Source organism: Euleptes europaea, chromosome 3, assembly GCF_029931775.1.
Source record: "Euleptes europaea isolate rEulEur1 chromosome 3, rEulEur1.hap1, whole genome shotgun sequence".
Classification (NCBI taxonomy): domain Eukaryota; kingdom Metazoa; phylum Chordata; class Lepidosauria; order Squamata; family Sphaerodactylidae; genus Euleptes; species Euleptes europaea.
Window position 1 is genome coordinate 99,912,139 of NC_079314.1, and position 144,179 is coordinate 100,056,317.

Genomic DNA, 144,179 nt, shown 5'->3' on the forward strand with positions numbered 1-144,179 from the left:
TGGTGTGATGTTGAATAGTTATGGTCCTAAGTCTGACTTTCTATCACTCTCTTCTTCATTCAAATGATCATTGCCATCCATCCTGCGAGCAATTCTCTGTTTAGATCTGGAGAAAAGTTCCAGATCCAAGTAATTCCGTAAAGTTCTTTGATCTTAACTTCAATGCCATCAGCTGAAAGGTTTCACAGAGCAGACCCTCATTTGCATATCAATAGTGCCTATCTGATCGCTGGAGACAGACTTTCAATTTAGGTCTGCAGTTCATTCTGAAAGGGGTAGCCAGCCATGTCTGCCTTAAAAATACCCCAAGTCCCTAGGGGTGGCAGCTTAAAGAGTAGTGCACAAGTTCCAGAAGTGTGTTACTGGCCACCCACAGACAAAATAACTGTCTTGTGACCTCTTGAAAAAGTAAACATGAGTAATGGACTCTAATCTGGTGAACCGGGTTGGTTTCCCCACTTCTCCACATGAAGCCAGCTCGGTGACCTTAGGCTAGTCACAGCTCTCTCCGAACTCTCCAGCCCCACCTATCTCACAAGGTGTCTGTTGTGGGGAGGGGAGGGGAAGGCGCTTTAGGTAAAGGTAAAGGTCCCCTGTGCAAGCACCGGGTTATTCCTGACCCATGGGGTGACATCACATCCCGACGTTTCCTAGGCAGACTTTGTTTACAGGGTGGTTTGCCAGTGCCTTCCCCAGTCATCTTCCCTTTACCCCAGCAAGCTGGGTACTCATTTTACCGACCTCGGAAGGATGGAAGGCTGAGTCAACCTTGAGCCGGCTACCTGAAAACGACTTCCGTCGGGATCGAACTCAGGTCGTGAGCAGAGCTTTTGACTGCAGTACTGCAGCTTACCACTCTGTGCCACGGGGCTCCTGGAAGGCGCTTTGAGATTCCTTAAAGATTGAGAAAAGTGGGATAAAAAAACTAACTCTTCTTCTTCTGTATTTACTATTATTAAAAATTAAATGTTATATGTACAAAAATTACAAACCATGCACAAAAATTATATATATATACAATTAAATTATCAGAAAGAGATGTGACAAAATAATTTACCTCTGTTTCTCCCTTCTCACCTGAAATTGGTTACTTTATTAGACTTTAAAGATTCATCCTTTGGCTTTTGATCAAATGATTGGGCAAATCTGGCAGATTAAATGCAATACAAAAAAAACACCCCACCCACCCCGAAACAATGACTCAGCTGACTTTGGACCTTTGACTAGTGAACGGCATGTCCTCATCTCTGCAGTCCTTGGACAACTGGCATTTGAACAGAGTGTTCTTTCTGGGAAGCAAGCTGTCCAAGAGGCTGCTCCTTCTTTGAGCCAATAGCTGGAGCCAGGCTGGTCTACCCTAGGGATGCCAGCCTCCAGGTGGGACCTGGGGATCCCCCAGAATTACAGCTCATCTGCAGACTACAGAGATCAGTTCCCCTGGAGAAAATTGAAGCTTTGGAGGGTGGACTCTATGGCACTGTGCCCCATGGAGATCCCTGTCCTCCCCAGGCTCCATCCCCAAGTCTCCAGGAGTTTCCCAGCCTGGATCTTGCAACCTTACCCCACCCCCATCCCCTGCCAGTGGCCGGGGGGACCTGGCAAACCAGTCTACCCCCAACTCCTCCACAGACAAAGGGGTTGCAACTTCCCGATGGACCTCTGGCAGGTGGCAGAAGCCGATGATTGATTGATTGATTCCTTCCTTCCTTCTTTCCTTCCTTCCGCCTGTTCACAGCCTGTTTTCATCAGATACCCGTCATGGTCCCTATTTGCTTCACGCAGTTGACAAAGTGGGTTGTGAGGATGCACGAAAGATTATGCCGCAGTAAACATAGGGTTGCCAACCTCCAAGTGAGGCCTGGAGATCTTCTGGAATTACAACTGATCTCCAGACTCCAGAGACCAATTTCCCCTGGAGATAATGGCTGCTTTGGAAGGCAGACTCTATGGTATAATAACCCACAAAGGTCTCTCCATTACCCCAACCCCATCCTACCCAGGTTCCTCCCCAAAATCTCCAGGAATTTCTCAACCCAAAGTTGGCAACCTAGCCTATGTAAGGTGTCAATGGAATCTTTGTTTTGCTTCCTTCTTATGTTTCTATTCTACATCAAACCTGATACCACGCAAAAGGAGCAAACTGTTCGTTTGCTAACACTGTGTCTTCCCTTTTGCTATAAACAGCAAAGTAGACTCCTTTGAAATATGGTGCTGGAGGAGAGTGTTATGGATACCATGGACTGCCAAAAATCCCCCCACAAATTAGTGTGTTATAGATCAAATCAAGCCTGAACTGACCCTAGAAGCTAAAATGACTAAACTGAAGCTATCATATTATGGCCACATTATGAGAAGACAAGAGTCCCTGGAAAAGACAGTCATGCCAATATCAAAACCTTTATGGGCATAAAATAAATATATACATATTTAGGTAAAAAGAAGGTTTTAAAACTAAAGTGGAACTCTTAATTAAAATCATAAACGTGGATTAGAGTAATTTAAAATAAGTCCCAGGAAGCTGGCAACCCCTGCAGTAACATGAGAATGACTATCGCTTAAGAGAAATCTGACTAGCTCCTTGTCAGTGCCACCGGGGCTGTCTTTCAAGAGGGGTTCAATGATCTGTTCGCAAAAGGGTGAGCCATGCTCACAGTGTAGCAAAACATGGGCCACTGTTTCGACTTGGCCATGAGCACAAGAACATAGCCTTTTCGCATGGGGGAGATCTTAGCATATCTGCCTCTGGTCCAGGCCGTGGGAAGGATATTTAAGCAGGCCTGCATAAAAAGGCGTCTGAGGGAGGGGGAGGTCAAAGTGTAGAAGTAACCAGGTAGAGAGCTCGGGGTCATGGAGATACCATAGAGTAGAGGCGAGCAAGAGCTTATGGCACTAGCAAGAAGAGATTGTTTCCCGATGTCTGTGATCCTTCGTTTTAGGATTCTAAAGGCTTGCGCCTCGGTTAAGGGAAGTAACGCCTCAAGACAGTCATGCTAGGAAAAGTTGAAGGCAGCAGGAAAAGAGGAAGACCCAACAAGAGATGGATTGACTCAATAAAGGAAGCCACAGCCCTCAGTTTGAAAGATCTGAGCAAGGCAGTCAAAGATAGGACATTTTGGAGGACTTTGATTCATAGGGCCGCCATGAGTTGGAAGCGACTTGACGGCACTTCACACACACACACACACACACAAACAGCAAGCGACGGCAGAATTTTGACAAACGTAGCAATAGCTCATAAATAGGGGGAAACTTACCCCAAAGTTAAAGGTATTCCATGGTTTGAAACAGAGTTGTTAGCCCCACAGAATGCTGCAGCCAAAAGTCTTCTCATTCGGTCAATATCTGTTGGCGAGAATGGGAGGAGGGGGAGACCAAACGTCACAAAGCTCTTCTTCAAACAAAGTGAGGAAGCTAAAGAAAAATCTGGACTTCTCTAAAGAAAAAAAGCAAGGAAGGAATGCAAGAACTTTAGTTGGGGCAGATTAGCAGGATTACAGAGCGGTTTATAAGAAACCACAAGCACTCGAGCAGTAATCTCTCTATAGCAAAGGTTTTCAAAGGTGTTCCCTGCAACTGGGGTTCCTCAGAAACTCACCAAGGATCCTAAATAAGATTCTTCAGGCATTCCTAAAATGCAAGCAGTGCCCTCTAAGGAAAGGTTCTACGGCAGGGATGGGGAACCTCAGGCCCGGGGGCCGTATGCGGCCCCCAAGGACATTTTTGTGGCCCTCAGAAGCTGCGGGGCCCTGCCGCGGAGGCGTGGCACAGGGCGGCCCTCCCTGAGGGTGTTCCTGGGGCCACGCCTTGCAGGGGCACTGCGGCACCCTTTGGACCCCCCCTTGCTGACTGACAGCTGTTAGTTGGCGAGAGGGGGGGAGGGACGCTTCCCCCAAGGCTGCCCCCTATAGCCGCAGCGTGCAGGAACGCTGGGGCACACTGTAAGCCCCTCTCGCTGCCTGTTGGCTGTTGAGCAGCGAGAGGGAGGGGGGAAGAGGCCCGCGGCTCCCGGCGGCAGAGCATGTGCGCAGGAGCCGATGGGGCTTCGGGGGGCTTTTTGTGGACTCGGGGGGGGAGGGCATGGAGCCTGGGGCCAGGTCGCGTGGCGCCGGCAGGTGTGTATGGGGGAAGGCTTTTCTCTCTCCCTCTCTTTCTGTCTCTTTCTTTGTCTGTCTCCCTCCGTCCTTTTCTTTCTCCCCCTCTTTCCATTTCTTTCTCCCTCTCTCCCTTTTCCTCTTTCTCTGTTTTCCTTCCTTCCTCCCTTGCCGATCGACTGCGGGCTGCGCCTCCCTGGCGCCTCGTTTGCTCGGGCCCACCGCTGGCTGCCCTCCCGCCTGGGAGGGGGGAGGAGCGTGGGAGCGGGGGCGCCCTCTAGGCCTTCTCTGCATGGCCTCCCCTGGGGTTGCCAACCTCCAGGTGGTGGCCGGAGACCTGGCAACCCTAGTCTCTCTCCCCCCACCAGGAGAGCTACATCTGGAATGGCCCCCGAATGATGTTATAAATGTGCAAATGGCCCTTGGCAGGAAAAAGGTTCCCCACTCCTGTTCTACGGCTTCTGAGTTGAAAGTTACCTGGGGATTCCAACACGTGCAAGGGAGCCCCTTCTTATCTCCATCCCCATGGTCCACAGACAATGGATTACATTACACTAAGCAAGCCAGCGGAGTTCCAGCTTCCACAGAGATCCCTATCAGTGGAACACCCTGGTCTCACTTAAATCCTGGTCAGTCATCCAAGCTTTCAGAGTAAGGGCCACTGCTTTTCTGAAAAGCTGATGAAACCGAGCCTCTTTTAAAAGAAACGGTCTTCACCTGAACTCAACGGGAGAATGTCTAGCACTTGGTAGTTCTAAGGGTGGTATTGGAAAAGGTTCTTGATGCATCCGGTGTCGTTTCCCCAGCTGAAAATGATCTTTGTTTTCCTTCCAGTCCATATTATTTACCCATATTCAAAGGGGAAGGAGGGGGGACAGCCTGATAAGGGTTGGGGCTAGTATTGCCAAACTCCCAGAATTACAAAAGGAGATATTTTGTCTCATGATCCCTCAAGTGTTTTTTTAGCTGTGCAGAAGAAAACAAAAATAAGCCTAAACATCCCCTACAGTGTCCTGATATTTTATCAAGTAACAGCATTCCTCGGAATTCAGGCTTCTTTAACCAATTCAGCTCCAATAAACACCACTGCCGAATGTCTCCATTCAACATGGGAACATTTGGCAGTGGTATTCATGCTTACAGGGCTTTTAAAAGGGGTTAGACAAACCATTGGCAGGTAACAAGCAAATGGGGCCCAGGCAAGTCTGGGGCCCCTCTCTTCTCATGGGCTTCCTGAAAGCAGCTAAATGGCCAACACTGAACACATGAACATGTGAAGCTGCCTTATACTGAATCAGACCCTGGGTCCATCAAAGTCAGTATTGTCTACTCAGACCGCAGCTGCTCTCCAGGGTCTCAGGCAGAGGTCTTTCACATCACCTCCTTGCCTAGTCCCTTTAACTGGAGATGCCGGGAATTGAACCTGGGACCTTCTGCATGCCAAGCAGATGCTCTACCACTGAGCCACAGCCCGTCCCCTTTTGCCTTCCTCTGAACAGCAATCCTGGTATTCCTTGGTGGTCCCCCATCCAAATACTAACCAGGACCAACCCTGCTTAGCTTCTGAGATCTTATAAGATCAGGCTAACCTGTGCCATCCAGGTCAGATGAGAACACTGAGAAGAGGATGGACCAAATGGACCCCTTGCCTTGTCCAACTGGGCTCTTCTTGGGTTTTTCACATAAGACTATTTCCCACTGGTTCTTGTAGGTTATCCGGGCTGTGTAACCGTGGTCTTGGAATTTTCTTTCCTGACGTTTCGCCAGCAACTGTGGCCGGCATCTTCAGAGGAGTAACACTGAAGGACAGTGTCCTCTGAAGATGCCGGCCACAGTTGCTGGCGAAACGTCAGGAAAGAAAATTCCAAGACCACGGTTACACAGCCCGGATAACCTACAAGAACCAATGAACTCTGACCGTGAAAGCCTTCGACACTATTTCCCACGTTCCTCTTAATAAACACAGAGCACATGGGTATTTAGTAAGATCTGTGAAGCGGCCACATGGCTCTTGGAGGTCTGAAGAAGCAGGAGCTTTTCTCAGCCCTGCCACTTGAGATCCTTTAAGCAGGAAGTGCCAGGAACTGAACTGGAGGCCCAATGAGTGGAAAGCATGCAGTCCACTGCTAAGCAATGACCTAACAGAGGCTTAATGGGATGTTATTTACCAGGTGGTGGTATGTGCTTCTATGCCAGGAAAAGTGTCAGCTGCCCATTTCCCTACTCGATTCCAGGCACAAGATGGGAGGGAAGGCAGCATGGTAGCCTGATCTCATCAGATTTCTGAAGCAAAGCAGGGTCAGTTCTTGGAAGGGAGACCTCCAAGGGAAACTCTGCGGAGGAAGGCAATGGCAAACCACCTCTGCCTCTCACTTGCCTTGAAAGGACCCTTTCTGATGTCGTCAGAAGTGGACTTCAACTTGATGGCCCTCTACACATACAAAGACACAGGACACTTTTCTCCAGGCATTTTAAAGATAAAATGGAGGAGAGGAGAACTATGCAAGCTGCATGGACTTCCATTGGGGAGAAAGGCAGGGTATAAATTAAGTAAATCAAACAAAAATATACAGGAATGCTACTACATGCTGGGGAAACTCTGCAGTGGTCTTCCTCTTAGGCTGTTTTCAGGCCTGACTTTCACATTTCCCACTTTTGTAAAGCAAATCAAAAACTTGCATCAACTAACACACACACACGGGTTCAAAATCACTCTTTCTAGCTTACTGGCCTGCATTATCAAAACTTAAGGCTACAGTATCCCAAGTCAAAAAAGCATCCATGTATTCTCAACAACAAGTCCCACTGAGTACAGTGACGTTTACTTCCACGAAAAGAGGGCATGCAATCAGACCCTTAGCGTTACCTGTACGAATGCAGTCTGACAAGCTACTTACCTCGCAAAAGCTGCCAGCTAACTTGAAACAACCACCCTGCCTTGTGTCTTTAACTCCAGCCTGATCTTTTCAGAGCAGATAATCACACCTGTAAAGGACTCAATCGTGCTGAAAAGCTTCAACTGCCTGATTCCATACATTAAGACTGACCATACTAGACATTTTTCTCCAGGCCTGTAAGTAACTGTTTCAGATACAAAGCAATACAAGATGCCACCGAGCTAGAACCTTGTCAGTTAAAAAACAAAGGTGGTAGGTCAAATCTGGGCATTTCTCCAACTTTCTTCTAAATCCTAGCTCAGTGGCTTCCGGTATTGTGTTGTACCTATAATAGTTAGGGTTGCCAGGTCCCTCTTTGCCACCAGTGAGTGGTTTTTGGGGAGAAGCCTGAGGAGGCCAGCCTTTGGGGAGGGGAGGGACTTTGCCATAGACTTCAATTGCCAAAGCAGCCATTTTCTCCAGGTGAATTGATCTCTATCAGCTGGAGATCAGTTGTAATAGCAGGAGATCTCCAGCTAGTACCTGGAGGTTGGCAACCCTGATAATAGAGTTTCCAACAGACCTGGAGAAACAGGTCTAGTATGGACAGTCCTGATGGATGGAAATAGGAAGTTGAAGCTTTTCATGGCATGAAAGTAATTCCCATCACCTGGTAAATAACATCCCATTAAACCTCTATAAAGAGGGTTTTTTTCACCTCCAGGTAGCAGACAACCCTAATCTCTTTAAGAATCTCCAAGACTTTGCAAGACACTCACCTCTCATCACAGACCCAGCTGCAAGGTAATACTTGTGCTATCGTTAATCTCCCGTTTAGAGGCATTCACTCAGCACGGGACCTTAACTTCTCATTTAAAACAAAACTCCTCCTCAGGACAGATCTCTACTGGGTGCCTCACTGCTGCCGACCTCCTAGCCGCTCAGCTGTTATCCATTTATTACAAAATAAGCCAAAAAGTACACGTTGGGGCTGAGAAAGCACGTTTTCTTTTTTAACCCTCTGCAATGTTATTTACTAATATTTTAAACCCTTCCCAGATTGTTATTTGAAGCTCAACTATGTGCAACTCGTTGCATGATCTCTGCACAGATGTTATATCAGGAGATCTTAAATGGGCAAACGCAGAACTGATGCCTTTCTCCTCTACAGACAGGATTTCCAACAGGCCTGGAGAAAAATGTCCTGCCTCTTCAGCAGAGGCTGGATGCATGGGAATGGGCAGCTGACCTTCTTCATGGCATGGATGTAAATGTCATCACCTGGTAAAATCCCATCCCCTTAAGCTTCCATTAAAGGGACAGGACATTTTTCTCCAGGCAGTTGGCCATCCCATTTACAAATACTTTGATTTAGATTGCGTAAAAGCTCAACATTCACTCTTTTTTTGTCTATAACAACTCTGAAAGTTCCACTCCATCTAATACATATGAAATATATCACCCCAAGTTAGGGTTGCCCACCTCCAGGTGGTGGCTGGAGATCTCCTGCTGTTACAACTGATCTCCAGCCGATAGAGACCAGTTCACCTGGAGAAAATGGCTGCTTTGGCAACTGGACTCTATGGCATTGAAGTCCCTCCCCAAACCCCTCCCCACTTGGGCTCCACCCCAAAAATATCCCGCCGGTGGTGAAGAGGGACCCAGCAACCCTACCCCAAGAGGTGGTGATGGAGGCCCCTGATTTTGATAGCTTTGAAAATTGACTGGGCAAATGGTGGTTGCTTGCCATGACAACATGCCAAGCAGTTTCTGTATTCAGAGGCAAACAGCCAGGTGCCAAGAGCCAGCATCAGGGGGTGGCTATTTCCATTCTGCTCAGTGTTTCTGAGGGCACCTAACTAGCTACTGTGGAAGACAAGAACCTTCTCTTCATAGGGTTGTCCCACCTCCTCTTTTTCACTACAGCAAAAGCTGCTCCTGAAAGTTGGAAGACCTTCCCAAATGGAGTGGGATGTGGCTGTGGGGGGAGGCTGTAACTTGATGTGGGAATCAGCAGAAATGGGAGACCTTCCTATTGCATGAGCAGTACTCCCTTCTGACTGTTTGGACCCCAGCTAAAGTGCTGGACTTCACGGACAGGGTTGCCAGGTCTGGGTTGGGAAATACCTGGAGATTTTGGGGGTTGAGCCTGAGGAGGGCGGGGTTTGGAGAGGGGAGGGACTTCAATGCCATAGGGTCCAATTGCCAAAGCGGCCATTTTCTCCAGTTGTAATAGCGAGAGATCTCCAGCTACCACCTGGAAGTTGGCAGCCCTATTCACGGAGTCTTTATCTGTTCTCATACAGGCCATTCCAAACTCTGGGAAGTACATTAGTTAGAGCAGTGGTCGTCAACCTTTCCAGACCCAGAATTTAACTTTAACCACTAGGCAGCACCACGGGACCCACTACGCTGTGACATCGCAGTCACATGAAAGGAAGAGAGGGAGCCAGATGGTCTATGGCTTTGCCAGGGCAGTGGGCAGCAGGCCAAGAAAGTCAGGGACAGGAAAACAAGCTGTGTACCAGGACAGTACAGAATACCATACATTAGAGCCAGGGAGGAATCCTCTAATTTGTGGAGTGACCTTCCCTTATCATTCTGCTGTTCCTTTTAGCTTGCATGCAAAATTAGGCAAGCAGTAGCAGCTACAGGTCCTTCAAAACAACAGCAAAATATGATTATAGGGATTAACAACCCTATAAGGTGGGTTTCATGGCTTAAAGGCCACTTAGAGAGACAGAGAATTGACCACAACCAGTCAGCCTCATTGCCAAGTAGGAATTTGAACCTGGTTCTCCCTGTTACACTATTAATTGTGTTCATATCTTATTATTCAGAGGAAAAGAAACCCAAAACCCCACAGAAAAAAAAAGATAGGGAAATTGACTTACCTGATTCCAGGTCACCAGCAAAGCATCAAATTAAAACATCCTACAATATCCTTCGATTTCCCCCCCAAGCTTATTTTTAAAAACTAATTAAATTCTTTAATGCCATCATCTCTGATGCAAAGAGATTTTCCCCGTCCTGCAAGAGAAGTTCCTCTCTTCTGAGCACGGCATAAATGTTAACTAACTAACTAACAAAGCTTTGTGAAGGAGGGATAAATACGATTTTCTTGTTTGACAGATAGATGATGAAACGGAGGCAAAGAGCAACAAATTACTTAGCAAGAAGCAACGGGGAGGGGGGTGTATACTAAATAATGCCAAGAACGTGGGCTTAGAATATTTCCCTTCTAACTGTAGCTTTTAAAAAAAGTTGCCCATAAATTGTTGGATCATCTTGCTTTCGTGCTTAGAGGTGTTTAAAAAAAATTAAATTTAGCTAACATCTTAGATATTTTGTAAGGAAAAGTCGAATATTTTCAAGGAAAATTTCCTGAAAAACACGTCAAGAAATATTAAATAAAACCAAGAGGGTGTACTAGAGCCGCTGCATCAAGATAGAAGGGATATTGGGGGTCATCTAGTCTAACCCCATTGCACTGTTCTGCTGTTCCTCTAGAACTGCCCTATCGTGGTTATAAGAGTCAGTTCATTAGCCTCTGACCTAAATTAACTGAATTATAAATAGAACTCAGAATAAGATAAACTTGACCTCCAGTTGCTGGCAGCTTCTAAAGGTGAATTTTCCAGTGTGCCAGGATCGATGCTAGAGTGATATGGAAAAGGAAATTATCTATCTGATAGGGTTGTAGTGGTTAAGAGCAGTGGTTTGGAGCTGTGGACTCTAATCTGGAGGACCGGGTTTGATTCCCCACTCCTCCACATGAATGGCGGGAGCTAATCTGGTGAACCAGGCAGGTTTCCCCACTCCTCCACATGAAGCCTGCTGGGTGAACTTGGCTAGTCACAGCTCTCTTAGAGCTCTCTCAGCCTCGCCTGCCTCACAGGGTTGTGGGGAGGGGAAGGGAAGGTGATTGTAAGCCGGTTTGATTCTTCCTTAAGTGGTGGAGAAAGTCGGCATATAAAAACCAACTCTTCTTCTTCTTCACACAGCCAAGCTAGGTCAGAGTTCAATGTCAGGCAGAATAAGACTCAGACCAGGAGCCTGAGGGGTGAGATATCATCTCCATCACTAGTCCACCACCTGGCTACAAGGTGGGGCAGAGAGGTGGTAGCCTTTTATGCATGGCTGTTTCCCTCACGGTCACCCCTGCCGATGACTTTGGGTCTTTGTTTAAATTATGTGGCTGGAGTCTTTACAAAGTCCTCATGTCTTCGACATATTGGGTCAACGGACATGGTCTGGGAGTCCCATGCTCAGAACTTAATTCCCAGGTTCCAGGGGCCTAATTTGGACAACGACCATGACATGTGAGAGACGGAGCTTGAGTCTTCTGCCTCACTCTGTTTTCTCAAACTGAACTGGCCCCAGAGATACACTATTTCCCCAGTGGGGAAACAAGTTCTTTATACCCATCAGTATATATATAGGTTTTCCCACTGGGCAAACAGTGGTTCCCTGGATCCATTATAGGTCAGGGAAAAGGTGCTGTAAGGGACACTTATATTCTAAACACCAAAATCTCAGCACAAATCTGATTGAAGAGACCATGGCAGCCACGTGGGGGGGGGGTAGGGTTGCCAGGTCCCTCTTCATCATTGGCGGGAGGTTTTGGGGGCAGAGCCTGAGGAGGGCGGGGTGTGGGGAAGGGAGGGACTTCAATGCCATAGAATCCAATGGCCAAAACAGCCATTTTCTCCAGATATCTCTATTGGCTGGAGATCAGTAGTAATAGTATGGAAATCTCCAGCTATTACCTGGAAGCTGGCAACCCTAGTGGGGGGACATGATGACTTTGTAATGTGTGAACTGGATGTTCAGTCACAGAATTTCAGCATCACATGGAATTTGGTTCTAAGTATTTAAAAAGAGGGAAGAAATACACGGTGTAGGTAGTTGAAGTCGATGATTGCAGTTTCCTTTGGAGTGGTAGGGAACTGAGACACATTTTTAAATGTTGCCAACTAGATCTCTGGAAGAGGTTCAGCTCCTTTACTGAAAAGCAAACAAAGTCCCAGCCCTCCAGGACATGAGCTGAGAGAAAATCAACACATCTTTCTGAGTTTCTGTGTTCAAATGAAAAAAGGTCTTTTCAGTTCAACTTTGTTTAAAGAATGAAAGCATTGGCCATCTCATCCTGGAAAATGCTTCCCCAGAAACCCAGCGTGGAGTCAGAAGGTCATTGCATATTTAGAGTTCCCTGTCCTAAGTCCACAAAGAGAGGTTCATATAAGATCTGAAAAACAGGAACGTTTTAGTAAACATTAAAAACATAGCTTACCGTTGCCAACTCCCGGTTGGGAAATTCCTGGTGATTTTTGGGGTGGGGACTGGGGAGGGTGGGGTGTGGAGGGACCAGCAGGGTATGATACCATAGAGTTTGCTCTCTGAAATTCCCCCCAGGGGAATTGATCTCTGTAGTCTGGAGATCAGTTGTAATTCCAGGGGACTTCCAAGCCCCACCTGGAAACTGGCAATCCTAACATAGCTTCAAACGGAATATGCCTTCGTCACCCTATGCCTTTGAAAAGGTTCACTTCATATTTAACTTCTGGTGAACAGCCATTTCTTTTCTGATTGCACGAGAGACCTCAAGGCAACGTGACAACACCTGCCAACTACAGTTGCCAACCTTCAGGTAGGGTCTGGAGATCTCCCAGAATCACAACTGGTCTCCAGGTGACACAGGTCAGTTGTCCTGGAGAAAATGGCAGCTTAAAAGGGTGGACTCTATGGCATTACATGCTGCTGAGGTCCTTCCCCTCTACAACCCCCACACTCTCCAGGCTCTTCCCTCGAATTCCCAGGAATTTTCCACCCTGGAGTTGGCAACCCTATCTCCAGCTCTCCCTGTTCACCTGAGATGGTCCTAATTATCTGATCCAAGCCCTGCATTCATCGCTGTCCTTATCTCAACCTTATTTTTGCCTTTGGGAAGCCTTATTAACATTTTGCTATGAAAACTAGTTAAAATGTTCATCTCCTTCTCTAGGGTCTCTATGAGTTAAGTAGGTGGGTGAGAGAATGCACCATGCTTCAAATGCACATGCATGCAAACACTTGAACATGAAGGTGCCATAAATATATTTGATATATATTATTTATTTTGCTTGTCCTTCAAAGAACTTAGGGCAGTGTACATGGTTCCCCTCCACCACCACTCCCAATTTTGTCCATACATCAGTCCTACGAGGGAGATTAGATTTAGAGAAGGTGGGGTGTCTAAAGTCACCCCATGAATTTCATGGCAAGTGGAGATTCAGACTCAAGACTCCCAGGTCTTAGTCCAGCTGGTGCTCTAACCATTACAGCCTTACATGTTGCTGAGGCTCACTTTGAACTTTTCATAATGGATTGCAGGACAATTACATTGCCTTGATGTATTTTTATCCTAAATAACAAAGACTTGTCTTGGCTTTTAAACCCATGCAGGACAACTGAAAAGTAATCAGACAGCAATGTGTAATGTAGTGGGGGTAGGTTTGACAGCCAGTGGCTAGAGACTAGCAGGAGTCCAGGGGGAAGGGGATATGAGGTGTCATCAGGCAACAGTATGTCACTTTGGAGAAAAAACTGGAAGTAACATCATGCTTCTCTAGGAATTGCCAGAGGAAGGGGAGGTTTAACTCTTCCCTCCCCAAGCTGTTTCTCCACTCAGAAAGGTCTGCCTACTACCTGTAACCCAGGTTGCTTTACACTCCCAACAGGGAAAAAAGACAAGCATAATAATAGAGGCACCTGTCTTTTGCCACACACACACACACACACACACACACGAACCTTAATTGGCATAATAACCATACTGGCAGATGCATTTATACAGGTGCTTTAAAAGAAAAAAATGTGTTCCATCATAAAATGACAATCAGTTAAAATCAGTACATAACTAACATTAAAAAGGATCTCCATCTCGTATTTCAAGCTAATAAAACCCATTAATGTGTGTGTGTGTGTGTGTGTGTGTGTGTGTGTGTGTGTGTGTGTAAAGTGCCGTCAAGTCGCAACCGAGTTATGGTGACCCCTTTTGGGGTTTTCATGGCAAGAGACTAACAGAGGTGGTTTGCCGGTGCCTTCCTCTGCACAGCAACCCTGGTATTCCTTGGTGGTCTCCCATCCAAATACTAACCAGGGCTGACCCTGCTTAACTTCTGAGGAGATCAGGCTAGCCTGGGACATCCAGGTCAGGGCAAAACCCATTAATATGGACCCATAAATAACAAATACACTATTACATCTCTGTCTTTTGCCATACTGGACTAAACTGTCCAAGGGGGCCCTTTCTGATCAAGAAAATGTGGTACAGGGAAAAAGGAAACCCCCCTTTCCCTACAAATACGGCGCTGATCCAAATTAGGCTCCTGCACCTCTTTTTTCAGGCCAGATTACACATTTGAAGTTCCAGTCCTGGAATTGAAACATCACATGGACTTTGACACATAGATACTAGTTCCCAGAAGCTACACCACAACTAAACCTCACTGAAGCAGGTGAAAAGGCAACTTTGGATTAATGATGGGTAAAATTCTCTCCCATGTCCAGCGTGACTTGCTAGAAAGCTGATATCTTTTATGAAGTAGCTTTCAATTATCCCAAATTTCACTCTTCAGTGTAAAACTGTCAGATTATTATACTTATTTATGTGCCCTTCCTGACCTGGATAGCCCAGGCTAGCCTGATCTCATCAGATCTCAGAAGGTAAGTGGGATCGGCCCTGGCTAATATTTAGATGAGAAACCTTCAAGGAATATCAGGGTCTCTACACAAAGGCAGGCATGGCAAACCACCTCCGAAAGTCTCTTGCCTTGAAAACCGTATAAGTCTGCTATAAGTTGGCTGCACAACAAATAGTGTTCTACCAGATCCTTTTGCTTGGCACTGAGGGCCCGTTCTCCACCTAAGAGACCAAGGTGAACCCCTGCTCTGCTATGGTGCTGGCAATAGGGTTGTCAACCTCCAGGTAAGCCTGGTGTTCTCCTGAAATTACAACAGATCTCCAGACTACACAGATAAGTTTTCCTGGAGAAAATGGATACTTCGGAGGGTGGACTATATGGCATCACATCCTCGCTGAGCTCCCTCCCCTGCCCAGACTCTTTCCTCCCCAAGCACTGCCTCCAAATCTCCAGGAATTTCTGGACCCAGAGTTCACAACCCTATGTAACAGTACCTCTGGGATTTAACTTGTTCCCCATCTATCTGGTTACATACACCTTCTCCCTTCTTCTTGAGAGCCAGTGTGTGGCGTAGTGGTTGAGAGCGGTGGACTCTAATCTGGAGAGCCGGGTTTGATTCCCCACTCCTCCACAAGAGCGGCAGAATCTGTTGAACCGGATTGGTTTCCCCACTCCTACACATGAAGCCTGCTGGGTGACCTTGGGCTAGTCACAGTTCTCTCTGAACTCTTCTCGGCCCCACCTGCCTCACAAGATGTTTGTTGTGGAGAGGGGAAAGGAAGATGATTGTAAGCTGGTTTGAGAATCCTTGAGGTAGAGAAAACCAGGATATAAAAACCAACTCCTCTTCTTCTTCTTCGTGTTTGCTGGTACATGTCCTTTCACTGGGAGATGTTGTGGGTATTTTGGCTCTCAGGTCCCAAAGGTTGCCTGCCCCTGTTTTAGGTCATGCAGAAGAAGAAGACTTTCTCTACCCCTTAAGGAAGAATCAAATCGGCTTACAATCACCTTCCCTTCCCCTCCCATAACAGACACCCTGTGAGGTAGGTGGGGCTGAGAGAGCTCTAAGAGAGCTGTGACAAGCCCAAGGTCACCCAGTTGGCTTCATGTGTAGGAGTGGGGAAACAAATCCAGTTCACCAGATTAGCCTCCACCGCTCATGTGGAGGAGTGGGGAATCAAACCTGGTTCTCCAGATCTGAGTCCACTGCTCCAAAACCACTGCTCTTAACCACTACACCATGCAGAAATCCCTTCTTAATTCTGAAACCCCTGAGGGAGAGTCTGAGACCCGAATGTTCCTCTGTACAGAGACTTGTGTCAAGCCACTATTTTCTGTTTATAGGATGTGTCCGTCTTCAGAGAAGGAGGGGGATATTTGCCACTGAAGACCCCCACTTTGCCCCCACATTTGGTTCATAACTATCTTCATGTTTAGGTATTCTATTTTGGGAGAGGAAGGAACAACAACTGCACCCTATGTTGTTTTGCTAGCATTCCCTGCAGGATCTTTCTGTTTCACCTCTCGCCTGTGTTTATTTTGGGACTTCTCCCTTTCCCCCGGACTTTGAGACTTCATTGTTGCTTTTGTTTGTGAGCATAATTGTTATCATTAACGACAGATACCCTTAGTTAGAGCAAATAACCAAAAAAAGAAAAGGAGGAGATGTAAATACTGCAGCACACAGCGGGAGCATGGAAGCCGCATGATATGCAAACTGTGGAATGTATTGCCACAGGAGGCCACTGATGATAATTGGGCTTAATAAAGGATTAAATTGCTGGCAGACTAAGAACACCATTAGCAGTTGTGCACATTAAAATAAAGGTTGTCATATTACATGCAACAGAGACCAATATGATCGCCTTGGGTGGGGGGGCAGGGAACATTTCTGTCCCACATGCTACAATGCCAAAGGTCGGCACCGTGCAATGCCACTTGTTCAAGATGAATAATATTTTCTGACATGTTGCTGCAGCGCTACTTTTCTTTTCCTGCTGAGCTCATCACTCCAGCCAAGGCAAAGCTTATGCTGATAGGTGAGCCGGTGAACCAGTTCGCAGAGATGGTTTTATACTTTCTTTGAAAGACCAAGTTTGCAGCTTGGGGTTTGTTTGGGGCCCAGAGCTGAACCCAAAGAGCTGATGCAACCAAGGTGCCTTTTACCAGTCTGGGCTGGTTTACTAGCTGAGTTCACTACTGAAATAGACAGAACCTGCCACTGTTGTCCATGTCTTGGTGATTTCTAGATTAGACTTCTGCAATTGGGCTGCTTGTGAAGTCTGTTGGGAAACTAGAATATCCGCTGGCGATCGGGGGGGTGTGCTCCAACAATAGCCCTGGCTAACTTATGTTAGCAAGCACATTTCAAAGAATGTTTTTTTAACCTTAAAATCCAAACTCGGTTGTCCACAGCGTACCTGCAGATAGGCTCTTCCACTGCCAAGAGCCCTGCTCAAGATATTGTTTCTGGTGTCACTGCACTTGGGAATTCGCATCCCTAAGAGGTCCACCTCTCTCCTTCATTCACTTGGACTCAGACTAAACTGTTCTTTCACTGCTAGACTTTTGGTGGTTGATGGCTAAGGATTGTGATTTAGGGGCTGCTTGGTTTCATGACTCTGATCTTACAAGAAAACAAACACATACGAGGACCTCCACGTTGCTTCTTCTTTTTTTTAACAGTTTTTTTTATTATTTTTTTAAATATAAAAACATAACAACAAAATAAAAAAATAACATACAAAAGAGTACATGGAGGCTCCATTTTATTACTATGGTTGATGCACACCGATGGACACACCTTCGATAAGTTTTTCTAAATCACCTTTAAAGCTGTCTAAGCCTGGGTCCGTCCCTGCATTCTGTGTCAGAACATTCCACAAGTAATTATGGATTGTAAGAAGTATTGTGTAGATCAGTGATGGCGAACCTTTTACAGACCGAGTGCCCAAACTGCAACCCAAAACCCACTTACTTATTGCAAAGTGCCAACACTTTGTGCAGGGAAGGGGGCGGGAGCTTTGAACCACTCACAGCGGCAGCACGGCGCGGTTCAAAGCCCCTGCCGCCCAGCTGGGTGGCGGGGAGTGCAGGGAAGGGGGCAGGAGTTTTGAACCACTTCGCGCGGTGGCGCGGTTCAAAGCCCCAGCCGCCCAGCTGGGCAGCGGGGAGTGCAGCAAAGGGGGCGGGAGCTTTGAACCGCTCCGGCCAGAGTAGGCACGCGTGCCATAGGTTCACCAATCCGGGTGTAGATCTATGGCCCAGCCTCATTTGGAATATTGTATGCAGTTTTGGTTGCTGAATCTCAAAAAGGATACTGAAGTGCAGAAGAGGGCAATCGAAGTGATTAAGGGGTTGGAGCACATTTCCTAGGAAGAAAGGCTAAAGGGACTGAGACTTTTCAGTTTAGAAAAAAGATGACTGAAGGTGGATGTGATGGAGATTTTAAAAATTATTCATGGGATGGAAAGAGTGGATAGAGAGAAATTTTTCCACCTTCTCCCAGAATACTAGAACTCAAGGGCACCCAGTGAAGTCGATGAGCAATACATTCAAGGACTGACAAAAGGAAGTACTTTTTTAGTCAAGGGATTAAAATGTGTAATTCACTGCCACAGGATGCAGTGATGGCTACAAGTATAGATGGCTTTAAAGGGGAATTAGATAAATCCATGGAGGACAGATTCATCAGTGGCTACTAGCCAAGGTGACTAAAGGTGACTAAACCTCCCCATTCAGAAACAGTAAATCTGTGAATACCAATGGTAGGAGGCAAAATAGAGGTCTCGGCATCTATGCCATTGTTGGTCCTCCACAATAACTGGTTGGTCGCCATGGGAGACAAGATACTAGACTAGATGAAGCACTGGTTTGACCCAGCAAGGATTTTCTTACCTTTATATCTAATTCCCACATGTGCCCCCTGCCTGTGGATACTTAAATCCGCAAACAAGGGTCACATTCGCCCCAAGCAGATGTTTCTGCAGACCTGGGGGACCCCTTAGGTCTGCAGAAAAATCTGACATTTAAAAAAATGGGGGTGATGGGGGTAAAAAAATGGGGGGGGGGTGCTTGGTGCTCTCGCCCTCCGCCAAGAGGAAAGGTGTGGGGGGGAGGCTCAGTGCGCCTGCCCAGATAGCTGCAGGGGAGCTGCCCAGTGTGAGAGAGCAAGAGAGCATGCAAGGCTCAGTGCGCTGTTCAAAGAGAGAGAGAGAGAGCACCACTGAGAGAAAGAGAGAGGGAGAGGGTGGGAAGGAGGGTGGGAAGGAAGCCTTGGCACACTGCTGAGGGGGAGGGAAGCCTCTGCCCACCTATCTCCGTATACTGCGTGTACTACCCACCAACATTACTGGTGCCCTTGAGGCTTAATATATTGGGAGAGAAGGAAATATCATCTCATTTCTAGGATCTAAAAATCAAGGGCATTCAAGAAGAATATAATCAATAGCATCAATTTTCTCTAATCCACAGGCACGTAATCTATCAGAGAATGATATACCAAAATATCTTCCTGTCATAACTACTGAAGGAAAGGCATCCAAACAGGCCAGCATGAAAGCCCTTCTGTATCTTGGTACAGTCAAAGTTTGAAAATACTCTGGGAATTTCGGGGCGGGGGAAGGGCACATTGCAATAGCAAGAGATGAACAAGCCCTATGAAATCTTATAACAGTACTGTTATAATTTAGCTCTTTCAAACCTATTTTCATTAGGCAATATATGTCCCAATCTATATATATTTTCAGACCTTTTCCTAACAGTCTCTATAGTCACCACTGCTGCTGCCCATTAAATTCTCATTTTCATTAAGCTATCCGGTACAATTTCAACATATCTTCCTCGGTCAGTTCCTGCCAGTTCAGATCTCACCAATGCATATTGTTGTTGTTTTTCTGACCCAATATATATCACTTTACATTTAATTACTGGGAAGCTTATTTGCTACATTATTGTCTGCTCACCTGATCTGGACAGATCCTCTTGTAGCTTTTCACAATTTGCTTAGGTTTTAACCATCCTGAAGACTTCAGTGTTACCCACAAACCTATTCACTTTACTGCTCATCCCTAATCCCAGATAATTTTTGAGCAAATTCAATAACACCAGTCCTAACGGCAAACCTTGTGGAACCCCCCTATTGCTTGCTTACTTCTATTGCAAGAACTGCTCATTTACTCCTTCTCTTTCTCCTGTTTTTTAACCAGTTACTACCGTAATCCGTGAAAGAACCCATCCTCTTATCCCATGATTGCAAAGTTTACTCAGTAGCCTTTGATGAGAGACTTTGTCAAAAGCTTTTTTGAAAGTGCAAGTATAAAATGTCTACCAGCTCAACCTTATCCATGTGATTGTCAAAGAACTCCAACAGCGTGGTGAGGTAGGACTTCCCTTTGCAGAATCCATGCATGTTCTTCTTAAGGAGGTCTTGTTCCTCTATATTCTTTAATAAGGGGTTCCACCAATTTACAGAGAAGATATGTTAGGTTAACCAGCCTGTAATTTGCTAGATCCCTACTTTTTACTTTCCAATCTCCTGATAAGGAGACTGATTTTAGTAACTAATTATCATTAGTAGAGCAACAATTTCACATCAGAGTTCTTTAAAACTCTTCATAGTATGGCATCCAGACCCAGTGACGTCTTTTTAATTTGCCAGTTAGCGGTAGAACTTCCCCCAGTCAGCTCTTCTTAACGCAGTTCTTCTGACACCCGCCCCCAAAATAGTGCTTCTAGTCTGGCTGGCTTCTCCACATCATCCGTGGTAAAGGCTGATGCCAAGAATTCATTGGTCTTCTCTGCAAACTCCCCGCTTTCCTTTAACGACTCTTTCACTCAGATGTTGTCTAATAGTTCAACTGCCTCCCTGAATGCTCTCCTGCTTCTGACATATTTAGAAAAACATGTATTGTTTGTCTTAAAGTTTTTAGTAATATGCTGCTAAAATTTCATTTTGCTCGTGTTCCCACCAACTGGTACATTGCTTTCTGCCCTAGCTGAGACACAATATATTTCCATCATTTTTTAATAGCAGGGCTCCTTTGCCTCTATTGGCTGGTTGACAGGCAGTCTTTCAACAGATGCTGCCTTCCATTATTGCATTTTCAGGTGTTTTATGCTGTTTTTATGTTCTGGATGCATGCTTAATAGTTTGTTAATCTTAGCCATTTTGATGCTCTCTATGTTTTACTTTGTAGGCTGCCTCAAGCAGGTTTACTGAACAGGAAGCATATATATGTTTTAAATAAATTTGTCTGAATAATGTCTGCTTGATACCCAATTGTTAAAAACCCTAAAATCCCACCCAAACTTAGTTTCAAACTTAGCGGGAGAACAATCAAAAGCAAACAACTTTAGAATTCCGAGATACCAATCTGGCACTTTCCCACAAGGTTTTCTACCTTGCACTCATGTTTGTCCATTCACACATTACAAAGGTTTGCATTTGACACCCTTGTTAGTGGTTGCCCACTAAATAGGCTCATGGAATTCACTTTTACTACTTTGTGTTTCTATTTCTTTAAAAAAAGAAAGATCTTGTGTTGTGTGTGTGTGTAAAGCGCCGTCAAGTCGCAGACGACTTATGGTGACCCCTTTTGGGGTTTTCATGGCAAGAAACTAACAGAGGTGGTTTGCCAGTGCCTTCCTCTGCACAGCAACCCTGGTCTTCCTTGGTGGTCTCCCATCCAAATACTAACCAGGGCTGACCCTGCTTAGCTTCTGAGATCTGACAAGATCAGGCTAGCCTGGGCCATCCAGGTCAGGGCACTTTGTGTTTCTATTTCATTAAAACAGGGGTGGGGAACCTTATTTCCGCCAAGGGCCATTTGGATATTTATAACATCATTCGCAGGCCATACAGAATTATCAACTTAAAAATTAGCCTGCTATATTTGGTCAAACATTTAGCCAAAAGGCACGACCAGAGACGGCACCGAGTGTCTGCCACATAGAGTGACTCACTTTTGAGCTCTGCTGTCTCCAGCTGGGCCCAAGAGATTCAGGCAGGGCAGCATCCTTCTGAGCTAGAGATCTGCCAGGACCCATGAAGGGCCAGACCAAATGATTTCGCGGGCCTTATACAGCCCCCGGGCCTGACGTTCCCCACCCCTGCTTTAAAAAAAGAAAGATCTTGTGTCACAATCCAAGAATGAAGAAATGTACACTGCCAAAGAATGGACTTGAACTCTCTGCAATGGCAGTTTTCCAGGTGGTATGCTCACAACCAGATTCAAACCAGTTGCACATCTGAGGAAGGGACACCAGTAACATCATATTGGTGACGGATGCTGAAGCACTGCAATACTCCTGGCCTTAGAGTTCTGAGCTCGTTTCCCTCCCACCTGATATTTTTGGTTAAATATTTGTTTACTTCATGCTCCTGTCATTCCAAAGGCTTCCTGCCCCAACTGTACTCTGCCTGCTAAGCAAAGAGAGTGAGGGGAAGGGAAAGGTTGCCTCAGAGTGGGACAGAACCTCGGCACGGGCACTAGAACAGGACACTAGCAGTGTCTCGTACACAGACCTTCTGTCGCTCATTGGGAACACCGAGTAAGGAATGGGAGGCTGCCGGAAAAAGAACGATGCGCCAGAGGCAAAAGGAGCTGTTTTCCTGAGGAGGAAGATCACTCTCACCCGGGCCATTGCTCTGGCCGTTGGCACCATGGTGGGCAGCGGCATCTTTATTTCTCCCAAAGGCGTGCTGCAAAACTCGGGCAGTGTCGGGGCCTCCTTAATGGTATGGCTGGCTTGCGGAATCCTTTCTCTCTTTGGTGAGTTGTCCTTCTTGTCATTCGTTTGTTTGACCTGCAGTTATTCCGAGGGGGGGTGGAAATAGACATTCTTCCCATACCTCTAAATCTATGAAGAGATTGCAGAATATTCCTCAGGGTATGTCCCCGAGAGGTTCCCTCAGACTGGGGTCGAAGAGAATCTGGGAGATGCTCATGTCAAATTCAGACCTTGTGCTGATGAAGAATGTGTTTGCAAAACCATGCAAAGCAACACGTGACACGACCTTGGGAGTTTGCAAACCATGGAAAGGGACAGAGGCACGCTAGCTATGCATAAGGAGCAGGTGGGGGTGGAATTTCCCCTTTTGCATCGGACTCGGGAGTCGGGAGTCTCGGGACTGGGCAAATGCATTGTTTAAGTCACAATTTGAAAACCAGTTTTGAGCGAGCAGCAAAATACACCTAACCGATCTTATGAATGAGGGAAAACCTGAGGACACACAACTGAAGCCCCCCCCCCCTCAAACCAGGGAGAGAGAGACGCGAGGGGGCACACACACACCCAGGCAGAACAGGCGAAAAAACCCCTCTCAAACCAGTACGGCTTGGCCCCAGATGGGGAAAAAACCAAGGAGGAGGAGGCGCGGGTGCCGAGCGGTGCCGGGGAGAGACTCACCCAAGCCGCACCGTTGCACTCAATCCCAGGCTAGGGGCAAAAAACAAAAGCAGAGCACAGCACACACTCCCGCAGAGGCGAGCGGGCACACATCCTCTTCAGAACGGGCGAAGCCACCCCCCTCAAACCAGTACGTCTCAGCTCAACCCCAAACAGGAAAAAAACCAAGGAGGAGGAGGCGGGGCCCGGGTGCCGAGTGGAGAGAGACTCGCTAGCCACCGCACAGACTCAATTTTAAACTTCAAAACTTTAAAAGCAGAACACACACTCCCGCAGAGGTGAGTGGGCACACACCCCTCGGCAGAATGAGCGAAAGCCCCCTTTGGCTTCCCCCACCCATCCACAGAAACTAATCTCCCCCACGCATACACAGAGTCTGCTTCCCCCACACACACACACAGACAGGAGAAAAGGTATAGAGAAAAAACCACAAAATCAAACTGTGTGGATGTCTTCCAGCACGAGCACGGAAGAGAAGTAAATCCAATCCTATTCTGGTAAGCACCAGCAGCTCGGCCCAGTCAGGAATCGGATCTCTCAGCAGCACTGCCACCAAATTGGAAGGCAATAAATACAGTCAGGATGGGAGGGGAGGGATGGGAGTTTTTAGACTCTTCTCCTGGCCATTTCAAAAGTGAGAATCCCTGCTCTGATTGGCCAGGAGAAGACCCAGCTTGGCCACCATTGGCCGCGGGAGAATGCTGCTTACTAACTGATGGTTATGCTGCTGATTTTGAGCCCCCGAATTTGCCGAATGTATTCGGCATGCCCTGAACTCGCCGAATTAAGCTCGTCATTTTCCCGCCTTTTTTGAATTCGGTTCCATCCAAAATGAAAACCGCTGAATCGGGGGAAATTCGGCTGTTTTTCGGTTCGGGATGAACCTAATCGACAGCCCTAGTTACTGCTTGATGGACTCGTGCAGACATTCTTCTTGTGCCCTCTCCTGATCCTGTGTCTTGCTCTACTTTTCTCTCTCTCATAATACTGGAACGTGAGGTCATCTGCTGAAGCTGGAGGGCGAGCATAGCTAAATTTGCAGAAGTCCCTGCCCCAGGATGTGGTGATGGCTGCCAACCTGGAAGGCTTGAAGAGGAGAGTGGACATGTTCATGGAGGAGAGGGGTATTCATGGCTACTGGTAAAAATGGATACTAGTCGTGATGCATACCTATTCTCTCCAGGATCAGAGGAGCATGCCTATTATATTAGGTGCGGTGGAACACAGGCAGGATGGTGCTGCTGCAGTTGTCTTGTTTGTGAGCTTCCTAGAGGCACCTGGTTGGCCACTGTGTGAACAGACTGCTGGACTTGATAGACCTTGGTCTGATCCAGCATGGCCTTTCTTATGTTCTTATGTTCTGTTCTTTTCAGTGGTCACCTTATGACTTGGCAGTTCACTGTCTTTCTTGGACCCACATTAAATTTCATAGTGTTGCAGGAACAGGGGAAAATCTCACCTGCCTTGGCTCCCAACCTATGCCAATCTGACCTGTTTCAATCATTGGTCTGATGCAGCATGCAACATACACTTTCTAAAAAATTAATAAACCCATGGCCCAATTCTTGTATAAGTCTATTGATTTACGGAGGAATTGGAAAGACACCACAAATGTGATCATTCAATCAAATATGGTGATGGGCTGGAGACATCAATTTTTTAATCTGGCACATTATGGCCAGTCTAATCCCCACCTCGAAGCATCCACTCAAGGAAGCATGAAGAATCACAGCCGCAGGTTAGCTATGCAAAGATGATTGCTAATGGCTATGCGAACGAAGGAGCAGGTGACTGGGGGGTGGAATTTGTTTGACTTTCTCCTCTTGCATCGGGACCCTGAATAGGCATTTTAAAGGTCAGATTTTTAAAAGGAGCTTTGAGCGAGCATCAAAATCGACCCTGCATAAATAGCCAGTGAAAATTTCATGCCAGGAAACAGTGTTTTTCAACTTTAAAAAAAATCAGGGTTTTTTTTGCAGAAAGAATGAGTTGTGCATGACCTGTGAAGCAATGGAGGATGATGCCATGCGGAAAGTTTTTAAAAAGTGGACAGGTCAGGTGGCTAAAGTGGAAGAAATGCTCCATGTGGAATTAGGAAGGGGACCTGACAATACTGACTTTGATGGACCAAGGGTCTGATTCAGTAGAAGGCAGCTTCATGTGTTCATGTGAAAGGGTTGAGCTTCGGTGTGTGGCTTTGTTTCTAGGTGCTCTGGCCTACGCAGACCTTGGAACCAGCATCACGAAGTCCGGGGGCCATTACATTTACCTTCTGGAAACGCTCGGGCCTTTGCCGGCCTTCCTGAGGCTCTGGGCTGAGTTTGTGATGATCCGGTAAGGGCTGCTTTGACGTGCTATTGTTGTCTGCAGGCGAGGAATGCCAGACGGCTGGGGGCGGCCGGGGGGGGGGAGAGAGGGGCCAAGGGGCGCCCTGCCTCTTTACATCTCTCAATGGGGGCACGTTCCAGCTGTGTTTTTCAAAGCGGCCAGCTGGTGAATGCAACACCGCTGCGACTCTCAAACAAACGGCTGCAGAAAGTTGGGAGAGGGAAAAGGAAGAGAAGAATGAAAGGAAGAATAACAGGAGGGGGAAAATCTCTACGGGAGGATAATGGTGATATACACCTGACGCTGTTTGCAAGCTCCACCGTAAGGGAGGGTGTGGGTGATCTCTAGCTGTACAGAGGTCAATTGGAAACATGATCCGCGCCTTCCCCCCAAAGCTACCAGATAAACAGAACCGTCTGCCACGAAACATCTGGGATCTGCCTACCCTGGAAGAGGATGAGATCACAGCTTGTTCATGAAAAAACCCTGCAGCAAAGGAAGGGGGGGTGCTAACTCTTGCCATGCCCCCACTTCAGTGCAAACACAACACACACACACATGCCCCCCTCACAAAAGGTCGGTACGCTCAGCTCAAAGTGGTATGTTTGTTTGTGGGATTGTAAGGATTCGGAGATCAGAAAGTAAAAATGCAGGGGGGGGGGTCTTTCGGAATACCTTGGCAGCTTGGCCACACTTTATAAAGCTTCTAGAAGAGTAACTTATTGCATTTCATGGCCTCCTCCCCCAAAGTAATAAAACATTATTTCTCTGTAACCATGTATGCATATAAACACATACACATATTTACATACACATTTTATCCTTTAAAAACACATCTTTTATCCTTTAAAATGCTAATAGAGCCAACGTGAGCTGCTTCCACTCTTCATTGGATATTGTGTTATGGTTTCACTAAAGCTGGACCCTCCTGTCCGCGTGGGAGAATCCAGTTCCGAATTATTACTATAGTGAAACAGCAGTGCAATATCCATCAGTGTATGGATGTTTGAAGATAATTTCTGAAGGCAGCTGCGGTGTAGTGGCTACAGATTCAGAAAACATTCTGGAAGACCCAGGTTCAAATCCTCATGCTGCTGCAAAGCTTATGGTTGACTTTGGACCAGTATTCTCTCTGTCAACACTAAATAAAAGCAAGGAGCTGGTTTGGAAAGGTGAAACTGAGTGGAATCTGAAGGGTTAAATTCCCCTCTAGACTTCCTTCATTGCCCTGTGGCAAATTGAGGCTGCACAAGCCTGCAGTGGAAGGACAGAAGTGATAGCCTTGTCTGTCTGAGTCCATAACACTTCCTGGGATCCAGCATACAAAAACATTTATGCAATAACATTAACAACAGAGACCAGATGAGCTCTGTAGAGCACTTGAGGGCATTTTGGAAGAAGGGGCATTTCAAAACATCCAACAAGAATCATTCAGTAATAATTATCCTCAACCGCAACCTGACAAACGGATATTTAGCAGGTACATCTTTTCCTGCCATGGAACTGAATAAATCTTTGTGATTGGCACAGGAGCAGAGTCAGAAAAACAGTGGGAGAAATCCTCTACATTGATGTTCATAAAGAGGCCTTGAAGGTTGGAAGACTGCCTTCATTTCGAGATATCAGGAAGCTGAATATCAACTGGCATTTATGGAAATTAAAACGTAAATGACAGGATGCAGTAAGTTAAAGAAAAGACAAAAATTTGCCTCCAATTAACAATCTGCAATTTGTGCGTTTTTTGTTCCAGCCCTGCGAATATGGCTGTGGTGTCTTTGGCTTTTGGTCGCTACTTAATTGAGCCTCTCTTTGCCCCGTGCCATGCTCCTGCCTTGGCTGTGAAACTCATCACTACAACGGGAATCAGTGAGTACCTTTAACCTCTATGGTTGCGGAATTAAACCCAAGCACACTTGCTTAAGATTCATACGCAGTGATGATCGTTTCAGAGGGTAGCTGGCGTGTTGGTCTGTGGTAGAACACACTTAAAGGTAAAGGTCCCCTGTGCAAGCACCAGGTCATTCCTGACCCATGGGGTGACATCACATCCCAACATTTTCTAGGCAGACTTTGTTTACGGGGTGGTTTGCCAGTGCCTTCCCCAGTCATCTTCCCTTTACCCCCAGCAAGCTGGGTCCTCATTTTACCGACCTCGGAAGGATGGAAGGCTGAGTCAACCTTGAGCCGGCTACCTGAAACCGACTTCCGTCGGGATCGAACTCAGGTCTTGAGCAGAGCTTTTGACTGCAGTACTGCAGCTTATCACTCTGCGCCACTTACTAGGGAGTAAATCTCAATCAAATCAATGGGATACTGCTAACTAAATATGATTTTTTTTTGAAAATCCTCATTATTTTCAGAATGGCAAAGAAAGTCACACTTAGTGCTGGATTAACTCATGCTGAGGATGCACACTATGCCAAGCTTAAGGAGTTCTGTAGCATTACCAAAAATGGTAATGGAGTGGGTTTTTAAAAAATTATTTAGAGGCCCTCATAATTTGAAGCCCTAAATTAAAAGCCTCAACATCTGTACCTTGTTGTCAGACCTCTAGAGGAACTGGTAGGCCAGTGTGAGACAGGATGCTGGACTAGATCGGCCACTGGTAGGGTTGCCAGGTCCCTCTTCACAACCAGCAGGAGATTTTGGGGGCGGAGCCTGAAGAGGGCGGGGTTTGGGGAGGGGAGGGACTTCAATGCCATAGAGTTCAATTGCCAAAGCGGCCATTTTTCTCTAGGTGAACTGATCTCTATCGGCTGGAGATCAGTTGAATTAGCAGGAGATCTCCTGCTACTACCTGGCAGTTGGCAACCCTAGCCACTGTTCTGATCCAGCAGGGCTCTTCTTATGTTCTTAGTTGACTTAGCTTGTACATAAATACAACTCTGGCTGCATTTGTCCGGTAACTGGTGCAACGACAGCTGCTCCTAACCTAGTTCTGGCCAACTTTTGTCTCTTTCCTTCCAGCCTTAGTCATAGTTCTGAACTGCTGGAGCGTGAGCTTGTCTGCAAACATACAAACAGCCCTCACAGCCCTCAAGATGGTCACCGTAGGCCTGATCATCGTTCCAGGGATGATGGCTCTTGGCAACGGTAAGACAGCTGAAGTGGGAGGGGGACCTGCCAAGCTGCCTTGGGTCAGGCCGTAGGGCCCATCTAGCTCAATACCAACCGGTGGCAGCACTCCCGGGTTCCTGCGAGAGAGAACCCATTCCCAACACAACCAGAGACCTTTTAACTGGAGACGCCAGTTAGCATCTTCTGCAGGTGAACATCCTGCTCTTTAAAAGCATGTGGTCCCACAGAGCTGGAGGGAAGGCTAGCCATGGCAAAGGAGGAAGCGTGGACTGAAGCTGGGGAGGGGCTGTGGCTCGGTGGCAGAGTACCAGGTAGGGTTGCCAACCTCCAGATTGGGCCTGGAGTTTTCCAGGAATTACTGAAGATCTCCAGTCTATGGCGATTAGTTGCCCTGGAGGAAATGGTATCGCATCCCTGCTGAGCTCCTTCCACAGGCACCACCCTAAAATCTTCAGGAATTTACTAAATTGGAGTTGGCAACCCTGTCACATGTTCATCCCCCAGCATGTCTATTAAAAAGGATCAGAGACCTGAGACCCAAGACTCTGGATCCTCCACCTGCAGTATGTTCTACCAACTTACTATTGTGTATTGGTGAACCAGGTCTTAGCCTACGGGTTCGCACTGGAGAGCCAGCATGGTGTAGTGGTTAAGAGTGGTGGTTTGGAGCAGTGGACTCTAATCTGGAGAACCAGGTTTGATTCCCCACTCCTCCACATGAGCGGCAGAGGCTAATCTGGTGAACTGGATTTGTTTCTCCACTCCTACACATGAAGCCAGCTGGTGACCTTTGGGCTAGTCACACTCTCTCCGCCTCACCTACCTCACAGGGTGTCTGTTGTGGGGAGGAGAAGGTGATTGTAAGCTGGTTTGATTCTTCCTTAAGTGGTAGAGAAAGTCGGCATATAAAAACCAACTCTTCTTCTTCTAAAGGTTGCATTGCTTGGGTATTAAACATGGCCGGTTTGGTTCACTGCCTAAGAACAGAAGACAGGCCAGCCCAGTTATGCAACACTTTGGACTTAGAGCACAATGAGAAGGGAAGGAGTACGTGTTCCCTTCCCTCTTGTGCAGCTGCTGCAGTCCAGAGCCATTAGGAGTGAATGGGAGAAAGGGTACAAACCCTCCATACACATTCCTGCCACTTGAGGCAGAAGAACAAGCGGAGCCAGACACAGGACTAAACGTGAGAGTTTCTTCATCTCATAAAATGAAAAGCTGCAGTTCTGAATGGGAAGAAGGGCTCCCAGTGTCACGAGATTATCACATGACTGGGCTGCAGCCAGCGTGGTGTAGTGGTTAAGAGCGGTGGTTTGGAGTGGTGGGCTCTAATCTGGAAAACTGGGTTTGATTCCCTGCCCCTCCACATGAGCGGCAGATGCTAATCTGGTGAACCAGGTTGGTTTCCCCACTCCTACACATGAAGCCAGCTGGGTGACCTTGGGCTAGTCACAGCTCTCTCAGCCCCGTCTACCTCACAGGGTGTCTGTTGTGAGGAGCGGAAGGGAAGGGAAGGTGATTGTAAGCCGGGTTGATTCTTCCTTAAGTGGTAGAGAAAGTAGGCATATAAAAACCAACTCTTCTTCTTCTGTAATCTGGTCATTTTACTTGGCCTAAATTGTGCCAACTCATGCCTGGCATCTGACCTTACTGCCAGGGATCAATCCTGAAAACATAAATGAAAGTGCTCTCCAGCCTTTGCCAAGTATATTTCCCTCACCACTCAGAAACGGCAGAGAATCCTGAATATTATGGGAAAAGGAGTGCCCGTTTTGCTATTTCTACATGTCAAGCACTGGCCTTACTCACCTGTTCTCAACTTCCCCGACCCTGCATGCCGCTTCTGTATTAGGATTTCCAGGCCCTTTTCAATGGACACAGTCGTTGAGCTGAGGCTAAAGGGAAAAGGTAACTTGCAAGGTATCTTGAGGTGCAATTCCATCCCACCTCGTCACTGCAGGCACCAAGCTGGAAAAACCGGCACCTTTTCCATTTCCATCTGTCTGGCTACTGTTAAAGATACAGCACCTATGTGAGGATGCAAAAAAAAGGAGTAACCCTTTGTAGTGCTGCCTGTCACCTTAATTTGAAAATTCACCTTAATCTATCATTTTTCTATCTGTTCTTGCTCAGGCCACTATGAAAATTTCCAGGAAAGTTTTGACACAAGTACTCTGACGTTGGACAAGCTGCCTCTCGCTTTTTATTCTGGAATGTTTGCCTACGGAGGGTGGTAAGTTGCCAGGTTGTACATGCCATTGGGTGGAATCTGGACTAAAATTTCCATTAATGGAAGGCACTTCCGTCAACAAAACGGAATTCTCTTAACTCTCCAAGTGTATAGATTGTACCACCAACCACGGCTGGCCCCACCCTCCATATAGGGTTGCCAGGTCCCTCTGCGCCACTGGCAGGAGGTTTTTGGGGTGGAGCCTGAGAAGGGTGGGGTCTGGGGATTGGAGGGACTTCAATGCCATAGAGTCCAATTACAAAAGCGGCCATTTTCTTCAGGTGAACTGATCTCTATAAGCTGGAGATCAGTTGTATAGCAGAATCTCCAGCTAGTACCTGGAAGTTGGCATCCATACCTCCATATCATGTTGTTGCTTTCTGCAGGGAACAGGGTTGGGTCCAGCTGGAAGATGAGAAACTGTTTGATTGATTGTCTCTGATCAAACTGGAGTCCAGGAGGTGGGGTGTTTCTCTAGTAGCTAGCGTGTTGTAGTGGTTAAGAGTGGCAGACTCTAATCTGGAGAACCAGGTTTGATTCCACACTCCTCCACATGAAAGCTTCTGGGTAATCTTTGGCTAGTCACAGTTCTCTCCGAACTATCTCAGCCCCACCTACCTCACAAGGTGCCTGCTGTGTGGAGGGGGATGGGAAGGCGATTGTAAGCTGCTTTGAGACTCCTTACTGTAGAGGAAAGTGGGATACAAAAACCAAATCTTCTTCCTCTTCTTCTTCTAGTATTTCTATATCTATGTTCATTCTCATACCCCTAGACCCACCCTAATCTTCAGAACCATCTCTCATAGGTTTTAGCTGAATGAGTAGGTTTGGACACCAACACTTGCTCCTAAGGAACTATCAGTGGTATCCTAATCATTACTAACTTTCTAAATCCACTGGAATCAATGGGTTAGAAAGAGACTACTCTGCTTATAAGATCCCCGTGGCGCAGAATGGTAAGCTGCAGTACTGCAGTCCAAGCTCTGCTCACGACCTGAGTTCGATCCCAACAGAAGTTGGTTTCAGGTAGCCGGCTCATGGTTGACTCAGCCTTCCATCCTTCCGAGGTCGGTAAAATGAGGACCCAGCTTGCTGGGGGTAAAGGGAGGATGACTGGGGAAGGCACTGGCAAACCACCCCGCAAACAAAGTCTGCCTAGTAAACATTGGCATGTGACATCACCCCATGGGTAAGAAATGACTTGGTGCTTGCACAGGGGACCTTTACCTTTACTCTGCTTATGATGGCAGCAGAAGAGGATGGACCAGACACCGACAGCCCTACCATCGCCCTCAGGGCCCGAGGGCATACCCAGAGCGTCACGTGCATCCTTTTAAAAGATTTGAATGCAGTGCTGCAGGAAGTTTTTCATTGCACCACCAATTGAAGTCATCACTTTACCCCCCACCCCCCAGGAACTAGCTATACAAGATTTCACAAGAACGGGTCTTCATGCCATTATTCACTGCAAACATCTGTTGATTATACTACTCTTAAAGGCCCATCTGAAGAAAGCGTTAGAGCAGGTTGTCAGCCCTGCTGCAGATCAATACATACTTTGTATTCTGAAGGATCTGTTTTGCTTGCTAGCGGGCTATTTCCTTTACAGGGAAATCTCTGCAACTGGCGGTGGCTAGCTGTTAGGCAATATATCAAACTGGGACCCTCTCAGAAGAAAATAATGTTGGAATATTGACCTTGTGACCTCAAAGCTGTTCATTTTTTTCTCCTTCCAGGTTCTATGTAAACTTTGTAACAGAGGAAATTGTAAATCCTACACGGTAAGGAAACAACAGAAGTCCTTTTCTGGCACACAGAGAAAAAAGACACATGGCTTCACCTGCTTGCTGAGTCCCTTTGTGAAATACTAGAATAGAGATTAGTTCATAGCGACATTCTTGAAACATCTTTATTTCCTCAATTTTTACAAGGGTGGCTGCTGTATTAATGAAGGAGGAAATTGCTGTAGGCAAAAGGAAAATGTGCATTTACAATCAGGAGCCAGGTGACAGTGAATAAAGGCAGGCTCTTCTTCTTCTTCTTCTTCAGGAATATCCCACTGAGCATTATAGTGTCTCTAATTGTTGTCACAGTGTGTTACATCCTGACAAATGTGTCTTACTACGCGGTCCTGACACCCCAAGAAATTCTCAGCTCCGAAGCCGTAGCTGTGGTAAGCTCTTTTGGGGATTGGATTTTCAGATCAGTATTTCTAGGGTAAGGAACAACAAAGGGGGAGTCTGTCTAGGAGGATGGTTGGAAAAGATCTCAAGCTTAATTAAAGAAAATAACAGATTGTAGATTTTGTTGCCCCGGGCAGACATCTGTTTCCCTGTTCAGCAAAAAGGATGAGAAGCAAGACATCTCCGCACAATGTTCGGCTGTGAACCTCCAAAGGAAAACAAACAGAGATGGCTGTATTCTCTTTGTAGAATGTTGGATCCTGGCTTTGTAAAACTACTCTGTTGACCTTGTGAAGTTGCCCTATATTGAGTTGGATCATTGTCCCATTAAGCCCAAGGTTGTCTGCTCTGGATTAAGAGGGGGAATGGTTCAGTGGCCATCCACTTTGCATGCAGAAGGCCCAAGGTTCAATCCCTGGCATCTCCATTAAAAAAAAAAATCAGATCAGATGTCCTAGACTTCTGCCTGAGATTCTGGACAGCTGCTGCCCATCCAGTTAGACAACTCTGACCTTGGTAGACCAGTGGTCCGTATAAGGCATTTTCATGTATGATCAGCAGCAGGGTCTCCACCAGAGGTCTTCTTCAACCCTGCTAAGCAATATCCTTCACCTTGAGTTACCAGGGATGGAATCTGGGACATGCGCTCCGCCACTGATCTATGATGCCTTCAGAATGAAGCAACGGTTTCCTCTTCCAAACAGAGGCACAGAAATAGGTATAGAGATGTGAAAAGTATTTGGCTGACAAGGCTTTCTCGGTCTTCTTCTAGAGCTTTGCTGACAAGGCTTTCCAGAGTATCTCCTCGGTGCTTCCCATCCTTGTAGCTTTGTCCTGTTTTGGTGCTCTGAACGGAGGAATCTTTGCCTCTTCAAGGTAAACCCTTGTTCTTTTCAAATAATCTTGTCTGCATTGTCAGGAATCATCTGTTTGATTTGCAACGCACTGTCTATTCAGGTTACTTCTACCTCTAGGTTTCTGTTCCTTTATCCCAACAGTACACTTGAGTGTTTCTCGGGAGATCTTAATGTATGTAGCACAGTAATTAATATAATCAAGCAGAAATTGATTTATTAAGACGTAAGTAACAGAATACATTTTGACTGAATGTATACTATGCAAAGAGAAAACTAGATATTAATGCAACACTACCTATTGCCCATGTATATACCCTGGTTAGATACAGTAACATTTTCTTTAGTGTTTTCCTCTCAGTCTTCTCTTCAGACCTCTCTTTGCCCAACTGATGCCAACTAACTTTAACTGACTATAACAGACTGTGAGAATTTTCAAACTTCCATCAATCAGGCACCCAGCTTATCAAACTGACCAAGAACACGCTAGCCAAGAATTAATCAACCCTCTTTCAATTCAACCCTCATTTTGTCTCTTATTGTGTCCCCGTTCCCCCCAGGTCTTTCTTCCCGTTTGGTAGGATGGAAACCAGCAGCATCTCCACACACCTATCTTCCTTGTAGAGAGAGATTCTTTGTTATTAGCCCCAATTCTTCAATGTGTACATATTTATTTTAATTTAATTTACCTCATTTATCACTGAGACTTAGGGCAGATAGATGATCTCATTTGTCTCTATTTTGCTGCATGTATCCATTTGAGAGCGGCATTGAGTTGTAACTTCCAACCACTGACATAAAAAAAAAACACCTCATGTACATCTATTGCATATGATGTAGTGTTTTAGGGTTGTGTGTGTGTTTAAAGGTAGAGATAACTATGTTGGAAAAATATTATGCATAAAATGTTTAATAAGCCTAAAGCGGGAGCCTAACACAAGTTACAGAACCTTGATTTGTGGCTGTCACTCCACATGGGCCACTAACGCCACATTTAAAGCTGGTTTGCTTTTACAGGATGTTGTTTGCTGCTGCAAGAGAAGGACAGTGGCCAACTCTCTTCTCCATGATCCACATTCAAAGACACACTCCACTGCCAGCTCTGCTATTAATGGTAAGGACATGACGAGGTTTAGAATGATCTGGGACTAAGCACTTGCCCTCTTCCCCATTCCACAATTATTGAACAGGGTATTGAAAATGAGTAAATGTTTCTCCTGTAAACCATCCTCTCAGAATAAGCAAACCCTTCTTCTGTGTCCTCACAAGGCCTAGCTTGCCTTCTTGCAGTTAAATGCAGGGGAGAGGCTGTGGCTCAGTGGTAGAGCCTCTGCTTGGCATGCAGAAGGTCCCAGATTCAATACCCGGCATCTCCAGTTAAAGGGACCAGGCAAGTAGGTGATATGAAAGACCCCTGCCTGAGACCCTGGAATGCCACTGCCGGTCTGAGTAGATAATACTGACTTTGATGGACCAAGGATCTGATTCAGTATAAGGCAGCTTCATGTGTTTGAATGGCAGTGGTCCTTTAACATTTGGGGTGTGTTGTATGCAAAATTGCCTTTTATTGAGTCAACTATTGGTGCATCTTAGCTTGGTGAATGTTCATTCTCTGTTTTGCATCATCATCTAAAGTGAATCCCGTAAGACCAGAGTCCAAAATTAGTTGTCTGCACCATTTCCACCACCTGTTACTGGAGGTCTAGTAACTGGAGATAGCAAAAGTTCCGGCCTCAATCAAAGCATCTGCTCTACCACTGAGCCACAGCCCCTTCCCTAATTGTTTAGAGCATCCACATAATTTAACACATAGTTAAATTGTGAAACCCCCTGCCCTAAGGTTTGGTGATAGCTGCCAACTTGGAAGGCTTTAAGAGGGGAGTGGACACGTTCATAGAGGAGAGGGCTATCCATGGCTACTAGTAAAAATGGATACTAGTCATGAAGCATACCTATTCCCTCCAGGATCAGAGGAGCATGCCTATTACATTAGGTGCTGTGGAACGAAGGCAGGATAATGCTGCTGTTGTTTTGTTTGTGGGCTTCCTAGAGGCACCTGGTTGGCCATTGTGTGAACAGACTGCTGGATTTGATGGACCTTGGTCTGATCCAGCATGGCTTTTCTTATGTTCTTATCCTTGGTTCCTACAGTAACCTGTCCAAGTTGTCCATCATGCCTATAGATACGCATAGTTGATATGCCCACCCTGTAATGCATATAAGCTGGAATTTGTCCTTGCAAAAGGAGGACAAATATTAATTTGCTTCCCCAACGTTGTGTAATCAGAATTATCCTCCCACCACAAGAGAAACCTACAGAATAGAAGAGGGAAGAGCAGGAAAAAATGGTTTTGAATTCTGCTAATGTTTTCACACTACTGTTTTTCTGTATGCCAGTTGCCACTGATCTATGTGATGGTGTCCATTGGTGACATCTATGGCCTGCTGAACTTCTACAGTTTCTCACGATGGTTCTTCCTAGGACTGGCTACACTGGGACTCATGGTACATCGCTATCGTCATCCAGAGTTGCCAAGACCCTTTAAGGTAACAAGACTTCAATACTGTGCACATTGACATAGAAGCCAGGCTCATTAAAATCACTGGGACTTACTTCTTAGTAAATATGAATAGGGTTGAACTACCCAAGGACCGAGCCTGAAGATACTGAACACAAGGCAGAGCTATACTGTTAGAACATAAGAAAGTCCCTGCTGGATCAGACCAAGGCCCATCAAGTCCAGCAGTCTGTTCACACAGTGGCCAACCAGGTGCCTCTAGGAAGCCACAAACAAGATGACTGCAACAGCACCATCCTGCCTGTTCCACAGCACCTAATATAATAGGCATGCTCCTCTGATACTAGAGAGAATAGGTATGCAGCATGACTAGTATCCATTTTAACTAATAGCCATGAATACCCCTTTCCTCCATGAATATGTCCACTCCCCTCTTAAAGCCTTCCATGTTGGCAGCCATCACCACATCCTGGGGCAGGGAGTTATTGCTGTCATGGCAAAAGAGATGTACACATCTATGATTATTGAATTTTATTGTATCAAATATCTTGTTGTTAGCAGCCCTGAGCCCGGCCTTGGCTGGGGATTGAGGACGGGATAAAAATCGAAATAAATAAAAATGAGAAAAGCAACAAGAAAGCCTCAGAGCACAGAAATAAGTATGATATATTAGCCAAGTATGGACACAATGCTTGACTTTCATTTGTTGCCTCAACCTTGGTTTAACTTGCCCAGAAGGTATTGTGGGGTGGTGGGGGGAGCCACCACTGGTATATTTCAACATTTCAGGCTGAGAAAAATAGAAACCACTATAATGTGATCAGTACCACTGACTACAAAGCATATTTTGCTAACCTGTTAGAAGCTCTGCGGACTGTATGCTTCAAGCTCTGATCTCTCTTTCCTTTAGGTGCCACTGGTCTTCCCACTGGTATTCACCATAACGTGTTTCTTCATTGTGGGGACATCTCTGTATTCAGATCCTTTCAACACCAGCATTGGTTGCGCTGTCACTCTTTCTGGCTTGCCTGTCTACTATCTGGTGGTTCAGAAAACTAGAATACCAGGCTGCTGCACATCAACGTTCAGTAAGTATGGCATCAACGAGGATAGCTCAAAATCAGACAAGAAGTACACTTAATGAAAGCAATCTGGTATTTATGATACGTGAGAATGTGTCGAGGCATCCATTAAGAGTTGTGTCCCCCCCTCCCCTTCTTATTTTTCCATGTCTAGTATGGCAAATGTTGGTGTTCACACAACAGGTAGCCCCCTATACAAGAACATACAAAGTTACCTTTGTATTAAGTCTGGCCATTAGTCCATCTGGCTTAATATTGTCTATTTTGATTGGAGTGCTGCAAGGTCTTGGGCAGAGAAAGGTCTTTCCCAGTATCTACTAGTTGAGCATTAAAATACCAGGAATTGAACGTGGAGCCTTCTGCACACAAAGCACGTGTGATAGTGCTGAGCTATAACCCTTCACCTTTATTGATATTCAGCTCAGGACATTCACCTGTGAAGCTTTCTGCTGAAATTCAGCCACCCTCTGCTGGCTAATGCTCACACAGCATGATCAGTACTCCACTGTAATGGACTTGGCTGAGTGTAGCCTCTTCACACATACGTGGCGATCAAGAAAGCATTGTGCATACATGGTAAAGTTCTAGTCAAGCACCCACAAATCGGGACGACGACGACACGTAATTAACAAATAATTCTACATAGAGCTCTGCAAACATGAGATTCAGTACTCCTTATTCCTGAAGTTTCACTAACTCTATAGGGAGAAGAGCATGTAAAGGAACACATTCTTTTCATGCATTACAAGGTTTGTTTGCAAAGATTGGGGTGGGTGGAGATTACCTGAACAGCACTCATATCCGCCTTGTTCTTTGGAGCACACAAGCTCACACGTTATATGAAACACCACATGAACTTGCTGTCTAAGGGGCCTTTGCCTGCTGTTTTCACTGAAGGAAAGACGGAGATTGTTATTCATATTTCCTTCTTCTATTTAGACTCCATGACAGCAAAACTGCAGATCCTGATGAGAGTGACGCTCCAGGAAGTCCAGACTTATTGAAGAATTATACATCCTTTTCCTCGGCCAGATGCACATCCTTCGAGGCCCCTTCCTATCGATTCCATCTTTGACAAAAGAAGGCAAAAAATCGCCTCACACTCCAGTTAATGGGGGGAAACACACCTCCAGTTTATGTCGGACAAGCCCAGAGAGCACTCTGACGCCCTGCTCCTCACCAGAACATTTGTACAGAAAACGTGAAGGGCGGTTATTTCCTACGCTTTAATGAGGATGCCTTGATTTTTGCTTAGACAGTAGCATATGAAGCAATGAGAGCAGGCATAATGGGTCATGTCAGTGGTAAATTAGCTGAGCATACTCTTTTCTAAAATATGTTGACCGGCACTTTCACAGTGCAGCTTGAGAAGTGAAGCCACTGTGTTAGAGGCGTGGTGTAGTGGTTAAGAGCAGTGAACTCTAATCTGGAGAACCGGGTTTGATTATCTGCTCCTCCACAGGAAGCCTGCTGGGTGACCTTGGGCTAGTCTCAGTTCTCTCAGAACTCTCTCAGCCCCACCTACCTCACACGGTGTCTGTTGTGGGGAGGGGAAGGAAAGGCAATTGCAAGCCACTTTTGAGACTCCTTAAAGGTAGAGAAAAGCAAGGTATAAAAACCAACTCTTCTTCTTTGCCTCACTGAGCAGGAAGAGCCCCCCTATGACTGACCTCAACCTTATCTCTGCAGGTGGATGGGCTAGAAGGCTGTGGGGAGGGGCAATATTAACGTAGTTGCCCCACAGTTGCAAGAAAGATGCCTTGCCTTTTGTTACGGGAGTTGATTTTTTAAACATTTCTCAGTGAAACAGCAAGGAGTGTCAGATTGTAATCATGAAAAACATCCTGTGCCCTAGCTAATAAAATGTTTATACAAGTCATTGTTTCTCTAGACACACATACAACACAAGACAGACAGTGTCTTGTACTGGGGAGGGGGGGAGAAATGGTAACCCTTTGCAATAAATGTCAATACTGCTTATACTATGAACCAGATCACTTTGCGTGTTACTACTTGGAATACCTCTCCCTAGTGCAGAATACATACGTAAAGAGCATTTGTAGGAATAGTGTATAAATTCTAGCTCTTTTCCCCCAGCTGAACACATGCCTGTAGGACCCCCGCCCCCAAGCTCACCCATATTCTGGCTCTAAAAGCTAAAACTCACAGAAGTGCCACTGAAAAATGCTGTTGGGAGTATTTTTATACCAGGATCTGCTAAACAAAAAGACACACCGGTACAATTCAAGTCTTACCCTGCAACAGCCCAGAATGTGTGAGGAAGATTCTTGGCTAACTGCGCTCTGGGTCTAGAAATGTGACCGTATTCCCCCTTGAAGAGAAGAACTAGCTCCCCCCTCATCTCACAGAATAAGATGGAGACAGACTGGCAGGGGAAGGCAAGGGCCTCTGTCAGTCTTGAGGATCCAAGATTTCTCTCAAGGGGCTTGGATTTCTCCCAGATGTTCAGTATCAGATGGTCACATATACCACCTCTAATCCTTTTGATATCTTGATTATACTACTGGCTCTCACAACATACAATGGCATTGTGTTTCACATAAGTAGGTGAAACAATAGCAGGGAAAGCAATTCGACCCTTTATATTACTTGTAAATGCTAATACTTGTAGCATTTTCCCCTCTCAAACCATTTTCACACAGTTCAGCTTATCCTTGAATATTAAGAACATAAGAAAAGCCCTGCTGGATCAGACCAAGGCCCATCAAGTCCAGCAGTCTGTTCACCCAGTGGCCAACCAGGTGCCACTGAATATACAATATTCTGTATTCTCAGAATATTCAGGTTGCCTGAAGCTATTTCACATAAAGTAAAATCAGTTTCCTATTTCACTTTGCAAACATCCATGCTGCAGGGAAGCATTACTATGTGCCCCCCCCACAAGCCAAGGATCTTTGCCTTCTGATGTAAACTGTTACTGCTCTGCCTTAAAACAAAGCTACCAGCTAAAAACCTATGTCCATCCTTGACAGCATAAAGGACTATATACAAATGAGGAAAATGATGGACAGTAGGTACCTGGGTGCTTGCATAACTACTAGAAAACATTGCTCTAGGCCTAACCTTCCACTCTGTGACAACCTCCTGCCCAATCAGGCCAAAACACAGCCCACCAACACCCCACTTAGCAAAGCAACAAGGTTTGTAGCCTGTGGCTACAAAAAGAAGGGGATTGTCAAGCACCAAGCAGGACACATTATATGGCTGGCCTAGTGTGGCTTGGAAGTGAATGGGAGGAGGGAGCCAAAAGAATAGAAATTGTACAGGTATCTTTCCCTTCTTGGAGTGGTGGATTCTGATCTGGAGAACCAGGTTTGATTCCCCACACCTCCACAGGAGCGGTGGAGGCTAATATGGTGAACTGGATTCGTTTCCCCACTCCTACACATGAAGTCAGCTGGGTAACCTTGGGCTAGTCACACTCTCTCAGCCCCACCTACCTCACAGGGTGTCTGTTGTGGGGAGGGGAAGGGAAGGTGATTGTAAGCCAGTTTGAGTCTTCCTTGAGTGGTAAAGAAAGTCGGCAAATAAAAACCAACTCTTCTTCCCATATACCCATATAGTCATGCACAACATTGATATCAAAACCCAACTCGGAAATCAAACGCCTTCCCTTATTAGTTTAGTGAGACACCACGGATGTCCCTCTATACTACCAAAGAGGCAACCTCTTCTCACAGGGGTAAGCTTTTGAAAGAAGTCAGTCTCCCATTACTTTAGTAATTCTTTCTAAACTCAAGGTTTGCTCAAAATCCCAGAGCTCTGGAATTGTAAAAACAAAGGTGGCAGCAATCAGGAACAGAAATAGAATTAAGCAATTTGTCATCAGACTTTCTGCATCACTTTAAATATTTACATGGAGCAAGCGAACATTAAGAAATTAAAACACTTGAGTGCTAAAATCAAAAACATAAGTAATACAGATTTTATTTTCAGTATTTTAAGGTACAGAAAGTGGAAACTATGTCAAATACAAATTTAAACAAGCCACTTGTCCTTCCAAACAGTGAGCTACTTATAGAAACTTACAAATTTCAAATTAAAATTAAAACAAAATAAATACTGTACATACTCTTTCCCTGCCTGCAGGCAAAAAAAAGGGATGGGAAACACTGTTATAAATCGGGGGAGAAAGCTCTTAAAGCTGCAGCATCCCATTTCCCAGCCAAAACACTCCACACAGTAGTGTGTTTCTGTAAAAAAGAACAGAGGACACACAAACCCCTATTCAGAAAGACAGCTATTCCACAAACATTCAAAAGTTAGAAATTAGACTATGACAGTAGAAAAAGGTGTGTGTGGGGGGAAAGACACATCAGCAAAACACTACTACAAAACTAGTAAATATAGCCAAGACCTATCCCCCCCTTTCTTCAAAATGTAATGAATATTTTAAAAATGCCAAAGTATCAGCAACGTTAAAACATTTCCCAGCAGAAGTGATCATTCATATTAATATAATCTCTTAAAGTGATTTCTTTCATTCCCCTTCCCACAGCAAGAAACTATTATGGCTTAAATTTATATTCCAAGTAGAAAAGTCCTTTTCCAGGCGGGAATGCTGCTTCGGCGACAGCCGCATTCCCTCATCAGTGCTAGTCTTCTCCCCACCCGACACTGCACGGTTTACTCATTTCGTTATCTTTGCCTTTTTTGGAGAGAGAAAAAAAAATGAACAGATGCCGCAGCTTTTCCATCCAGTTTTAACTACAAACAGTAAGGCCCTTTAAGATCAGTTTATGTTTCTTCCGCAAAATAAAGTCGCTCTGGCCTCAGGGGCCAGGGCCATGAACAGTTTTTAATGGTCTGGAAGATGCAAGGTTTAATAATATCATTTTAACAAAAAGACACCTGGAAATTGTTTTTATTTTTTTTTGGTGGAACAGAAATCGTGGGAGAGGAGGAGAGGCACAGTCCAGAGGAATTCAGTCTTATCTTTCATAGTATTGGGTCTCCTCAGTTCCCTCCCAAGTACCCAATGAAAAGAGTTAGCAAGCTCTGGAGGCAGCCTTGGGTTGGTTTCAGTCCAACAAAAATTTCAGCGTTTAATGGGTACGCATCCGGGTGAACGAAGGCAGGCTGTGGCGTGTTAAAAGCTTATGTGAAGTAAAGTTTCTTTGATGGGACCCATGACACTGGGCTCTTACCCCGAAGGGCACTGAAACAAGCACTTCGGCTACAACCAATGGGTTGAGAATGATTAGATTATCAATGTTATTGATTGCATAGGTCAGGGGTGGGAAACCTTTTTTCCGCCAAGGGCCATTTGGATATTTATAACATCATTTGAGGGCCATACAACATTATCAACTTAAAAATTAGCCGACCAAGCCCCAAGCAGGCAGCTGCCCCAGATGACACCCCCCCCCCGGGTGGGCAAGCAGGCAGGCATCCAACCAGTGGCGCACTTGCCCACCTGGTGGCACAGGATGATCTGTTGCACCAGCTGGGCGTGGCCGTCCAGCTGCATGCTGGAGTTGCTCCTGCTCTGCATGGTCGGGGCCGGATTCTACAGCCAGCTCCTGCTACCTCAGCCTGCAGGGATGAAATGAGGACACACTAAGAACTCCTCCCTCCCCGCACATTCTGGCCTTGTCTCCTTTAACCCCTCCATTGTCACCACTTCCTCCCCCAACCATCTTGTAATACAGAGGGAATAAGTTTCTCCATGGCCCGGGTGGGAAAGGGTTAACACGGTTTCTTGGGTGGTCCTAGCAGCTCCATAGCTAATGACTCTTCTGCAAGGGGAGGAAAAGGTTCCTTTTCTCAGAAAAACAAACTCACATCTGCCTTGAATAGAGGCTATTCCTGTTCGAGGGAGGGGGCGGATCACCAGTCTTAGATCCTTCTGAGCTAGAGATCTGCCAGGACCCACGAGGGGCCAGACCAAATGATTTCGTGGGCCTTAAACGGCCCCCAGGCTTGACATTCCCCACCCCTGGCATAGGTAAATCTACCACAGAGGTCATTTAAGGTTACCTTGCAGCCTGGGTTTATTAATAAGTGTAGTAAAAGGATAAGGAGGTCTCTCCCAGGAAAGAACAAGACCCTAATAATTCCACCTTACATGTGATATTCTTGTTTAAGTTTTTTTAAAGGCTCATCTTTGAGAAAGAGGTTCAGTAACTGTCTGTCAAATATGACTTAAACACTGCTTTCCTCTCCCTCCCCCACAAGGAAGTGAGACAACAGAGGTGGGGCTACTGCACCAAATCCAGACAGACAATATACATAACATAAAGCCTGGTGCAGGAGGGATCTCTACCAAGTATGTAATTAACACATCAACATTATACATACTGACAAGCACTGGCTATTAGAATTTCTTCATCAATACACCAAAAAGAATTGGTTGCCACTTTTCAGGGCAATTTATTTGCACTTACACAGATTTAGTGTCCTTCCCCCTCCTAGTCCAATGACTTACTTTATTAAGAGCCTTACTGAAGTTAGAGGACGATATTCTCCTCAATCCAATTCGGAATCCAAAAACTGTATACAGTGTCCTATTTTTGGTAGGTTACAAAGAGATGGTCATATGCTCATGACCATGGAGAGCCAAAGGGGAAAAACTGAGGGGGGGGGGATATTAAACATGTGATTCTAGCAAAAGCCCCTCTCTCCTTCTGCATATGCTTGCCCTCCAGTAATGGCAAAGCGATAAAATTTAGAATGAAGATAAGCTTAAGAGAAACTAGACCAGTTTGTGAGTTATGCACTCTAGTTCCAGAGTTCCGATTTAATTATTTTCACATGCTTCCCATTCACTGTACTTTGCCTTCAATCTAAATTTAAACAATTTTTACCCCTCTCTAAGTTCGTTTGGAATTATCTTAAGAAAAACAAGGGAAAAAAGGAACGGCTTACTAAAGATAGCTGTATTAGAACCAAACCAAGGCTTCAAAAACCAAGCACCTTAGTATTGCTTTTCCGGCCTACAGCAAGACATCATTAATCTTACTTGAAGAGGTATTGAGAACAAATAGTTCAAATATTTCAATTTAAACATACTAGAGCTTAGTTAAAGACACATGTATTTCTTGGATCAATACTTATGAATATGTTATTTGAGATTAAAACTAGTCATTATAGCTGTTCTCCGAGCTTTCTTTTAGTAATCTGCTCCACTTGTAACTCTGCTGACAACGTACAAAATCTCCAATGTGGTTTCCAACCTAGATAGTTTTGAGCTACAATGTGATGAAAATATTACTCAAAACTAACATACTGGAGAAAAGTCTTATTATTTGATCTTGTTTTACTCCATTTACACTCCAAATCCCTAACCATATTTATTCAAAAATGCCATGGAAATGTCAATGGGTCTTGTTTCCAAGTATATATCATTATGAACTCAAAGTTTTTACTGTATGCTACTAAGCCCACTGAAGTGAATAGGACATAAATGTTATTAGCAAGTGGATTAAGGACTGCTGCCTTTAAATGCCACCACAGAGAAATTTGGCCATCTCTTTGTTACTGTAACTGCCAGGGGACCCTAACTAATGTTGGTGACAGGATGAAGGGCATTTGGTGCAGTCTAATACAGACATCCAAAGGTAGATGCCGCAAATACTGAGTACAGATAATAAAATGGTCTAACCACATAAATCCTGTTTTGGGATTTTTAGATATTTTAAGATTTAACATGAAAGCTGGAAGTTTTTATTGAAGTTAAGAAGTCAAGCAACTGAGGAGCTTTGGCCATGCTTTAACTCTTGATCAACAGAAGAAGAAAAAAATTCCAGAGTAGTAGTGCTAGTATTCCCACTTTAGTACTGAGTAGCCCTCTTACCAAAAAAAAAAAAAAAAGTAGTATAGGTGCCTCTCCTTTTTCTCCAGAGAAGAGCTTAAATATTCAATTTTATATTACAAAAATACAATTTTATCCTCTAAGTTATTTACACATATTTCAGAATTGGCATTTCCTACCAGATCTTTGCAAAGCATGACATAAAATAAGTCATTCTGAGATTAGCAAGCTATTAAACTCATTTACATATATATATATATATGTGTGTGTATACACAAGAACCATTTAAGACCTTTTTGGCTGGCATATGCAATCAAGCAGTACTCTGCCACCATTAACAGTCTACCTCAACAAAATGCATTTAAGTGTCTACATGTACTAATTGTAGTGCTATCCTTGGTGTACTGTTGCCCATGCTTTGCATGGACCGTTCTCCGTGACATGAAAACAAATGGGGAGGAGAAGCATCTGTCTTGACAGCAAAAGGACTGCTGAACCTACAGATTCAAGCTTCTCTCTGCCAGTGCTATGCCAATTTACAACCCATAATATATGGCAAAGCAAGAGAGGGGGTAAGGGGCAGGGACGAGAGAGAAGTTGACTAAACTGGCAGAGAATACGTACTTTATATAAGTCCATGAAAAGCCAGCCAAGAGCTTATATAAAGGACAGACATTAAAGTATGATTTCATGTGCCTTAATTTAAATTAATAATGCACCACATCCATGTTTTAAGACTATAATCTACATCAAATGCTTGGATCCAGAGTAAATCATTCATGTGGCTCTCCACTGCAACAAACATACATTAATTAAGGACAAATTAAAAAAAAAAACCCTTCACATTTCTTTTAACATCTAAAATTAAAATCATCGTTTCCACAAAAAATGTTTTTTTCCCAAATAAATAGTTTTTAAAATGAATTCAATAGTTGCCAAGATCTGTCAAATAAATTATTGATAACCACCTTCATCCCACTCTTCGGTTCATGAATTAGCTCAGACACTCCCAACAGCAAAATGATTGAGCCCTGAAGAAAGAAAGACTGTCTCCCAATCCATTGTCTCTTTGAATATTCCTGTTTACCCAAAATGGTTATTGCTGAGCAGGTGTGGCACAGTGAAAATGCAGCATTGCGCGTTTTTTTTTGTTCATCAGGCAGTGTTCTAATAGGATACATGCATTCTGCTTCAAGCCGAGGAATAAACAGACGCTCCAGGCACTGTTACCCCTCAATACTGGTCTGTGTATTTTTTTAAAAAACAACAACAAAAACAACCAGAAAGCGAGAGAGATGGCAGCGGTGGTCGCTGCGCCTGCATCAAACAAAGAAGCGTGCATGGCCATTTCGGTTCAGCTTTAGAATCTTCCCAAGGCGCTGTTTGGCAGTTGCCATTCCTTTCTTTGGACGCTTGCCTGAAAAAAAGGAAAAGAAAAGGTACTACTAAACGCCACCTCAACTCAGGTATGTATGTTCAGATTTCATTAAATCAGTTCCACATTGATGCAACGTGAGTTTCCAGGCATGATCGGTAACCACTAGGGAGCATAAGACAAACAGGTAACAGCCTCTCCCAACTTTAACACAGTGTAGTTATCTTTGCGGTTAACTCCACACCAACTGACTGAGGTCCAACGTACATATTCAGATCTGAGACTGTACAGCACAAAATAATAGACTTGGCATTTACAGAACACATTTCCATGCAACCCTTCAGTAACTAACTGCTCTGCAAGGCACACCAGCACACCACTCTTACTATACCCACACTGCAGATTTGGACTTAAGATTGAGAGTCACTTGCCTAAAGCCGTTGGGTGGGGGGAGGAGGACAAGGAGGAGAAGAGTTGGTTTTTATATGGCACCTTTTTCTACCACTTAAAGAATCAAACCAGTTTACATTTAACTTCCCTTCCCCACAACACTACCCTGTGAGGTAGGTGGGGCTAAGAGACCTCTAAGAGGTCGCCCTTAGTAGCCCAAGGTCACCCAGTTGGCTTAATGTGTATAGAGTGGGGAAACCAACCTGATTCACCAGATTAGCATCCGCCGCTCATATGGAGGAGTGGGGAATCAAACCCAGTTCTCCACATTAGAGTGCACTGCTCCAAACTGCCACTCTTAACCACTACACCATGCTGGCTATCAAGGCATGATTTGACCTGGGTACTTCCCAACCCCTGCTCTTAGCTGCTGTGCCACATCAGTTTAATACCTTTATCTTAAGTAACTCAATCACTGAGTTTTTCATATGGACAGAGATTGGTAGAAAACAGATCCTCCATATGAAAAACCAGTTTACAAAAATCAAAGAAAAAAAAGAACACGTGAATTAGACACAGCAGTAGTCTAAACCCAAATTCCAAATGTTTCCATCCCTTTAAACTAGCATGCATTGCAAAATTAGTCTATGCTTATTCAAGAAAATATTGGTTGGGTTATTTGCAAATAGTGATCTGTGACAAACACAGAAGGATTATAGCCACCTTTTGTTGCCTGGTTGCTGATAGGGGGCGGATTCGATGCCGGTCGCTTGGTTGGATGAAGAGGGACAGACAAGGATGTTTCACCATATGGCCTGTCGGGGCTGAGGCTGCCGTCACTTAGCCTGCACTCCCCTTGAATTAAGCTGGAGTCCCGCATACATTTACTAGGTTGGAAGTTCAAACCATTACTTTGCATATGACTCCTGTTTTCTTGAATTTTGTAACTGGCTTCAGATGCACCTTCCTTCTTCATGTATTTCTGAGTTTTGTTTATGTCCTGCAGAGGGAGGGAAAGAGTTAAGATTCTGTAATGCAAAGCCACATGCAACAATTACAAATAAAGTCTTCAAAACGATATTGGTATTTTCTTAAAGAAAAATAAAAGTGGTCATTTGATTGAACATGAATTAATTAGTGTCATCAAGATTTTGATTCTAGACTATATACAACCTAAGCAGCTGATTCACGCCAGTTCTGGCTAGAAAGAGAAAACAAGACAAAACAAAAGGTGCACAGAGAATCTTCAAATACGTACATGATATTTATTCAATGATCCCCACGTGTCTTTTGTGCTGTTGTTGAAAGTAAGGTTTGATCACTGAAACGTTATGAGGCGAAATGAGTCAGGATCATCAATATTAAATAAACACGGTTTACATATTTGAAGATTCTCGGCGCACCTTTTGTTTCGTCTTGTTTTCACCTTTTCTGGCGCAGCCCACCTGTGCAGTTCTTCGTGCTAGAAAGTGACCTGAAGGTTCCTGGTGGAGTTCCAGCTCTGAGGCTGAGCCAGTCTGGTTAGTAGCACAGCTGCCGCAAAAGGATGGCAAGTAGAGAGAAACTACACAAATAAATACTCAAAGAAAACAAGAACCATGGAATACTATTACTGGTTCAAATGGCAACTTCTAACAAAGACAGATGGCAAACCTGATATCTAGAAAACCCACCTTGGCCTATTCTTAAAGATTCCTACATGCTTACAGAATGTAACATATTTTGTTGGAATATGCAACTTTTAAGACACACGTACTAGTAAGTCTGGTACCCTGAAGCTTACCTGAGGGTTTACTTTAGAAACTCCATACAATGGTGTAGCTAATGTTAAAGTCCCCACATCTTTTTCTTCTTTAATGTGCTTACCTGGAGAGATATTAAGTACATTCTGAGACTCTTTAAAGGGCATAAAAACAAACAATAAATACATATTTTCAGATAAAAAAACCTCCTCCTAGAAACGCTTTTTTCCAGGCAGTGGTTATTATTTAGCTGTTTATTCATTTTTACTTTATTCATTGTCACATTTGTCCTAGTTCATAAATGCAATAAAGAGTGCCCTTCAAATAAAGTTTGGCATTCTGTGTGCTGAATCAACTACTGATTAGAAAAGAGCAAGAGTCCAGTAGCACCTTAAAGACTAACAACATTTCTGGCAAGGTATAAGCTTTCGTGAGCCACAGCTCACTTCTTCAGATACCCGCTTGAAATTTTATTAGTCTTTAAGGTGCTACTGGACTCTTGCTCTTTTCTACTGCTATTGGCAGACTAACATGGCTACCCATCATCAACTACTACTTAGTTCTTGTGGCATTATGAAGCAATTTTTCTACGAGAATAACCCAATGGCCTGCTCTCTAATTACGTGGCTGCAATACTTCAAAACTGCTAGCATACACAGGCTAAATTACTTTAAGACCCCGTAATTTACAAAGGTATTTCTGCAACTCAGATCTCCTGGTTAATATCAATGCAGCTACGAAGGAACCTTGATTCATTGGCAAAGGTGAAAGCGAAGTCAGTTTACAACCAATTCCAAGCAAGCCACAGTCATTTACTGCTACCAGGTTAACATGCTTTGCATGTGCACACAAAAGAGTTAGATTTCGCCCAATACTTTTAACCTTCCCCCACAACATTATTTGAATCAGGGCAGAAGTATTCTTTTTTCACCCAGGAAAAAAAAACCTCAGGCATTTTGGATCAATAGTTTGCCTTTGCCATCTGGATTTCTTTGTAACCATAGATATAGATGGGTGGAAAAGCTTCGAACAGATTACAGTTGAGACAACATCTGTTGTCACAGCTGTCAAGCTACTGTGCTCTCCTGCTTTTGCTGAAAGCAAAAGCAAACATACTGCCGTCTCCCTGAAGTGATGAAGCAACAGAAAAGATGTTGGGGCAAAGTACAATTCTGAGCCAGTTCTCGACTGACAACTTACACTACTATTAATTCTTCTATTTACAAGTATAAAATTGAACTGCATCATTTCAGTTGAATGATACAATTTCCTCTCACTGACAAACAGGCACAACGCTGGTCTCTGTAGCAGTGCATTATCTCTACTTTGGAGTTCTCAGATAGAGCCTTGGCTACTTACCGTGAAGGCTTCTTCTGCTCAGAGGGACGAAGGGCATCTTCATTATGGGTGTTTCCTTTTCCTCTTATCTCGGGAGGCAGGAACCAAATATTTAAATTTTTCTGACCTCTGAGGGTAAACGCCCCCTTGTGATCAGTTAAAGACTTTCCGAGCCTTATATATTTAAGATAGACTGAAGAAACATGTTAGTTATAATTCTATACAAGAAATAAGTTCCTAATAAACATTAACGATGAACCTTTAGGATAACTATAAGTCATGAACCAACAAACAGCGTTTAACTTGAATTGAATGTCAACTGGAAGTTAGATGTAACCATGATTACCTGTAATTTTATTTTATTTGTTTTATTTATATTTTACTGACGTCTGGGCGGGCAAGATGCCCTTCGTCCCTCTGAGCAGAAGAAGCCTTCACGGTAAGTAGCCAAGGCTCTTTCTCGCTCAGAGGGAGAAGGGCATCTTCATTATGGGACATACAAGAGCTGTCCCCCGCCCTTGGGAGGGTTAGACGTCCTGAAGTATACTTTGCAGTACTCGTCTGCCTAAGGCGGCATCTGCTGACAAGTATAGATCTAATTTGTAGTGTCTCACAAATGTGGACACCGAGGACCAAGTTGCGGCCTTACATATCTCTTCCATAAAGCACAGCAGTAGAAGGCTGCTGAAGTAGCCGCACTTCTTCCCAAGTGGGCAGTAACGCCCGCAGGAGCAGGTAGGTTACTTATTCTATAAGCCTGTGTTATGTATACGGTGATGGTCCTACTAATGGATGCCTTGGACATATGCTTGCCCTTGTCAGGTGGTGAGATATGAACGAATAAGGAGTCAGAGTTCCTAATAATTTTAGTAAGATAAATGTAAACAGGTAGTGCCCTTCTTAGGTCTAGCTAGTGCCAGGCCTTCTCCTTAGGATTCTTGGGGTTAGTGCAGAAGATGTAAGCACTATGTCCTGCTCCCTGTGAAACTTGCAGCTACATTTTGTCCTATCTCAGTGATTGGTTCGAATGGTAGTTGTGTGAGTGCTGTCAAAGCTGTGTGCAGGCTCTAGTTGTGAACCTGTGTCTAACAGGAGGAGCTAAATAACTGACGCCCCTTAAAAAGGCTTTTATGTGATGGTGTTTGGTTAAGCGGTATCCAGATACCTTGGGTACTATGGTAGCTATAGATGCCAGTTGCCTTTGTAGAGTGCAGGTAGCTAGCCCTAAGCTCTGTCCCTCCTGATGGCTTCCTTGTTGTCAATATGGTAGTGACGGCCACCGGGCTATAACCTAGGGCTATAAGTCATCTCCTTTCAGTGCCCATGCGGTCAGTTTGTACCACCCTGGATTGGGATGGCATATTGGGTCTTGTAGAGGGAGATCTTGTCTGTCTGGAAGTCTCCAATGGTTCTGTATGGACATCTGAATTATAGATGGGAACCACGGTCGTCGCAGCCAATATGGAGCTATGAATCTGACTGATGCTTTTTGAAGTCGTACCTTTCTCAATACCCTTGGAGGGAGGGGGGAAACCCGTACAGTAGGTCGTGTGGCCCTGGTGACATTAAGAGGTCCATTTGTTCCGCCCCCTGTTGACGGTACATGGAATAGTACCTTGGCAGCTGGTGGATGATGCTGGATGCAAAAAGATGAATCTGTGGCGTGCCGAATCTCTGAGTAATAAGTTGAAAGACCTCTGGATGTAGAGACCATTCTGCCTCGCTGATGTCCTGTCTGCTGAGCCAGTCTGCTTGTATGTTGACTGTGCCCTGAATATGTTCCGCTGATTTTGATGAGAGGTTGGACTCGGCCCAAGGAAAAATGTAGTCGCTTCTGAGGATCGTCCTGATTTCTAGGGCACTGATGTGAAGATTCTGTTCTTGATGGTCCATGTTGCTTGAGCCATTGTCCCTTGAGTGTGGCTTCCCAACCTGATAGACACGCGTCCGTGAAGATTTGAATTGGTGTTGGACGGAGATACCAACTTCCTTTCGTCAAATTCTGAGACTGAAACCATCATACTAGTCTTGATCTGACTTCCTCGGTCAGGATGAGATTTCTGTCACTTCTTCCTTGGTATGTCTCTTTGGTACGGCCTTAAGAACCATTGAAGAGGTCTTGCTCGTAAGCGTGCCGCTTGAACTGCGGGAATGCATGCAGACATGTGACCCTTCAGTTTGGTCAGGGACATTAGAGAAGGCGACCGGGAATTAATCGCTTTCTTTGCTAGAGATGAAATGTTCTGGATTTTTGTCCACTGGAAGGTATAAGGAGTTTGTCAGTGTGTCTATGTCCATCCCCCATCTCTCTCAATCGCTGGGATGGAACTAAGTGGGTCTTTCTGAAGTTGATTATGACCCGTGTTCTGTTAACCTCTTCAGAACTCTCTCTGAATGATCTATGCTCTGCTATCAGAATGTCATCTGAGAAGGGTGCATTCTCACGCCCTCCTTGCGCAGAGATGTGACTGGTGTGTCCAGAACTTTGGTGAATACTCGAGGAGGGGCGATGATAACCCAAATCGTAAGGCCCTGAATTGGAAGAGGTGTCCCTTGTACGGGAACCGAATGAAACAACAATGTGCCGGGTGTATTAGAATGTAAGAAAATGCTTTTCCCTGAGGACCTGTGTGACTGACTTTAGTGTCTCCATCCTGAAGCGCTTTAATGGGATAATCTGTTCAGAAACTTGAGGTCTAGGATGACTTTCCATCCGCCGCCTTTGTTGGGAACAGTAAAGAATACTGAATAAACTCCCAATGTATGCTCTAATGGTGAGACTGGCTCCATCGCCTTGATGTCTAAGAGGCCTCTGAAGTTCTATGGATTTTTTTTTTTGGGGGGGGGGAATGTTGGAGATATTACTAGTCGATGTGAAGGAGTGTAAGAAAAACTCTATCTGATAGCCTTGTGAGATAATGTTTGTGACCCAGAGGCCTGGTTGGGAGGTGACCGCTGACGGTGTAATAGGCTGAGCCTGCCTTCCACTGACTGGTGGCTGGCGTCACTATTTGGTTGGGCGGTCGGGTTTATCCCCTTTATTGCCCTGGAAGGTGGAGGATTTTGGAGATTTATTGAATAGTCCTCCTTTACTAAAGGAGCTGCGATTCTGGTTCCGGTGGTTTCTAGGTTGATCAGGTCTGTATCTTTGAAGTATGTGGTATGCACGAAAGGACATAGAGGGAGTGATCCCTTGGATTCCTTGCGGAGAAACTTGTCTTTGGTCTCCACTGATATGGGGACCAAATTGTCTCCAAGCAAGGTCTTTCCCTGATACAGGAAGCCCATAATAACCAATTTTGATCTATATACTCCGCTTGCCAGGGGCGTACCCAGAGAGCCTTTCTGGCAGCTGAGGCTGTGGCTAGTGTTCTAGCTGCATATGACATGTTATCTAAGGAGGAATCAGCTAGAAAGAATACCACTCTCGAAAACATGGATGACATGGTATCTAAGGTAGAATCAACTGGAAGGATACCACTCTCAAAAAAAAAACATGGATGCCCTTCTGGCATCTGATGCTGCGGCTAGTGTCCTAGCTGCATATGGCATGGTATCGAAGTTCGAATCAGTTAGAAAGAATACCACTCTCAAAAAACATGGGTACTCCTGTAAAGGCGTTTCTTTCTTCCTGTGGAAAAAGTTGATATAACTTCCTAGTCCAAATTATTGCCGCTCTGTATACTAGGGCAGATGTGATAGAAGCGCTTGATAGTGAGTGCCAAGGCCTCTGAGCATTTATGCCTGCTAACTCTGCCTTCCTATCTGTAGGGTCCCTAATCATGGCAAGGCCATGTAACAAGGTTGAAGGAGTGAAGGCAGTGACAGGTGATTCTACTGAAGGCACTTTTAGAATTTTAGAAGCACCGATAAACCAAATATAAAGGCTTCCTAGAGGCTGTGGAGCATTGTATGGGTGCCATTGGTTTCTCCCGCTCTGCTTTCAACAGAGTTAGAAATAATCAAGCGCTGGCACAAACCTATCTGGAGTCTTTTCTCCCACTCTGAGTCCTCTGAGAGATCAAGAGTAGCTAGGTTTTTATGCCAATGCAGAAGGAAATCTTCTGCGTTAAATACTATAGACAGTCTGGGTACCAATTGGCAATTTTGTGATTGTGAATTAGCTTTCAGCGCTGCTTAGGCTGGCTAGCACGTACTCTCTTGGTACTACTTGGACTGGTGATCGGCTCACCAGGATCTCAGACAGAGGTCTTCCACATCACCTACTACCAGAATTGGCCCTCTGCATGCCAATCCGATGCTCTGCCACTGAGCCACAGCCGTTCCCCTGCTTTGGCTGATATTCTGCCCTTTTAGCAATTAGATTACTGTTTGTGGTGCTGGAGGGTGTGATCCCTACGATCCCTGTATGGATGGGGCAGGATAAGGAGGTTGTACTGCCCTTAAGCCATCTGAGAAGGCGTTTTTAATCAGGGCGGAGAGCTCTGCTCTTACAGGAGTAAAACAGGCTGCATCTATGGGGGGGGGGGTGCGAAGTCACCTTACCGGCAGTCGATGTCTCCGTTGATGCTTCCCGTCCTTGAATAATAATAGGCGAGCCGCCTGAGGACGGAGCATTGCGAGGCAAAAAGGCGAGCCGCCAGCCTCCTTCATTTTCCCCGTTTGTGCAGTGTGGGAGAAGTGGCTATAGCCGCTGTGTTCTCCTGGCTGCTTCCCGTCCTTGAATAACAATAGGCGAGCCGCCTAAGGACGGAGCACGGCGGGCGAGGCAAAAAGGCGAGCCGCCAGCCTCCTTCATTTCCCCCGTTCATGCTGTGTGGGAGGAGCGGCTACCGCCGCTGTTTTCTCCCGGCCGCTTTCTGTTGCGATCTGGCAGTCGCGTCTTTCAGGCGCGGCAGAGCAGCGTGCGTTTTGCAGCAGGCATTTGGCGCGCTTGTTAGCGGTCGAGGCAAGCCGTTTGTACTTGCCTGCGCCATTCTTGCCGCTTTTGCCTTTCCCTTTTGAGTTTTGGTCCTCAGGCCACCAGAGTGACTGTCCGAGGGTTCATCTAATTGTAGTGGTAAGGCCACTAGCAGGCTAGGGTCTAAATTGGCAGGCGCTATATAGCTGTCCTGATGTCGATCCGCCATTTTTTAAATTATTATTATTATTTTTTTGGCGGGAAAAGACCCTTCTGAGGAGAATAGGCAGAAAATTAAGACAGTAAATAGAATTGAGTAGTAGATTAGTTAGGTTAAGTTTAGGTTTGTTAAAATAAGAATATTTTTAGGTCTAATAAGTAAGGTTAAGGTTTCTCTATTATTTCTGTAGCAGAGAGCTGCTAGAAGGCTGCTCTCCCGTTCAAGGCAGGAAATAGAACTGGTCACAAGGGGGCGTTTACCCTCAGAGGTCAGAAAAATTTAAATATTTGGTTCCTGCCTCCCGAGATAAGAGGAAAAGGAAACACCCATAATGAAGATGCCCTTCTCCCTCTGAGCGAGAAGTATTCAAATACCCCTTAGCCTTCAATACATTTATTTTGAGTTGAAGATTGGCATATATATCCTGTCCAATGGAGCGTGTGCGGAGTCCGTCTCCAACTTTGCACTGTTACGTTCACATTATGATCCTTATACAGGCAGAAGCGCTGCCTCAGCCGTGATCCATCCCTTGCACAATCTGGACCACTAGTAGTTGACTGCAATCAAACCCCACTGCATAAACACATCCTTAAATGCTATACACCAGATCACTGTGCTAGTCTTAACAAGCGACAAATATGCTTATGAAATGTTTAGCTGTTTGTTAATGTGCATCACTTACAGGGGCCCTTATGCATATTATACCCCACACACACACATCCCCACCACATTTGTGTTGATGTGGACCATTGTGATCATGATGTATTTTTTCATCTTCATGAACATGATGTATGTTCATGTTTATGAGCATACAATGTTAACAAGAGGCTGATGCAATGGAAATACAAACAGAAAGGGGGACGATATTATGCATTCTGCAGAAGACCTGATTACAAATACAATACATGGCAAACGCAAGTCTTACAAAGAAGCAGGCCCTCAGTTCTAAAGTTTATCTCCTGATATATCTGAAAGATTAAAATTTCAAGGAAAAACAAAAAAAAATATTTTATATACTAGTGGCAGCTGGACTGGCTTCCACAGTACATTGGAAAAACAGTAAACATTGAAAAATGGTCAATAAAGTTATCGGACTTAGCTCGTCTTACTCAGAATAGCTATATTAAAGGAGGATATAAAGGTTAATGTACCCAAAAAGAGGTGGAGGTAGTTTAAGCATCAGAATCGCATCTCTTATAGTAGTAAAGGGAAACCTATCCTTTGCTATCAAAAACCCCTTTTCCTTTACTGTTCCACTGAAGTTTATCGAAAATTATTGTATTTACTACTGTAAAAGCCCTTGCTGTGGTAGCATATGAAACTGGTAAATACAGTGTTCAAACAGATGTCATTAATCCTGTAAGTAGCCACAGGAGGACTCTTTTCTCTTTTGGAAATACTCTTCTTCCATGCAGTAATTTGATAATGTGGACACTAAGAATGTAATTACCTCTGTGACTAGGAAAAAAAAGAAAGAAATCCATCTGTTCACAGAACAATGCACGAGTCTCAGCAAATACATGCTTCCCTGACTTTCTAAACCAACTTGGTTTAATTTATATCTTACCTTTCCACAAAACTGTAACCAAGGCAGCTTTGACAGCCTCATGTGCTGCCTGAAGATCATGCATCTCCCTTTTGATTCTGCATTTGCACAAATATCTAGGGGATCTATAGGTAGCTGGGACAAGTAATCTCTGGTTGCTAAAAACATGCACAGGTACATTTCTCCATTAGATGGTAAACTGGAATAAATGTATGCGCAGAGTGGTAAGCTGCATTACTGCAGTCAAAGCTCTGCTCACGACCCAAGTTTGATCCCGTCAGAAGTTGGTTTCAGGTAGCCTGCTCAAGGTTGACTCAGCCTTCCATCCTTCCAAGGTCAGTAAAATGAGTACCCAGCTTGCTGAGGGTAAAGTGTAGACAACTAGGGAAGACAATGGCAAACCATCCCGTAATCATAGTCTACCTGGTAAACATCGTGATGTGACGTCATCCCATGGCTCAGTAAAGTTTTGGTGCTTGCACAGGGGACTACATTTACCTTTATAGCTTCTCTTATCAATACAAAGAACAGTATGTACCAATCTATTGTGCAGAGGTTTCAGCAGGTAAGCAACAAATGCAGGAATCCACAATGCAGATATTTCCGCTAAAGGGAATGCAGTGTACACATAGTTGAACCATGCAGCAAACTTCAAGTATCTGTCATTCAGATTTTTTTAAAGCTTAAGTATAACACACGTTTGCAAGAAAAGACCTACCACTTTCTGCTTTATGACTCTGGGAAGACAGCCTGTCTTTATGCCGACTTTTGGGATAGCTTCTGTGTTCCTGAAGAGAGCTTCTTCTATCAGTGCAGTCTGTGCTCTGTGTGTGACCTGGTAAACAAGTGGTATAGTGCAATCCTGCCATTGAAAGCATGCCCTGAATAGCTTCTTCCTCCGTACTTGTCGAGGTAGGACATTCCCTGGAGAAACATTGACGAATGGAATGTATTCTTACAGGAAAACATTTTATGGTCTTATTACATTCTTACTAAACACAGAGTGAGGAATACAGTTTGCTTGAACCCCCCCTCCAGTAATTTCTGTTACACACCTTTTACTTATAGTTTCATGTCTCGATGGCTTCTGTGAAGATTGATAGAGGTCACTTGTTACTTCAGATTCCTCTTTAAAATTTGAAGTTACTTCCTGTTTCTCGTCTCCTGAGGTTTCTGACTCCTCTAAAGAGGAATCCTTTTGCTGGTGGAGAAAAAAAATCCTGAGCATTTCATGGGACAAACGTCAATCCCTAAACCAAACAGTTATTGTTCTTACCTAGGTTAATGGTTACCAGCTGTAACTAATAGCATATAGTGTGACTACAAAAAAGTAACAGTAGAATCACACCTTTGCCCTATGGATGCCATGAGTAAGAAGCGACTTGACGGCACTTAACACACACACAAACCCCTACACTGAAATTTTTCTTCAACAGGAATATTATACTTCTAAAGAGAATTCAATATTGCATGGGCAAGCACAATAGTGCAATTTTTCTAGATCACTAGTACATTACTTGAACTGACTGACAATTAGTATATTCTCTGCCTGATATTTGATTTGAGATGGCTCCTTCACTCATGAAAGTCACCAGCTGATGTTGCAGTCTGTAATCAGGGAACAAAGAGCAGGAAGAGGCATATGAAAAGGAAAGGAGCCATGTATTTAAGAAAAGCAGAAACCAAGAAAAATCAGAAGTAGCAGCATAGAACTGTCTAAATTTCTCAGGTCTGGTATATTCATTTATCCAAAACTGTAAATTACATGGTACTTCAGCCCACTCATATTCATGACAAATACCAAAATCCCAGTGGTGCATAAGTAGTACAAGAAGGTAAGGTTCTGGTACAAGTAGGGTTGCCAACCTCCAGGTAGTAGCTGGAGATCTCCTGCTATTACAACTGATCTCCAGCTGACAGATATCAGTTCACCTGGAGCAAATGGCCGCTTTGGCAATTGGACTCTATGGCATTGAAGTCCCTCCCCTCCCCAAACCATGTCCTCCTCAGGCTCCGCCCCAAAAACCTCCCGCCAGTGGCGAAGAGGGACCTGGCAACCCTAGGTACAAGTAATGCCATGCCAATTTAATCTCCCCCCTCCCTGACTGCTGCCTGTATTTCTGTGTGTGGACTAACAGAGGAATTAGGAACACAGCAAGGTCCTGGACCAACAAGTCTAGAGCTACTAGAAAGTTCTTGGGCCTGTAAAACATAGCCATGCCTATTGAGGACTAGGCCCAGAACATAAAGTGAAAAACCCAATTGCACATTTTCTTGCATGATGTGAAAGAGGCAGCCTTGGAATTTTATAACACCTTTAGCTTTGTATACAGTGAGAATATGTAGTTTAGAAAAATTTTCAATCAGAATTGCACACTAGTGAATTAACAGCCTCTTTGATAAGGGACAGATATATCAAATTGCAGCATTCTCACAGAGAGGCTGCTATATGAGCAAGACCCCACCCCTCTTACTTAGAAAGCATCCATGCTTCCTTAGTCAACACATTACCATTCCTTTAATAATGCTGACCTGTGTTCCATGTAAGGGAACATCTCAAAATTATGTACTTTATCAGTACAGATAATACTGGGGTGAAAAGAGAATATGTGTGTTGCAGAGGCGGTCAAATGGCACGTAATATACATTTCTGGAATAGATGCTAGGTTAGAAGGAGCCATCATCATTTGGAAGCCAGGTCTTCAGCAGCAAAACATCAGCTAAGTGCATGCTTGCTAAGTCTCCTGATTTTAAAAATGAAATGCGTTTTAGAAGGGTCAAGCTACAGGATAAGGGGACAGCTGGTCTTGGCAGAAATTATCTAACTTAGTTTTAAACACATAACTGACCGTGGTATTTCTTCCATTATCTTTATTCAGAATTAGATGCTTTTATATGTTCTAAAGTTTAACAACTCGTCTGACCATTTCCTGTGGTGTTATGATAATACACCTGCCATACTCTAGTATTTACCTGGTTAGTGCAATCAGGCTCAGATTCTTCTGAATCAGAAATATCAGAGTATTCTGAGGTTCCATTCCTGAGTTCTGATTTCACACTTTCAAAGAACACTGAGGGGGAGGGAGAAGAAGAGCCAACATTAGGATTTTTTTCACATATTCATCATAAGTGCTCCTCTTACATTTCCTTGTCCCAAATGACCTACACCAGCGTCTGTGCACTGCTTTGAGCTCATCGGCCAGACACTCAGCCCGAAGTACCTCACAAAAGCAGGCCAAAGTTGATCCCCAGTTTCTACTTCTTTATTCATGAATCCAATGACAAATACTGAGTATAATTTAAAAGCTCTGATCCCCAATATAAGGTTTGGACTACCACAACTCATACAACCCCCACATTCAGGGGACTCTACCCTCCAAGAGGACTTATGCTGTTTCCTGGTCCAAAGCACCAGCTTCTTGGTGGCAACCTGAATAGAAGCTCGTGGTGCCAGAATTGTGGTGTTTGGACTGGGCACCACTGCATGTCTTCTCTCAGGGAGGCAGTCTCCGGAGTGTGGAGATGTGTGCTTTGGGGTTGTCCAGTGTCTGCATGTGCATTGTCCTGGGGCCACCACACTTTGGAGCAGCTGGCACAAGAACTGGGCTTTGGACCAGGAAACAGCAAAGTTCCCCTTGGAGGGCAGAGTCCCATGATGTGTGGTGGTTTAACCCATATTTTGGGGTTCAAAACTTTATTTGTCATTGGTTTCACAAATAAGGAATTAGGAAATGTGAATAAGAAATTGGGAACCAACGTCAGCCTCACCCTCACAGGGTTGTTCTGACAATAACACTGAGGTAGGAAGAATGCTGTAAGCTGCTTTTGGGCCCCACTGGGTAGCAAAAGCAGGGTATAAATATCTAGATAGACTATAAAATAAATATCTGCATGTCCAACAAAGCTGGTTCATGAGGCTGAGTCAACGCACCAATTTATAAAAGACATTTTACCTTTGTCTAGGAACACTATAATGACCCAGGATATGCAAACACTTTAAATCAGAGTTGTACTTTTAAAACAACAAAGATATGGGTTTAATATTTTACCAGCATTATCACACTTGTTGAAGAGTACTGAGAAACCCTCCCACAGTCTCATTTGGTATTGTTAATGTATACATTAGCAGGACTATATCAGCAAATTAAGTCACTCACTGCTTTATCAATTTAGGTTTCCAAGTGCAACAGTTCTGGATTTCTGGTTCAAGATATAACCAACTTACTGTTCAGTGGTTTCTGGACATCTGCATTGCCATCTGCTTCCTGGGAGTTTTGCTCTTCTGACTTAACAGTTCCTTCCTCCTCTGACTTTGTCCTGTCATCCTCCTCTTCACTGTCCGCAGTGTAAAGACTTGGATCTCTAAAGGGCTTCCTCTCATGTCTGTTATAAAATAATCTGTTATAAAGGGTATCCATTTTGGCTTCTCCCCATCTCTCATAAAATTGTAAGATTTTCACTTGTAAGTACTCTCTAGAACACTGACAGAAACACGTCTAATATTTCTTCTCTACCAAGCAAAAGCTGCAGGCTATTCATTTATTAAATTATTTAAGTAAAAAGATTATTAGATTAATAATTCACTCATGTTCCTCCAGCATGAATTTGGTTATTGCATTTTTTGCTGAAGAAACTCTCAAAATTTTGCAGAATTGTTAGTTGTTTCTTCTCCTTAACAGGATAGCGTTAACTATTTTCAAACAGCTGAAAACAATCCAAGGCGTTTTATGCACGGGTTGTTTCTGTCCCGGTCACCCCCCAACTACTTCGGGGCTTTGTTTTCATTATGCTCATCTTTTGTGACCTTTAAAAGTCACTTCCCTCTCTCCCCGCGTTTTCTAGATGCTGCTTCTGGCGGCATCCAGAAAACGTAAGGAAAAGCGGAAAGAGAGCTGAATTACTTCTAAAGGTCGGAAAAGACATGCATAACGAAAATGAAGCCCCAAAGTAGTCAGGGCGTGGATTGCCACAGAAACCACCCGCGCATAAAAGGCCCAAGTTAGCAGCACAAAAAAAGTTTTCTTTGTTCTCTAATGCGCTCCTGAGTTTGCTCATAGGACTGGAATCCCTCTATATCCCTTTCTTAACCCAGATCTGTCAATTAAATACTAAGTGGACAAGATCTGCAGAACTGCCTAAAGCAAAGGACAAGTAGCAGAACACAGCCTGGTGTTTTATACCTAATTATTCTTCCATTTGACAGCAAAAGCCGTAAATCATTGTCCTTCGTTCGCCATTCAGGAACAGTTGAAGATGGCAGAAGAGGCTTGTTAAACCTTCCGTTCAACTTATAACTTGATGTGTCCTGAAGCAAAAGACAAAAGCAAGACTTTACCTTCAGTTACTGGTACTTTAATAAGTAATTTCTCTGCACAATCAGCATCAATGTTCTTTGCTGGATGTCAGAGGTTTCAGTGTAACTTGGCGGTAAAGGAATGAATACCACACTATTATGGTACAGAAAGACGAGATTTCTGATATGGTACAGAAAGATGAGTTTTCCGTATACAATTTTGATTTCTTACACAGACATACTCACACCTTAAATTACTATATCTCTTGCCTCCTCCCAAATACTGGATTCCACTACTACTTTCTGCGGGGAGGGGGGTTAGTGCACACATTCTCTATCAATATTCTTCAATTATCCCACTGGGCTGGATGCCGCAGCAACCTGTACAAAGTATCCACATAAATACTCTTGGGTTCCTGGCCTCTAGAATTATCAGTAAAAGCAAACATGAATATTAGCAACCAGCTCAAGAAAGTTACGTTCTCCCTTGCGTGAACTAGGAACTGGATTACAGTTTGTCAAACTCTGCTTTCTTAAGAAAGGAAATTTGATACTATGTGCATCTGAAATTTCTTAGGTATATATCTCAACTCCAAATATGAGATGTGCTTTATAACAGGGTTATCTCAATGTGGTGCTTGAGAATGACATGGCGCCTACAATATTCCCCCTGGCACCCGCTGAGCTTGTCAGAAAGAAGGTGAGGCCAATGCAAGGCAGTGCTTGTTATCATCTGCCCTCATTCAGATGAATAGGTTTTCTGATGCAATAGCACCTGTACCCTATGGAGGATCAGGAAGACTGGGAAGCCCCCAAGCTTTCCTTAGTGTTTATGTGGTTCCATTCCCCCTTCTCTTTCTTCCCTTCCTCCCCACTCCTGCTTTCCCTCCTTTCTTTTTATCCCCCTTCTGCAATTATTTCGCCAAGCAAGGAGGGAGGTACTGCATTTGGTTCCGTCTCCTGTGGCAGCCATCTTGAGGTGGTGCCCACCCCTCCCTCTCAAAATTCCAAAGGTGCCCACTGGCTCAAAAAAGGTCAGGGACCCTTGCCTTACAGTCTCCACCATGTGAAATTCTTCACACAAGGTTATCTCCCGTGCTACCTGGGAAAACACCCTGCTTTGTTATGCGAGAGGAAAGAGTCCCATACTTGAGGTTCCAAACACCAATAATGTGGGTTTTCCAGGAAAATTAAAATACAAATATTTCCGGAAAACTAGCCAATGCCCTAAACAGAACATGATCGGATACAGTATGTTTACTTTGATTTATAGTTATTGAACAGATGTTAAAAATATTCCATGTTAATTTTATGTCCCAATGGCAACAAATACTTGAACTGAGATATTTAATTGGGGGGGGGGGGACGACAAATCAGATATGCTTTAAATGTTATCACACTCAAAGATTTATGTAGAAATTGTTTTTTTTGAGTGGTGCTTGTAATAAATTAAAGACAATATTGCATATAGTTCACTTACATTGTTCAAGAAAAAAATGAAGGTAATGGAAACTGCTGACATACTGTTAGCACATTCAAAGAACTGTGCATGAAGTGCCAGTTCTATTTCAAAGGTACGTTCCTCCACAGAGGTCACTGGGGCATCTCAGTTTCACACCCCATGTCATGACTGCCATTATTTGTTAGTTCTGTACCAAACTGGAGACTAGAGTATCCTTCCCACCATTTGAGGGGACGCAGAAATAAGGATTTTAGCTTTGCTTCTGATTTGTGCAGCCAATTAGGTGAATTCATAAATTATTTTAAAACTTGATTATTATACTTGTTCATGGTTTTATCTACCACCCTCCTTTTATAAGTCAATAAAACATGCATGCCTTACTCTTAAGAAATTCCTAGGACTAATAATCTGAAAAAACATCAGGTACAACTTTGAATCTACCAAGCTGGCCTAATATTGTATGGACTGTCCATTTATTGTTCTTGATTTTATGAAATAATTAATATTTTTCTTAAAAAACTGAAAATTTTCCATGGATTAGCAAAGCACTGGAAAGTTTTCCTTTTCAGAAAATGTTCTACCTCACATCTTTGCCAAGAACAGAAACTGGGATAATTCTGAAATTTGGATGTGAGTTTCATAAAGCAATACTAGTTACAATGGACCCATTTTACTCATCCAAACTTAGCCCTTCTAATTATCTCACTCCTCTATTTAAAGGCTCTCAGGAAGTTTTCAGCATAATAAAATACCCACAATGCAGTGAAATATCAAATTGCAAAAGCATGCAAAGCATACAATCGAGTCATCCGAACCATAAGCAATCCTGTGCTCAAGCCACCCAACATGCTAGTAGAATTCGCCTAATGTAATGACATTGCACATTCCTCCAATCTGTACTAGTGCAACTACTGACAAAAAGCACTGGCAGGGAAACGCAGAACAGAAATGAGGTAGGTGCTAAACACAGTTAAAAACAGTTTTAGAGCACTGTCTAATCTGGCCCTTCAGTCCCCAAACTCCACTCCATTTACATTTTTTCTAGAACATTCTGAAGTTAGGTTTATAAATGTAGGGGGGAACCTATTTTAGTTGAAAATTTAAAACTCAACTTTCCTTGGACACATGCAGCTGCAGGACTTCCTCTTCCGCTATGCTTTGTTATTGGAGCTTTGCTTATCGGAACAAAACCTTCTGAGGGTGCCACCCTGCCAGCAGGTAAGACTGGCAATGACATTTTCCATTGTGGTTCCCACCCTGATGATTGGCCACTGTGTGAACAGACTGCTAACTTGATGGACCTTGGTCTGATCCAGCATGGCCTTTCTTATGTTCTTATGTTCTAATGGCATGCCTGAGCAGATCAGGAGGGCCACCTCAATTCTATCATTTCACAGAATGTGCATAACAGAAATGTTCAAGAGGGTATTTTTAACCTGCAGTATAATGGAGGACGCCTTTATTATGGAAATAGGATTGTAATCTATTGCAATATTTATTAGATGTATCATCCTGCTTTTACTGGATTCTCTTCTATCTTTGTAATCTATTTTCTGTATTATGATATGTCATGCCTTAGACCATTTTTTGTTTCCATTATTTTCTACTTCTGTAATCCCATTGCATTTTTATTTAATGTCTTATGATGTCTGATTCTATTTTTTAAAATAGTTTCTAATCCACCTTGAGCTTCAGTGAGAAAGGCAGGCTATAAATGAAACAAAATAAACTAGTAACTCCCCATAGCTAGTATGGCCTCTAGACTGTATATTTAAATGTTTTGATTGTGCCTCCTTTCTCTAAAAAATACTTGCCTCTTCCCATGGGGACATCTCTAGTCTTTTGAGTACTTCCCTTGTGTGGAGTTCCAGAATGTCCAAATTAGAAGGCGTTTTGACAGCATGGTCTCGTAGCTTCCTTGCTTTTCGTCTGGAATGATGAGTGGAAGCTGATTCATTTGAGGACCGTGAAACTTGGCACACACCAAGAATTCCCTGAGTTTTCACTGGTTTGCTGTTCTCTTCCTTTAAATCAAAGAAGGTTACTCAGATTAGCCTGATCATTCCACACAGTTGTAAAAAAGATTTTGATTTCAAGTTAATTGTGCCATGGACTAAGTAGCCGGCCAGTTTGAATACAGTTATTTTATCCACTGCCTGTGTGGTGTAGCACAATGATAGCTCCATGTGTACTACTGAAATCTAGGTGAGAGGCAACTTCTACTTTATACTTCTACAAAAGGGCAAAATCAGATTCAGATAACATTTGATTCAGATAGCCTTTTCTCCCAGTTTCTTTACCCCATAGCATTCTGTTCACTAAAATTCTGAATTGTGTTAAGAATCTTTGGGCTATGATGGGTCACTCTTAAAAACAGTCTGATGGATTGATAGTAGCCTAACAGAAAAATATGCAGAACAAGTGTGGAAATGATTAGCCAGATAACTAAACATTCAAAAAGATAGGAAAACAACGGGAGGATAGGGAGAGAAGAGAGCATCTAGAATCTAACAAAATAATGCAAAATTTCATCATCATAACTAGGTGCTTTTTATTCTTACCTCTACAGAACGAATCACTTTAGAGAGTTCTTTAATGAGCTGCCCTGGCCTAATGTTGTCTGGAATTTCAAAGGCATGATCTGTTACCAGCTGTAAGAACATGAAAAACAATTAACAACATCTCTCTAAACACAAACTAAAATAGCATATGTACATATGGAAACTGTAAAGCAGAATGGATTTTTTTAAAGCATCGGTGATGTAAAACAAAACGTAACAACGTAACCATACATTCAAACTTACATCTTTTTTCATCCATAACTTTAAAGCAGTAAGTAAAGTTTTTACTCCTTGTACCAAGAAGGTTTGGGGCTGAAAACCGTCTTCTCTCAATTCTAGAAGGGAAAAAATGCAGATTAGATAAATCCTTGTTTACACTGATATTAATCAACTGATTTACCTCTGAACTTTTAAGCCTGTCAGAGGCAACCCGCGCACTCAAATTAAGATGAGCATCAAGTTCCAAGAACACAGCCTCTTTTAAAAAGCTCTTACTATTACTACAATATGTAAAGTACTCAGTGAACGCTTGCATGCAGTCAGTGACAAAGCCCTACAAAACTGCAGTAATTTTGCAATGTAAAGAGTGTTGGTTCGGTCCAAAGACTTAAGAAGGAAAGCAACCAGAAAGTCATCAAGCTCAACTACTGCCTCAGAGCAAGATCGCCTGCATGCGCATCTCCACAGATTAACCCCACAGGATATCATGTGCCACACACAGGGGTACAATTACCAAGAGGGCAGCACAAGTAGTACCAGATGACTGGGCAACTAAATAAAACTTCTCTGCAAAAGCGTTAGGGCCAATTCTTGCTTGAGGAAAATCATTTTTCAGGCCTGAATCATCAGCCAGGGAGAACTGGGGTATGAAGCAAAACCAGTTCACAATGTAGTGGGAGGCATGCTACCCCTCATTCTTTCAATTTAGGGTCAATCCTTCACAGTCCTGGGGAAGGAAAGTGACTGCTACCTAGATAAAAATGTTTTTAGTCAGTTACTGTAGAGCAGTGGTTCCCAACCTTTTTTTGACCAGGGACCACTAGGACTTTTTTGTTCGGTGCAGGGACCCCAAGGTTCAAAATAAAAATTCCGGGAATTTGAAAATAAACTTTAATCATAACTGTTAGTTAAACATTAAACTTAGAATTATATTTGAATATATATATTTTATAATAGAGAACTTTTAATTGAAAATATTAATTTATTATGGGTTTATAACTTTGTTTTGCGGACCTTAATTTAGTTCTCGCGGACCCCTGGGGGTCCATGGACCCCTGGTTGGGAACCAGTGCTGTAGAGTAACAGCCAAGATACTAACACTGTGCTTTAAAACAAATCTCAAGTGCTATAGTATCATAATGAAGTGAAGACATACTTCAGTCATAGAGATGTGAAAGCCCGGGGGGGGGGAAACAGAAAAATGGGGGGGGGGCTTCCAAGGTCTCCCCCGCCCCCCACCAACATTTCTGATGGAAATTTTGGGGAGTACTGAAAAAACTCCCATGAAATATTTTCTCTTTTAGAATGAGTGAAATGCTTTTAGAGACAAGGCGGGCATGCTGTTAACATATACAGCTCTTAAATCCAAGATCCATTTCTGCACCTAGAACAGCTAATCTTCATGAGGGGAGCATGTAGGGCTTTCACTGCTTTTCAACTGTTGCATGCCTGCTGTTGTCCTCTTGACCTGACTTGTGGTTGACCTTTTTACTGCTCCCTCAAACCACTGTGACACATAAACCCACAGACTAGGGGAAAAGTAACTTATTGCCCTAACTTGGTGGAGGGGGAAAAAGACCAGGAGGAGGTGGGCCAGAAGCTGCATCAAAGTCTCAGAGGAAAAGTCTGAAAGTTGCATTGAGAACTGAGCTCTCTCTAACCAGATAGCAAAAAGTTAGAAACGTGCTAAGATAGCTTGTCGTTTCCTGTCAAGTATTGGGTATACTTTAATTTTTCTTCTACAAAACTAAGGTATTTATAACTGTTAAATTCCATATATATGTCAAATATTGCAATTTTATATGCCAAGTTATAAATGATGCATTCTATGTTGTTAAAGAAGTAAAATTAGTTCAGGTTTGATAGAACAATATTGCACATTTTTCAATTTTTCCAAACTTTCTGTTTGTTTTCTTGAAAAACGGGGGGAGGGATGGGTTTTTTTCCCCTGTGGCTTCAAAATTTCCAGATATTTTACATCTCTAGTCATAGCCTGAACATGGCTATTAATGACAGGATGTTTTGGAGGTCATTAATTCAGTCGCCATAAATCGGAAGTGACTTGACAGCACTTTACACACACACACACACACACAGAGAGAGAGAGAGAGAGAGTCATAACTGAGTCATAACTGGAAAGCTAAACAAAACTCCTAAAATAGTATAATTTTATCCAAGTGTTCTGACAGTAGTGTGATTCTTCCTCCTCTCAGCTGCTTTATGGAAACTATTCCAGAATGTAATGTTTTAGAAGTAAGAGATTCTAATTTTTCCAACTATACATAATCATTAATACCTACAGACTTCAGCTTAACACCGTCAGTTTTATCCCTATGGTGCCTCCTCTTCTCAAAGGTAAAAATGTGCCAAAGTAAGTAATGAATCAGACTTATAAATAATCCTTTTCTACTAACTAATGGATCACTAAAGTGCATTTTCCTGTATTTACCTAGAATTGTGTGTCTTAAGTGTAAAAATGAAGGGAATCTCACAATGAGAGATGAAATTTCAGGGAAATGCTCGGTCTAAATCTTGCTTCTGGCATGAATTCACTAAGGGCAAAACTACACACAATTCTGCAGTTGCACGACTGTACTCCAGATGTATTATTAGGCCATAAAAAGCAGCTGCTGGGCACAGGAATATGGATCAGGGCTGTTTATAGCTCTCTCATCCGCTGCCGGATTGCTTTAAGTGCCGGTAGGGAACAGGGGACAGCCACAATAAGGGTACCTGTGTTCCCCCCCCCCTTAATAGGGCTTATAGTAATCTGGGGGGGGGTTAGCCCCCACTTGCCTGACACTGCAGCCCCAATCTATATGAAGCCCCCTGATGTTTTTTAGAGCACCCAATCACGCAATTCCAGCATCATGTACAACTTGGCCTCAAGCAGCCGTAGGCAAGCCATCCTCTCACAGCCTCAGAACATGGTCTGCAATACAAGGAACCTTTAAGGATAACTCGATAATATATGAGAAGTGACTGGAATATTTGAAAGCACTACACAAAGGAAGTATTATCAATTTAATAAATTCCAATTGTTTTGTTCAAGTGCCTGTATTTTTTGTTAGTGGGACACTGTTATGGGGAAAAGAACTCTACGTTTTTTCTAAGAATAACCTGGATATGTTATTCAGCATCAATATATGATTAAGTGTTCTCAGAATGGATTTTTTAAATTCTTACTAGCTCCAGTCTTGAGAAACAGGTGGGAGACTGACACGTTATTTTTATATGTCCATGAGCTGTGTGCCTTTCTCACATGTACCCCCACCACCTCAACCACACTCCCAAGAGCACCTCTCCCATATCATAGCAGTGTAATAATTATTCCTCTCTAGATCAGAATGAACTTTGCACTTTCGTGTTCAATCTCCAGTTGATGAGCATTCATCTCCTGAGAGTAATTTTTACCTTTACACGTTTCATTATTATCTAGTAAATCCATTAACAAAAATTAATCTTTGGTCTTGGTGAACTAATTAGCTGAAAACTTGTTACTTCTCCCAAGGAACTGAACTTGGATGAGTTTGTGATTTAGTTGTGTAAGCTACACTTTGCTAGAAGTATATCTTAGTACTGTTTAGAGAAAAGCTGCTCTTAAAGAGATGGGCTGAGCCCCTAAATGGAGGAGGAGTCAGGGCTTGGTGTCTAAAGTACTGCTAGAGGCAAAGGGAAGTAGTGTACATTATATGATGAGGAGTTAGAGAACTGGCAATTGTATATAGGTTTAGGCGGCTGAACTTGAATGCAATATTTCTCAGACAAGGATCTTTTCACCCCTATATCAATATATTGACACACAGGTAAACCTCTACAAGAAATAGAGTTTGATACAGTGTTTCCTTTGTCGTAACCTGTGAATTCTGCTACACATAGGCTGGACAAGCAATGTTTACTGCAAACATGTTTAATTTTTGCCATACAAGAACTTAATGGAGTAGCTACACTGACATTTCCCAGTCAGAAAGTGTAAAATAACTTGCTCCTAACTCTGATGCATATCAGGCATGGGTCTTCACCCAAATTATACGAAAAAGCCTAGCCTCAAGATCTTCTTAAAACATGAAATTCGTTACCTTTCAAAGTTTCCAGTAAGTTTTTGGCCACAAACCAACAGATGGCTTCAAAGAAAGGGAATTTGAAAAGATCTGGGGTTTTTAGCCTTTTCTCCATTTCATAACACCTAAGTAGACAATTTAGAAGGATTATTTTATGCAAATATTTGGTATGTTAAATGTGTTCACCCAAATGATGACTGGAAGCAAAATGAAGCAGCCCATGAAAAACAAGATACATTTATACTCAAGTGAAGTAAGACCAAATTTGACAAAGTTAGACTAAACTCTGACAGAATCTGGCCTTATTAGGCTCAGCTATTGAATACAGTGCTATGAAGCTGGACTTTAAATAGACAGAGCATTAGCAGATGTTGCTATCAGAATATGTTTAGAAAAACCAACACTTAACACTGGGTTTAAAGTTTTTCTTTTACTTCAATCCCATTATCAGGCTTGACAAATTTTGAGGTTATCTCTCCCATCATCTTGCTTAATTCCAGAGGAAAACAGATCTGAACAAATCATTTATTTCAGCTATAGATCATTCTTGCAAGAGCCCGTTAGTCACCAGCAAATATATACATATAAAACCTTCACTTTTTATCACATTTAAAACTATGAGATCAACTGAACGGCAGGAATATTCAAGCTTGTAGGACAAGTTACAGAATTAAAAGAGAAAGTTCCAAGACCAACCTGAGCTGCATGCCAATATTGAGGTTGTGCAAAAAGTTTCCTCCAAAAGCCATACAGTCCTGAGATGTGAGCACAGCATGAATCCAGCCTGAAATGACAAATGGAACCTGAATATCTCCACGTCTTTTCACTAGAAAGTAATCTGCACAATACCATTATTTTTTGTATTTTGATGATTCACAGGGCAAGATAATCACTCTACAGAACAGACATATTGTACGAGGTGTTCTACAGCCACTAACCTTACTGGGGTACAAAGACTTCCCCACACTACTAACTTGTCTCTTGTTGTGGCAGCCTGACACACACACACACATACACAAAGAAAATATGCTGGGAAGGTGTTAACAGGAGACTCCTAATGCCTTTCCTCAAAACTTTTCTCAAACCTCAGTGGTTCACAACTGAGATATCAGAACAGTTGAAGTATTATTTTTGCCTAACTCCGTCTTGAAACCAGGAAGAGTCTTTAATTCACTGAATTTTACTGAGATACTGTTTTAGTTTTACTACTCCACCTGAAACGTCCTTAGCTTGTAGAATGGAATTTGGTATTCTTTAAAAGCAAAAACAAAACTTCTGCACTGTGTTTAAACAGCGCCCCTACGAGCATTTATTAGGTGACACATACAAAATAATATTCAACCTCTGAGACCAAGTTAAACTGCGGAGTGGAGACAGGTTCATAAACTCAAGCATTCTAACAAAAAAGCAGAAGTGGGTGGATGAATGCTGCTTACTGTGATTTTCCCTATGAAACTTTGTGTTCCATTATGCCCCTTTAACTCAAGTCTAGACTTTCATACATACCACACAAAGCTCTTTCCTGAAGAATGTGGTTTCCTACTTCCTAAGAGGACAGTGTGCTACTCTTTACCAGTGCAGTGGGACGTACATTGGCTCCAAACAGCTTTCCAGGCACATTACAAACTATAAAGTCCTTCAGTAATTTGATCCTACATACTGTGAAGATTACTACAAAGCACGTTTGGCCACAAATGGCCTCTTGGTAGTATATCTCATTCTTAAAGTAAGTTTGAACATTAGAAGACACATTGAAGTATTCCAAGATGACCACCCCACAGTAGTAAATTTCTTCCCAATGTATTTGCTAAGTCCTAAGTATGAACATCAGACGTGTTTTTTAAGGTGGCTGAGGTTAAATAGGGCCAAACATTATATTTAATGTAGCACTGAGAGAAATATGCACACACATACTTAACACACAGTAATTTTCTTTATATTTTTGTACACATATTAGTGTAACAATAATGAGCCAGGGCCAAAGTAAATTCAATGGCAGGAGATCCATGACTGTGTCCCCAGGGTTTTTAAAAAAACTAATATCAACTGTGGGGGTAGGGGGTTTACCTCTTTCTCCCTGTACTGTTTTCCCAATTCAAATGCCCTCCCTCCTGCTGCTGTGTGTCCAACAAGGGAAAGTATAATGTACTGTAAGATGAGGACCCTCACCACCACGGCTGCTAGACATACTTTAAGAACCATGGGAGCTCCAGGCATGGATTTTTCACTATCTCATCCTGTGTCAGTCTAAAACCAAGATTAGGAATATGCCTAATATGTTTAAATGAATAAACTGGGGGCTGAGGGGTACAGAAAGAAATAGATAATATGTGCAAATGATTTTACTAAACATAAGAAGAGCCTGTTGAATCACAGTAGTAGTCCATATAGTCCAGCATACTGTTTCACACAGCAGCCAAGCAATTGCCTCAAAGGGCCAAACTAACAGGGCACAGAGATTGAGGGCTCCCAGCACTGCTATTCAGAGGCTAGTAGCCACTGACAGACCTCTCCCTCCATGAAATTGTCTCATTCCTCTTAAAGCTATGCTCATGGCCATCACTATCTCCCCAGGCAGTGCATTCCACAGTTTAATTACTTGTTGAGTAAAGAAAGTTTTTCCTTTTGTCTGTCTTGAACCTATTTCTCAACAATTTCATTGGATGCCCCTGAGTTCTTGTATTTTAGAAGAGGAAGAAAATGTTCATTGTCTACTCTCTAACTCATGCATTATTTTATAAATGTCTCCCCTTAGCCATCTTTTTCACAGATTGAAAAGCCCCAGGTCCTCCAGCCCCTCATCATAGAAAAGGTGCCCCCAACCCCCTAATCATCTAAGTTGCCCTCATTTCTACTCTTCCCAACTCGCAAACACCCTTTTGGAGATACAGTGACCAGAATTTGCACACAACATTCCAAATGAGCCAGTGCCACAGCTTTATACAAGGGCATTTCAATATAGGCCATTTTATTTTCAATCCCATTCCTAATAATTCCTATCATGGACTTTGCCTTTTTCACTGCTGCTGCACATGGGGTTGGTATTTCCACTGAGCATTCCCTACAACCCTGAGATCTCTTTCAGTCAGTCCAAACTCCATTAGAAAATTAGAAATTTTTGTTCCAATATTTGCCATGTTGTTGCCCACTCGCCCAATCCTCCTGTAGCTCTTTACCATCCTAAATAATTTAGTACTGTCTGCAAACTTGGCTATTAAACTGCTCACCCCCAAAAACCTTCTCTCACTCTCATTTTCAATTATTCCTTTTCCCTACATGAATCAAGTATTAAAATTCCCAATCCTTCTAATAAATTGCTGAATAAAATAATTAAATGAGTACAATTTTAAAAAATGAAAAAAACCTTATTTTTTTTTAAATCTCTGAACATTAACCAACAACAAATTCAGCATATCATTAAATATAAGCCTGATTATTCTCATGAGGAAAGAATTTTACCTGTTGGAACAAACAAAGTATGTCCTTGCTTCACAACACATTTGTAACACTTGTCAACTTTGTCTCCAAAATAAACTTCGCTCTGGGTGACAGATGAACTCCACGATTCATAGATTGCCAAATTTTCATTGGTAGGTTTGATTAAGTAGAAGATTTTCTCACCCTGCACATAAAAATAATTCCATGAGGTGCCATATATATTTGTACCTTTGTATCAACTCTTAATCTCAAAAACCCTACGATGATAGACATATATAATGCTAGTGCTACAAAACTGATTCAGGGGTGCCATTTAGGAGGGGCAGCAAAACAGCCATAAGGCCCCTGATACAGGTTATTATAAAGTTATAACCCCCCCTAAATTTTAGACCACAACACTTCTTCCCACTGTCTCTAATTATATGTAATCAAAACAAGCGCTCCTTTTGTAATTTAAACCAGTCCACTGAATCATATCTCCCTTCCACTTAAATGTACAATCAATCCCACACTGAAACGTGTCTCAACCAATTCTTGTTTCATGTAAATAATTTAAATTAAAACACTTTAAAAAACTTGACATTGTATACAAACTTTTAAATAATGCACATGTTAGAGGACTTATGGTAGGAAAGATGAGGGCACCTTGGCCATCTTCTGGGCATGGAGTAGGGATCACTGGGGTTGTGGGGGCGGGGAGGTAGTTGAGAATTTCCTGCATTGTGCAGGGGGTTGGACTAGATGACCCTGGTGGTCCCTTCCAACTCTATGATTCTATAACTGCCTAAGCAAAGCACTCTACATAGCTTTGGGCCAGTGATCCAAATCCCCAGATCTGCTTCCAAAACAATTCAATAATTTGGCTCTCAACCATCCTCTGGACTGCTTGCAGCAGCTGACCCCTTACTTTCCAGTACTACTGAATTTTTAAAAACAATTGATTTTATAACATTTAATTGTGTGCACGGCATGTTGAAAATGTCACTTTATGAGAAGCAAACAGCAATCATCCAACCACCATCTCACATGTGCATATGCTATAACAGGTCACTGGAAATGAGAAGTACATTTAAGAGGTTAGCAATATTTTCTTACCCAGAGAACATGATACCAGACAGAAGTGCCCCCAAAATCAATATGAAAGTCTGTGTAGCTATCCTGGACTCCCATCAGGCAGTATTTCTGAACAAAGGGCTTAGGAAAAACTGAGTCATCTGGCCAGTAATTTTCTACCCATGAGAGTTTTCTGGCAATTTCAGGAACTTCCACTAATTCAGACATCCTTAAAAATACAAAGAAACACAAGAGCAAATAAGACCATCATCACACAGGGGAAGACCTCAAGACGCAACAAGTATCTCTGTCATATCAATATTCTGATCAACATTACTGAATGCAGAATAGCTTTATCAGAACATTTCAGTGCAAATTATGAACTGAAATTAAGTATATTTTCAAATAGTATGATATGACTCTTACGAGCCTGGCTAAGTGCCACGGTATACCAAGAGTAAACATGGATTAAAATCAGATTTAAATCAAACTTCGCATTTGTACATATATTTTATGCTACTTGCCTTCATACAAACACCCCATACATATGATGGGATCCAGAACACTATGAGCACTGTTTCACCTGCACAATGGGATTTTCCTACTGCTTCTATCCCACTGAACGCCCCCCCACCCACCTAGGATTGCCAGGCTGAGGCTGGCATCCATCAGGAGACTCACGTGCAGGTGGGCCACCGCACCACTGGCAATGCTCTAGCATTCAGCCAAAATTTGGATTCTAACCACTGTCTTTTTAATTCAGCATATGGACTTGCCTCAGTATTTAGAACTTTTTAGAAACAAGGCCTAGAAACAATTTACAGTGTTTTACAATGAAAACAGAAATATTCATGTTGCTTGGCTGAACAATAAGAATCAAACAATCATTAAGAATTGAACAAACCGCAAAGCTTAGGTATTTAGAATACACAAAACGAGATTAATAGATTATCTTGCTGAAATACAGGAACGCGCTTCCTCGCGTTCCATCCCAATGCCTGCAATGAGTTGCCACTCCCTACCATCTTTCCCCAACAACAAACCTATAATAAAATACCTGACCCAACATCTCATTAGCAATGGCCTAAACAGCAGATCCCCCCCTCCCCAATGGTACCTTCCCTTTCTAGAAATCAGGGTTGTCAACTCTGGCCTGGGAATAGGGTTGCCAGATACGAGGTAATGGTGGGCAACTGCCCACCAAATAAGTGGGCTGTCCACTGCCCCTCAGCTGGCCAATGAAGGGGGGGTGATTAACATCACTTGCGAGTTTACCCCGGAAGTGATGGAGACACCACAACACAATCCTCATAAAAAAATCAATGGTTTCCATACAGTTTTCAACGGAATGTGCTAGTGTCCCTGTTGCTTCCGGGGTAAACCCAGAAATGATGTTAATACACCTATTTCCCCCCCCAGCCCCACCACAATGAAGTTCCCACAGGTGACAACCCTGCCTGGGAAACTCCTGGAGATTTGGTGGCCATGCCTGTGGAAGGGAGGAAAAAAATTGGGGGAGATTTCTTCTAGAATCTATATTATACCATGGAGGCTGCCATTTTTCCCAATAGAATGGAGCTCTGTAGCCCTGGACATCAGTTGTAATTCCAGGAAAACCCCAGGCCACAGAGGGAGGTTGGCAACTCTACTGGAAAGGCATATGGAGGTAGTGCAGCAAAATCCTTACTCTATTCAACAGGGGAAAACTGATCAGACTTCTCCAAACAAAATTATTGTAGGGTAATCCCAACAAATCTTTAACTCTCATATTAGTTAAATCAGTTCAAAAATTACTACATTTAGTGTTTACCACCCTGAACTGCCACATTCTAGCAACCAAACCAATTTAATTGTCAAGCAATTATACTCCTTTATTTACCATCTTCTGTTCAAAGTGCTTCCTTTTATTACAGGATTACCAAACTAGTGTATGAAAACTGTATACTCACTTTGTGTCCGAAAATTCGAGGCTGATCACATTTAATACTTTTGGTCTGTCAGGGTTCATGAAATACTTGATATAATTATGGAGCTTCATTTTACTGTCCGCCTGTCTTGCCACATCAATAACATCTATCACTTTCTCACCACCTGTCAATCAAAACATGCTTATGTTTTCACACAGTCAAGGAATATCAGTAACTATCAGTGAGAGTTATTCAGGATTTTGCCAAGATTGCTCTATAACTGCTACTGTTTAAAGAACAGTAAAGCTATCTACAAGAGATAGGAAATGTAATGTATTTTATTTATTTCTCATGGTAAAAGGGATTTAACAGAATTTGTGCAGCTTTGAGGTAATTCTGTAGTAACCACAGAAATCTGAAGACTGGTCCCTACATATCCAAACACAGTCATATTCTGAGTTCAGAGCTTTGCCTCCAGAGGCAATTAAGATGTAGTTTTCATAACTTTTACTTCTGGAGTAGTCTCACAAATTCTGAGGAGATTACTCTGAAGACAGGCATTTAACTCTACAGCTTATCTACCCTTAAATGTGTGGAGAATTCAGCTTAGATGTGATGTCAAAGAATTCTTGGATGAAAAATAATGGATAAACTTCCAAGTATGAATCATCCTTCTCAATCTCAACAATTTTACCCCTAATAGGACACTATAACCACAGATAATTAACTGCAAGGATAGCTGTGTGGCAGTGACCAAGAACTGACAGGTTAGCAAAATGCACATCGCATTCATAAAGCACATTTGAAGAGGTTAAGCCTCCATTAGTGACGTCACATTTCCTTAGGTAGATTCATCTCACACTTAAAAAAAAAACTAGTCTTAAAATGTTTTAAGAGGACAACCAGGTTATTTAGTGAACCCAATTTTATTTATAGGTTCTATCCTTACTACAGACCATACCTACGTATCGTTCCACATCCAGAACAGAGAAAGTAGGAGGTGGAAGTCTCAGACCTAAGCCATCTAATTTGGGAACCATTATGGGAACATCGAACCCATGTTTCTCCAGGTATCTTTGCGTTAGCTGGCTGCCATGCATTTTCAAAATGATGTCATCAGCACTAGAACAGAAAACAAAATAACATTTAAAAATTAAACAAAATTTAGAACAAACATGAAAATGTTTAGAAATCCCTAATAAAGGTGAGTGATTGCAACTGTTAAATATTCAAATGGGTATTTAAAACAGGAGAAACCTTTACTCACTGAAATCTAAGGTTATTCCCTAGATGATTATGGTATATATCTACTTTATTTGTTTATTTTAACATAAACAATGACACAGTAATCCCAATGTCTGAAGCTGGTAGCATTTTGTAGTGTTACTCTAGCATTATCAGAATTCCTGCCCCAAACAACCCCTAGTTGCTAATGTCATAAAGTTTAGAGCGTGAATGCAGAATTGTGGTTTGAAGCAGCCAGGCAAACCAAAAAGTAAGAAGCTCTTTCAGAATAACTGTGAAATAACCTGCCTCCCCAAATTGTTTCCTCAACCTGGAAAAAACCAACATAATCTCGGGGGGGGGGGGTGTACACATGCACTAAACCAAGACGGACGCTGTACTCCGAGCTCTCCTTTGAACTAAAGAATTTATAGCTCAAAAAGAATGTAAATAAGAGAGTCCTAGCATATACAACGAGATAAGAGGGGAGAAAAACTAAGAGAAGCAGAGGAGATAAATTTTGGAATTTCAACACCGGTAAGACTGCTTTATTTATAGCCCTTCTGTGTGGGAACGCCTTGAGGCCTCAAACAGCTTACTCATTAACTCCCCTAATCAGCTTCTAAAGATGGCAAAGAATATCAAGGAACTGTCAGAACAAATATCTGCTCTTCATAACACAGTGATAGCATTTCAAAATAAAATGAGCGACGAAATTAAGTCTATAAGGGATGACATAGCCAAGGTGGGAAAGGAGTTAGTAGGGATTAAGCAAATAGCTTCTTCCGCAAAAGAACTTGCAACAGAAAACGTGCAGAAGATTGCTCACTTAACCCGGCAAATTAATGAACTCTCTGACCGTAACAGAAGGGCTAATTTAATTTTGGCAGGGATTTCTGAAGACGTTTCTGCCAAGAGTTTAGAAGGGACTCTTAAGGAGTGGCTTGCAGATAATAGAGTCAAGCTTCAACCATACGAAATAGAATGAGCACACCGCTTGCAAAGAAGAGGAAGGGGTGGAGCACCCCATGATGTTATAATCAAATTCACAAGAGAAAAACTTCAACAAGAAGTATATAAAGAACTGAAAAAGAAGAAGGACCTGTGCTTCAGAGGGAGAAGAGTATGGGTGAGACAAGACTTTTGCCAAGAGATTCTCAAGAAAAAGAATTTAATGCGTCCCTATGCCCAAAAGCTGCATGTAAATATTGTAAAATTTACATGGGGTTACCCATCCTCAATAATTATTTTCGAAGATGGAAAGAGGCTTATGGCACATAATACCTCTGAAGCGAAAGAACTACTAAAACAGTTGGGAATTGATACAGAAGATATGAGAGAACAAGAAATGGAAGAAGAAGCAGAATTTGAAGAGGACCCTGAGGAAGGAGGGTCAGGAAGAGCTGAAAAATGTCCTAGGACAGACTCACAAAGTGGAACTACCTAAAAGGGAAGAATACAAATGTTAATTGAGCTAATGTATAATATTTAAGAGAGTTTAGGAGAGGGAGGGGATGAGTGCACTCCATGAGGTGGAGAGAGGGGATGTTTTTTATCCCCAAATGGCTTCTCTACCACAAGGCGGGACGGGAAAGGGAAGGGGTGGGTTAGCAAACTATATAAAATACCCTCAGCCACGGAGCCTCACGACCCAAAGTAATAAGGAATATGGATAGGTTAGGATAGGTTAATAAGATTACTTACACTGAATGTCAATGGACTAACTTCGGATCTCAAGAGATACAAGATATCTAAACTGGCAAGAGACCAAAAGACTGATGTAATATGCCTCCAGGAAACACATAAGAAAAATTTTTTTTCAATTAAAGTCATTATTAGAGATAGGGGAAGAAAGTGACCAGGAATGGGTTAGATTGGAAAACAAGATCAACAGTGACATAGGAAGATTTGGTATTTTCTCAAAAGTTAAAAGTAAAGATTTAAAATTAATCATAGGGTCCAGACGCTCAGCGCTAGAGGTATGGAATAAATGGCAACCTTTATGGCTAGGAAGGACTTCAAGATGGGCACCGCTAGACACTATGCACACCGAAATGAGGGAATGTAAATGGTGGAAAATCCTAAGGTCAAAAGGATACTATAGACTGGGAGATATGTACAGAGGAGGAACCCTAAAACCTTTACAGGAGATAGTAGAAGAGATAGGCAAGCAACATTGGTTAAAAACAACAGGCCTCTACAGAAGGGTTAAAATGATAAATGAAAAAGGGGGAATATGGTCAGAAAAACCAATGGAAGAAATATATAAAGAAATGCAAAAATCAAAACAAGGATTGGCAGGAAAAATTTATAGGAAAATGATATCAAACAAAGATAAGACAATATCATATTTACAAAAACTTGGAGTAAGGAAGGTCAGATATCAGAAAACACAGCAGGTAAAATTATGAAAGGATTAGAGGAAATTAAAGTGATTAAATTTAATGAGTTGGAACATAATTTTTTTTACAAAATGGTATAAAACACCAGCGCAATTAGCAAATATGATTCCAGGACTAAGCCCCATGAGCTGGCATTGTAGACAATCTAAAGGATGGTTCTCCCACATGTGGTGGGAATGCCCAGAGGTTAGGGACTTTTGGACACAAATACTAAAAATTATAAGGAGAATATGTAAAGTACCCTTAACCATAGATTTTAAGCTAATGTTAATGAGTACAACAGGGAACTTGGCGGTAAACAAAAGGGATCAAGCCACATTCAAGGCTATGTTATTAGCAAGCAAAGCAGTAATAGCTCTTGGTTGGAAGGATAAAAGTAAATGGACTATAGAAATCTGGCAGAACTATCTGTTTGAATTTATACAGTCGGATATCGTCGAGATGATGCGTCAGAAGATTTCATGGGAAGATAAGAACAGGGAAATCAGGAGTAGATGGAAGACCTACTTAGAGTGGATATCAATGGAAGGAAGAAAAGACATTCGGTGGAAGATCCAGACTTTGTGCCCGTGGCTGGGGTTAAGAGACTAAAAATTACAAGGAGAAGGAGCGGGGTTAGAGAGGGGGATGGGAGGGGTGGAAAGGGAATGAGAAAAGTACGATATACAATGTATGTTGAATAAGAAATATATATTTGAAACTTGAAAAAAAAACCAACATAATCTCATAGGCTGTAATTCAAACTACATGTTAATTATGTTTTATCCTTCCTAAAGCCTAGAAAACCTTTGATACTAACTATAAACTCAGTTTCACAGTTAAGCAGGCAGAGTTCTTCATATGGTTTCTGAAATCCTCTTTTGAATTTGATCAGCAGTAAGTAACTAGACATAATGAACTAAGTTCCTTAGAACTTTTTGTCTAGTGGTGCTTTTCTTACCTTGGGAATGAACGAGCTCGCAGTTGTTTTACAAATGTTCGTGTTCCAGCTTGAACTGGATTGGAACCATCATCAAATTCAGTATAGTCATGCCTGTGCCAGTTCCTTCTCTTTTTCACTAGAGGGTTAAAATACGAATTAGCTCTTAAAATTATCACATTTGTACTCTGCCTCTCTACCAAGCTATAACAAGAAATATTAAAGGCAGTTGAGTATCATTTGTGGAACATGCACCAAAAGGAAGCCCAAGGTGGGGGAGCAATTGGCCCAACTGAATCTGAAACACTTTTTATGATACCTGGGGTGAGGGCTTTAAGTCTGGGGATATGTGCTTTGAGGAACACATCCCCCAGCCCTAATTCTCCTATTCACCAATATATGATGTTCTTTACACACACACACACTGCCCTGCACAGGTTCAAGGCTAGTTGAACAACTCACCTGGACTCAGCAGCAGTCAGAGCTTTAGGGAAATTATGCTACAGCACTGCATAGACTGCATAGATTTAGAGATAAACTAACAAGAAGCTACTAATCTAGTATAGGTCTTGTACCTTTGTGCTAATGGGGAAAGGGAAGATTTCCTAATTTCAGGGCCAGTTAATCAGGCACAAAGTCACCTGGGACACCATCTACAATCATCTCCCAGATGGGTCCAAGGTAAGCTGAAGAATCCATCTGCAGTCCTCCTTGGAAGCACAGAAGTGACTCACACTCATTCACCACTTGTGGCACTGCTGCCTGCCTTCAATGGCCACTGAGCCAAGGATTGCCAGCCCTGCACCTGGCAATGGCAGGAGGTTCTGTGGGCAGGGCCTGGGAAGGAAGAGCATTACAGATGCTGTGATTTCACTTCAAGGGGATGACCCAGAAGTGATGTTACAGCCACCACAATTCTGTCTCCCCCTCCCATTATTTCTCCCACTGCTCAAGTGGGGGCAGGAGCTTGCCCATCATGGGAAGGCACATGGTAAGACTGACTGAGCCAGTGGGGGTACAGAGGTATATGCTTTATTGCACTGCTGCCATCCAGCTCCAAGACTGGCCACCTTGAAGCTGTGTAGCAGCAGCTTAAGTGGGAAGGTGAGCACCCCTCCTCTCGTGCCATATCCCACAGCCTGGGATTGCAAAGAGTTGAGCCGTCTCTGCGCCATCCTTTTACACTTACCTGTCCACACACACACACACCCAAAAAAATTCTGTGCAGACACCCAATGTGTATGAACTGTTTCTGAAACAACACTTACTAAACCTACTTTGGAAATTTTTTTTGCAAATTAGTCAAGTATGTGTTAGTAAAGTATCAATAATACCATCGACGCATTCACAACCTACCAAGGACTAACAAACATAGGGTGTAGACAGTGCTATACATGGCTGCCAGGAAGTGCTGACTCCACAGGACAAAATATTGTGTAAAAGGGCTCGCCATGTATACTGGGGCATGTTCTCTATACCACTGCAGATCTTTGGGGAAACAAAAGTAGCAGCAGCACACAAGCAGCTTGCTGGGCGGAGGCAGCTGCCACAGGGAGCCATTTAAAGCAGCCTCCAGTGAGACACATTTTATGTATACCAACGTTCAGTGAGTGTGTTTCTGTGCAGAATGATGCATATCATTCTTTCCATGTGTACACACCTGTTTCTACAAGCTCAATGACCGTACTGGAAAGCAGCCAATAGCATCTGACAGTTATTAAGGTAGGCAGCTGCACTACAAAAGATGTGACACATGACACAAAGCCTCTGATGTAACTGAACTCCTTTTAAGGACAAATTGGTATGTTTGTTAAAAGGCTATTATTACCTACAAGTGGTTAACTCTTACAGGTTGCGTTTTCAAAGGCACAGATTACTCTATCCAAAGTGTTCAATATTTAACCTAAAAAGGAGCTAGTTTGACTTAACACAGGAAATATAAAAGAAAAAAGCCTCATTTCGACTGTAATATACAGGTGGAAAGGGATACAATAAAGAATTATTTTATTACTCTATAAAGCCCAATTCCCCCTTCTGGATGCCCAATTAGACCAAATGTACCTTCACACCACACATTACAGCTGGGATCCAATGAATCTCACATTCCAATCTGTATGTGTGATTGGGAATTGCTGCAAATGATATACTAGCCCCTAATTATGACCTCTAATATACAGTCAAGAAAATACATTTTGGATCTATTAAACATTATGATGTAGTGGTACCTTAAAAGTAATGCGCAGTGAGTTTAATCATCTGAGTGTTCAAGCAGTACTTGAATCTAAAAAAATTAAGTTAAAATGCATTTCCAAATGTAATCCCTCATTAGTACTTGGTAACAGTTGGTACAGTTCTTTGTATTTTAAGAAGTGACTAAATTTGAGATTGTATGGGTAACGGCTGGACACAAATACAGATGTTAAGGTCAGCCAATAAGACACATAAAAAGTAGAACACATCTAACCTCATCTGTCTTCATGACAAAAGACAAGCGAGTAGACTAATTCAAAGACTTAATCTTACACTAAGGGCTTTTCAGTACTATAATTTTGTGCAATTAGATTGACCTGGTGACCTCCCTCTGAGCACACTACCACAGAACCCTCATAATGATATGCGGAGTGGCCTGCTCTGCTCTATGGTCCTGGAAAGGAATCCCTTTCCTTCCTAGGGTGTTACATTCCTCCTACCACGCTAATCATATAGACACATGCCAGAGAGGCTGACTTTTGGCGTCCATCTGCCAACTGGATCTGGTATCCTAGAGCCTGATTCACAGACTTTAAAGAGACACTTTTGTGGGGAGGAAATAAACTCCAATTCACCAAGACTTAAGGGGAAAGAAACCAAGCAACTTCCTTAAGTTTTACCCTCTTGGTCTCTGTTTTTAAGAAATATGTGCAAAGGAAGATGAAACAAAGGCAGTTCTCTTGGACAGGGGCCTATCTCACCACAGGCAGAAGCCACCTTAAGAGGAATACTTTTGCTTCCTCTACATAATATAATTGTTCAAATCTATCTTTCCAGTACAGGATTTTGTAATCCAAATCTCTTTTCCTTGCTTACACAGACTGATTTTCTGAAAAATAGCTATTGACCTGACAAGCATGATAGAAGGGGGAAGGAAGTAGATTAGCTGAGCAGGTATTTGGCAGCTGTTTCCAAGCTATACATATTTGAAAAATAACCGTTTTACTGTGGTCTCCTGCACATGCAGAAATATACACACAATATTTCATAGTGCTTAGCTTTTCCAGCAACAGGTACTTTTAATCAAATTTCTTCCCTTATACTAATCCATTTCTCACTGGAGATAGCAAACTTCATTGCACTATAGCATACTCTCCAGTTGTCAGAAAATTAGCTGAATCTGGAACAGAATGTACATTTTTCCATTTTGTATGTTCATTACACATTGCCTCTTTCTCCTCCCCCCCACCCCCACATTCGAAAGCTAAACCAGTAGAATTCTGAGGAGGCTCACTATCAATTAAGTATGCTCAAAATAAAGAAGCCGTATTTGCAAAATGGCTTGGAGCTATATTAAGACAAGTACTGATATAATTCTGACTACTTTTTTAACTGTGTTATTAGGAAATGCCCTTAAGTTCAGGCACTCTTTTCTCTTTCTCTATTGTCCTTTTGGCACAGTATTACATAGCTGTTAACATTTGCACTGTGTTTAGACTCAAATCACTTTGCAAGCCTACCATGGTTACCAACTACAGTTTACAGTCAAAATGAGGGTGGGGGATGGAGAGGAATCAGTGACCTATAGATTCCACAGTTCTCTGATCTCAGAAACCTGACAGAATTTGGTAGTTGCTACAGAACATGGATTTTTGTGGGTTTATTATAATTTATAATAATACTGAAACATAAGAACACTGCTGGATCAGACCAGTGGTTCATCTATTCCAGCATCTTGTTTCACACAGTGGCCACAAGTTGCCATGGAGGGCCAACACAGACAGCAGAAAGGCCAAGGCCTTCTCCTGATGCTGCCTCCTCTACTCAGAGGTTTACTGCTGCTGTATATGGAGGTTCCTTTACTCATCAAGGAACCTTGATAACTTACCGTGAAGGTTCCTTCTGCTCTGAGGAAGGACGAGCATCTTCATCATTGGGTGATTCCTACTGGCTGCTCAGGGAGGCAGGATCACACTTCCCCTTCCTCTCTCCTCAGTTGGAATCGCCTGTTGCTCAGTTCGACATCTTTCCGAGCTATATCTCATAGGAATGAACCCTATAACCATAACTATAACCATAACAAGTAAGAGATTAATAGGAAATCCTGCAAGTAGCAGGAGCTAAGAATGAATAGAAGAAGCAAGGAAAAAACTGAACTCTACAATAAAACATGTTGAGAAATGAAGCTCTGTATCTGTTATCTTTTCCATTGTGCAAGTTGACATTGTTGGTCCATCTTCGCCCAGGGTGGGCAAAATGCCCGTCCTTCCTCAGAGCAGAAGAAACCTTCATTGTAAGTAATCAAGGTTCCATTCCCGCTCTGAGGAGGAGGGCATCTTGATTGTTGGGATTTTCATGAGCTATGATTTTCCGGGTGAGTCTATGCCTCTTCCACCACTTGCTGAAGCACTCTCCTCCCAAAAGCTGCATCAGCGGAGGCAAATGCATTCAGGCAATAATGTTTAACGAACACGGAGACCAAGGACCAGGTCACCGCACAGCAGATTTCCTCCATGGACGCCTGCCTAGCGAAGGCTGACAAAGTAGCAGCACTGCGAACGGAATGTGCTGTGACGCCGCTGGATACTGGAAGCTTGCTAGCCCAATAGACCTCTGCTATACACTGCCTAATGGAATAACTGATGGACGATTTAGACAGTTTATTTCCTTTGTTGGGCACTGTGATGGAAATGAACAGTGCTTCTGTCTTTCTGATGTCCACTATCCTTTCAACGTAAATCCTCAGAGTACGTCTGAGATCCAGTCTGTGCCAATCTCGTTCTTTCGGATGTCTTGGATTTGAACAAAACGAAGGTAGGTGGATCTCCTGAGATCTATGGAAGGTCATGTTTACTTTCGTAATGAATGTAGAGTCTGTCCTGAGGATGACTTTGTCCTTACGAAATGCAAACAAGCCCTTGTTAATAAATAATGCCCCCAGTTCACTCTATGTGCAGACATTACGGCCACTAGGAAGATGGTCTTCATACATAAAAACTTTTAGCGGAACCTCCCTTAGAGGTTCGAAGGGATGCCTTGTGAGAGATTTAAGTACCACATGGAGGCGCCAAGTGGGAAACCTATGTATTACTGGAGGAGATGATTGATACTCCTTTCAGAAAGGCCAAGATATGTGGATGTTCAGAGGCAGAACCATAGTTATAGTTGCTACCTCTTTGCCCAGTGGAAGCCTTTAGTGACTGACAGACTCCATCTTGAAGGAAATCTAAGATGTTGCCTATATCTGCCTTCAGAGGATCAATGTGCTTGTATAAGCTCCAGAATACAAAGGCCTTCCACACTGTATTGTATCGTCTCTTGGTGGATGGACATCTAGCTTCCAGAATGGTATCTACCACAGCAGGCTTGTAGCCAAGGTTCAGGAACCGTTGCCTCTCAAGGTCCAAGTGATTAAAAGCAGCCAATCCAGGTACAGATGGTGTAGAGGTCCTTGATAGAGTAGATCTGATGACACTGGGAGATGCCAGGGCTCCTGGATGGATAGCTCCCTCAGGCTTGAGTACCAAGATCTTCTGGGCCAGTCTGGAGCTACGAGAATGACCATAGCTCCCTCTCAATGCATCTTTCTCAGGTCCTTGGGAGGATGGGAAGTTGAGGAAAAGCACAGAGGACTCCTGCTGGCCATAGGGAGACTAGAGCATCTACCTCCTCTGCTTCTAGATGAGCGAATCTGGAGAAAAACCGTGGAACTTGCTTGTTTTTGCTGAGGCAAACAAGTCCACTATCGGGACTCCTAGCCTCTCTGTCATCATCACAAAGAGACCTCTCTTGATGGTCCATACCCCTTCGTCGATCTGTTTGTGACTCAGCCAATCCGCTTCCGTGTTAAGAATTCCTTTTATGTGCTCTGTTCTGATGGATATTAGATGATGTTCTACCCATGAGAGAAACTTCTCAGCTTCCATGTGGAGGTTCAATGATCTGGACCCTCCCTGCTTGTTGATATGAGCTTTCGCTGAGACACTGTGTGAATTAACTCGTGTTGCTGAGTCACAAGAGGCAGAAATTCTGTCAGGGCTTTCCTAATAGCTCTGATCTCTAGCAAGCTGATGTGAAGGAACCTCTCTGGATTCAACCATGATCCCTGGGCCAATTGAGACCTGCAAGTGGCTCCCCATTCCTCCAGGTTGGCATCTGTGAACACCTGCACTGTCATTTCCTGTAGTTAAGGTTGACCCTTTGCTAGGTTTTTTTTGTCCACCAGACAAGGTTCCGTCTGGTTGTCACAGGTAAGATGACGGGTATGTCTTTTTTTTGAAGGTTCACCACCTGGTAAGGTCTCAACAGCCACTGAAGTGGAGGAGAGGCCAGGGGACAGTGCCTATACAGGAAACCATCAGGCCTTCTAACCTTGAGAGTGCTATCAAACTAACTGTCTTGGCCTTGGAAATATTGTCGAAGGCTTTCACGGTCAGAGTTCATTGGTTCTTGTAGGTTATCCGGGCTGTGTGACAGTGGTCTTGGTATTTTCTTTCCTGACGTTTCGCCAGCAGCTGTGGCAGGCATCTTCAGAGGAGTAACACTGAAGGACAGTGTCTCTCAGTGTCAAGTGTGTAGGAAGAGTAATATATAGTCAGAAAGGGGTTGGGTTTGAGCTGAATCATTGTCCTGCAAAAAGTATCAAAGGTAATGTGCTAATCATTGTCCGGTAAGTATCAAGATAATGTGCTAATGAGGGTGTGGTATGTTAATATGGAACCATTGTATCCTGAAGTGATCTGTTAATGTGTGAAATCCAAAGCTAATCCGTATGGCTATTGTGGACTGTAGTCTTTGTTAGTCTGGAGGTTTTCAGGACAGGAAGCCAAGCCTTATTCATTCTTAAACTCTCTTCTTTTCTGTTAAAAGTTGTGCTGATGTTTATGAATTTCAATGGCTTCTCTGTGCAATCTGACAAAATAGTTGGTATTTGGCCTTGGAAGTTTGTTTTGCCATCTTGCAGATTTTTTCCATCTTGTCAACCAGAAGGAACAGCATATTTGTCTTGTGCCTATAATTACACCTAGGTGAGTTAGTCAATGTGTTGGCAGGAGATGACTTTTCTCTTTGTTTCCCAAGTAGCTGTGTTTTTCCAAGGTCCTTAAGACAATTTCCGTGTGAGCTTCGGCCAGGGCTAAGGACGGCATGCACACCAGGATGTCGTTGAGGTAGAGATAGATGTATATTCCATCCCTCCTCAACTTGGCCACCAGGGCTAGTAGGACCTTGGTGAACACTCTGGGTGCAGATGACAGGCCGAATGGAAGTGCCCGAAATTGGAAGTGATGGGACAGGTAGGCAAAACGCAGGAAAACCTCGGTGGGATGTGTGAATGGGCCCATGAAGATAGGCCTCTGTCAAGTCGACTGTCATAAACACCTCTGGATGTAAGGCTTCTACTATTGATCTTAGAGTTTCCATCCTAAGGAGTTTGCAATAGACAAATCGGTTGACATGTTTTAGATCCAGTATCGCTCGCCAGTCTCCGTTTTTCTTTGGCACAATAAAGAAGACGGAATAAACGCCTGCTGCTGTTCTTCTGTGGGCACCAGTTCTATGGTCCCTATCTGCAACAGATGACGAATGGCTGCCATGGTCCTTTGATGTTTTTCTGACCTAATTGATCTGGGAGATTGGACAAAGCGATCTGGAGGAAGCCTGATGAATTCTATTAGGTATCCATTTGTCACCATCTGTTGAACCCAATGGTCTACTTTTGAGTGGGGCGAAGAATTGAAGACAACCACCTACTATTAGTGACCTGGTGTCACTGTTTGTTATGCTTGGCAAACTTATAGGGCTGATCCGACCTGCTCTATTGGAATTGGGGAGGATTTGTTATATCTACCCCCTCTGCGAAAAGATCCCCTTCCGCTGCTCCAGGACCCTTGCCTCTGGCCAATCCTCGATCTGGGTAAGGAGTGAAAAGACCTGAAGAATGGAAAGGAAGAGGAAGAACCTCTACCTTTCTAATGGGCCTTGGCATGGCTTTCTTTTTGTCTCATGTTTCCACTAAGATTTTACCTAGCTTGTCCCCAAGTAGGCGACCCCCTTGAAGAGGATAAGCCATGAGAACTGACTTGGAATGGTAATCTGCAGGCCATGCTTGAAGCCAAAGTGACCTGTGAATGGCCATGGTGGCTGCCATGGCTCTGGAGGAGAACATCATGGAATCTACAGTGGCATCAGCCATGAAGGTGACAGCCTTGAGAATGCGACTAACTCCTTCTGCTGCCCTTTTATTCTCCACTGTAACCAGTTGAGCTAGTTTTCTGGTCCATACTACTGCTGCTCTGGCTATTAGGGCTGCTGTCGCTGAAGCCTGAACTGAAAGAGAACCAGATTCATGCGCCTTTATTGCAGCAAACTCTGCCCTTCTACCTAAGGGTTCCTTGATGGTTCCCATACCATCTTCAGACATTAAATCTGAAGGCTGCAGTGCAGACACTGGAGCGTCCACCAGGGGGACTTGCAATAGGTCAACTGCATGAGGAGCTAGATTATACATTTTTTTATGACTGGGAGGAAACTGCCTGTTCGCCATGGATATTTCCTACTCTGCCATGACAAGAGCCTCAAATCATTCAGGGAAGGAGACAGTTTTGCTGGGAAAAATTCTTTAGGACCCTTTGATCTAACCTTGCCCTTGGGTTACTCCTCAAATCAGGATCCTCTATAAGATTAAAAGCCATAATTGCTCCCCTGCAAAGAGCCTCATTTGCTGATCATCTACTACAATGTCTTCCTCATCAGAGGAAAGCTCTCCTTCCTTTCTCAGTGTCAGAGCCCCCGTGGTGGTCCATGGGGTCACTGAGGCTAATGGCTGTTGTCTCGGTGTTAGGCTTCCTGGCAGCCTTTGTGGGCCAAGATGCCCAATTTTCCAGGGGAGGGGGGAAGGAGAGCACCTAGGTTGCCTGAAATAATCTTGCCCATATGGAGAGGGAGGTGAAGAGCCCCTGTAAGATGAGGCTTTGGAGGAATTCTGCAGAGCTTGCAGCTCCTCCTGAAGGGCCAGGATCTCCTAAGTTCAGAGAGTTCCATACTTTGGGGGCTGTTCATCACCTGCAAACCCAAGCCGGGGGGAGGGGCAGCTCACCACAGTTCCACTCGGAGAGGGCTGCATTGGGGGTGGCAAGGCAGAGGAACCAGCTCCCAGATCTTCAGAGGCCTCACAGGCATTTGCGGAGCTTCTGGTGCCGCCTCAGCTGTGTGCAGCATTTTAGCACCCTTCTGTGAGGGCGGCATTTTCGCACCCTTCTGTGCACAATAACCTCTTTTTTGCTCCGTTTCTCCCTGATGGCGGCTGGCAGAGGCCTTTTTGTTCCATTCGTCCTTGGCTTTGAGGAGACCTGATACATGGTCTTCCTCAGATAAGAATTCATCTTCTCCATGGTCATTGCCAGGTGCCATTTTAAAATCCAGTGAAGCAAGAAAGAGTGGGGGGGGGTGAAGCAATTTTTTTAAGGAGATAGAAAGGTAAGTAAAAAAAGACAAAAAAGGTAATCGAGACAGGTCGAAATAAGAGGGACCTATCCTCCATGAATCTCCCTAACCCCCTTTCAAAGTGATCTATGCTTGTGGCTGTTGCTATATCCATTGAGAGTGAACTACACAATATAGCTAATTATTGATTGAAGTAGTATTTCCTTTTGTCTGCCCTGAACCTATTACCCATCAACTTCTTTGAGTGCCCCCAAGTTCTAGTATTACAGGAGTGGGGGAAAAGCTCCCTCTACCCACTTTCTCCATCCCATGTAAAATTGCATAAATCTCTAGCAGTCTTGTTTCTAAACTGAGAAGTCCCAAAACGCTTTCCAATGGAGATGGTAGCAGTGATTAGTTCCTTCCTGTTACCAGCATCTACCTTCTTTTACCAAACAAGGCTCAGCATTTCTCCATCTTAATCCTATTACTTCCACTGCCCTGCTTAAATGTGGCCATTGCTATAACCACAACCTGCAGAGCCAAATTTCACTCTCTCTCTCTCTCTCTCTCTCTCACACACACACACACACACACACACACACAAAAGGCTATCTTGAGCAAAAGGTAATTTACATGAACTGAAACTCCTTGTTTTCTACTTACAGGTGCTATAAAAGTGCCACTGTCTAATTCCCAATTAAATTTTGTAAAATGAAAAGTATTGCAGATACTCAAATGAGTAAGACTTTAGCATCCTTCACATTCTGTTCAGCTCACATATTGTTCTTTTAAACAATAAGATCGCAGACTTAGCAAACTGAGGGAAGCTTATTACCCGTTACTTCATCCACTAAACATCTAAGTATTTGAGAGTTATGATGTATTAAGTTTCACCTGAACTTCTTCCCAATTTTGTTCCCTCTTCCAATCTAGAAATGATTTAGGACATATATATCGTCATGTGCATCACTAACATCCATTACTTACTTAAGGAGGGTCCATGAAGAACTGCACAATTGGGACAGTGGTACAGGTCAACGTCAACAGCATGATGTTCTTCTACTCTGACACAGCTAAAATAGAAGAAAATAATCTTTAGAAACTCTTTAAGATGTTCCAAGTAAACCAATTTACACCTTCACAGGAAAATTATCAGGGGCCGCATTCCAATGTCACGACAAAGAGAAGATTTTCCACAACAGGAACAAACACAGCATGCCGCTCAAATTGCACACTCCCCTCGCTCCTTCCCCCTGCAAACAGAACATGCTTGAAGTCTTCCTGGTCTGGGAACCCTTGACTCAAGCTCTAGCTCACCAAGGCATCTGAATTCAGGGCACCTGTGCAAACTGACTTTGTTGCTTCTCCAGAAAGCAGGATTCTACGCCTTTAAATCCTAGCTGAAAATCAGAGTTTGTGGTGAGGAAACAAATTCAAACTGCACAGTGAATCCGGGGTTTGGTTTGAGAACTCCTAAATCTGGAAGTGTCCAAGTGCACTCCATCTGCAAGGGGAGGCAGGAGTGAGCAAGCATGGCATCAAATTGTGTTTGTCCAAACTGTGTTTGCGGACAGAGTCGCTTATATCTGTACTGGACCAGCACTGAACACAGGCTCAACATTTTAGCAGGTCACTAGTAAGAGTCAGAGAGTCAGCATACATTTACTATAATTATTCTGAAAATGGCATTTGGACAGCACCTCCACATTCCCTTTGACAACTGATTATACCTTCCATCTCTAGAGGCACTTCCTTTCAGTATAACAGACTGGGGTGGATGGGGTGGCATACCTTAAGCTTCACTAGCAAGAAGAGAAATTCACTGATAGTTGGAATTCATCTTAGGTGTTTCAGAACACTTCTGACTGTGTATCCCCCACATGAAGAATATGAGTTGCTTAAGATGTGCAAAAGCTGCATTCACTTTCATTTGCATTGTAAGAACCACAGGTACGGCTGCAAATTTATGATGGAAAGCAAGATTGTCTGTGTTTAACTTGCCGCGACAAGAAGGCTGCTTTAGCTGCTACAGCAATATGACAGAATCTGGTAAACAGCATTTTTTCTGTAATTATTCCAGTATTTTTATCCCACACTTCTAACCAATGGAGACCCAGAGTGGCTTATGAAAACTCAATAAGTAAACAGGAAAACAAAAAACAATACAGGACACTCGTACTTCCTTTACACTGATATCAATATGACTCACTTCAACAAGCACAACTGCAGAGTGCCTGTTACTAAACAGATTGAAGGCCAATTTAACCATGCGATTACAATTTACTTCAGTTATACTCCTTTCTCCCCAAAGGGGACTCAAAGTGACTTGCATTATTCTCTTCTCTTCCACTTTATTCTCACAACAACCCCGTGATGTTGGTCAGGCTATGAGCATGTGACCAGTCCAAAGTCACCCAGCAAGCTTCCATGGCACAGTGGAGATTCAAACCTTGGTCTCCCAGTCAACAGTATGTTACACCACACCAGATCCACCAGCAGAGAACCATTTCCAATCATGTAATCCAATGTTCTCACAAATGTCTATCATGATATCACGCAAGACACCAGTGGGAAGCAGGTTCTTTTAAATAAAAACTCACTTTTTACACAACCAAACCCAGAAGTATTAACCAAATACTTTTGGGATTTGGTGCACAGATCACCGACTTCTCACAAATATTTTCTGGGCAGATAGCCTGGCAGAGAACAATTTAGATAAAATGGAGACACCAAGAAGCAAGTCAGAACTGAACCACCACTCATTTTGAGCTTAAAGGTGAGCATTTTCAAGTTGATTACAGATATTATAGCATATCCGCAGCAAGCCATATTCTACCAAACACTGTAAAAGTTCCTTTGAAACCTGGTTGGAGATTAAGAGAGTAACTCAAGAGCCTACACCAAGACAGCAAGCTCATAAAGTATACAGTGTCATGGTATCTCTAAATTTGCTAGCTTTACCAGTGACTAGCAGGCCAGTTAGGAGTAGCATCCCCTATGTACCCTCTCTGGGGCCCACTATTTACCAGATAAGGTTCATAAATGCAGCAAGTAACATGCATTCTTGAACAGGGCTGGCCTAAGGGTTTTTGCACCATAAGCAAGTGCTCTCCACTCCACATTCAGTATAGAGAACAATGAGAACTAAAAGAAACATTTCATTAAACAGAGAAAAGAAATTATCTTCTGTGTAATTTGGCTCCCCTCAAAGCTTGGTACCCCAGGCAATCACCTTCCTTACCTATATGTTTGGCCAGCCCTGTTCTGATTTATTCTTAAAATTTATACCCTGCTTTTCTCCCTGATGAGGACCCAAAGCAGCTTTTCACATCATTCTGTCCTCCCACATATCAATATATTTGTTTTCAAACCATACCATACATGATATGATCAACACAGCCATAAACTAGAGCTAGGGACAGACTGGGGATTCTCTAGATACCTGAAGGAAGTTCCAGGGTTACAGAACAATCTGAAATCTTTTTTTTTTAAAAAGGAGATACAATGGGAAATTAAAATCAAATAACAAATGCCTATAGCTTTAAGAAATGAATGCCCATGGGAACTCTCCATTTCAGAGGGTAGCCCTGCTCGTCTGCAGTAGAAGAGTCCAGCAGCACCTTAGAGACCAACATAATTTTGGGGGTATAAGCTTTTGAGAGTAGGAGCTCCCTTCTCTTTATCTTCCTCAATTAGGATCTTGTCCTTACTACTCTTTCCTCTTTTCTTTTGGAAGGATGGTCAGCAAAAGTGGTCAGGAAATCCATTGACAATGTCTACGTCCTGTTAAGAGAGTTTATCAGATTTAACATGCCAAGAAATGAGTAAGAGTTCTTAAACTCAAGGCTTCTAAAGCCTGTTAAGATCACATTCAAGCATGAAATTATATATAAACTACATAATCATGTACTTCAGTACCAATTTTAGGGCTACAAATGGAAATAAGTCTGAGAGATAATATTGGGAACATACTATCACCTGCCTGACCATAACTGTGTGGGTGAGCTTGATATGGAGCTAAGAAATAATGAAAGCAATCAGAGGAGAAATTGGTATGATAATGGGCAACTTCAAATATCTTCATGTCGACTAGATGTGTATTCATGGCATGTGAAAGATAAAATGACACCTTGGAACAATCTTCCATGGAGTTAACTAGAGAAGAGGTCCCAGACTTGATTCTGAACGGTGCTCAGGACCTGCTGCAAGATGTAAGCATTGTAAAGAGCGATCATAGTGCTATTGACTTCAGCATTTACATGGATGGAAGGTTGCTCAAAAATCCCAACGCCAATTTTCCTCTGTTCAGAAAAGAGGAAACTTTTTAAAAGAAGTGATTTGTCAAAATGAAATTGAAAGTGATGTCAAAACAGGGCTAAATCCCTTTAGGAAGTTATTTAAATCTAAGCTCAAAAAGAATATGAACTGCAATTAGATCTGTTGGTACCCCTCTGAAGATCATAGAATCATAGAGTTGGAAGGGACCACCAGGGTCATCAAGTCCCCCTGCACAATGCAAGAAATTCACAATTACCTCCCCCCCACACACACCCAGTGACCAGAAGATGGCCAAGATGCCCTCCCTCTCATCACCTGCCTAAGGTCATAGAATCAGCATTGCTGACAGGTGGCCATCTAACCTCTTCTTAAAAACCTCCAGGGAAGTAGAGCTTACCACCTCCCGAGGAAGCCTGTTCCACTGAGGAACCGCTCTGTTAGAAAATTCTTCCTAATGTCTAGACGGAAACTCTTTTGATTTAATTTCAACCCATTGGTTCTGGTCCGACCGTCTTGAGCAACAGAAAACAACTCGGCACCATCCTCTATATGACAGCCCCTCGAGTACTTGAAGATGGTTATCATATCCCCTCTCAGTCTTCTCCTCTTCAGGCTAAACGTACCCAGCTCCTTCAACCTAGGACTTGATCTCCAGACCCCTCACCATCTTTGTTGCTCTCCTCTGGACACGTTCCAGCTTGTCTACATCTTTCTTAAATTGTGGTGCCCAAAACTGAACACAGTACTCTAGTTGAGGACTAACCAGAGCAGAGTAAAGTGATACCATCACTTCGCGTGATCTGGACACTATACTTCAGCAGCCCAAGACTGCATTTGCCTTTTTAGCTACCGCATCACACTGCTGACTCATGTTCAGTGTTTGGTCTACTAAGATCCCAAGATCCTTTTCACACACACTACTGCTCAGACAAGTCTCCCCCATCCTATAATTATGCATTTGATTTTTCCTACCTAAATGCAGAACTTTACATTTGTCTTTGTTGAAGTGCATTTTATTAGTTCTAGCCCACTTCTCCAGCCTATCAAGATCATCCTGCATCTTGGCTCTGTCTTCTACTGTATTTGCTACCCCTCCCAATTTAGTATCATCTGCAAATTTAATAAGCATCCCTTCCATGCCTTCATCCAAATCATTTATAAAGATGTTGAACAACACAGGGCCCAGCACAGATCCCTGAGGAACTCCACTGGTCACTTCTCTCCAAGTGGATGAGGAACCATTTACTAGCACTCTTTGGGTACAATCTGTCAACCAGTTGCAGATCCACCTAGTAATAATAGGATCTAAACCACATTTCCCCAATTTGTCAACTAGAATGCTATGTGGAACCTTATCAAAAGCCTTACTGAAATCTAGATAAACTATGTCTACAGCATTCCCCTGATCCAGCAAGGTAGTAACTTTCTCAAAAAAGGAGATAAGATTAGTCTGACATGACTTATTCTTGAGAAACCCATGCTGGCTCTTAGTGATCAGATCCATCCTTTCTAAATGCTCAAGCACTGACTGTCTGATGATTTGTTTGAACACTTTTCCTGGTATAGAAGTCAAGCTGATGGGTCGGTAGTTACCTCCTTTTTCCCCTTCTTGAAGATGGGGACAACATTTGCCCGCCTCCAATCTTCTGGAACCTCACCTGTTTGCCAAGACTTTTAAAAAATAATGGACAGAGGTTCAGAAATTGCATCTGCAAGTTCTTTGAGTACCCTTGGGTGCAATTCATCAGGCCCAGAGGATTTTGTTTCATTTAGAGAAATCAGGTGTTTGTACACTAACCGAATGCTAACTCTAGGCTGCAAATCCCTTCCCTTATCACATGTTCTGTTTATGCCATGTTGAGCACCACTTCCCTCATGAGAAAAGACTGAGGGAAAGTAGGAATTGAGGAGTTCTGCCCTCTCTTCATCTCCTGTTATAATTTCACTTTCCGGTCCACGCAAAAAGCTTATCTTGTCCTTGTTCTTACTCCTACTCTGTACATAGGAAAAGAACCCTTTTTTGTTGCGTTTAGCATCTCTTGCTAGCCTAAGTTCATATTGAGCTTTAGCTTTCCTAACACTCTCCCTACAAGCACCAGTTACTTGTTTATATTCCTCTTTGGTTATAAGGCCCTCCTTCCACTTCCTAAATAAGTCTTTTTTATTTCTCAACTCTTTAAAAAGCTGTCTATGGAGCCACCCTGGCCTCTTTAGGCTCCTCCCATTTTTCCTTCTCATGGGAATGGTTTGGGATTGCACCTTCAGTATTTCATTTTTAAGAAACGCCCACCATTCTTGAATTCCCTTCTCCTTAAGTATTTCCGACCATGGGATTCTACCTAGCATAAGTTTAAGTTTGTTAAAATTTGCTCTTTTAAAGTCCAACCTATACGTCTGACTATGTACAGGTTTTCCTTTCCCCAAGATTGTAAATTCCAAGAGTACGTGGTCACTACTACCCAGGGTGCCTACTACTTTAACATCATCGACCAATTCTTCCCTGTTGGTGAGAATCAAGTCTAAGATAGCAGATCCCCTTGTTTCCCTGTCCACCTTCTGGAAAAGAAAGTTGTCAGCATGACAAGTCAGGAATTTATTGGATCTTGCATTTTTAGCAGCATTGGACTTCCAACAGATATCTGGGTAATTAAAATCTCCCATGACCACCAGGTCCCGTCTCTTTGAGAACTCTGTGATCTGGTCTAGGAGCATCCCATCCAAGTCCTCTGCCTGGTTTGGTGGTTGATAGCAGATCCCCACCATAATATCAAAATTATTTCTTATTCCTTTTATGTTTACCCATAGTGTCTCGACTGCACTACCATGCTCAGATTCATGTACTTCTTCACAAGTGTACACATCTTTGACAAACAGTGCTACTCCTCCACCTTTCCTTATCTGTCTATCCCTTTTAAACAATTTGTACCACTCAATCTTAATATTCCAATCATGAGTGACATCCCACCAAGTTTCAGAAATGCCTATTAGGTCAAAATCCCCTTCCTGTATTAGGGCTTCGAGTTGTTCCTGTTTGTTTCCCATACTCTGCGCATTAGTGTACAGACATCGGAAACCGTGGTTTATGTGCCCCGTGGTTTTCATTTCTGTACTTACCCGTGACTTTATGTTTCCTTGCATACATGCCACTCCCTGCAAATCTTTATTATTTTCGTCTCCAGGTATTGTCAGCATACAAGGCTTTAAGTTGTTGTCTCGCTCCCCCATAGGATTTAGTTTAAAGCCCTCCTGATCAGGTTTGCAAGGCTCTCACCAAACACATTTTTTCCTACCCTCGTGAGGTGTAAACCATCCCCCGACAGAAGAGCTTCTTCTCGAAAGCGTAAGCCATGGTTCAGAAATCCAAACCTTTCTTGACGACACCACCTACGCGGCCAGTCAATAATTTGTAGTATTCGTCTTTCCCTTTCTAAGCCACGACCTTCAACAGACAGAACTGACAAAAACACAACCTGCGCCCCCAAGTCCTTCACCTTCTCACCCAGAGCCATGTAGTCTCTTTTAATACGTTCTGTGCTCTGCCGGGCAATATCATTTGTTCCCACATGAACGAGCAAGAAAGGGTAATACTCTGTGGGCTTGAGTCTTCCTACCCTTTCCGTCACATCCTGGATGCGTGCACCCAGTAAACAGCAGACCTCTCGGGACAACAAGTCAGGTCGGCATACTTTAGACTCTATCCCTCTCAGTAGGGAATCTCCAATTACGAGAACACTCCTCTTCCTAAATTGTGGGGCGGAAGACCGAGTCCTCTCATGCGCAGGAGTCTGAGAAATTTCTTTCACACTTTGGAGGGATAGCCCTTGTTCCAGTCGTCCAGAATCAGTATTTATTGGGAGATCCTGGAACTGATTGCTGAGCAAGAGAGGATCAGGATGTGTCCTGATTTTCCTACTCCTGTGGGCCACATTCTTCCATGCATCCTCCTCCTGTGTTGCTCGTACCTCCATTTGTTCAGATTCCTTACTCTCCTGCTGTCTGCTAAAGAGAGCTTCGTAAGTTCTGTCCATGAACTCTTCACCTTGCTTTAAAAAATGGAGTGTGGACAAGCGTGCCTCAAGACCCTGTATCTTCTCTTCCAGCAGGGCTACCAACTTACACTTGCTGCAAGTCACAAGTGTAATTAATGTTACCCTCAGGTAAAAAGACAAACATGCCACAGACCTTGCCTCAGCTCCTTCACTAGCCACAGTGCTGTGTTCCATTGCTGAAGTTTCTTTCCTACGCTACTCTGATAGTTCCCCTGACAAACCTTCTTTCAAGGCTCTCTCCTTAAGAAAAACACTCAGCACGTTAAAAAAAAATTACAGGGCCCCCAGGCCAGACCCCCAGGCTAAGAGCCCTTGTGCTCTCGCCCTTCGGCTCGCGCCTCTGGCAAGCCGAGCCTGTTTAAATACTCTCAGCCCCACCCCTCAGCGATCAACAGCACAGCAATTACCTTCAGCCAGCTACAGCTAGATAAAACATGATAAGTTTTAGATGAGTTTAGGAAGCGCACCAGCTTTAAGCACGTATATATAAGGCTGATAAAGCTGTTGGAAATTAAAGTATGAGTACATTGCTGTAAACCATTATGACAAACACTAAACATATCAGAAGCAGGAAACAGCACAAGGAGAAATGGGTGTCCTGTTTTCACCTGGCCCACAGTGGCAGACAGGAACATGGGGCACAGCTGAGATAGAGCAGAACCGGAGCTGTCCACAGGATCACGAGCAAGAATCAAAGAGCTAAGACAAGGGGGCTGGATAGCTGGGACCCTCTCAGCATGGAGCTGTCCAGGCTGGTACATGATCCAGTCTTATGCTGTGCTGAACCAGCAGGTGTTAGATTCTCATCTAAGGAGTTTCATAGGAACTCCCTATTCCCCCCTTCCTGTTGCTAGAATAGAAACCCTGATCCTGCTGAGATTAAGAATGAAGTGCTCTCCAATCATGTAGGACTAGCTTGCAGGGTACCTGAAGCTTCCAAGTGTGCTCTGCTCCTGCTGGTCCAGAATTACAGTCAGGCTCACCACCTTCTTTGCTCCTGGAGAAGATTGTGGGGGTTCTGGAGGCAGATGGGTCCACTCAGTGGGTTCTTGATTTACCATCTCCATAAGATCCCTAATTGGGGTCTGCTAATGCACACTGGGCATGAGACTTCCATGGGAAAATCCTGAGGAGCCTGAAGCTTTGGCTGTGATGGACATAGGAGACACATAAGAACATAAGAAAAACCATGCTGGATCAGACCAAGGCCCATCAAGTCCAGCAATCTGTTCACAGTGGCCAACCAGTTGCTATAGGAAGCCCCCAAACAAGACGACTGCAGCAGCACCATCCTGCCTGTGTTCCACAGCACCTAATATATTTGGCATGCTCCTCTGATCCTAGAGAGAATAGGTATGCATCATGACTAGTATCCATTTTGACTAGTTGCCATGAATACCCCTCACCTCCATGAACATGTCCACGCCCCTCTTAAAGCCTTCCAAGTTGGCAGCCATCACCACATCTTGGGGCAGGGAGTTCCACAAGTTAGCTATGTGTTGTGTGAAGAAATACTTCCTTTTAACAGTTTTGAATCTCTCACCCTCCAGCTTCAGCAGATGACCCTGCGTTCTAGTATTATGAGGGAGAAAAGCATCTCCCTGTCCACTCTCTCCAAACCATGCATAATTTTATAGACCTCTATCATGTCTCCCCTTAACCACCTTTTTTGCAAGCTAAAAAGCCCTAAGTGTTTTGTCCACTCCTCATAGGGCAGTTGCTCTAGTCCAGGGGTCACAAAAGCGCGGCTCCCGAGCCGCAAGTGGCTCTTTGGGCCCCTGAGTGCGCTCTTCCCACGTGCGGAAGCAGCGCCCTAGGCCGGCCGAAGCAGCGGGAGGGTCTCCGAGAGAGGAAGGAGTGGCCCTTCCTCCTTCTCGCCCCAGCGCCGTCCCCGCCTCCCACCATTGCAGCGGTGGCCGGAGAACGGCAAGAGCCCCTCAGCTGCCACACACACCCCGTCTTTTCTTGCCGCCCGGCTGCGCGCCTTGGTTTGGCAGAGAGGGGGCTCCTCCCTCCCTCCCCCCTTCCTTCTCTCCACCGTGAGGAGTGAGGCATGGCTGTCCGGTCCTCGTTTCGGCCACCGCCGCCTTCCCTCCTCTGTCTCTATGGGCGACCGGAGCTGGGCGACCTCTCACCCCCCCCCATTTCCTCCTCCACTAGCTCAGCCTGGCCCCAGGCGGGGAAGGCAACGATGCTTCCTGGGCCAGGACCGAGCTCACTTCGCCCTCCCCGTGCCTCAGACTGAGAGTTTGGAGCCAGTCCGGCGCATCGCCTTCCCGCCCCCCGCACAGGCCGCGTCTTGCCCGGCCAGGATCTTGCGGGGGAACTTCCAGGGCGGGGGCGGATTTCGCGCCTTAATCACCGGCCCACTTGGAAGGGGTAAACTCTCCTCCTCGCCGCCTTCCTCCTCCTCGTCCCCCTCAGGCGGCTCCCAAAAGTCCAGCTCCAGGCTGCCTTTCTTCCCCAGTTCCTTCCTTCTCTTTCCTTTCCCAGTTCCTTCCTTCCTTCCTTCCTCTTTCTTTCTCCATCCCTCCCCCCTTTCTTTCTTCCTTCTTTCCTTTCCCAGTTCCTTCCTTCCTCCATTCCTCCCCCCTCCCTTCCTCTACTAGCGTTTGCTGTTCTTTCCCTTTTCGGTTCTACATATTCATGCAAACAATCTTTTTTTCAAGCATGAACCTTATCAAGAGTAAATTGAGACGTGGTCTTATTGATGAGAACCTGGGAATCATGCCTAAAATTAAAAACAACAACATACAAACCTGATTTACCCAACCTTTCCAAGGAGATGCAAGGCCATTGTTCACATTAAGTGTTTGTCAGTCATTGTCATGATTTAAGTTTATGGATACCTTACTTACAATTTAATTTTTATCAATAAATAAGATCATTATTAAGTATGATATCAAGTTTTATTCAGTGTATCTATAGCTTAATTAAGACTTAAAACTTTAATTAAAGTTTATTAAGTTAATAAACAGTGTACCTACCTATATAGTTTAAGTTTAAGAAATTTGACTCTCAAAAGAAATCTCAATGGTTGTACTGTTGATATTTGGCTCTCTTGACTAATGAGTTTGCCGACCACTGCTCTAGTCCCCTGATCATTTTGGTTGCTCTTTTCTGCACCTTCTCAAGCTCTGCAATATCCGTTTTTAGGTGTGGTGACCAGAACTGTACACTGTATTCCAAGTGTGGTCTCACCATAGATTTGTACAGGGGCAGTATGATAGCAGCAGTTTATATTCTCTATTCCTCGTCTAATTATGGCCAGCTTGGAATTTGCGTTTTTTTACGGCAGCTGCACACTGGGTTGACATCTTCATAGAGTGACCCGCTACCACCCCAATAACTGTTTCTAGGTCTATTGCTGACAGCACAGATCCCATCAGTGTATATGTGAAGTTGGGATTTTTTGCCCCAATATGCATCATTTTACACTTGCTCACATTGAATCTCATTTGCCATTTTAATGCCCATTCATCCAGTTTGGAGCTCTTCACAGTCCGATTTTGTTTTGACCACCCTAAATAATTTGGTGTCATCTGCAAACTTGGCCACTTTGCTGTTCACCCCCAACTCCAGGCCATTGATAAACAGGTTGAAAGGGGGGGACCCCACTGCTCACATCCCTTCTTTGGGAGATACCCTCTCTGGAAGTGTCATTGTCCCATACAAAGGCTGTCCCAGGGCAGGTCCTGACGATAAAGGTGAAATGAATGCTAAAAGAAGGTTAGGACAGAAAAATTTGGAGAGTGTATACATATATGTTATCCATACTGGAGCTGCTGTTTTTAGAAAGGGTTTGGAAAAGTTGAGTCAAGCAGATGAAATTCTAGGGATAATTGGCAAATTAAAAACTATCAAGGCACTCGGTCTGGATCATATACACCAGGAGAGTTCTAGAAGAACATATGTGTAAAATTGTTGCTCTCTTAAAAATATGCAAATCATTAAAATCGTTCTCCCTTCCAGAGAAATGGAAGGTAATGAATGTAATTCCTATTTTTAAAAAGGAATACAGAAGAAATTCAGAAAATTACAGGCCACTTAGCTTACATTAGACTAATGTTCCACATAAATTGGTGGAAACTGCAATTTTCATTGGCCCGGAAAGCTCACCTCCTCCTTTGCCAGCATACACCGCATGCCCAACAGCCCCTTTTCAAAGAATGTAAAGCAAACCTTATATGCCCTCTGCAATCTCCCATCTTCAAAACAATATAGTGATACCATTTTCAGCTACATTTTAAAATATTTTCTGTACACGTTACTAGTTTTGCTGATTCTACAGGGCCATAGCTTAACACACTCCTGGCCCAAATTCTACTCAACTTCATCCCCTGCATTAGCTATGAGAAGGGCTGCAGTTGTTTGACAGTTGACACCCAGGAGGCATAGCCTCAACTATAATGACTGCATTACTTCAGGTATAAAACTGAACTGGCTTTCACTCTGTATTCCAATGCAAATGATTTTAGCACAGAGACAGACACACCACTCTGTGTCCACACACAACAGACAATTGCAGTTTTCAGCTGAATACCAAAAGTGTATTTTTATTATTTTATCTATTTATAATATTTATTAGCCACCTTTCTTTCCTACATGGGCTCAATTTGGCTTACAATATTAATAAAATACATAAAATAGATTACAGTACATCAAAAACATTTAAAATTAAAAAAACACTTTAAACAAATGCAGTCCTAAATAAAACCATAATCAAGCTGCCTCTTACAGATTGAAAGGGAGGGGGCGAGGCGCACCTCCTTGGGAAGGTTGTTCCCTAATCATGGGGCTGCCACTGAAGAGGCCCCCTCTCATGTACCCACCAAATGAGAAGTTTAGGTTGTCTAGGACTCTGCCTGTTTTCTGCTTTTTATGAGCCACTCTAAAGTTTCTTCGGGGATCCTTCCAACCCGTTCAGCTGGCCTCTAGCAAGAAGTCATTAATCAGCATGGAAGTTTCTTGCTATATCCAGCACAAAGTGGCCTCTAATCAAGGGTTGAGAGTGACTAATTAGAACATGGGTTAGAGCATTTTCAGCTGTGGCTCTACAGTATCAGCTACTCTCTGACACCTCACTTTGTACAATATATACAATTGATTTTATTTAAGCTTGCTGTTAAAACATAGCTGATAAGGTTGAAGGCCGCCCACCATGGGGCATTTATTGTTTGCTACCCAAACTCTGAAAGGAGGCAGCCACAGGAGGAGGAGAGGGGACAAGCAATTATAATTCTGTCGGGGGGGGGGTTTAAAATTTGAGTAATGCTGTTCTTAATGAAGTAAGCTCAGCAACTTACTTAAGAGTAGGTCACCCAACAGCATCAGATGAAAATAAATTTTATACCTCAATATATTAAAATTTTATAATGCTTTCTTACATTATTTTTAAAAGCCAACTGAAGTGAGAATCATTTCATGTAGAAGCTCTTGGCTTTTGTGGCAACATCAGCATTATACCCTGCTGAGCAAGAATGAAAACATTTCCCACAAGAATCACCAGTTTAAAGGCCTACTTCTCATAATGTCAGAATAATTAAGATTAAATATTAATTCCATTCAAAGGATATCTGACCTGAAAAGCTAGTGCTGTCTATTTAGATCCCCTGGTGTCAGTATGAGGCAGATCTGAAGACACTTAAAAATTCTAAAGAATATATTATTTGTCTGGCACATTTTGATGACAGCTGTCATATCACTGGTATTAACAAGGCATTCAAATGAGTTATATTCCCGTTCTCCTGAAAGGGAAATACCTTGCACTTTGCATGTCTCCTCCCTGTTATGCCGCCATGTAGCAGATACACAGCCTGCCCCCACATTGCAGAAACACGAAAGATCTATTTTGACCATTACAAGAACATGCTGAACACAAGGTTGCTTTCTCCTCCCTTTGCAATGTTATGGGGCTTATATTCAAGCCAAATATACTGTTTCAATCTCCCAGCTGAAATTTTGGAATACAGAGTTCGTGATACCTGCAGTTGTAGGGAGCTTCTCAAGCTATTAACAGCACGGATTTAATTTCAACATTTAAACATTTAGGCGATTAAGCAAGGAGTCTTTTTTTTTAAGTGTTTAATGCCAAGTTTTATTTAATGCCAGTTCCAGACTCTCCCCCTGAGATGTGCAGGGTACAGGGGAATGCCTCATTTATTGAATAGCCAGCTTTAAAAAAAAAAAAAATCACAGACGCACAACAAATCAGAGCAACACAGTTGGACAGGTTGGCCAGAGGACTCTGGAGGGAGGCAGCAATCTGCCACTCAGTCGCTGGACTCGCCCAAGGTGAGGAGATCAAACTGGTACTCGCTCAGGCTGTCCTCACTGGCCCACACACGCTTCAGGCTGGTCATGTGATCTCCCAGTCTTGACTCAACCTGGTTTTCTGCTTGTACTTAAGTATTTTCAAGCAGAAGATATGTTCTATGACACAAATGAAAGCAGCAGTCCAGCTACAAACGAACAAACCTACAGGCTTTCAGTTTTGCAGCCTCAGCATGTTTAAATGTTAGGCGTTTTATCAACAAGTCAACCTCTCATTATTTTGTTAAACATTCAGCTGAATAGAAACTCTACAACAGGGCTTCTTAAACTTTTTCCACTCGCGACCCCTTTTCGCTCAAGAATTTTTTACACAACCCCGGGTATATATATGTGTGTGTGTGTGTGTAAAGTGCCGTCAAGTCACAGCTGACTCATGGCGACCCCTTTTGGGGTTTCCATGGCAAGATACTAACAGAGGTGGTTTGCCAGGGCCTTCCTCTGCACAGCAACCCTGGTATTCCTTAGTGGTCTCCCATCCAAATACTAACTAGGGCTGACCCTGCTCAGCTTGTGAGATCTGACGAGATCAGGCTAGCCTGGGCCATCCAGGTCAGGGCCCCTGGGTATATAAAATAGGTATACAAATCAAACATTTACTGATAATAAATCAAAGAAATTTTACTGTTGCCCAATTTTCTGCGACCCCCACACTCAGTTACGCAACCTCGTATAGGGTCGCAACCCACAGTTTAAGAAGCTTTGATCTAGATGATGCCTATTGTTGACTGATCCTTCAGCCCATTATAAGGGCAAGTTCTTTGTTGTTTAGCAAGTACATCTGGAGGAAACATGAACATTTCTTTCAGCTTTTCAACAGATATCCACATCTTAAAATGTGAACAAATCCTATTTGTTTGATGGCTGATAATCTGGTTCACACGTTTTTGATATAAAGCCTATTTTTGCCATTTTGATTTTAAACTGTTATCTAAATGCTTGCCTGCTACATATGTCAAAAACAATAAAGAATGTGTAATTCACCAGCATCTCACCTCAAACTCTACTGTAAGCCTTAGCAGCATCAACAGAATCCTTCTGTTCACATCCATCTCTCCCAACAAATGCTACAACTACCTAGAGGTCTTCAAAACTCCTGCATATAAATAAAATATCTAGGAAAGCTGGGCATCATAATTTCTTATGAACATCAGTGCCAGAAACTCCTCAAGCACAGGGCAAGGAGATGATCAACCTTCACAGCAGGCATACAGGAAATTAATCTTGTTTTTCTGAATAACAGATCAGATTATGGGTGGTTCACCCATCTCTAACGACAATCAAGGCACATTACCTTACCATCAAAGCAGGTTCCACAACAGAAACTGATATAGTGAAAAGTTACACAGTTTAAATCATTATTTACATTTTTCTGCTTAAATTCAAGGTATCGCAAAAGTTTCTAAAGAAGTTGAATATACACATGGATGTTTATTTTCCCTAATGAGCAATCACCAAGTTAAACAACCTGTTCTTCCCCACAAGTAATGATACCAACAAAGCAAAAGTATTACACAAACCCTAAATGAGAGTTCCACTAAACTGTATAATATGTTGACAGATTTTAGGCAACAGACTGCTGCCAGGAAATGCAGACTACAGATGCTCCAATAAAGAATATGTCTGCACCCTGATCCAATATCACCCTAGAAGAAATTGATGAAAGAATGACTGCCACATGCTAAGACAACTTATTAAAAAAAAAAAAAAACCTGAAAAGCCACAAATGCTATGTTAGAATATAGAAAGAAAGAACTGGGAAGTGTTTTCATCAAAGTAATACCATGCCAATGAGGACACACTCCTCCTGACATTTCCCTGCTATGTAACTGCATCATGCAATGAAGACAGAAGTTCCTGCCATAAACTATATGCACAATACAATACAATGATCTCAAAATGCCAGCATAGGCAGAGCTTTCTGTCAGAAGCAGACATGTCAAACACATTATGTAGCTTAATACTTTCAGCAGGAATACTGCTCTCATTTTAGTTCATCACAGCATTTCAGGCAGCCTGCAGAATTCTCCACAAACATGAACCAATTCTCTACCAGCACAGAATGGACATGTTCCAGGAAGCTCAACCTGATTGCAACTCCCCAGTTCATGTCTTCTGTGTATTAGGAGATACACAAAGTGTGAAGAGGAGATGTCTTATGTGCATCTGGAGAAGGGAGGCACACATGGCACATAAGCCAGGGAGACACACATCTTCCCTTCATACTTTGTGCATCTCTTGCAGGGAATGCTGATAAACATACTTATTGCACTTACACTTTAACTATTCAATACCCAAATATAAATCCATTACACAGTAATCTAAGATAAAACTCCCTATTGAGACTTTTTTTTTAAAAAAGGGAGAGTCTGGATTTCACTCCTCTTGGCACAAAGAGCTGCTGTACGGATTTACTGCGTAATGTATGAAGCAGTTTGAACACTTCAACAAATATTAAATGAAGGCTGTAAAAATGCTCGGCACTTCCCAGAGAAATATTTGCATTCTCGCTGGATGAGAATTTCTAAATTTATTCCTACCCCTAAAATTCTGTGTAAGGAACACAAGGTTTAGCAGTGAAACATTATCTCAACTGAGAATCCTCCCTAATATTTTCACTTTATAAAGTAGTATACTATGGCTATAGTTTAATGTTTTGACTTTAAAAAAATAATAAAGCTGATATTTCCTAACTATAAGAATATTTATATTGCAGGCAAAATAGCACTTAGGATAAATATTAGTAGTATGCCAAAATTACTATTATATTTATTGAAACAACTGCAGAGTTTCCACTGATCTGAACCAACAAATATTCTATTTGGCTGGCAGAAGGAAAGACACGATCATTAAAAATACAGATAAACTAAACTGCCACAGGGTCCAGACATTCACATAAAAGATAACTTTAGGAACATACACAGCATGGATAGTTAAGTTAGCTAGACTTGGAGCGAAGAGCGTTTCTTAAAAGTGTTTTCTTCTTGGGACAGATGAGCCAATAGGTCAAACTGCATCTCAATAGCTTGGTGCTAGGGAGGAGTTAGTGGTCATGGTGCACGTTGGCACTGATGATGTGGGGGAAGTGTAGTCGTGAGGTCCTGGAAGCCAAATTTAGGCTGTTAGGCAGGAGACTAAAAGTCAGGACTTCCAAGGCAGCAGGGAAAGAGAAAGACCCAATATGAGATGGACTGATTCAAAAAAAGGATGCCACGAACTTCTGTGGGCCATGCACTGTGGGACCATGCACAGACCGGAAGGATGTTTGTACAAAGCTGAGACAGCCCCCAAGTTTGCACAAAAATCTAAACCTCAAAATAAATTTAACAGGAATTTTAGGGGTTTTTTTTAAATGATAACCTACTGAGGGAAAAACTGTGATCTCAGCCACCATTTTGAGAGTTGCTTAGAAACCCCATAAACACCCAAAGCCAGCAGGAGTAGCTGGAAAGCACTGTTTCCAAACACATCAAGAGCAGCCACACCGAAGGTAGAGAGAAGAAAGGAAGGAACAGGGAAGGTGACAGGTGCTGCTGGATGAGCCAAGCAGTGCTGCAAGCCAGCAGGCAAGCAAAAAGGCATGGCAGCAACCAGAGAAGCAGCAAGGAAGGAGAAGGGGTTGGAGAGGGTGTGAGATGCCGGAAGCAGATGAGCTGGGAGGGGAGGGGTAGGCAGAAGAAGGCAGGAAAGAAAAGGAGACAAGGGGTGAGCAGGAGAAGCAGAGCAGAAGGATGGGATCCCTCCACCTCAACTGTCTCGCAGGTCTCTGCTTGTAAAAATTAAGTGTAGTTGGGGCATTAGACCCACTTATTCAACAAACCCCAAACTACTGAGAAACAACAGTCAGTTCTTTAAAGCATAAAAATATTAGAACTGTGAACAAAGACAAGGCAGATGGTTAGCTATTTATCAAGCAACGTTAAGTACTTCATTAATTGCAATGATTTTGAACTGGAAGTCGCATGCAAATAGCTCTTGCAATCTCAACTGAATAGTGATGGAGGAAGGAGTGGCAATAGGAAAGGAAGCAGGGTAGGAACATCTTACACCCAGAACATAGATGCAGGGAGAATGTGCAAGAGAGAACATACAAGCTTGTGAAGTAGGCTTTACACCACGGTGCAATTAAAATACATGCTGCCATCAACTGAAGGTATTTTTGGTTTCACAGAATATATGACACACGCACACAAATAGGCAATCAACCAAGTGACAATATTTTACTAATCTGTTGAGCAGCATTCTAATCATTTCAGAGACTTTCACAAAGCACTCGACAGTTCCCATGGAGTGACGTACCATCCTTCATTACTACTACTTTACAATCTGATCTGTGTTGTCAAACTGAGCATTAAGACACAGCAACCATTCACTGTAGAAAACACATCTATGTTCCATTGCCCTTATTACTTGCATTTGTCATAGGATGTACGAAAAAGTACCATCTTCCCAGGAAACAACTAGGAGGCTAAGATTCTACTGCTGACAGAAAGGAAGTCATGTAAAACTAACAAGCAAATCGGCTAAACTAATCAAATTTACAAACAAAATGACCACTCTAAATCTTACCAAAAGATGAGCATGCTCTCAAGGTAAGGAAAGTTAACTGTTTGGTAATTATTAATTTTAATAAGATCATAGGGTTAACAAAGCGTCTACAGCATTTTACGAGTTTGGAAAATCAAAGCTATACACCAACACTAAAATGTAAGTATTACTGCCATATTTGCTACTGAGTGTGAAAGCTCGATGATATACTGTATGAACAGTATATCATGTCTGAAAAGTAGCTGCATGCTCAACACTGTACAGAGATAAAATTGTAATCTAAATATGCAGTTTTGCAAGCCTTGACACAAAGGTGACTAAACGCAGACTACTAAATCAGACTAAGCCCAGCTACATGAAATGACACAGTAAGAAACCAATCACCAAAAGGAAATTTCACAAAAACTAATTTAAGAAATGGGACCAAAACTGGCATAGTTTACACAGGCACTAAATAAACTGATGACCTATGTAGCACTTAAAAGAGCATACATAAGACCAATGCTAACAAATTCTGCTTCTGGGAGTTATAACTGTATCAGCGCTAAATATTTGTGGTAAGGCAAACCTGCAGCTATACTAGATCCCAGCAACATTGTTCTAGCATTGCAGAATATACAAATGCTTAGAAACAAATACTAATCCCATTAGCTTACTTATTTCCTTTCCTCTGAAGAAGTTGTTTTCAGCCTAACATTACCAATTCTTGGGTAATAAAAAGAAATACTCCATGTTCTTGAAATCGTGGAACTGGGAGTTTTCCCGTTCTTGTTTTTAGGATAGTAAGGGATGAAAACTTCTAGAACTCTCAGATCACCACAATGGATTCAGTCCCCAGCATCAATACCTACCCCAACCACACTGGTTGTCACTGTCAAAAGTGAGAGCACTGACCATTTGGCCGTATGCAGCCTGTGCTATCACCAATGCTAGATTAGGATTATAATATATAGATTGAATTTAATATATATATAGAATTTGGAAGATGCCAAGGCTTGTATGGTTTCATCATTGCTTCTGTGGCTGCCAATACAGTGCAGCGGCAACAGGCTTCAATAAGACATACATCCTAGCATTTTCTCTCCCCTTGTCCCCTGGCGGTACCCCTCCCCCTCCCTGTGCCACTGGGGATTTTTCAAGGTTTTTTTTTTCAAAACCAGCAACTGAACATTGTTATATCACCATAATAATGACAGAACCATCTAGGTATCAGGTTCTAAGAAGTCCTGGTTTTCACATTTTTTTAAATTAGTCTCTAGCCATTTCAATGTGGAGATATAAGGGGAAAGGCAACTCTCCGCAATGAAAGGGGCTAGACTGCCTTTTAAAATGAAAACCGGGAATTAATCTGATACAGAGGTTGTTATAACATTACAGTGTTCAATTTCTATTTAAAGAAAACAAAAAAAACACTCCCCAGTGGCAGGGAGAAGGTCTTTTAAAGCAAGTCTTCAAATCCTGCATACATAGCGTTAGCATGCCACCATGGTACTCACCCAGGTCACAGATCTTTAACATGCCTAATTCTTGAAGTGCAAGCAAAGCAATACAGTTTAAAAAACTTCTAGGAGATGTCACAACAGGCAGGCTTTTCTTATACACTGGCTTAATGTTTAAATTGAGCCCAAGTCTCCCTCTGCCTTATAAAAAAGACAGAATGGATGAAACAAAATTTTATACGGTTACACATTCAAAGAATACTACATTCTTTATATGCTAGTAAACTACCATGCTTCTCATTCAAAACAAACAATACTCAACTACTGTTTATTGCCATAAGCATGCCACTTAAGGAAAGACACTCCTCTTCTTCATATATGGATATTTTATATTTTCTCATTCATACATGAAATAAACTCACTTAAGAACTTCCTGTGAAACCATAACACTGCCAAGTTCAAAATCTTGAGGAACTATGTAGGTGAACTATACTCTAAGAGGCTATTAACTTGCTTATATTATAAGAAAACAGAATTCAGCTACAGATCTCCTCACAGAACATCCCACTGAACTCTGCACTATTTACACCAAATAAACACATTTAAAGTTAGCCTGTAAAACAGGATAAGTAATGAATGGCTTACACTCTGCATCAGTACTCTAGTGGCCAGTCTGTGCATCTCTGTCCTGCCATAGTGGGATAACTCTCCCATAGGTGAATTATTTGGAGGCCTCCCAGGAAAAGACAACAAACAACAATTGCCAAGTTGGATAAAACATACTGAACATAAGACCACACTTGGAATACTGTGTACAGTTCTGGTTACCACACCTAAAAAAGGATATTACAGAGCTTGAGAAGGTGCAGAAAAGAGCAACCAAAATGATTAGGGAACTTGAGCAACTGTCCTATGGGGAGCGGTTGAGACGCTTAGGGCTGTTTAGCTTGGAAAGAAGGCGGCTGAGGGGAGACATGATAGAGGTCTATAAAATTATGCATGGTTTGGAGAGAGTGGACAGGTAGATGTTTTTCTCCCTCTCCCATAATACTAGAACACGGGGTCATCTGCTAAAGCTGGAGGGTGAGAGATTCAAAACAGATAAAAGGAAGTATTTTTTCACACAACGCATAGTTAAATTGTGGAACTCCCTGCCCCTGGATGTGGTGATGGCTGCCAGCTTGGAGGGCTTTAAGAGGGGAGTGGACATATTCATGGAGGAGAGGGGTATTCATGGCAGTTAGTTAGAATGGATACTAGTCATGCTGCATACCTATTCTCTCTAGTATCAGAGAAGCATGCCTATTATTTTGGGTGCGGTGGAACACAGGCAGGATGGTACTGCTGCACTTGTCTTGTTAGTGGCTTCCTAGAGGCACCTGGTTGGCCACTGTGTGGACAGACTGCTGGACTTGATGGGCCTTGGTCTGATCCAGCAGGGATCTTATGAACAAGATACAATACACAGCTTTATTCTGACACACTGTGCACTGACAAGGTAGTGTCAGTAACAGTTTAAAAGCAATTTCAGATTTTGTATCTGAAAAGATGACTGCAGTAACACTTTAAAAGAGTTCAAGGAAGGTTCAGGAAACTATAGGCCAATACACCTAACATCCACCTAGGTAAACTGCTAGTTGAATAAACAGCAGAACATGATATTTTGGCAACAGATGGTATGGCTTGTGTAAAAGGCCCACAAACTAAAGTCCTTTCAAGGTCTCAACAAGTACCGTATATGAATTCCCGAAGCAGACAATGATAATCTAGTAGATCCTTCCAGCAAATGAATTTTTGCTGTATTTGACAAGTCCTTCACCAAAGGCTCCTAAGAACAGTTACCAAATTAATGACAGGATGATCTTCTAATTAATTTGTAATGGAGTTAAAAGATGGAGAGGGGATCCACAAATATGCGGATAATTTGCACAAAGGCAACAGACAAAATCTAAAGATCTAAACTGGTATTAATGTTTAAGAACTTATTCATCGACAGTAGCAGAAGCAAATAAAACAGGATCATGTCCACAGATGAAATATGAGTAAAATACAAAATAAAACATGAAGAACTCCTAAAGATATTTTCAAACTGATAAACCACTCCTTGATATTTGTAACTATGAGGAAATACCCACTGAAAATCTATTCCATGCAGTACCTACACATTAACCAGTTCTACATTTGTTCATAGCAAATTAAGAAAGTCATCTTTAGGTTCACAATGAAGAGTTGCTTGACAATGCCAATGCAGGGTGCTACTGCAGTGAAAAGGCACACAAATCCTGTGAACAATTCTTATAAAGGGGATCCAAACAGCAAACATCCCATAAACCTACAGAGGTCTAAATTTAGTGATGTTTTCATGTCCTGCTTGTGAACTTCCCTGTGACAAAAGGCTGGGCACTGCAGGAAGCAAGCAATAACAATGTTTTTCTCAGACCACTTGAGAAGTCTTTCAGTTCAAGGAGAGAGTTGTATATAGAAATGCATACTACAATACAGATAATACACTCTTGGGCTGCAATCCTATTTACACTTACCTTTGGCCAGGACACAGAGGACCAGGCTGCATGCTTAGCTAGTGTTATGTTTGGTTATTTTATATAATAAGATTAACCAGTAGTTGCTAAACAGATACTGAATTTGACAAACCAGATGGTGGATCTTTACTTTTCTGCAAGACACATGTTTTATTTGCAAGGGAACAGTTTAAAAGTTTTTACGGCCTCTTGCCCACAGACTAATAACAAATGCATAAAGCCACCATACGTATACACCTCTAAAAGTAACTGAGCTTTTATTCATAACTATTTCCATCTGCTCTATCAAATAAGAGCCTCTGAACTATACTTCAGAAATTTCCTACCAGCCAAGCCTATGCTCTATGCTTTTCCACTTTTCACCTAAATTTATAAATGCGTACAACTATTCTGCAACATACTTTAAACAAGTTTTTTGTTGCTGTTAAACCCACGAGCCCTGGCCCAAATTCAATATGATTTAGCATACAGAACACTCTTGAATGCTTGGTTCAACTGCTTACATAACTCTAGCTAAAGTATTTGGGCCTGAACTGAGTTTTTATTTACCCTTTCTCAGAACTTCCGCAGTAACACTGGTTAATAAACTATTTCATTTATAGTTTCCCAGCTGCCTGAATTAACCCTGGGGCTTATATCTGCACTTACTGGCAGCATCACCACATCATCTTATGAGTATTCCTAGCAAAGTGTTTAATCTCCAATAATCCAACTGTAACAGAACACACTGAACCTGCTCTGCTCAAACACAGAGCCAGAGGAGGGGGAAACCCTCTGCACCTGCGAAGGGAGGCAGGTGCATTTGGAAAGCGGGCTGACTAGCCAGTCTGCCAAATGCGAACAGCATACTAGAATAATCACTGTGGGCGGCTTAACTCCTGGGGGAACAGTTACAGACCCTCCAGTTACCTTTTTTTAAAACAATAATATAGCCATGTCTCAGGCCAGGGCACGATCTGAAACGTGAGCTCTGGCCCTTTAAAATCAGCTTCCTGCCGAAAGCCAGCAGAGGGAGACGAGGCTGTCTCGCCCGCTCCATCGTGACTCTGTTTTTGTTAAATGGAGGGGGGGTATTTAAATGTCCCGTTGTCAATCAAAGCGCACTTCCCCTAACAGCCTAGGCGGCGGGGGTCCTGGGATAAATGTCCCCCCGCCCGCTGCCTTCTGCCTCCGGACTTCGCGCCGCGGCCTGGCTTCCAGGCAGGTAGGCGGCAGATCAAAGCCCAGCCGAGGGGGATAAAAAGCCACTTGCGCCACCAAAGCCGGCCCCCGAAACTTGCTCCTTTGTTTAAATGCCCATGGATAACACACACACACACACACACACCTTCTAGCCAGGAGGCGGCTACCGCTGCTGCGCGACGTGGCCTTTTTATTAGCTTCCCCACTCACACTTTTTCTTTCTTATTTTGTTGGGGGGGGGAGAAAGAGAGAGGAAGGAGAGCAAACGACACAATGCACAGACACGCGCGACGACGCCGGCCCCACGTCAGAAAGGGTCCGAAGCTGCCGCAACTCCAGGCAAACACCGGATGCCCCCGCATGGAGCGGCGAGCCATCCCCAAGAGAGAGACCGACCAAAAAAAACACACAATCAATTTTCACATTGGCCTTCCCATAGCGATACCCTTTTTAAAAATATATATATATATATATATTTAATTTTTGTTTTCAAGAAGCTCAACTTTTGGGCCGCCGCCCCCCCATCCCGTCAAACTCAAAGAAGCCCCCTCCCCCGCGCCCACCCCCCTTTCAGCGGATGCTGCCGAGTCCTTATATAACGGCGGCGCGGCGGGGGAGGGAGCGGAGAGGACGGAGGCGGCGAGTCGCCGCTTCCTGGTTCGGCGGCAGCCGCGCTCCCCTCCCGTCAACACCGACGGCGACCCCTCCGCGACGGAGTCCCCTCATTGTCCTCCCGCGCGTCCGTTTCCCCTCGGTGGGGGAGGGGGGGCTGAGGGGGGTCACCAAGAGCGGCGTTTTGTTGTTGTTGTTTTCCTTCCCGGGGGGGGGGAGGAGAGGCGTCTGGCCCGGCCGGCCCCTTACCTGCCGTGGAACCAGTCCTTGCATATGTCGCACTCGATCATGAAGCGGCTCACGTCGTAGGGCTCCCGGCACACGCAGTACACGGGGGTCGCGCTGGCGGCCGCCGACCCCGCCGCCGCCGCCGCTCCGGCCATCTTTAAAGAACTCGCTCTCCCGACTGACTGGCTGGCTCGACTGAGCCGCCCTGCTCGCCTCGCGCGCTCCCTCCTCCCCCCCCTCCCGCCCAGCCAACTGCCGCCGCCAGCCCGGCCAGTCAAGCCGCACCAATGACAACAGCGCGCGTGCTGGACTCCCCCCCCACACACACACACACACACGGAGCGCGCGCGCGCTGCTGCTGCCGCCGCCGTCAACACCTCCTCCTGTTCCCCCTCCCTTCCCTGAGCAGCGGACAAATGGCAAGGACGCGCGGCGGCCCAACAGAGGGGAGGGAGGGGGTGGGAGAAGAGGACAGTCACGTAAGGTACATTTCGGAGCATGCGCCGTGAGAGCGAAGAACGAGGGAGGGAAAATACATCACAGAACCTCAAAGAGAGACTACCCGATCGACCTGCGCACGCGCGAGAGGCGTGAGGAAAGCCGTCTGAAAGCCTCGCGGTGGCGCGCGCTCTCTCTCTCTCTCCGGATTGGACGGCGCAGCAAAGAGGGAGCACGTGCCGCCACAGAAACCGTCCCCGCCCACCATTCTTCCCTTCTCTCCTCCCTCCGCCCCCTCCTCCTAATTTGATTGTCAGGAAGGCGGAGCTTCAGCTTGGGTAACCGGATCAGTTCCAGGCACGCGCTGACTCGGCCTTTTTCCCCCCGCCCCTCCCCTCCCTCCTCCCACGAACCACCCCCGCCCGGAACTGTCACGTGGGCGAGGATGAAAGAGCGAGAGAAGGTGCCGCGAGGACAGAGATTGGAATAATAATAATAATGAGGGGGAGGAGGAGGAAACCTTCGAGTCATTTTCTCTCTCGCTTATGCAACTAAATAAAAGCAAGAGTCCAGTAGCACCTTAAAGACTAACAAAAATATTTTCTGGCAGGGTAGGAGCTTTCGTGAGCCTGTGGCTCACGAAAGCTCCTACCCTGCCAGAAAATATTTTTGTTAGTCCTTAAGGTGCTACTGGACTCTTGCTCTTTTCCACTACTGCAGCCAGACTAACACGGCGACCCACTGTGAATGAACAACTAAATAAGCAGAGGTGGTGGACGTTTCCTCTGCCTCAGCAACAACACCGCGATGCCCTAACCTTGAATGGGGTGTTTCCAAACCACGGGCAGGTGCTAAACTCTATACAATGAGTACGCTGCGGTCGGGGAACGAGGTGTAGGTGTGTGCATGCGTGCGTTCTCCCACCACCAGCGTCCTATCCAAAAATCGTGTTGTTGTTGTTTTGTTTTGCAAGTCGCTGCATTTGTCCAAAGCAAAATCTGAAAACGAAAAGCGGCGTGGTTATCACCCTTTGTTGAGACCCACTAAAATCACCCGAGGCTGCATCCTTCCTCGGTTTGCACCTTTCTTTTCCGAACGCCGTTCTGCAAATGTTGCAGGGTGTAGGATGCTTCTGCCCTGACCTGGAGGGCCCAGGCTAGCCTGATCTCGTCAGATCTCAGAAGCGAAGCAGGGTCAGCCCTGGTGAGTATTTGGATGGGAGACCACCAAGGAAGTCCAGGGTTGCTGCGCAGAGGAAGGCCCTGGCAAACCAACTCTGTTAGCCTCTTGCCGTGAAAACCCCAAAAAGGGGTCGCCATAAGTCGGCTGCGACTTGACGGCACTTTACAGGTATTGGCATAAACCGAGATTTGCACCCATTACACCCCCCCAAAAAAGTACCTATAGATACAAAAGGTGGTTGTGGGAAATGACTTGTCTTTTGAGATAATCTAATAGTTGTTGTCAAAAAGGGCAAGAGTCCAGTAGCACCTTAAAGACTAACAAAAATATTTTCTGGTAGGGTATGTGGCTCACGAAAGCTCATACCCTACCAGAAAATATTTTTGTTAGTCTTTAAGGTGCTACTGGACTCTTGCCCTTTTTGACTACTGCAAACAGACCAACACGGCTACCCACTGTGAACTAATAGTTGTTGTTTTTCTAAATGCAAGGGTATCTTTGCTCTATGTTATCTGAAATTATGTTCCATAGAAAGTACAGTGAAAGTCAGAGCATCCATTATGTGTTATGGAACAATACTATCCCAGCGTTGTAATAATAAGAATACTTCGTATTTTATTCTCCTTTTAATGTTCAGAGTGCTTTACATGCATTGTCTTCTAATCCTCACAACTGCCCTGTAAGGTAGGTAAGTATAAGTGTTTTCATGTATGTGCTAACCTATCAGAGTAGGTGATATTTATTAACCTCAGGGACAGTAAAGGGGCATGAAACGTCACTATTTATTGGGGACTAAGTCCCATTAAATTATGTGAAATTTGAATCTGGGTAACTTTAGGATTGCACTGCACGAGACAGAACTAATATGCAGTTGCATCATCTTGGCACTGAATGCCCATAATATGATCATGAACAGGGGAACTGTATGTTTTTCATAAACACATGTTGAAGTGGGGAAATGTGCCAGATACCCAGTTTAATCTGGAAGTGTTCCTGTGATGAAGCTGTCCTGTCTACACACCAGACACCAGTTACAGCTACAGGTTGGGAAATTCCTGGAAATTTGGGGATAGAACCTGGGGAGGGAACTCAGTGTGATATAATATCATAGACTTCCCCCCCCCTACAAAGCAGCCATTTTCTCCAGGGGAACTGATCTCTGTAGACTGGAGATCAGTTGTAATTCCAGAAGTAGGGTTGCCAACCCTCGGTTGGGAAATACCTGGAGATTTGAGGGTGGAGCTTGAAAGAGTAATGTTTAGCGAGGGGGAGTACCTCAGTAGGGTATAATGCCATTCAGTCCATCTTCCGAAGCAGCCATTTTCTCCAGGACAAGTGGAATAAATGTTTTAAATAAATAATGAGCAGTTTATGTTGTCAGATCAGTTGTAATTCCAGGAGATCGCCTGCCCCCCCACCTGGAGGTTGGCAACCCTATCTGGAAAACCTCCAGGCCCCACCTGGAGGTTGTTGTATATAGAGGCTGGCTAATCTCCTGTTAAGGAAAAATATCCCAACACGCAGCCACTTCCAATTCTTTTGTTATTTTTATATTTTTCCTATGCTTAGTATCTCTTTAAATACCAGTTCACAGTTTTCATAACACGATTTACAATACTAAATCACCATAGACAAGATAGATAAATTGTCCACAATGTCCTGCAATCCAAGCCCTCAAAGAGAAATTACAGATGTCTTGCTGCACAGTGTTGTCTTGCAATATGTCTTCTAAAAGTCAGCTGACAAGCTGACCAATAGGATTCCTCTTTATCCCTTGATGTACCTGTAGAATGAAATGATTATATGTATGAAATTATATAACAGGTTGTAATTCAAAGGGAGTGAATTATAGTTGTTAACCTTGAAAAATCACAATTAAGATGGAATTATCCCTTGTTGTACCTGTGAAATGGAATGATATCACCTGTATGAATTTATACAATGTAAAAGAGAAATGGCCTGACATTATAAGTGATATGGAGACATCTTTGTAAATGAGTGCTATATATCTGTAATTTCTCTTTGAGGACTTGGATTGCAGGACATTGTGGACAATTTATCTATCCTGTCTATGGTGATTTAGTATTGTAAATCGTGTTATGAAAACTTTGTGAACTGGTATTTAAAGAGATACTAAGCATAGGAAAAATATAAAAATAACAAAAGAATTGGAAGTGGCTGCGTGTTGGGATATTTTTCCTTAACAGGAGATTAGCCACCCACCTGGAGGTTGGCAACATTAGTTGATACTGGAACTGTCTACAGACACCTGGAAGTCTTAATGAAAATGGTTCCTCCACAAGGCAGCATTTCTTAGACAATAGGCTGCTCCTTGCTACCACTGAGTCCCTGGCCCTCTAGACCAAAGTGTCTTAAACTGTGGGTCGCGGGTCGCATAACTGAATGTGGAAGTCACGAAAAATTTGGTAACAGTAAAAGGTTTCTTTATGATTTATTATCAGTAAATGTTTGATTTGTATACCTCTTTTATATACTGTATACCTGGGGTTGCGTAAAAATTTCTCAGGTGAAAAGGGATTGTGAGTGGGAAAAAGTTGAAGACGCCCTGCTCTTGACCACAAGACGAAGGGTAGCGTTGCTCTCCTGGCAACTGGGTGCCATGCCTGGATCGAGGGCCTGCAGCCTTCTCAGACAATGGGGTAGTGGGTTTGACTTTCCTAAAGGCTCATGTTTTATTTTGCTCTTCTTGTCCCAGTTCAGTATACAAGAGGAACAGGAAGGAAATCTGGTGTCCTCTATGGATGCTGGTATATTCAGGCTGTGGATTTGGGGGGGGGGGAGGCCCTGATGAGGCCTCAGCTGCTGGTGACACAGTACCCCATTTCTTATGTTCATTTGATCCAGCTTCATCTTCAGTGAAAAGGTGGCTCTTTGCCCTCCCAGTATTGTTTGGGCTGAGGAAAAAAAAAAAAAAGATGGCGGCTGACAGAGTGAGTTCTGACATTTCAGACGGTGACTGACAGAATGATGTTGCCTCTGAGACCCGTCCTCGCTTCGCAGTGTGACAAGTCCCAGCTGCGGGAGACTCTCCATCTCATAAGCCAAACCGCGGTATTCAGCAAGGCCAGCTGCAATCTGCTCCATTTTATGGCAATTAAAAATAGCGTTTGGGCACCTGGTCGGCTGCCAGTGCAGCTGCCGCGATAATATTGCGTTTGAATGCCTTGATGCCATACGTGCACCCTCGCCCTTTCAGTTCATCTGGAATATGTGAAGTGGCAAATGTCTACGACTATGGTTTTACAAGCCAGTCTCAACCGTTGGATGTCTGAAAGGGAAACAGCTGTAGCATAAGCCAGCTATTGGTTCATACTACAGCAAGGTCTTGGTGGGGAATCGCTGGAAATGTTTGTTCAGCACAGCTAGGTTGCAAACATGTTTTTTTCTGGAAATCCGTAGGTCTCTCTGTCCCTCCACTCTTTCCATATTGAGGACATCCCTCTCAGAGATGCCGTACTGGAGGTTGCTTTCATCTAGACCCCTCTTCTCCTTAACATGCCTCTCTGCACTTTGAGATTGAGTAGTGAGAACTTCTGAATGGTTTCATCCTCTATTACAGGGGCGTCAAACATAAGGCCTGGGGACCCGATCTGGCCCCTTGAGAGCTCTTATCCGGCCCATGAGCCAGTCATGGCAGCCATTCCCCCCACTCTCGATCTCGGCTGGCAAGCCTACTGTGGGCTCACCAGTCGAGGCAGCCACCCCCAGGTGCCAGTCTAGGCTGGGGAGCCCGCTGTGGCCTTGCCAGCTGAGGCAGCCACCCTACCCCAGTCCTGATCTGGGCTGGCAAGCCCGTTGATCTGGGCTTAGCGAGGCATGGCCCGGCCTGACGAAGTGACATTTATGTCATATCCATCCCTTGTAACAAATGAGTTTGACATCCCTGTTCTATCAGGTTACTGCCAGTCACAGATACTTTTTTCTGCAGCATCCCCCAAGTTGTGGAATCAATAACTTCTGTACTTTGCCATGTTGATGTTAAAGACTTGGGTTTTTGTTCAAGAACTGATTAACATACAGTGCAATCCTAACCAAAATTACTCCAGTTTAAGCCCACTGAAATTAATGGGACTAGACTGGAATTACCTTGCATAGGATCACACTGTAAATGGGCTCTTTTGGTTATGTATGATTTTATTGTTTGCCATATAGTCTTGTTCATTACCCAAAATACTTTTTTTTTAATCTGGGGTTTATTTTTATGGGGATTCTCACATTTCTGGGTGCTGTACCTGTTTTTACTGCTGTTTGCAGACACTATCAGACCAATCTTATGCACATTTACTCAGAAATATGTTTCACTGAATGTAGTGTTTATAGCAGTATACACAGTGATGTAACTGTCCTGAATCTACTGTTTTATTGTGTTGTTCTCATAGCCAATCATACTTACCCAGCTGTAGAAATTGGTTATATTAGTTGGCCCTGTGTAGTCCTGCAAGAACAGCAGAGGTGACTTTGAGAACTTGTACTTCCATGCTGAATCAGCACCCTCAGGCATTCCTGAATCTATAAGCAACTATTGTCCAGTGCCTTGGCCATCACTGGTTTTTAAATTTTATTTTCTTGATTAAAATGTGAGCCATACTTCAATCTACACTCAGAAAGTGTCTATTTGTATTTTCTCGATCAACTTTACGACGATGAACAGGAAGGCTCCTTGCAATTGCAGGACAGCTCATTTAATATTGCCAGAGTGGTGTAGTGATTAAGAGCGGTGGTTTGGAGCGGTGGACTCTGATCTGGAGAACCAGGGTACGATTCCCCACTCCTCCATGTGAGCAGCGGACTCTAATCTGGAGAACCGGGTTGGTTTCCCCACTCCTCCACATGAAGCCAGCTGGGTGACCTTGGGCTAGTCACAGCTCTCTTAGAGCTCTTTCAGCCTCACCTACCTAACAGGGTGTCTGTTGTGAAGAGGGGAAGGGAAGGTGATTGTAAGCCGGTTTGATTCTTCCTTAAGTGGTAGAGAAAGTTGGCGTATAAAAACCAATTCTTCTTCTTCTTTCCAGTCCACCCTTCCATTGGCCAATCAGTCAGGGCTCTGAGATGGGATTGTGCCTTCCAAGTAAGGGTGATGCTTTGGGGATTCCCCACACCTGTCATCTGCAGAACAGAGAAGGAAAGAGTGTCCTGACTCCCTCTCTTGGAATGGTGTCTTGTAGGTGGAACTGGAAATAACTTTTGCATGGGGGCCCCATGAGGGCCATAGAGTATTGGATGCATCCAAAATGGTAGCTTAACTTTCCCTGGCACATTTCTGCCATTCTCGCGGCCCCTTTGCTTGTCTAGGCACTCACTGCCTTAATAGTTATTTCATTGCCTGTTAATATAAATCTGTTGCCTGCTGTGTACTAATGCCCGAGGGTGGTTTTATTGGAATAGATTGTGGCGCATCGCTTTTCCCAAAGACAAATCCATTATGCAAAGCAACCTGCGTAAAAGATTCCCTCCTCCCTCCCGTCCCATTATGAACTCCATCAGTGCCTCTTAGTAAAGCCAGCAGCACACTCACGTTGCAACACTGCGTGCCCCTCAACTCTAGAACTCCCTGTCCATAGAGCCTGGCAACAGAGTGAGCATCTTAACAACATAAGAAAGGCCCTGCTGGATCAGACCAAGGTCCATCAAGTCAACCAGTCTGTTCACACAGTGGCCAACCAGGGGCCTCTAGGAAGCCCACAAACAAGACGACTGCAGCAGCACCATCCTGCCTGTGTTCCAAAGCACCTAATGTAATAGGCATGCTCCTCTGATTCTGGAGAGAATAGGTATGCATCATGACTAGTAACTATTTTTACTAGTAGCCATGGATAGCCCCTATCCTCCATGAACATGTCCACTCCCCTGTTAAAGCCTTCCAAGTTGGCAGCCATCACCACATCCTGGGGCAGGGAGTTCCACAATTTAACTATGCGTTATGTGAAAAAATACTTCCTTTTATCAGTTTTGAATCTGTCACCCTCCAGCTTCAACAGATGACCTCACATTCTAGTATTATGGGAGAGGGAGAAAAATCTTTAGGAAGCAGTAAGCATTTTTTGCGCAAGTTGGCATTTGGCAATGAGGTTAATGCTACTAGGGGGATGATGGTTTAGCACTTTGCATTATGTACCTGTTTAATCCATTTTAATTTGCTTGTTAAATGTATTATAACATGTTTAAAGGCACCGGCTAGAATCCAAGACCCATGAGGTTAAGGTTGCCACCTCAAGCTTTGCACGTTCTTGCAGATTTAGGGGCAATGCTTCGGGAGGGTGGAGGAGAGAGAGCTCAGTGGAGATGTGATGCCATAGAGCCTGCCCTCTGAAGCACCCATTTTCTTTAGAAGAACTGATCTCTGTAGTCTGGAGACCAGTTGTAATTCCTGATACCACCTTGAGGTTGGTATCCCTGGGAGGTGTGCCCAAAAGCTTGTATGAACCCATCAGGGTGGGAGGTGGGTTGTCTCCTTGAACAGCAGACATTTTCACACTGTATCCCAAACTGTTTTTGAGATTTCACTCAGGGTCAAACTGCACTTTATGGGGTACGCTGCTGGTAACAAGTATTGAGGGGGAATGTTACATCATTACGTTAGTGTTACCCCATCTGCCACTTGAACTAATGGATCAGAGCAGAGATGTCACATTAGAAGAGAAGAGTTGGTTTTTTATGCCGACTTTCTCTACCACTTAAGGCTCAAACCTCCTTACAATCACCTTCCCTTCCCCATAACAGACACCCTGTGAGGTGGGTGGGGCTGAACGAGCTCTAACAGAGCTGTGACTAGCCCAAGGTCATCCAGCTGGCTTCATGTGGAGGAGTGGGGAAACCAATCCGGTTCTCCAGATTAGAGTCCACCGCTCCAAACCATCGCTCTTAACCACTATACCACACTGGCACTCGTTATTATATATTACTGTTAACATGGAGATGGGGAGAAGATATGGAGTGACATGTCTTTGGGCTGTAACCAGAGTGGAGCCAGTACATGTGTTACCCTAACTGGAGCGTTGTTTTGTCCCACCTAAGAATATTTTTAAAAACAGGATTTTAATTTGTGACATGGCTGTTTCTGTTCCAAGAGCTTTTTTCAAGGTATGTTTCCAGTGTAAAAAAAACAAAAAAAACCTTTAGCTATTATCACAGTGAATGTGGACAGGTGCGTACAGGAAGGTGCTATCATGGCCGACTCATGGCAACCCCATCCACAGGGTGTTCCAGGCAAGAAACAAGCAGAGGTGGTTTGCCATTGCCTTCCTCTTTATAGCAACCTTTGTCTTCCTTGGTGGTCTCCCATCCAAGCAGTAACCATGGCCAACCCTGCTTAGCTTCCAAGCTCTGGCAATCTCAGGCTAAGCTGAACTATTCAGGCTGCTTAAGGGTGGAAAGCAGTAACTTAAAGCAGGAATAATCAGCTTTTTCAGCCAGGGGCAGAATTTTTCCCAGTGAAGATATTTAGTAACAGCACTCCCCCCAGCCATGAGGTCACTGCTTTCCCCCTAACTCTAGTCCTCTGCAGATGGGTCAGGAAGGTGTCATGCCTATCACAAATCATAGAATCATAGAGCTGGAAGGGACCACCAGGAGAACATAAGAAAGGCCCTGCTGGATCAGACCAAGGCCCATCAAGTCAACCAGTCTGTTCACACAGTGGCCAACCAGGTGCCTCTAGGAAGCCCCCAAACAAGACGACTGCAGCAGCACCATCCTGCCTGTGTTCCACCGCACCCAAAATAATAGGCATGCTCCTCTGATACTAGAGAGAATAGGTATGCAGCATGACTAGTATCCATTCTAACTAACAGCCATGCATACCCCTCTCCTCCATGAATATGTCCACTTCCCTCTTAAAGCCCTCCAAGCTGGCAGCCATCACCACATCCTGGGACAGGGAGTTCCACAATTTAACTATGCGTTGTGTGAAAAAATACTTCCTTTTATCTGTTTTGAATCTCTCACCCTCCAGCTTTAGCAGATGACCCCGTGTTCTAGTATTATGGGAGAGGGAGAAAAACATCTCCCTGTCCACTCTCTCCAAACCATGCATAATTTTATAGACCTCTATCATGTCTCCCCTCAGCCGCCACCTTTCCAAGCTAAACAGCCCTAAGCGTCTCAACCGCTCCCCATAGGACTGTTGCTCTAGTCCCCTAATCATTTTGGTTGCTCTTTTCTGCACCTTCTCAAGCTCTGTAATATCCTTTTCTAGGTGTGGTGACCAGAACTGTACACAGTATTCCAAGTGTGGTCTCACCATAGATTTGTACAAGGGCAGCATGATATCAGCAGTTTTATTCTCTATTCCTCGTCTAATTATAGCCAGCATGGAATTTGCCTTTTTTACAGCAGCCGCACACTGGGTTGACATCTTCATTGAGTTATCCACTACCACCCCAAGATCCCTTTCTTGGTCTGTCGCTGCCAGCACAGATCCCATCAGTGTATATGTGAAGTTGGGATTTTTTGTCCCAATATGCATCACTTTACACTTACATTGAATCTCATTTGCCATTTTAATGCCCATTCTTCCAGTATGCAGAGATCCTTCTGGAGCTCTTCACAGTCTGATTTTGTTTTAACCACTCTAAATAATTTGGTGTCATCTGCAAACTTGGCTACTTCACTGTTTAACCCCAACTCCAGGTCATTGATGAACAGGTTGAAAAGCACCGGTCCCAACACAGATCCCTGAGGCACCCCACTGCTCACATCCCGCCATTGTGAGAACTGACCATTGATTCCTACTCTCTGCTTCCTATTTTTCAGCCTGCTCTCAATCCATAAGAGGACTTGTCCTCTTATCCCGTGACTATGAAGTTTGCTTAGCAGTCTTTGGGGGGGGGGGACTTTGTCAAAAGCTTTTTGGAAATCCAAATACACAATATCCACAGGCTCATTCCTGTCCACATGCTTATTGACGCTTTCAAAAACTCTAATAGGTTAGTGAGACAGGACCATCCCTTACAGAAGCCATATTGGGTTTTGCCCAGCAGACCTTGCCCTTCTATATGCTTGACAATTCTATCTTTAATAATGCTTTCCACTAATTTACACGGAAAAGACGTTAAGCTAACTGGCCTGTAAGGATCATCTAGTCCAACCCCCTGCAGAATGCAAGAAATTCCAAACTACCTCCCCACTATACCCCCAGTGACTCATACTCCGTTCCCAGAAAATGGCCAAGATGCCCTCCCTCTCATGATCTGCCTGAGGTCATAGAATCAGCATTGCTGACAGATGGCCATCTAGCCTCTTATTTAAAACCTCCATGGAAGGAGAGCTTACCACCTCCCGAGGAAGCCTGTTCCACTGAGCAGCTGCTCTAACTGCTAGAAAATTCTTCCTAATGTCTAGATGGAAACTATTTTGATTTAATTTTAACCTGTTGGTTCTGGTCCGACCTTCTGGAGTAACAGAAAACAACTCGGCATCATCCTCTATATGACAGCCCTTCAAGTACTTAGTATCTAGTGTGTGACTCCAACAGCAGTCTGCTAGGTGGCTTTGAAGGCTGCTATTTAAGAAACCACATCTAAGTAGGGCTGTTGATTCGGTTCGGCCCGAACTGAAAAACAGCCAAATTAGCCCTGATTCGGTGGTTTTTAGTTCGGGACGAACCGAACTCAAAAATGGCGGGCAACTGGGGGGGGGGGGCGAATTCAGCGAGTTCGGGAGTTCACGAATAAATCCGGCAAATTCGGCCGTCAGTAAGCAGCATAACCGTCAGTAAGCAGCATTCTCCTCCCCCGGCCAATCGGTGGCCAAGCTGGGTCTTCTTCTGGCCAATCAGTCAGGATTGAGTACTGGAGGAATCAGCTGATGTGCGGCCCGGCCGGGGAGAGAGAGAGAGGGAAATCTTTGTGTGGGGGGGGGTGGTGGTGCTTGTGCACATTCACTCATTTCTGTGGCTGCAGGGGGTGTATTTTTTGGGGTACAGACACAAAACTTTCAGCAGAGATTCAGACAAGCCTTCTTAAGAGACCACCCAAGTTTTGTAAACATTGGGTCAGGGGGTCCCGAGATATGGGCTCCCCCTTTTTTCTTTCCATGGCTGCAGGGGGCGCATTTTGGGGGGTACAGACCCCAAACTTTCAGTGGAGCTTCAGATGAGCCTTCTTAAGATACCCCCCAAGTTTTGTAAACATTGGGTCAGGGGGTCTCGAGATATGGGCTCCACCCCTTTTCCTTCCCCCCTTTTCCATTTCCGTGGCTGCAGGGGGCGCCTTTTTGGGGATACAGCCCCCAAACTTTCAGCATAACTTCAGACAATCCTTCTTAAGAGACCACCCAAGTTTTGTAAAGATGGGTTCAGTGGGGGCAGAAATATCGGCTTCCCCCCTTTTCTCTTTCCGTGGCTGCAGGGGGCGCATTTTTGGGAGTGCAGATCCCAAACTTTGAGCGGAGCTTCAGACAAGGCTTCTTAAGAGACCACCCAAGTTTTGTAAACATTGGGTCAGGGGGTCCCAAGATATGGGCTTTCCCCTTTCCCCTTTCCCCTATTGGGATGAATGGATCAGCTGATCCTGTGCATCTCCAGAGCAAAACGTCCCGTGCCTAATTGGAATCGTATTGGATTACAAGTCCTCCCCAGCCCCTCCTGATGGAACAGAAGACAGCCACAGTAAGACCCCTTTGGGGGCTTTAATCTATAATTTTTCTCCTGTGTGTGTGTGGGGGGGGAGCAGAGTCTGTGTGTGTGTGGGGAGGGAGCAGTTTCTGTGGGTGGGGGGGAAGCCAAAGGGGGCTTTTGCCGGTTCTGCCTGGGGGGGTGTTCTCCCTCGAGTCTCTCTCTCCCTGGTTTGAGGGGGGGGGTTTCAGTTGTGTGTCTTCAGGTTTTCCCTCATTCATAAGAGCGGTTAGGTCTATTTGGATGCTTGCTCAAAACTTGTTTTCAAATGGTGACTTAAAGAATGCATTTGGAGTCTGATGCAAAAGAGGAAATTCCACCTCTGCTCATTATGCATATCTAGCTGCCTCTGTCTCTTTCCATGGTTTGCAAACTCCCAGGTGTCAGGTGTTGCTTTGCACAGTTGCAAAGGTGTTGCTTATAAGGTTGTGTTGCTTTTGCAGTTGTGTTGCTTGCAGTTGTGTTGCAATGCTTTGCAAACTTATCAGCTGTTTGTCGGGGCTGGGAGCTTTGTGCGTGGGCGGCAAGCTCTGCTCAGAGATGCACATTAAGGGTGGGGGGACCCCTTTCGGGGCCCATATCTCAGCCCCCCCTGACCCAATCTTTACAAAACTTGGGGGGTCTTTCAAGAAGCGTCCTTTGAAGCTCTGCTCAAAGTTTGGGACCTCTACCCCCAAAAATGCCCCCCCAGAGCCGCAGAAAGGCGCGGTTGTGTTTTTAATGGTTTTATTCGGCCGAATTTTTTCCCCGAACTTTGAATTCCCGCCGAATTGCACGGACCCGAAGCGGGGGAGTTCGGACTTCAGCATATCCCGAATCTAAACGGGCCGAATTCAGCCGAATCCGAACTATACCGAATTTTTTTTAATTCAACAGCCCTACATCTAAGTGCAGCCCCGCATACGGTGTTCTAGAAGGGATATGATATTTAAAAAATACTCTTAATCTGCTTCTTCAGTAATCAAGCTGGATCAACATCCCTAAATTGTCACAGCATCTGCAGGGGAAAGATCCCCCCCCCATCTAAATTAGGCAGCACAATTCCTTCTAGAACATCTGCTCTACCAACCTGCATCACCTCTGCCTTGCCTGGATTCAATTTTGGCTTGATAAAATTCATTAAGCAAATTGCTTATAAATATGTATGTTTGCATATTCCAGTTGGGGCTGGCAGGGGTGGGGGTCTGGTGACCAGAAGGCTTCCCATTGCCGGAAAAAAAGGAACCAAGCTATGGATTAAGGGAATTATGTAGATCTCAGCATGAAACCTTCCAAAACTGGCCATGCAGAATTCGCATCAGTAGAAAAACAAAATACTGAGTCATACTTGTCCACCCCCGTGGTTCCTACGAAAAATAAAGGCTGAAATGAATCAAGATGCACCCACACAGTGCTGGAAGAAAACATAAGACTTTTCAGTTACTGCACAGACTGTTAGCAAATAACTCCACGCACAGAAAGAAATTCTCTCCCACACTCGGCCTACACAGACTTCCTTGAAAATACCAGTGTGATTTCATCTCATTCACCAATACGTCTCAGTTACGCAGGAGAAAAAGAGGATATGGAGAATATGCGTTTACCAAAAAAGAACATGTTTGTCCCAGCTTCCCAAGTAGCCCAAGACCAAATCTGAAATGTAAGAGAGGAAGTCAAAGCCAAACTTCCACATGACTTGTTCAAAACTAGTAGCAAAAAATAGTAGCATGTAACAGCAGTGTGCTGGGGAGAAGGGACAGAAATCCAGGGATTCTTCTTGCAACCTTACTAGAGATGGCAGCTCTAGGTTGGTTAATTCCTAGATTTGAGGATGATATGTAGGGGAGGCAGAGTTTGCGGAGGGGAGGGAGCTCAGTGGGGAAGTGATGCCATATAGTCCAACCCTCGGAGCTGCCATTTTCTCCAGGCAAACTGATCTCTGTAGTCTGGGGATCAGCAGAACACCAGGCCCCACCTGGAGGTCAGCAACCTTATCTTTCTCCTTCTCTCTGCTTTGTTATCACTGACAATAGCTATCAGCAACAGACTGAGGCTAGGGTTGCCAACCTCCAGGTATTAGCTGGAGATATCCTGCTATTACAACTGATCTCCAGCCAATAGAGATCAGTTCACCTGGAGAAAATGGCCTCTTTGGCAATTGGACTCTATGGTATTGAAGTCCCTCCCCAAACCCTGCCCTCCTCAGGCTCTGCCCCAACAATCTCCAGGTATTTCCCAACCCGGCGCTGGCAACCCTACTGAGGCTGCATTCAGATATCATAATAATAATAATGAGAGTCAGTGTGGTGTAGTGGTCAGGGGCGGTGGAGTCTTGTCTGGTGAACCGGGTTGGTTTCCCCACCCCTCCACATGAAGCCAAGCTGGGTGACCTTGGGCTAGTCACAGTCCTCGCAGAACTCTCTCAGCCCCACCTACCTCACAGGGTGTCTGTTTTGGGAAGGGGACGAGGAGGTGATCGTAAGCCGGTTTCATTCTTCCTTAAATGGTAGAGAAAGTCAGCACATAAAAACCAACTCTTCTTAATGCAGATAAAACTGGAATTGCAAATTTAAAGACTCATTCTGTTGTGAGAGGTCAGGAGCCGTTCTGACTGCCACCGTGGCTGTGCCCAGCCTCTGTCTCTCCAAAAGCCATCCAGTTTAAGGCACTGCTGGGGAAGACACAGCTCCCTAAAGTGGATGTTTGTTGCACAGAAGTCAACAGTCACGTTTGAGGGTCTCCTCATTCCGAACATTATCAGATACTGAAGAGAAAAAGAGAGATTTTAGTCATCTCTAACAGGATTGTGCAGCAGTCCTAACAGTCCTGAATAGCCTGACCTCATCAGTGCTTGGAAGCTAAGCAAGGCGTCATTTGGATAGGAGACCACCAAGGAAGACTGGGGCTGCTATGCAGAAGAAGGCAATGGAAAACCTCCTCTTGCTGATCTCTTGAAACCCCTGTGTGGTGGAACTGCATGGGGTTTGCCATGATTTAGTTGCAAGTTAACAATGTGTGTGTGTGTAAAGTGCCGTCAAGTCGCAGCCGACCTATGGCGACCCCTTTTGGGGTATTCATGGCAAGAGACTAACAGAGGTGGTTTACCAGTGCCTTCCTCTGCACAGCAACCCTGGTATTCCTTGGTGGTCTCCCACCCAAATACTCACCAGGGCTGACCCTGCTTAGCTTCTGAGATCTGACGAGATCAGGTTAGCCTGGGCCATCCAGGTCAGTGCAACTTAACAGTACACTTTTCTTAATAGGACTGTAAACAAACCCAAACCAAATAAAACATATCTTTAATACAGATTATTTATTTAAGGTTCTTGTTAGCCACTTCTTCAAAATAAATGGTCATAGCAGCACTCAACAATACAAAGGAGCAATACACAGTAAACCCAAAAAAAACAGCAATAAACACCCTGGCTACAGCTCAACGATATGTTACGATAAAACAGCAACATATAAACCATTTTCTAACCAGTAAAAACAATCTGTACAAATAGTTTAGCAGAATTAAAAGGTGCCAGTTGTTAAACAAACCAGCAAAGGAAGGAAGGAAGCCTTTCACCTAACACTTAAAGTTTAAGAGGCTAGACACCTGGGGGAATGGGGGATGTGATAACTGAGAAGGCACCACAGAGAAGTCTCTGTCTCTACCGCATAATTTCAGGAAGAAGAAGAAGAGTTGGTTTTTATATGCCGATTTTCTCTACCTTTTGAGGGGAATCAAACTGGCTTACAATCTTCTTCCCTTCCTCTCCCCACAACAGACACCTTGTGAGGTAGGTGAGGCTGAGAGAGCTCTGAGAGAATTGTGACTAGCCCAAGGTCACCCAGCTGGCTTCATGTGGAAGAGTGGGGAATCGAACCTGGTTCTCCAGATTAGAGTCTACCACTCTTAACCACTACACCATGCAGGAGACTGGAGAACAGTGGAGGGCATCAAATACCAGTCTTAATGGCTGGCTTGTATGGGGGAAAGAAGTTCCTAGAGTACCATTGGTCCCAGACTATGTAGGGGTAAGATCCAGGACTTTGCGTTCATCCTAGAAATGAATTGGGAGCCAGACAGTGCTTTTAAAACAAGCCGAATGTGTGATCTACGTCAGTTGCTGCTGCATTCTGTACCATCTGATGTTTCCAAATAGTTTCAAGGGCAGATTAGAGCACATTATCGTAACGAGCACACATGAAGTTGCCTTACACTGAATCAGACTATTCATGTATCAAAGTCAGTACTGTCTACTCAGACTGGCAGTGGCTCTCCGGGTTTTTAGCTAGAGGTATTTCGCATCACCTGCTGCCTGGTCCTTTTAACTGGAGATCTCTCTGTTGCCCAACTATTTTGTTGCCAGCTCACTACCAATTTCAGAGCTGGGACGACAGAAAAGCAACAGGAGTAATGGATGGCAGAAAGGTCCAGACATAAGAAGTGTTCAGCATATCTTTCCCGCATGCTTCTGTTTCTCCTTTTTCTGTTAAACTCAGACACACGCAAGTAGAAAAGCTAGATTCAAGTTGAGGAGCGCCTTAGAGACTGAAAAGATTTTTGAGAGTCCAAGCTCCCTTCATCAGATACACCTAGGGTTACCAGGTCCTTCTTTTCCTCCAGTGGGAGGCTTTTTCTTGAAAGTGTGTGTTTGCGAGCGTGTGCGTCACTTCCGGTTTAGAACCGGAAGTGCCGCCTCGCAAGGGGGCTTATACCTCTAAGTTTGAGTGTAAAGCGGCCCTTTACCACTCAAACTAAGAGGTATAAGGCCCTCGCAAGGTGGAACCGGAAGTTGCACATGCGGTATACACACGCGCGTGCACATCAGGTGGTCGGCGGGCAGAGGGGCGAATTGCTGGGGGTTTGCCCGCCACCAGCGGGCATCTGGCAATCCTAGATACACCAGTGTGTCCCTGTGAAGTCAAGGGAGGTATGTCATGTCAGGTATGAGCTCAATCTCCTTTGCTTTACAGCCTTGTCCTTCGCAACCCCATGAAATGGAATATTTATGCTCATGCTGGGATTTGCCCAGTAAATAAGTAATGAACCAAGAAAATGGCTACTCTTTTTTTTTATCCCTGCTTATCACATTCCATTAATTAACATTATCTTAGCACTCTGCAACAGTAACTTGCTTCTTGTTCAAGCTCAGTAGCCAGAGCGAGCCATTTCCTTTTTTTAATGGTCGCTGTTTACTGAAAGATTAATGAGCAAGCTGTATCATGCATAAGTGACTTCCCCTTACTTCTCTCAGAGGTAGGAAGTGATCCTTAAGTAATTGGTGTTTACAGAGCAGCAGGGTTATCCAGTTGTTGATAGTTGCAGCATGCAGCTCTATGCAAAGAGCCACCATGACACACCAGCATTTCATAAAAAGTAGTACTTTTTAACAAGAAATAAACTACATTTACACTATATTTCAGCCTAGCTATGCATGATTTTTCTGATATACACAGTTTCCATTTTGTATGAAAGACATGAATTTTCAGCTTCGGCAACAGGAAAGTCAGGGTCCTGATATGCATGTACCAAAGTTAAAAAATAAGCATGTTGCTCTTTCACACAAACTGGCCATCATGCATATTGGGAAAATCACGTGTAGGGATGCTCAAACACCCACTGGTCTGGCTCAGGCCAATATGCAAACAGAGGCCATTTATGCATGGCTGTTTCCCTCAAAGTCACCCCTCCAACCACTTTGGGTCTTTGTTGTGATTATGCGTGCCGTTTCCGACCGTCAGAGGTCGCCTCGCTCTCCCCCTGTATTTCCCCACGTTTTGCCCATGTTTTCAAATTCGAGATAAAACGCAGGCAAAACACAGGGAAACACAGGGGGAGAGTGAGGTGACCTCTGACAGTTGGAAACAGCATGCATAATCACAACAAAGACCCAAAGTCGTGGGAGGGTTGCAAGTAAGGGAAACAGCCATGCATAAGAGACCAGAGACTTGATTTTTAACCACCAGTTTCATAGTTAATTGATACGTTTGTGGCTGTTTGGCATATTATTTCACTGTAGTCCTTCTAACCATGCAGTACAGTGTGATTGGCTTTCCATGCATGTGCATTCTCACGCAGCCTGTTTGATGTCAACTACCCCCCCATCCTTACTGCATAGCTGTCCTGCTCAGCAGAAAAATGGTTTAAATGGACAATTAGATCACTCACAAACCATATAAATCAGTCATTAATAAATACTGTATTTCAATTAAATCCAGTCCTTTGCTGTTTGTCTAAGGAGTCCTTAGTGATGCTAATGGCCACCAATCAGTTTGAACGGGCAGTGCACATGCACACTTTTGGGAAAACCCAATGCAAACGAGGCATTCACAGCTGCTCAGCATGAACCAAACATGCTGAGTGATCGACACATCTGGTCACCGCTTTTGAACACAGTAAGTTCAACAGTTGAGCATTTTCATGGCAAAATTCACAGCATCCCTAATGACGTGTAGCGTGTTCTCCCCATGCACATGGTGAAATATAATGAAGAAGAAGAGTTGGTTTTTATATGCCGGCTTTCTCTACCACTTAAGGGAGAATCAAACCAGTTTACAATCACCTTCCCTTCCCCTCCCCACAACAGACACCCTGAGGTAGGTGGGGCTGAGAGAGCCGTGACTAGCCCAAGGTCACCCAGCTGGTGTCATGTGGAAGAGTGGGGAAACAAATCCAGTTCACCAGATTAGCCTCCACCACTCCTGTGGAGGAGTGGGGAATCAAACCCGGTTCTCCAGATCAGAGTCCACCACTCCAAACCATTGCTCTTAACCACTACACCATGCTGGCTCTGACCAAAAAGGGTCAGAGTTAAATGGGCTTGTGTCACAGATGCCCATGGAAAAATCCCACTATGTCCTGTTAATTCTGTCTCCAAACAGAAGAACAGTAGTCGTGAAGGTCTTTACACTGCAAGGAGGAGAGGAAAGGGAATTAAATTTCTCCTTCTGTATCTTCTGCAGTTTAGAGCCAGCGTGGTGTAGTGTTTAAGGTGTCGAACTAGGACCTGGGAAATCCAGGTCTGAATCCCCATTTGCGCTATGGAAGATTGCTGGGTGACCTTGGGCCAGTCACACACTCTCAGCCCTGACCCTAGCTAGTATTTGGATGGGAGGCCTCCAAGGAATACCAGGGGCGTGACACAGAGGCAGGCAAGGGCAAACCACCTCCAAATGTCTCTTTCCTTGAAAACTGCATGAGGTCGCCATAAGTCAGCTGTGACTTGATGGCCAAAAAATATATATTCTGCAAATGAAGCTCCACCGATTTCACCCTCTTCCCTCCATGAAAATCCCACCGCTCCAGGAACTATTTTTCTTGGGGTCAGAAGGGGCTGGCTGAACAGAAAGGAACACAGGAAAACATTGCATGCCTTTTGTGCACACATGATTAGACATAGGCTACTATCTAGGAACATTGGCTAGCATAGAAAGAAAGGTCTGCTTCTTTTCAGCTGGAAAGGGGATAAAAACCATTGGGAGCCTGACAAGCAAAGTTTTTTTTTTAAAAAAAGTTGCCATATTCCATTCCTCTTCCTTTGAGACATTAGGAAGCTCAAAATTCCTCTTTGTGACATCACAAGCATTATCCAATAGGTTCCTGTTTTGCATTTCAATGCTTCTTTCTATGCTGCTGTCTCAAGAGACATCACTACTCTTCTCGGCCGCCGGCCGCCACCCCCCCCCCCCAGCAATTCTTCTGGTTTCCCCACAAATTTGAGAAAGTAATCCCATTAGACTACAGCAGCACAACAAAACAATAGCATTGAACAGATTGATGACAAATCAGTTTTATACCACTTTAACTGTCATGGCTTTCTCTCAAAACCCTGGAATTGCAGTTGGGTGAAGTTCTGAGAATTCTCTCTTAAAGATCCCTGGAACCTCTCCCCCGCCTTCACAGAACTATAATTCCCAGGGATTTTGGAGGACAGTTAAATCTGTACCGTGGACATACTTCAAATGTACTGTGGCATCTTAGAAGCCCTCGCTGCAACCACGTGCAGAGTTAGTTAAAATAAATCTTATTGACTCTAATTGGATTTAAGCAGGCTATCTGCGCAGAGGACCAAGGCCCAACAGATTTCAGACTGTAGACAATTACCTGCTTGAGCAGAGGCAGAGAGCAAATTGTTTCCAAACACCATTAGTTCCCTGGGGATCTTAATTAAGGGGGAGAGAGAAGTGATAGAGGAGAGCAGGGGATCGGCAAGCATTCCTATTTGTTGAGTGGATTTATTAGAAATAATTGCGTGATTAACATTTTTATCTGCTCACTTAAAAAAACACCAGCGCAGTACGTTGCAATTGCCGGGGTTGCCTTGTTACTTCCCAGGATTTCCCCCAAAGTGTTTGCCGTTTTTCTTCACATCCTAGCATTCCAGCTTTCTTTCTCTTTCTCTCTCTCTCTCTGCCAACATGACACAAGCAAAAGACACTTCCATAAGTCGCTTAAAGGCAGTAGCATCCAGAACATTAACCCAGGAGAAAAATGGATTCATCTATCTGATTTATTTCTCTCCCTCCCTCCCTCTCTCTCTTTTTTTTTTTTTTTAAGGAAGGCGAAGCAGGAGGCTGAAAAGAGTATGACTGGTCATCATGTTTGACCTGGGGAAAGAGTTGCTTTTGCACTTGGGGCCTTAGTCTTTCCTGTAAGGTAGCCCATTAGGCATCTTTCCAGCAAATCAAGAAGCAGGAATGCATTGCCCCAAATGAGAATGTGTAGCACGTGCACCGTATAGTGATTGGCAGGTTCCTTCTCTTATTGCCATGGAAACCGAGGCACCTCCACCAGACAAGAAGTTCAGGCAGACACCGGACAAAGGTGCAAATTGCTTTGATACACCCAGGTGAAGCAATAACATCCCTAGAAGGCAATCGCTTGCCTCTATTGTTATCCCAGCTCTCTGAACACAAGGAACTGGGGTAAACCAAGTCATACATATGATATCTGTCTGGGACCCTCATTTAAAATGCAGATCCTAAACCATGTCAGCCACAGCCTTCCTCATTCCCAGCTATTATTTAACGAGAAAACGTACATTCTGCCTCTCCTTCGAAGGTGGCCAGTCAAAGATCTCTACCTGAGTTGAAAGCTTGCACACTTTTCGGCCAGCACAAAACGGACTGAGGGACGTTTTTTGGGTTTGGGAGCTCTGCATCTTCTGCTCAAGAGCAGCAGCAACAAAGGATGGATAAGAAGGGCCGGCAGACTAGCTGACTGTCAGACAAGGAAGGAGGAGGGGGTCCAGAAACAGCTAATTTATTTGCTGCCAGGGGTTTCAAGAAGGCTGCCTTATTACTATATTGTTTCAATTCTTTTGTCCTGCCAAACAAAATCTGTAGCAAAGCGGCAACAAGAAGGTTTTAGAGCAAGACGGAAAACAGGGGCGGCTAAAGACAATTCCCATCCGCACATTTCTCTAAAGTGGGTTTTTTTTAATGCAATGACTTTAAATCTTTAAAGAAGCATTTTATTTATACATGAGAGGAGCTAATCTATCAGTATATCATCATTTACTTGTGAGATTTTTTAAAAAATGCTTCAGTTATGGTGCTTTAGAAATAATTTAAAAAAATTTTTTGAAAAACATTATAGGGTTTTTTTTACAATGTTTAACCTTGTTATAAAATATCTTAGAAGCAACAACAAGAATTTGCTTCCACATAGACATTCCACACAGTTTTGGGGAGGGTCCAAATAGGGTTGCCAACCTCCAGGTAGTGGCTGGAGATCTCCTGCTATTACAGCTGATCTCCAGCCGATAGAGATCCAGTTCACCTGGAGAAAATGGCTGCTTTGGCAATTGGACTCTATGGCATTGAAGTCCCTCCCCTCCCCAAACTCCGCCCTCCTCCGTCTCTGCCCCATAGAGTCACCTTCCCTTCCTCTCCCCACAACAGACACCTGGTGAGGCAGGTGAGGCTGACAGAGTTCGGAGAGAACTGTGACTAGCCCAAGGACACCCAGCTGGCTTCATGTGAAGGAGTGGGGAAAGCAACCTCGTTCACCAGATTAGAGTGCGCCGCTCATCTGGAGGAGTGGGGAATCAACCCCGGTTCTCCAGATTAGAGTCCACTGCTCTTAACCACTACACCACACTGGCTCTCTAATGGTTGCAGGCAGGGATGTTTGAGTCAAAATAATCAGATAGGGAACTGCAAGACATATATAGGACCTGGAATGTTGCAGCTTGCCTTTGATTCCCAGGGCAGCTCCAGATACATGACTGAAAGACAGCATACCAAGTTGCGGGAGAGGCTGACAGAAGAAGCACACCTTATCTACATTTGTAAAGGCCACCCATGATGTACATACTTCCTAGTCCATACCTCTGTTCCTGGAGATCCCTGTGAATTACTGTTGTTAAATTAAAAGTGGGTATAGAAAACTGGCCGCTGGAAGCTAAATTAATGGGGGAAAGCTGATGAATGACAGAGTCTGGCCGTCTCCAGAGGAAATGCCCTGGTTCAGGAAGTGGCTCGCACATGAAGGAGTACCTGGCATCTGTGCGCTTATATCTTCGGTGAGGAGGAAGTGAGACCTGCTTTGAAGAGGTGCCAGCTGCGGTCGTTTTTTGTAACAGAGATTAATGTTGTGCATGAACTGACTGACTTTACTATATGAACGTCATCAAAAAAAAAAAAAACAGGATCACACAGAGAGAGAATTGGAAGTGGAAACTGTTTGAAATGTTTCATTAGTGGAAGGGGAAAGGGTTCTCAATATTTTCAGTAACAGTTTTAAAATTTGCACAAAACCCCCCTTTTTTAGAAAAAAACATATAGATAGATTTAAAAGTCAGAACAGTTTTTAAATTTTTGTTAAGGCGCTTGGATGTTATTTGCAATAGCTGACCTTGAAGAATTTGGTAAATAAAGTGATAGGCTTTTGCCTGGCAACCAGCTAGGATACCACAGAGGGCTGTGATTCTGCTTCCAGTGTATACAACAAGCTGAATGGATGGATTTCTTAAAGGGAAGCCAACTCCACACAAGTCAAACATTGTTCAAAAGCCCCTTGTATAAATGTCGTATTGAAGCCGGTGGCGTGGCTTAATCTGGCTAGAAGGGATGCTTTTATGGGGATATAGGGCACAAAAGATGGCAACTCCTTTTCTATGTGTAAATTACAATGTCAGCATTCAAGTCACACAGGACACTTTGGCACGCTGAGGCATTCGGAATAGCTCTGAAGTTTGCACGCTTGGCCAGCAATTAATTATCATAGAGTACCATTTTGAAAAGGGTGTAAGGGACAGTGTCTGTATGCTCTCTGCCCTCCAACACACACACACACACCAAGGATCTCATTTAGCAGGCTCTGTGGTCACAGTTTGCTACTTTTTCCATTCCTATTTTTACCTCTAGGATGGCAACAGGGGGCCAGATGGCTCCTCTCAGCATGTTCCTGGCAACCAACCCTTGCAAGAAGGCATACCTTTCCCTACCAGCTGACTCTTCTGAATGGAAGAAACCATTGCCCTTATTCATTCTACATCAGTCCTTTTCAAGGTGGCCAATCCTTGAAAGTGGCACCACCAAGAAGTTGGTGGCGGCTTTCAAGGTCAAAAATAATGGATCCCTACAAACCTACTGTGAGCAGCCAGGAGGGACTGTCATGGGGCTAGGGATAGAATCATAGAGTCGGGCCATACAGACCATCTAGTCCAACCCCCTGCTTAATGCATTATCAGCTTAGAGTAGCCCTGACAAGTGCTTGTCCAGCCTCTGCTTAAAGATTGCCAGTGAGGGGGAGCTCAACACCTCCCTAGGTAGCTGATCCCACTGTTGAACAACTCTTACTGTAAAAAAAGTTTTTCCTAATATCCAGCCGTTACCTTTCGTCCCGCAATTCAAACCCATTATTGTGGGTCCTATCCTCTGCTGCCAACAGGAACACCTCCCTGCCCTCCTCTAAGTGACAGCCTTTTAAAGACTTAAAGAGAGCCATCATGTCCCCCCCTTCAACCTCCTCTTCTCCAGACTAAACATTCCCAAGACCCTCAGCTTTTCCTCATAGGGCTTGGTCTCCAGGCTCCTGATCATCCTTGTCGCTCTCCTCTGCACCCGCTTGATTCTGTCCCCATAGTTTTTGAAGTGATGCCTCCAGAACACACAGGCCTGGTCTAGACGTTAGGTGGAAATGAGACAGCGGAGTTCTGAGGTGGTAGAATGGACAGAACTACTTCAAAATACAGAGGAGGAATTAATTTTTTCAAATTTCCCCTATATCAATAACATTAGTGCATGCAAAGAGGCTAGAACGTCTCATCCAGATATGCTAAGTATTTATTTATGGGGGTTTTGTTAATCCAGCCTTGAAAAGGCCCGGATTGGCTTAAGGTTTCCATCATTGAAGAAAAGTAGTTCTTTGTGAATTGATTTTTCCTTTGGATAACTTTGGAGTCTGCATCTCCAGTAGCCTACTGGCAACAGTCTTTACCCACAGGGATGATAAGAACCCTAATGTATGTATTTATTTACTTCATTTATACCTCACTTTTCTCCCACCCAACCAGGGACCCAAAGGGGCTTACAACATTCTCCTCATCTCCATTTTACCTTCACAACAACACTGTGAGGTAGGTTGGGTCATGTGGACTGAGATCACTCACAATCTTCCATGACGGAGTGGGGATTTGAACCTGCGTCTCCCAGATCCCAGTCTGAAACTGGACAATTAATTGAGGATCCCTGATTGAGGGAAGTTAATTAACAGTTTTTACCTGAGCGTGTATTAAAAATTGTGATTCGTCCCTCCCTGCCTGCAGTCTAATGTGGTACGGCTAGGATTGCCCACCGGCCTGAAGAAATCTGTCCTATCGCTTTAATAGAAGCTCCATGTGTGGAAATGGGCAGCTGAAGCTTTTCATGGCATGGGGGTAAATAACATCACATTTACCTATTTGTTTCATTTATAACCTTCAGGAGTACAAAATATTAAAAAGAACAATTCCATAAAACGGCATAAAACATCTAATACACAGTGCAGTAGGGCTAGGATTACAGCACTGGAAAACAATGCAAAAAAATCCCATTAAGCCTCTCTTAAAGGGAAAGGACAATTTTTCTCCAGGCAGTTGGCAATCCTAAGTACCTCCCGTTCTTCCACTCCGTTCTGCTTCATGCATAGACCAGGCCCCACTAGCCCTTGGGTTGGGAGGGAGGCTGAATACAAATAGCATATCAGCCTCACAAAATCCTGTCAGCGGCTCTGATGGCTTTTAAGAAAATGCTAATGTAACTACCAGCTCATTCACATGACACCGTCCGCCCCCCCAGTCACCAACGGAAGTACCCAAAGGCTATCAGCGTGCATCACCCTGGACAAACACACATCAATAAAGAAGAAATATTTTCTGGGAAAAACCTGATCCCTACGGACACCTTTGATTTACCGTCTCCTCTATCTGTGCCGTAAATTGATCCCACTGACTGCCCACATCCTCTCCAATATAACCAGCTTCCGCTAGCGCTAGAAGAGTCATTTACATTGACAAGTGAATCCAGCGCAGGCATCAGTGAATCCCTTTTCTCTCCCCCAACAAAACAGCCTTTTGTGCCTTTAAAGCCTGAAGCAGTCTATGATTTCAGTAGGAGACACTCTGTCTAAAAGTCAGTTCTGCTTGGCTTTTTGAATGAGAGGAATGGATTTGTCAAGACAGGAAACACAGCGTTTCCTTTGTGCCTGAAAAGTCGCCACCACATCGATGGCGTGGTGGCTTGCAATGCCCTGTTTTTCTACACTTTATGTCACTTGAAAAATTAATGCCCTTCAGGCCTCTCACAGTGCAATTCTAAGCAGAGTTTTGCCCTTCCGAAACTATCAGCTTCAAAGAATGGATAAGAGTGTAACTCTTTATGCATCGTCTGTTTCCGCTGGATCTGTTGCTCTCTAACTGCACAGTATTTGCAGTCGAATTCTCAAAACACTATGCACAGGGGCTTTTCCCCCTCAAGAAATTCCAGGAGTACCTTGTGATCAATTATGCATCCCCAGCAAAAATGCAGAGCTTCGGAACCACGCATGAGTGTCCCCCCCCCCCGAAAACACTGCTTTGTAATTGGCTGTAGTGTATTTTTTACATTACGTCACCAGCCCCTGCCAGCCCCACAGTGGGATTCTTTCATTTGATCTGGACCGAATGGCCATTTTACAACCAAAGCAGAGAAGGGTCTGGACACCATCACCCCCAAACCAATTTGTTACTGGCCATCTCAATGCAGGGGGCATAAGAACAAGGGGGGAAAGGCTTTCATGCCTATAAGAGGGAAGGTGGCAAATCAGCCCGGATCTGTTCCATCCTGTGGAGAACTGAAACTGACCCACACTTGCTGTGAAATTGACCAAATAAGCAGCCACATAGGTAGTTTGTGATTATTTCAGCCTTCTCTGAACTGTTTGGTCTGAAACTGACCCACACTTGCTGTGAAACTGACCAGATAACCAGCCTCACTGTATTCCAGCATTATTCTCTCACTAGTGCACTCAATAATGGCTTTGAGGGGAGGGGTTGGATGAGGGGGAAAGACACGTGGGAGGGAGAAGCGAGAATGGGTATGGGAAGGAAGTGGGGCACCAGTGTTCAAACACATTATAAAATGGGACCCCCAAACTGGTGCAGTTTAGTCTGCCCTTGACCATCCCAGGGCAAGCAAGGAGGAATGGATTCCAGGGCTTTTCACCCTGGCAAGAAGCTATTTTAGGTGATTAGGTACTGTATCTAGCTATCAGCTTTTCTTTTCTCTCTTTTACCTTTTGAGTTCTGCCTGGGTTCCTGTTGACCTTCAAATTAGAATTGTACTCCACCCAGCCACCTTTATCTTTTCCCTTTTGTAGCCCCAAACACCTTGGTTTTTACTTGAAATAAGTGTTGCTACATTTTCCTTTGGAGCTCAGCATATGCCCAGAGACTTCTTAGTCCAGTTATCATTTAAAAGTAAGGAAATGTTTAGCCCCATCCCTAGCATTCATCCTTCCTTGTTTCTTGTTGGTGCACTCAGGGACCACTGTCCAAGGTCCTGGAGGAACAGGCAGGTGTAACTGGGAACACCTGGATTGATTAAAAGCTATTTCCCAGCTAGAAGAAGAGCACTTCCTCCTCCCCAGTTTTTTTTTTTTTTTTGGGGGGGGGGTCCAGCTACATACCCTGACTGAGGGCAAAGCCTTCCCTGCAGGTGATCATGGGTCCTAATCCAGCTGTGTACAAAAACTGGAAGAGGAAACGCATGCAGTACCCATTTGCACTGCTCATTATTCAGCTAATGATAATAGTCTATAGAAGGATTGTGGGAATTGTATTAAGGCGTGTGAAGATCTACAATGCATTTTAACAACAACAACAAACATCTATGAATACAGTTACAGACGGCCTATGTACAAATAACTCCAAAGATGCAGATCTCATTCTCGATAGCATAGTTTAGACATATTGGGGAGGGGGAGAAGGACATGATCTGCCACTCTATGAAAAAACCTACAGGATCCATGTGCTGGTATGCTCCCTCTTCCCCTTGTGCAAGGCTACCTAATTAGTGATTTCCTCCTCTTTTGCCATAAACTGTGGTTTGCTCTTACATCCACACAGGTAAACTGTGTTTATGCTTTCCCTACAAATCGGCATTCCATACTCTCGTTCCATCCTGGTTTGCAGGAAAATCAAACTATATTTTGCCAGTTCACATGTAATGGCAAACAATGGTTTTCTGCAGAAGTGGAAACAGCTAATAGCGTCACTGTTTACAGATGAATGAGCTGAGGATTCCCCCAGCTCATTTATGCTGCAACAAAACATGCTCTGCTGTTACATCGGAACTATCCAGTGGGTGAGTCAAACTTACATACTTTCCCTTATAAATGTAATGGGAGGTAGAATTGTTCAACTTTGGCTGGATTGGGACATTAAAGAAACAGCTTGAACACTTTTGAAATATGTAGTGTTAATCATGCAAACAAGAATGGCCCTTTCACATAGAAGTAATTGTTCAGGCAAACACTGGCAGAGCAATTGTT

General features: G+C 43.8%; 2 protein-coding genes across 2 annotated transcripts; one reads left to right on the top strand and one right to left on the bottom strand.

The window, feature by feature from the left end:
* The first annotated feature begins 22,210 nt into the window (after positions 1 to 22,210).
* LOC130475080 (cystine/glutamate transporter-like) lies at positions 22,211 to 38,339 on the top strand. Its single transcript, XM_056846802.1, has 12 exons — positions 22,211 to 22,424; positions 25,269 to 25,395; positions 27,140 to 27,255; positions 28,357 to 28,482; positions 30,601 to 30,700; positions 32,434 to 32,478; positions 32,747 to 32,870; positions 33,653 to 33,756; positions 34,752 to 34,848; positions 36,132 to 36,281; positions 37,164 to 37,341; positions 38,275 to 38,339. Exons 1-12 carry the CDS (start codon positions 22,211 to 22,213, stop codon positions 38,337 to 38,339), a joined length of 1,446 nt encoding a protein of 481 aa, XP_056702780.1.
* Positions 38,340 to 46,407: 8,068 nt separating this feature from the next.
* Positions 46,408 to 116,103, bottom strand: KDM7A (lysine demethylase 7A). The gene is made up of 20 exons (XM_056847271.1): positions 115,963 to 116,103; positions 91,723 to 91,808; positions 81,142 to 81,259; positions 77,537 to 77,697; positions 76,618 to 76,759; positions 74,711 to 74,897; positions 73,637 to 73,799; positions 70,874 to 70,961; positions 70,196 to 70,302; positions 66,141 to 66,232; positions 65,898 to 65,987; positions 65,151 to 65,360; positions 61,762 to 61,886; positions 60,807 to 60,964; positions 59,555 to 59,652; positions 57,637 to 57,782; positions 57,300 to 57,505; positions 48,658 to 48,740; positions 47,598 to 47,874; positions 46,408 to 46,526 (listed from the first exon to the last, which is right to left on the bottom strand). Exons 1-20 carry the CDS (start codon positions 116,094 to 116,096, stop codon positions 46,432 to 46,434), a joined length of 2,766 nt encoding a protein of 921 aa, XP_056703249.1. The 5' UTR covers positions 116,097 to 116,103; the 3' UTR covers positions 46,408 to 46,431.
* Between the last annotated feature and the right edge of the window lie 28,076 nt (positions 116,104 to 144,179).

Bases quoted from the DNA above. Each gene is read 5' to 3' on its own strand.
- KDM7A (XM_056847271.1), bottom strand. From the start codon at position 116,096: ATGGCCGGAGCGGCGGCGGCGGCGGGGTCGGCGGCCGCCAGCGCGACC. The intron at 65,988-66,140 runs GTAAGTTTGAAT...ATGTTCTTACAG, and splicing joins AGTTATGGATGAAAAAAGAT to CTGGTAACAGATCATGCCTT. The intron at 65,361-65,897 runs GTAAGAATAAAA...TTTGATTTAAAG, and splicing joins AAGTGATTCGTTCTGTAGAG to GAAGAGAACAGCAAACCAGT.
- LOC130475080 (XM_056846802.1), top strand. From the start codon at position 22,211: ATGGGAGGCTGCCGGAAAAAGAACGATGCGCCAGAGGCAAAAGGAGCT. The intron at 25,396-27,139 runs GTAAGGGCTGCT...TTTTTGTTCCAG, and splicing joins GCTGAGTTTGTGATGATCCG to CCCTGCGAATATGGCTGTGG. The intron at 30,701-32,433 runs GTAAGTTGCCAG...TTCTCCTTCCAG, and splicing joins ATGTTTGCCTACGGAGGGTG to GTTCTATGTAAACTTTGTAA.